This window comes from Pongo abelii, chromosome 18 (assembly GCF_028885655.2).
Source record: "Pongo abelii isolate AG06213 chromosome 18, NHGRI_mPonAbe1-v2.0_pri, whole genome shotgun sequence".
NCBI classification, from domain to species: Eukaryota; Metazoa; Chordata; class Mammalia; order Primates; family Hominidae; genus Pongo; species Pongo abelii.
This window is the reverse complement of record NC_072003.2, coordinates 3,281,378-3,403,769: the sequence shown is the minus strand read 5'-3', so window position 1 is coordinate 3,403,769 and position 122,392 is coordinate 3,281,378. Positions and strand designations below refer to the sequence as shown.

Sequence of the window (122,392 nt, the reverse complement as noted above, 5' to 3'; positions counted from 1 at the left end):
CAGAAGACAAAAACATGATAAATGCTCACTAAAATCCATCCCTTCAGTTGCATATGAATACACCACCCTCTTACCAATTTACCCTGAAGAAACGATCTGGCCTAACATATTGCAGCTATCCTTCCCACAATAGGGAAACAATGCAAAGTCCCATCAGTTACTCCATCAAGGTCCATAACAGGAGCCCCTCTACTCCAATGTGATCCCATCCTGACATTCTGAAACTTCTGAATCCAGCTTGAAAGCTAACCAATAACTACACATCCTGTGTATATAAAATATGGAGAAAATAGAAAGGACGATAAAAGGAAGGAGGAAAATATGAACAAATACTGTAATCTTTATTTCTGCAGGTAGCCACAAACCCTTAGTTCATATTAATAATTATCCTCGTCCACAAGCTAATTCCTTTTCCTTGTCTTTAGCCAATGTCTCAGCTGTTCCAGGTTGTTTTTTAATCTGATGTAGTCACCCAAAACTTTCACGTCTGAGAGATTTGGCCTCCTTATAGGCCTGCCTATAATGTTTAAGATTGTTCCAGTTTTTCATGTTATCAATGAACATGTCAATTCCAGAATTCTCTCAGAGATTTTTCTATCCATAATCCTCTCTGCTACCACTGTGAAGCTGCAGAGCTACGTTCTGTTGATAGTCAAAGCCATAACAATGTTAGAATCCCCTTTTTGGTGACTTTATTCAGTAACAAATGGAACCCAAATTGGCCAGCAAGAAGTCTCTACAAAGTCCGGTGTTTCCAGGATAAGAAACAAAATTTTGCAAGTAAATTATTAGGTATTAGAAGAAGACATGTCCACTTGTACCCCTTGTTTCCTTGCTCTATAAATTCCTGGTTGAGAAAAAGTTCCGCATATATTGTCCACTGGTATGAATCTTAACAATATCCTTAAAACAGCACCGAAAGCTTACAGGGTAGCTTCAAATGGTGCCAAAACTGAGTGTTTAAAAGACCATCTCACTATTCCATAAGGTCAGCTGCTTCTGGTGATGGTGTACAATACCCATGAATCACGGGGACACCAGCTGGACCCCTTGTGTTAATTACCTATTGTTGCATAACAAATTATTCTAAAATTTAGCAACTTAAAACAGTAAGCATTTCTCTTAGGCAGATCTTGTGAGTCCTGAATCTGGCAGTGGCTTAGCTGAATGGTTCTGGAACAGAGTTTCTCATGAAATTGCAGTTAAGTTTTCAGCACCAGCTCAGTCACCTGAAGGCTTGACTGAGGCTGAAGGATGGGATTCCAAGATGGCTCCTTCACGTTACTATCAGGAGGAAGCCTCGGTTTCTCACATGGACCTCTCCATAGAGCTAATCAGACATGTCCTCACACATGACAACTTGTTTCCCCCGGAGCAAGTGCTTCAAGAGAGCAAGATGGAAGTTACAGTACCTTTTACGACCCAGCTCCAGAAGTCATACATCATTGTTTCTTACAGCCACTATTGCTGCGTCCATCAGACCAATTCAAGGTGGGAAGTGATTACACAAGGCTAGCATCATTGAGAGTCATCTTGGAAACTGACTACCATGTCACTTTTACTATAAGTTGGGTTCCTTGGTTAGAGACAATGTCTGTGGGATGCCAAGTTGGTGAATAAACCCATGCATCCCTAATACACATTCCGCCTTGTCTTTCCACCTCAGGTTGATTGAGCACCTCTTTTCATACATGGGTTTCCCTTTCCTGGGCACTTCTGCACATTCCCAGGCACCCATGTTCACTGTAGGTTTTCTACCTACAGCATCTCACATCATAACTTTCGTTATATCATCCTGATTAGGTAGACAGTTATGTCTAAAAGGTCATAAAGATCCAGAGTGTGACTCACAAGTCTCAAGTCTTATTATCTCCATTAGGTTTGCAGTATAGGCCACCGGCTGCAGAGCCAAATGCAGACGTCAACATTGTCTCCCAGACTCGAAATCTTGGGAAGTGCACGGCAGCCATTTTGTAACATTAACACGCACAGAAATTAACACCTAGAGATGTTATCAAAGTGAAGATTCTGACTCAGGAGCCCTGAGATTACGTATTTCTAACAGTCATCTAAGCGATGCCTGTCCTCGGATCTTTTTATAAGCCCTAAGTAAGGGCTTAGGTTGAGAAGACGAGCCTGAGCCACCTACATCCATTTTTGCGCTACTGGCTCCTCAGCCAACCTCGCCTTTTTAAAAGATACCCAGACTGGAAGTCAGATTCTGACCTCCTTCAGTCCCACTCGTGGAAGTAGGAGACAAGAATCCCGAACATTTGGTGAAGCACCCTATCCAGAAAGGGCAGACAGGTGAGGCAGAGACCTAAAGATCGCCGGGCAGGTGGAGTGGAAGTGCTCATGAAATCCCCCAGCCGCCCAGGTTTGGCGGGCACCAACACCGGCGTGCCTCTTCATGCCTTCTGGGGTGTAAGAACTCGAGCCAACGCAGGACCCTGGTCCAAGCAGCTGACTCCTGGCGGCCGTACTTGCGGCGAAACATGGCGCTGCACTTCTTTACAGAGATGGCACCGAGCTTACGCCCCGCCCCCTTCTATGTAATTGGACAGGAGGGCGCCAGCGGAGAAAATAGTCCTCTATTACTGGATAAGTAAAGAAAAACCTGCAGGGGGCGGGGCAAGGAGAGTTGGACGGCGCAGCCTCGGATTGGTCCCGTTCTAGGGCTTGTGCGGCGCTTTCTCAGGGAGGGACCTCCGGGTTCGTCCCTACCGCCCTGCGCCTGCGCGTGGTGGACTGGCCAGGGGCGGTACCCTTACTGGAAGAGGTCGTTCGCGTCCGGGAGACTGCCGATCTCGCGCAGGCAAAACTGAAGCACGTGCAAAATTTAATGGGGCCAAAAAAGTTTAGTAATGGAGATAAATAATATATTAATGCGATATTTTTTAAAAGCAAACTTAATGCAAAGACCAGTAAGATAGAAGCTATATTTTACCTCTGCATTTGGTCAAAAGAAATTGTCAAATACTCTGGCACTTCTTTCAGTTGAAACCAAGATAAGCAAAGAATTAGATTTTGAAAATATTATTGATGTTTGTTACCACGGGCGCTGGGAATGTAATACAGTCGTGGGCCCCAAAATGACGTTTCGGTCAACAACAAACGGCATATACAGCTATGGTTCTATAAGATTATAATACCGCATTTTTACTCCGCCTTTTCTATGTTTACATATGTTTAGATACGCAAATGCTTGTGTCGCAATTGCCTACAGTGTCTGGTACAGTAACACTCTCTTCGGGTTTGCAGCCCAAGAGCAACACATTTCTCAGAGGGTATCCTCCTTATTAAGCTGCACATGACCGTATTTTAAAATATTTTAGTTTGGGGCTCGGTGTGATGGCTCACGCCTGTAATCTCAGCACTTTGGGAGGCTGAGGTAGGAGGATCACTTGAGCCCACGAATTCGAGACCAGCCTGGGCAACATAGCGAGACCCTGTCTCTAAAAAAAAAAAAAAAAAAAAAAAAAAATCTGTGTGTGCTGGTGCACCTTTATTCCCAGCTACTTGAGAGGCTGAGACAAGAGGATGGCTTGAGCTGGAGAGGTTGAGACTGCAGTGAGCCATGATTGCACTACTGCACTCCAGCCTGAGTGACAAACCAAGATCCTGTCTCAAAAAAAGAAAAAATTCTTGTTTGGATACAAATAAAACATTGAAGCTTAAAATAGTTTGAGTTTTAACATAGCTACTTTTTTAGTTTTTCAGTTTTTTATCTTTTTTACTTTTTTTTTTTTTTTTTTCGGAGTCTCGCTCTGTCGCACAGGCTGGAGTGCAGTGGATGCGATCTCGGCTCACTCCAAGTTCCGCCTCCCAGGTTCACGCCATTCTCCTGCCTCAGCCTCCCGAGTAGCTGGGACTACAGGCGCCCACCACCACGCCCGGCTAATTTTTTGTATTTTTAGTAGAGACGGGGTTTCATCGTGTTAGCCAGGATGGTCTGGATCTCCTGACCTCGTGATCCGCCCGCCTCAGCCTCCCAAAGTGCTGGGATTACAGGCTTAAGCCACCGCGCCCGGCTATCTTTTTTACTTTTATGTTGCCCAGACTGGTCTTGAACTTCTGGGTTCAAGCAATTCTCCCACTTTGGGCTCCCAAGTGCTGGGATTACAGGCGTAAGCCACCGCACCCGATACTTTTTCCTTTTTTTTTTTTTTTTTTACTCTTTTAAGTGTTCTGGAAAAATTAATGGTTTAAAAAATACAAGAAAACATGTGTATAAGGGTATGTATTTTTCCTTTTGCTTCAGGCTTTAATATGGCTTGGGCAACTCTGGTACAAGGTGGGAGAGAGCTGAGCCAAGCCCATCATCTCCTTTAGGAAGATTTTCATCTTCCTCTCCAGTGACTTCCACATCATATTCATTCATTCATGTAATCATTGTTTGCCTAATTTATGTAATTAGGCCAACAATAGTTGTTTAGCAACTAGTACATCCCAGGGTCAAGCTGATAAAACTGGGCCCCTGCGCTCATGGATACAGCCTAGTTGCGAGATGGGGAGAAGACAAGGAGAAAGACACACAAAAAAATCTTCGGGGTACTGATTCCTCCTATTTATCCATTATTCATTAAACATTATACACTTTACTTGAACCAAACCCAGTGCCTAGCACTTACATGCACAAATGTGAATAATGATCTATTCTTTCTTTCAAGGCTTCCAAAGGCTTTATAAGCTCGTGGAGGAAGACCTAAGAGCAATGCAAACAACAGCAGCAGAAGGCTGTACAGGGCATATGAGAAGGATAAGGCAAGCAATTCTATTGGGATGATGTATTCCTATGGCTATTGTAATGAAGTACCACAAACTAGGAGATTTAAAAAACAACAGAAATGTATTGTCTCATTGTTCTGGAGTCTTGAAATCCAAAATCAAGAGGTTGGCAGCATTTGTTTCTTCCGAAGGCTGTTCCGTGCCTCTCTTCTAGCTTCTTGTGGCAGTCAGCAACCCTTGGTTTTCCATGTGTTGCAGATGCATCATTTCAGTTTCTGCCATCATCTTCACATGGCATTGTCCCTGAGTGTCTTCTGTGTCTTTGCATGGTGTTCTATGTGTTCAAATTTCTCTCTCTTTCTCTTTTTTTTTTTTTTTTTTTCTGAGACAGAGTTTTGCTTTTGTTGATCAAGCTGGAGTGCAGTGGCATGATCTTGACTCACTGCAACCTCCACCTCCCAGGTTCAAGCAATTCTGTCTCAGCCTCCTGAGTAGCTGGGATTACAGGTGTGCACCACCACGCCCCGCTAATTTTTTGTCTTTTTAGTAGAGACAGGGTTTCACCGTGTTGGTCATGCTGGAGCAGTAAGGGAGCTGTAGCACTGCTTCTTCAATAAAGCTGTTTTCTTCTACCTCTAGCTTGCCCTTGAATTCTTTCCTGGGCAAAGCTAAGAACCCTTGTGGGCTATGCCCCACTTTGGAGCTCGCCTGCCCTTCATCATAGCTGTTCTTGTTCACTGTTGTCATGCTGTTGTTACTGTTATCAAAACGTCATCTCAGATTGGGTTCTCCAGAAGCACATGCTAAGGCGAACTTGGGGTAGAGATGTTTACTGACCTTCAACGCCTTTGGGTGAGAGGTAGGGGGCAGAAGGGATTGGGCAGTGAAGAAAGTAAAACCCAGAGGCAGCCATGAACATCTCTGGAGATGAGTGGGCTCATCGGAGTTGTACTGGGCTGGGCAGAACTGTCAGGGCTTTTATACCTCCCATGGATCAGTCACTGAATATTGTCCACCCAGGAATGGTATGATCTCCAGAGAGTCCCCTCTCTGCCTCTGAAGCCATCCCAGAAGGAGCTGACAGCAAGAAGTTTGGTTGCTGACAGCAAAGGCAACCAGAATCCTGAAGGGGAAATTGAGCAGCAAAAGTTAAATAATAAAAGTGAGTTACAAAACACATTCAAGCATATTGGAGTACTTCAATTTTTAAAGTTTTAAAATGCAGACATTTGTGAAGGAGGTAATATCATCTTGATTATGTGTCTATGTAGGATTGTCAGTTCTCTGTAGTTTTCTTTTCTCCTCTCAAATTTAAGCAAAGAAAGGATTAAAAGGGCAAAAGTACTATGTGCACAGTCCTCAAGTGAATACGTGGTATTCATGAACCCTGGGCACGGCCGACTCCATTGGATGAATGAGCTTTGGGAACCTTTGCCAACAACAGGGTGAGACTCTGATAATAAAGGCCAGTGGAATTGGGTGGAAATAACTAGATAAAGGAATATGACCCAATACTTGCCCCTGCAGTTGAAATGTTAACGGTTATCTGTGGAAATGTTAATGAATGCAAACAAAGTTGTGTGAGCATGATGTCCACTGCAATGTAATTTCCATGTGTAAAGGAATTGAATCTGCTCAAAGTTGGGAATTAAGCCAAATAAATTACAATACATCCATATCATGAAATGTCACACAACTGTAAACATCACAGTTGAAGGTATTTGACAACATGGGAAATGGTAAGTGGAAAAATCAGGATGCGAAATTGTATACATAACCTGAAATCAACTTTGGTTGAAATTATTTTCAACCAAAATATTTATACCAAAGTATTTTTAACAATGTTTCAATATGTTACTTTAATTTTCTTACTTATATTTTTTGAAATCTTTTCTAGAACGTAAATACTATATTGTTATTCCCAAAATATAATTTTTAAGCCTCTTGCCTGATTAAAGATGTCAAATTGAAAGTTAAGATGATGTTCATTCATTCACATTCAATAAAAGTGGGTTGCTGCCAGACGCAGTGGCTCACACCTGTACTCCTAGCACTTTCGGAGGCTGAGGTGGCAGATTACTTGAGGTCAGGGGTTCAAAACCAGCCTGGCCAACATGGTGAAACCCTATCTCTACTAAAAATATAAAAAATTAGTGGGGCATGGTGGTGGGCACCTATAATCCCAGCTATTCAGGAGGCTGAGGCAGGAGAATTGCTTGAACCTGGGAGGCGGAGGTTGCAGTTAGCTGAGATAGCGCCACTGCACTTCACCCTGCGTGACTGAAGAGCGAGATTCTGTCTCAAAAAAAAAAAAAAAAGTGGGTTGCATAAGTAATCTCTATCAGGAGCCAAGCTTTATATCTGAGGGGCACAGTGTATGTCTGAGTCCCGTGCATCTCACGTCGGTAGAGGGCTTTGAGGATGAAGCAGAAGTTAGAAGCAGCAGCAATAAACAAACTGGGTGGCCTTGCGTGTACAATAATTCAAATAAGAGTGTTCTGAGGGAACCCAGGAGAGGACATGGCTGTCTCAGCCTACAGGAATTAGTAAAGGCATCAGAGAGTGGGAGACGTTAACTTGGATCTGGAAGATTTATGTAGAGTGTGCTACTCAGGAAGAAGACAGGTGAGGCATCCTGGACAGAATGAATAGCAAATTTATTTCTTTGAAATCGAAGACACACCTTATATTAAATATACCCCCATAAAGTAAGGCAGTCAAATTGGAGGATGAGACACTAAAAATTATGAAGTGTTCTTCGGAATCCGTGTGAGGCCCAGGAGTGTGAATTATGGCCAAAGGACCAGCCTCGGCCTTCCCAGCACAACAGTTTTGCCCACAGAGAACTTCTAGTGACTCAATTTTTCACCTCTATTGGTTTTACCCAGATTAGACCTTGGATTTCCTTAGGCAGGGTTTCTAGGCTCACTCTTCATGATGAGCAATCTGAAAGGTGATCCAGAGCAGGGTGACTGTCAGCTCCGAAGGTCCATTAGACCCACAGCTGGTATCATGCTGAATGAGGAAAAACTGAAAGCCTTTCCTCTAAGATCTGGAACATGTGCCCACTTTCACCACAGTTATTCAACATAGTACTGGGAGTCCTAGTCAGAGCAATCAGACAAGAGAAAGAAATAGAGGACATCCAAATTGGAAAGGAAGAAGTCAAATTATCCTTGTTTGCAGATGATATGACCTTATATTTGGAAAAACCTAAAGACCTCATCAAAAAAAACTATTAGAACTGATAGACAAATTCAGTAAAGTTGTAGGATACAAAATCACACAAAAATCAGTATCATTTCTATATGCCAACAGCGAACAATCTGAAAAAGAAATCAAGAACTTAATTCCATTTACAATAGCTACAAATAAAATTAACTACCTAGGAATTAAATTAACTAAAGAAGTGAAACAGCTCTACAATGAAAAACTATCAAACGTTGATCGAAGAAATGGAAGAAGATACAAAAATTGAAAGATATTCTATCTTCATGGATTGGAAGAATCAATATTGTTAAACTGCCCATACTACTTAAAGCAATCTACAGATTCCATACAATCCCTATCAAAATACCAAAGACATTCTTTACAGAAACAGAAAAACAAACCTAAAATTTATATGAAACCACAAACGATGCAAGTTAAGCTATCAGGATGCAAAGGCATAATGGATTTGGGGGACTCAGGAGGAAGGGTGGGATGGGGGTGAGAGATGAAATACTACATATTTGGTACAGTGTACATGGCTAAGGTGACGGGCGCACCAAAGTCTCAGAAATCACCACTGAAGAACTTATCCATGTAACAAAACGACCTGCCTCCCAAAAACTATTGAAAGAAAAAGAAAAAGAAAAGAAAAAGTCATTGAACAAAATGTTGTTGGAGGATGTGCTGTATATATTTTCAAAGTGCCCCACATGATACTAAAATGCAGCTATGATTGAAAACCAGTGCTGTAGAGCCTAATAGCATTTACAACAGGAAAGTGCAAAAATATTTGTAACATATAGCCTTTTCTTGGAGATGGAGTCTTGCTCTGTCTGGAATGCAATGGCCGATCTCGGCTCACTGCAACCTCCACCTCCTGAGTTTAAGTGATTCTCCTGCCTCAGCCTCCCAAGCAGCTGGGATTACAGGCACCCACCACCATGCCTGGATAATTTTTGTATTTTTAGTACAAATGGGGTTTCACCATGTTGGCCAGTCTGATCTCAAACTCCTGACCTCAGGTGATCTGCCTGCCTCTGTCTCCAAAAGTGCTGGGATTACAAGCGTGAGCCACTGTGCCTGGCCAACATATAGCCTTTCAAAATGATCATTTGGAAAGGAATAGTTTGACTTTTATGTAAAAGAATTTTAAATACAGTAATTAGAAACAAATGTCATTACCTGCTTAAGAGAGTAGGGTTGTAGTTAAGTCAGAGTTCATCGATAAGTATCTACTGGATGTATTTATTCTAAGTTCCTTGAAGACACTTTGACAGATAGATTGCTACATTTCAATGAGTTGGCAAAGATTGCTATGCCTGGAAATGACACATAGTTCCATAGGACGTCCATCCGTAAGAGCATGTCTTCCTGCCAACCACTTTGCCAAGAGCCCATTTTATGTCCTTGTTCCTCAAACTGTACATAAAACGGTTCAGAATGGGAGTCACCTCTGTGAACATCACAGCAGCTGCTGTATCTCTCTGAGCTGAGTGGGAGGATGAAGGGCTGAAATACAGAGACATGATGGTGCCGTAGAAGAGGAAAGGCACAGCTAGGTGGGAGCCACAGGTGGAGAAGGCTTTCCATCTTCCCTTTGTGGATGGGACCCTCAGGACAGCGCAGGTGATGTGCATATAGGAAGCCAGGATGCGAAGAAATGGGGTGATCATGACTAGGGCAGCCTCAGTAAGAATCATCACTTCACTGAGGTGTGTGTCTGAACAGGAGAGTTTCAGGAGGGGAGTCACATCGCAGAAGACGTAGGGGATGGTGTTGTCTGCACAGAATGAGAGTCGAGCCACCAGCAGGGTGTGCAGCAGAGCATTCAAGTCGGTAACCACCCATGATCCAGTGACCAGCAGGGCACAGAGCTGATGGGTCATCTTTGCTGTGTAATGTAAGGGGTGGCACACAGCGACAAAGCGGTCATAGGCCATCACAGCCAGGAGGTAATTGTCCATGTCAGCAAACACACAGAGAAAACACATCTGCGTGAGACAGCCAGAGAAGAAGACGGTTTGAGTCCCGAGTATGTGATTGGCCAGCATCTTGGGGATGGTGGTGGAGGAGAAGCAGACGTCCACAAAGGACAGGTTGCTGAGGAAGAAGTACATGGGGGTGTGCAGGCGGGAGTCTGTGCTGACAGCCAGGATGATGAGCAGGTTCCCCAGGATGGCGGCCAGGTACATGCTCAGGAAGAGCACGAAGAGCAGATGCTGCTGCTGGGGCTGCCTGGAGAGTCCCAGGAGGAGGAACTTGGAGACACTCGGCTGGTTTGTCCCTCTCATATGTCTGAACCCAGCTGCGTAGAAGACAGTGAATTCAGAAACACACACATGGATGGTTAAGATGTGATGAGGCTCCAGGAAGAACCACGTTTGCAAATCAATTCGTAAACTTGCAAAAACAGGATGTGGTCTCCTCACCCACCGTTCCAATTTCCAACACTCAGTTATGATGCTTTTCCTAGCGGACTCACTGATTCTTATTTTGCATATTTAACATTGAAAACACAGACAGGCTGGGCATGGTGGCTCATGCCTTTAATCCTAGAACTTTGGAAGGCCGAAGAGGGAAAACGGCTTGAGGCCAGGAGTTCAAGACCAGCCTGGACAACATAGCAAGACCCCATCTCTATTAAAAAAGAAAAGAAAACAAAACACACAGACATATACACATAGCCTGACTCTGAGAATGTGAGTGTCTTTGGTACATTCAGTTCCCCACCCAACTAGTTAACAGCTCATAAAGAGACTGGAGGAATGACTGATGATTACTGGGTTAATCTCAAGTGACAACTGATGGATTGAGGACTCCTGTACTTCACTTCTCTGTACTGTACTATTTACTTCCTATATCTGGATGATGTAGCAAAGAAGATTCCTAAAAGAACTTCACATCTGAGCCACACATATTTAATTTTTTACCTCTGCGACCTTACCTGGAGAAGGTTGGTGCTGTCACTATCAGTTGTTCCTCATTTCTACATAACTGGTCAATGCTTCTACTTATTGTGGGAGTTAGAATGTCTTGGAAACACAGGCAGGTCCTGAGTGTGTGAAGAGTAGGGGCTCATGGTCTTAGTCCTCTGTGTAAGTAAGTGTTTGCAGTGATCACAGAGCAGGCATTTGCAGGAACCTCCTTTGACCACTGGGACCAGATTCCCTGAATCCTCATTAGGGACAAGAAGAACATAATTGTCCCACCTAATTTTGGCCCCTTTGGAACAAACAACGATGACATACAATATTATCTAAGGTTTAGATCAAACTCTTTGACCAAAACTTGAAGATATTAGAAATGAAGCCATCCTGATAGAGATAAATCGCAGACAAAATTCCTTGGAACTACAAACCTCCTCACCTTGTTATCTGGTCCTGTGCCCATAGGTGTGGAAATTCTGTCATGAAATCCTTTGCAGTATCACTTCCTTTGTTGAGATATGGGGCTCTGCCGTGTTTTCTGTGCAGCCCTTGCTTTCCTCTGCCTGGTCATCTTGAGAGATTAGTGATGCTTCATGTTTTCCATTTTAACGTTACGAGCACGTTACTGAGATGGGCTTAATTCATGAAAATGTTTGGGGTCAGGCACTGTGGCTCATACCTGTAACCCCAAACTTTGGGAAGCCAAGGTGGGCAGATCACCTAAGGTCAGGAGTTTGAGACCAGCCTGGCCGTCATGGTGAAACCCCCATCTCTACTAAAAATACAAAAATTAGCCAGGCATGGTGGCATGTGCCTGTAGTCCCAGCTACTTGGGAGGGTGAGGCACAATAATTACTTGAACCCAGGAGGTGGATGTTGCAGTGAACCGAGATTGTGCCACTGCACTCCAGCCTGGGCAATAGAGTAAGACTCTGTCTCAAAAAAAAAAGGAAAAAGAAAATGTTTGAGATGAAGGGTAGTCTGATTCTAAGGGACGTTTTCTCCAGGAGAACCCAGGATGCTGTGATTTATGAACTCTAGACCCCTAGGATGGACATCTTTGGGGATGTCCCTGCAACTCACATGGTTTACCCTTTTCTTGGGATAGAGCTTCCTAATCTGCATAGGCACAGTGTGATGGAGCCCCAGGAGTCACGTTTATACCACCTCCCCTTCACCATAGCTGGTTGAACCAGAGTATTTGGAACCAGGATTGAGCAAAGCTATCACTACATGCTTGGCTAGAATGTATAAATCCAATCACCTTCTCCCTGTCCCATTCTTTTTTGTTTTTTTTTTTTTTTTTTGAGACGGAGTTTCACTCTGTCACCAGGCTGGAGTTCAGTGGTTCGATCTCGACTCACTGCAACCTCCACCTCTTGGGTTCAAGAGATTCTCCTGCCTCAGCCTCCTGAGTAGCTGGGACTACAGGCACGCGCCACCATGCCCAGCTAATTTTTGTATTTTTAGTAGAGACAGGGTTTCACCTTGTTGGCCAGGATGGTATCGATCTCTTGACCCTGTGATCCGCCTGCCTCAGCCTCCCAAAGTGCTGGGATTACAGGCATGAACCACTCTGCCTGGCCTCTTTCTTTCTTTTTTTTTTTTTTTTTTTGAGACGGAGTCTCGCTCTGTTGCCAGACTGGAGTGCAGTGGCGCAATCTCGGCTCACTGCAACCTCCACCTCCCAGGTTCAAGCGACTTTCCTGCCTCAGCCTCCCAAGTAGCTGGGACAACAGGTGCGTGCCACCACACCCAGCTAATTTTTTGTATTTTTAGTAGAGAAAGGGTTTCACCATTTTGGCCAGGATGGTCTCTATCTCTTGACCTCGAGATCCACGGGGTCTCAGCCTCCCAAAGTGCTGGGATTACAGGCATAAGCCACCGCGCCTGGCCCTCTTCTCTTTCTTCTCTTTCTTTCTTTCTTTCTTTCTTTCTTTCTTTCTTTCTTTCTTTCTTTCTTTCTTTCTGTCTCTCTCTCTTTCTTTCTTTCCTTCCTTCCTTTCTTTTCTTCTTTCTTTCTTTCTAATTTTTATTTTTGGAGAGTATTTTTAAGGTGAGATTAACATTTAAATCTATAGAATTTGAGTACAGCAGATTAGCCTCCATAATGTGGGTGGGCCTTATCCAATCAGTTGAAGGCCACAATAGAAAAAGTCAGCCGACTGCCTCTGGACTCAAGCTTCAACAACATCAGCACTTCGCTAGGTCTACAGCCTTCTGGTCCACCCTGCATATTTTGAACTTGCCAAGCCTCCATAATCACATGTGCCAATTCCTTAGCATTTAAAATCTTACTTTCCCACCCACCCCACCCACCCTTTAACAATATATTTTGTTGGCTCTCTTTCTCAGGAGAACTAACAAACCAGTCTTATGGCTGAGTGTGGTGTCTCATGCCTGAAGTCCCAGCACTTTGGGAGGCCAAGACAGGAGGATTGCTTGAGGCCAGGAGTTCAACATCACCTTGGGCAACATAGCGAGACCCCACTTCTACAAAAACAAAAACAAAACAACAACAATAAAAAAAAAATTCATCTGTTAACAGTGTCCCAAATCATAACTCCAAGCCAGCTAGTGAGGACACCAGTGCTGCTGCCACCAAGCACTAGATGCTGCAGCTTGTATTTCTGATGTTCTTCTCACAGACATTCGCTGCTACCCCTAGCATTACTGTCGTCACACTCCAGGAATCCATGTCCCTACAATGGCTGCCACTGCCAGAGCAAGTTCCTCCTTGTCTCCCCTTCTCTGTTTCAAATGCAGGGCAGGTATATCTGATGGACAGAGAGCCTGTCACTTGCTCTCATTCTAGCTGAAAGAGACACTCAGAAACAAGTTTCTGGTGTACTTATTTCTATAGTGGGAGGTGGGCTGTCTTCCCAACAACATCCATAAATTAGGGGACTCTACAAACTTTGGAAGTGGGCCCAGATGCTTGGAAGCCACAAAGTCTGACAAATGTCCACTAGAGTCATCCTCTGGCTTGCGATATTAATAAGCACACCTCTTCCCCAAAACACACCCTTCTGAAAATGTTAGGATGGATCCTAACATAACGCAAGTATCCCTTACAAAACCGAAAGCCCCACTCACCCGTCTTCAAAAGAGGGACATTCAAAGGTGAAAATTAGTAGATAAAAATTTACGTGGAAAAGCAGAGACATAAGTGTGTGAGATAGACAAAAGACAAATTGAAAAACAGAATCATTTCTTTTTTTTTTTTTTTTTTTTGAGACAGAGTCTTACTGTCACCCAGGCTGTAGTGCAGTAACACGATGTTGACTCACTGCAACCTCCACTTCCCAGGCTCGAGGGATCCTCCCACTTCAGCCTCCTGAGTAGCTGGTATTACAAGAACCCGCCACCACACCCAGCTTATTTTTTTGTAGTTTTAGTAGAGATGTGGTTTCACCATGTTGGTCAGTCTGGTCTCGAACTCCTGACCTCAGGTGATCCGCCTACCTCGGCCTCCCCAAGGGCTGGGATTACAGATGTGAGCCACCATGCCTGGCCTGTAGACTGTTCTTTCTAGGTGTTAGATTGTACAATAATTTTTTTTTTTTTTGACAGAGTCTTGCTCTGTCACCCAGGCTGGAGTACAGTGGCGTGATCTCGGCTCACTGCAGCCTCTGCCTCCCAGGTTCAAGTGATTCTCCTGCCTCAGCCTCCCGAGTAGCTGGGTAGCTGGGACTGCAGGTACCCGCCATCACGCCCAGATAATTTTTTTGTATTTTTAGTAGAGACGGGGTTTCACCGTTTAGCCAGGATGGTCTCGATCTCCTGATGTCATGATCCACCAGCCTAGGCTTCCCAAAGTGCTGGGATTATAGGCATTAGCCACTTCGCCTGGCCTAATTTTTTCTCACATACTGAAAGCTTTGAAAAGGAAGATCTTGATACAGAGGGAAGGAGCCCTTCATTCCAAGTAAACTGTTTCAGAAAGTCTGAGAGAACGAGCAAACACAAGAAAGCAGAATGACTAATATTAATATTAACCAAAGTATCCTTTAAGCAGAAACAAGAATTGAAGAGGACAAAGATCATTCTGTTACTAGAAGGTATTTAATATAATTCATAATGAATGGATAACATTCACCAACTTCCAGGCCTTCTGTGTTAGTCCGTTTTCACTGCTATAAAGGAATACCTGACACTGGGTAATTTATACAGAAAAGTGTTTTTGGGTCACGGTTCTGCAGGCTGTACAAGAAGCATGGTGTGGGCATCTACTTCTGGTGAGGCCTCAGGAAGTTTCCAATTATGGCAGAAGGTGAAGTGGGAACAGGTGTGTCACATGACAAGAGAGGGAATAAGAGGGAGAAGGGGAAGCTCCCAGGCTCTAACAATCAGAGCTCATGGTAACTTATTACTGTGTGGGGGGAACCAAGCCATTCATGAGGGACCCACCGCCATGATCTAAACACCTCCTGCCAGGTGCCACCTCCAACACTGAGAATCACATTTCAACATGAGATTTGGTGGGGACAAACAGCCAAACCACATCACCTCCATAACCAAACATCAAATCAAAAAGTAAAGCTGGCCCGGCATGGTGGCTCGTGCCTGTAATCCCAGCAGTTTGGGAGGCCGAGGCAGGCAGATCACTTGAGGTCAGGAGTTCAAGACCAGCCTGGCTAACATGGTGAAACCCTGTCTCTACTAAAAATACAAAAATTAGCCAGGCATGGCGGTGGATGTCTGTAATCCCAGCCATTCAAGCGGGTGAGGCAGGAAAATCACTTGAACCCAGGAGGCAGAGGTTGCAGTGAGCTGAGATCGTGCCACTGCACTCCAGCCTAGGCAACAGAGTGAGACTCCTTCCCAAAAAAAAAAAAAAAGTAAAAGCTTAGTGCAATCATCCTGTAAAGAAAAAAAAAAGTAAAAGCCATTAATGTATAGAAAGAAAATAATTGAAATGTTAATTATTAGACTTCACAAATCAAATAAATAAATAATAAGACGCAGTCAGAATTCAAACATTATAATCTTCATATAGACCTATTTGGATTATATTTTACAGCTACAGCTGTATCATGAGAAAAAAATAGATTGAAGTCAATTCCACATAAAAAGATCCCAAGGACCCAGAGGAGATCTCAAAGGAATAAGCCTGGATCTGCCCTGGGTGTTCCTGGGGAAACCTGGTTTGACACAGTGGGACTGGAAGCCCCAGGGCCAGGGAGTGGGTGTCCATCCGGAAGCAGATTTTTTTTTTTTTTTTTTTTTTTTGGAGGCAGTATCTTGCTTTGTTCCCCAGGCTGGAGTGCAGTGTCATGATTACAGCTCACTGCAGCTTCAACCTCCTGGGCTCAAGTGATCCTCTCACCTCAGCCTCCCAATTAGCTGGGACCACAGGTATGCACCACCACGCCCAGTTAATTTTTTAAGTTTTTGTAGAGATGGAGTCTCACTGTATTGCCCAGGCTGATCTCAAACTCCTGGGCTCAAATGATCCTCCCTCCTTGGACTTTAAAAATGTTGAGATTACAGGTGTGAGCCACCACACCCAGCCCAGAGTCAGACTTCAATGGAGAATAACATGAGTTTGAACACAAATGGCAGTGATCTGAACCTTAGGTGGGTCCCAGTGTGGCCCCCAAAGGGATGGGCCACAGGCATCTATATTGCAGCACACGGGCTGCCAGCTGACCAGACATCAAAGGGCGGGGACTACACTGTGTGCCGGCAACTCAGGATCGTGCCAGTGGACGCTTCTAGCTCCCCATTCTCTCCCTCTCTCCACCTGGCTGACTCCATTGAGTGAATTTCTGGGGTGCTTTTTGACACCCACAGGGAGGTTCTGGACCCACTGATAGTAATGGCAGGGTATAGTTAGGCAGAAATAATGAATAACAAAGGAAAGGTGACATTGTTACTACAAGCTGGAGAAATAGATCACTCAGGCTACCTGTGGCAATAATAAACACAAATGATTCCCACACAAGGAAGTGTGCAGCAGTGTTTGTTATGGTACAGAAACACTTGAAATTGTTCAGAGTTGAGGAATGGGTGAATTATATCACGTCCCTGTGATGAAATGTTATGCAGCCATTAAAATCACATTTCTGGACCGGGCACGGTGGCTCACACCTGTAATCCCAGCACTTTGGGAGGCTGAGACGGGCAGATCACGAGGTGAAGGTCGTGCCACTGCACTCCAGCATGGCAACAGAGCGAGATTCCATCTCAAAAAAAAAAAAAAAATCACATTTCTAAGCGCTCCACTGACATGGGAAGTAGGAAGTGGAAAATCAGAACTCAAAATTATACACATCGATTGCAGCCAACTTTTGTAAAACAATATTCCAAGTGCCTAACTGCAATTACCTTTGAGCTGCAAGGATACAGGTTACTTTAATTTTCTTCTTTATGATTTTTGGTGTACCATAATGCATGGGTAGACACTAGCTTTTAAATAACAAAATGATTTTTTGTTATTTGACCCCGCCCCCTAAGTCAGGCAGCCAATCAGGGTGCTCCTGGACAGTTCCCACGGTTCAGCGTCGCTTCACCTCGGCACTGCCTGGGCTACAAGCGGGCCAAGGCCCAAGGCTCATCTGAAATGCTTGTTACTTGCTGTAGTACTCACATTTCACTCCGCTATTTCTTTCTTATTCTAAAGTAAGACTCTCCAAATTAAAATGTATGGCAATATGCATTCACCTATATTGTTTCCTTTCAATTAAAGTTGACGATCACCTTTGGTCTAGGAGCAGTGCTGGATACCGAGATACAAAGTGAGTCGTGTGTGTATTTAGGTCTGTAGGTCTCGTAGTCTGTGGAAAGCCCTTGTGGAGAGGGAATGATAAACCAAAGAAAAACAGAGCTCTGAGAGCCAGAAGAAGGAATCCGGAGGCTTCATGGAGGAGGAGGTGGCATTAACTTGGTTCTTGAAGGTGTGGGTGGGAGCTGACTTGAGAGGAGAGCCAGGGGCAGTTGGTCTGGATGGAGGGAAGACCAAATGTCGATTTGTTTCCCTGATGTCAAAGACCTGGCTCCGGTTGACCCCGCCCCCTAAGTCAGGCAGCCAATCAGGGTGCTCCTAGCTGGGTCCCACGGTTCAGCATCGCTTCACCTTGACACTGCCTGAGGTAAAAGCGGGCCAGGGCCCGAGGTTCATCTGAAATGCTTGTTACTCGCTGTAGTACTCACGTTTCACTCTGCTCTTTCTTTCTTCCCTCCCCTCCCCTCCCCTCCCCTCCCTTTTTTGACAGAACCTTGCTCTTTCACCCAGGCTGGAAGCAATGGCCTGATCTTGGCTCACTGCAACCTCCACCTCCCAAGTTTAAGCAATTCTTCTGCCTCATCGCCCTGAGTATCCGGGTTTACAGGCACCTGCCACCACGCCCAGCTAATTTTTGTATTTTTAGTAGAGACAGGGTTTCACCATGTTGGCCAGGCTGGTCTTGAATTCCTGACCTCAGGTGATCCACCTGCCTCGGCCTCCCAAACTGCTGGGATTACTGGCATGAGCCACCACACCCGGCCTCACTCCGCTGTTCTTTTGCCTGAGGGTTTTTGTGACCCAGCCTTTATGCTTGACCATTGTGGAGGACACATAAAAGGAGGATGAGGCCAGTGAGTCTTCACCCGGGCTGCACGGGTGGTGCACACCTGTAGTCCCAGTTACTCGGGAGGTTGAGGCAGGAGAATAGCTTGAACCTGGGAGGTGGAGGTTGCAGGAAGCTGAGATGGCTCTACTGCACTCTATTGGGGCAACCCACCCCCAATATTTCAACATAGGTTCTTTCTATTTTCCCTAAGTGTCAGCCAGCTGAGAAATAAAGAGAAAGAGTACAAAGAGAGGAATTTTACAGCTAGGCCTCCGGGGGTGACATCACATATCGGTAGGACCGTGATGCCCACCTGAGCCACAAAACCAGGAGGTTTTTATTAAGGACTTGAAAAGGGGTGGGGGTGTATGAACAGGGAGTAGGTCAAAGAGATCACAGGTGTCAAAGGGCAAAAAGGAGAACAAAGATCACATGCCTCTGAGGCCAATAAAGATTATAAGGCAAAGGGCAAAGCAAAGATCACAAGACAAAGGACAAAATAAAAACCTCCAGATAAGGGTCTATGTTCAGCTGTGCACGTATTGTCTTGATAAACATCTTAAACAACAGAAAACAGGATTCAAGAGAAGAGAACGTGTCTGACCTCAAGTTCACCAGGGTGGGGTTTTTTCCCCACACTAATAAGCCTGAGGGTAATGCAGGAGACCAGAGCATATGTCAGTCCTTATCTCAACCACATAAGACAGACGATCCCAGAGTAGCCATTTATAGACCTCCCCCCAGGAATGCATTCCTTTCCCAAGGTCTTAATTATTAATATTAGAATTCAGCGATATCTTCCCTACTTGCATGTCCATTTATAGGCTCTCTGCAAGAAGAAAAATATAGCTCTATTCTGCCTGACCCCACAGGCAGTCAGACCTTATGGTTGTCTTCCCTTGTTCCCTAAAATCACTGTTATTCTGTTCTTTTTCAAGGTGCACTGATTTCATATTGTTCAAACACACATGTTTTACAATCAATTTGTATAGTTACATACAATTATCACAGTGATCCTGAGGTGACATACATCCTCAACTTATGAAGATAACAGGATTAAGAGATTAAAGTAAACACAGGCGTGAGAAATTATAAAAGTACTAATTTCGGGAACTGATAAATGTCCATGAAATCTTCACAACTTATGTTCAGAGATTGAAGTAAAGACAGGCATAAGAAATTATAACAGTATTAATTTTGGGAACTGATATATGTCCATATTAAAACGAAATCTTCACAATTTATGTTCCTCTGCCACAGCTCCAGCCGGTCCCTCTGTTCGGGATCCCTGACTTCCCACAACAGCACTCCAGCCTGGCGACAGAGCGAGACTCCATCTCAAAAAAAAAAAATTAGCTGGGCATGTGGCACACACCTGTGGTGCCAGCTACTCAGGAGGCTGAGGCAGGAGGATGACTTGAGCCTGGGAGATGGAGGGTACAGTGAGCCAAGATCGCAGCACTGCACTCCAGCCTGGGTGACAGAGCATGACCCTGTCTCAAAAAAAATTATAATTAATAGTTTAACTTAGTATAAGTAATAAGATCTCCCCCTATGTGTCACTAGCAAGAACATCATTTAATGAAACAACTACTGCATTAAACTCAATTGGTGAAAAATAAATTTCCTTGGGAATGAGATTCAGTCTTGATTATTTCATCACACAGAAAACACCACACTGCCAACTACTTTTTTCAGTGCCCCTTTCAAGTACCTGTTCCTCAGGCTGTAGATGAAAGGGTTTAGCATGGGAGTCACCACTGTATACAACACAGTAGCTGTAGTGTCTTTCTCAGCTGAGTGGGAGGACAAAGGGTTAAAATACACAGCAATGATGGTGCCATAGAAGAGGAGAAGCACAGCCAGGTGACAGCCACAGGTGGAGAAGGCTTTCCACCTTCCCTTTGTGGATGGGACCCTCAGGACAGTGCAGTTGTTGTGCACATAGGAAGCCAGGATGCAAAGAAATGGGGTGATCATGACCAGGGCACCCTCACTAAGGATTATGACCTCATTGAGGTGTGTGTCTGAGCAGGAGAGTTTTAGGAGGGGAGTCACATCACAGAAGAAGTGAGGGATGGCATTGTCTGCACAGAATGAGAGTTGAGCCATCAGCAGGGTGTGCAAAAGGACATTCAGGTTGGCAACCATCCATGATCCAGCAACCAGCAGGGCACAGAGCTGATGGGTCATCTTTGCTGTGTAATGTAAGGGGTGGCACACAGCGACAAAGTGGTCATAGGCCATCACAGCCAGAAGGAAATTGTCCATGTCTACAAACATGAAAACGAAATACATCTGCGTGAGACAGCCACAGAAGGAGATGGTCTGAGTCTTGAGTATGTGATTGGCCAGCATCTTGGGGACGGTGGTGGAGGAAAAGCAGATGTCCACAAAGGACAGGTTGCTGAGGAAGAAGTACATGGGGGTGTGCAGGTGGGAGTCTGTGCTGACGGCCAGGATGATGAGCAGGTTCCCCAGAACTGTGGCCAGGTACATGCTCAGGAAGAGCACGAAGAGGAGATGCTGCTGCTGGGGCTGCCTGGAGAGTCCCAGGAGGAGGAACTCGGAGACCCTCGACTGGTTTGTCCCGCTCATGGGCCTGGGATCCTGGACACAGAGGCAGACAGGCCTGGGATCCTGGACACAGAGGCAGACAAAGAAGACGAAATGCAAAAGCTTGGAAAATGCTGGTTAAGATGGGGCACAGGAATGGCAGTAGAATTTTGCTTGCAGGATGTAAATGATAATATTGTCAACACTGCTGGGGTTGCTATTGCTAAGTTCAGGGCTCAGGTTTACAGAAGTCCGAGCTAGGCCTTCTTGCCTATATCCACTGAGCTCCCTTAATCCAACTTGTAAAATTAAAATGGAACAACCCAGAGGTCTGGGCAGAAACTCAGTCAGTTTGTGTTCCCCACAATTCAGGATGTCAGACAGACGAGACGAGAGTGGTCCTGACTGGGTGATTGCAAGGAACTGCTGCTGAGCTCAGGACTGTTTTTCTGGCTCCACATAATGGAAAGGAAGGAGTGTCCCTCTGAGGCTTTACATCCTGACAAGCAGTTATCAGTGAAGTTCCACTGATCTGACTTTCTTTTTCTTTTTTTAAACGGAGTCTTGCTCCTTCGCCAGGCTAGAGTGCAGTGGCAAGATCTTGGCTCACTGCAACTTACAACCCCCTAGTTCAAGTGATTCTCCTGCCTCAGCCTCCCAAGTAGCTGGGATTACAGGCACGTGCCACCATGCCCAGCTAATTTTTGTATTTTTAGTAGAGATGGGGTTTCACCGTGTTGGCCATGATGGTCTCTATCTCTTGACCTCGTGATCCGCCTACCTCAGCCTCCCAAAGTGCTGGGATTACAGGCGGGAGCCACCGCACCCGGCCACTGATCTGACTCTTACCCAGAAAGAGCAGCAGTCCTCACTGTCTCCCGAAGTCCTGGGTTGGCTTCCCTTTTTCAGACCTGGCCAGAGGTTATTGGTCTGAGGGAGGGTGACTCATCACTGGAGCTTTGAGGCTGAGTATCTCGTGAATCAGGAGCTGGGCTGCACAGACTCAGCCCTTGATGCAGGAATGATGTTCGGAAGAATCACAGGGCAAGCTGTTTACAGGAGCCTCCATGGCCACTAGGGTCATATTCCCTGAGAGCCTCATTAAGAAAAGCAGAGAGTAATTGTCCCTTCCCCTCCTTGGCTCTTTTGTGTCCAACATTGACGATAAAGCTTTGTCATACGTAATTCCTGCCTCAGCACTTGGCAACACTGAAAATGATGCAATCTAAGGGGTAATCATTGGCAACAACACTTCCGCTAGAGGGAACTCACGACCCTGTATTTTATCCCCCACCCAGCTGGGATGGTGATCTTGTTGGGAGATACCTGTGAAGCTGTACTGGGATTAACAAGATAACCTTTGGATTTTCACAGACCAGCACTCAATTTCCAGATCCACCATTACCAGTTGTATAGCCTTGGAAAAGCTAGTAACCTCCACTGAATCACCAGCTCCCATCATCTATAGAGTGGAGAAATAATATTCACCTTGTAGGGTTGTAATTTATGTTAAATATCTCGTGACTCTTAACCTCATCAATGCACTGGGCTAAGACCATGTCCACTAGGTGAAGGCTAAAGATATTAAATTGTTATTATTATTATTATTTATTTTTTTTTTTTGAGATGGAATTTCATTCTTGTTGCCCAGGCAAGGCACTACAGGCATGCACTACCATGCCCACCAGGCTGGGTAACAGAGTGAGACTTCGTCTTAAAAACAAACAAACAACAAGAACAACAAACAACCCGTATAGCTAATTACGAAAGATCTGGAGAGGAGGAGGGGAATGGCCACTGCATTAGCAAAGACATTGTTTGCAAGCGATAGAAAACCAATTCATATCAGCCCAGGGAGAAATGACAGGTTAATGTCATTACAAAATCCAAGGTGTCTTCTTGCAAAGACTTTGTGTTTCAGGCCAGACCAAATTCAGGGATCTGAATAATAACATCAGGACCCTGTATTTCTCTGTCTCACTACTGTGTTAACTTCTGCTCAGCTTCATTCTGCAGATTACCTCTCCTCATGTGGCAGCAAGATGTCCAACAGTGGCTCCAAATTCACATCCTTCCAGACTAGCAGCCACAGGGCACATGAAACTTCTCTCTACCAATGTTTATTTAATAACATTGTACTGATGCAGGACAAGCGAGCCCCAGAGTGAGGCCTAGTCTGCAAGGGTTCTTGGCTTTGCCCAGGAAAGAATACAAGGGCGAGCCAGTGGTAGAAGAAAACAGCTTTACTAAAGCAGCAGGCAGTGTTACAGCTCCCTGAATGCTCCTGCAGAGGAGGGCTCCCCCATAGGCAGTGTGCTGAGAGTAACTGCTCTGGGCAGTTTTGCAGCCATATTTATACCCATTTTTAAGTACATGTAGAATAAGGTGCAGTTTATGCAGAAATTTCTAGGGAAGGGGTAGTAACGTTTGGGTCATTGAGTCATTGCCATGGAAAGGGGCGGTGGCACCTGGGTGTCACTTGTGGGTTTGTCTTATGGAAAGCTGCTTTCACCCCATCTCTTTTAGCTAATCCTCAATTTGGTCCAGTATCTGAGCCCTGCCTCCTACCTCAACTCCAGGTAAGGTTGTGATCATCCCTTCGTGGGTCATGTGTCCAAACCTGAACCAACCATTCTGCATGGAAGAACGGGGTACTCTCATCATTCTGGATCATCAACTCAATCCATTCCATGCGGGAATCCAGTGATGGACATTATCACCAGGACTAAATGGAGGAGGATAGGAGTTCCCCTTTCCTCCACGTATTTAGCAATAATTAAACAAGCAAACAAAAATGACAAGTGTTGGCAAGGATGTAGAGAGACTAGAGCTCTACATTGCTGGTGAGAATGTAAAATGATGCAGCTGCTGGGGAAAACAGTTGGGTTCCCCCAGGAGCTAAACATAGAATTACCATACAATCCAGCAATTCCATTCCTAGCTTTGTACCCAGAAGAATTGAAAACAGGGACTCAAACAGCTATTTCTACAACAATTATTGTACATTAGTCACAATGGCCAAAATGTGAAAATAACCAAAGTATCCATCAACAGATGAATAGATAAACAAAATGTGGTAGATCCTTATGATGAAATATTATTAATCCATAAAAAAGGAATGAAGCACTGACACACACTACAATGTGGATGAACCCTGAGACAATATGCTAAGTGAGAGAAGCCAGATACAAAAGAACAAATAATGTATTATTCTACTTATATGAAATGTCTAGAGTAGGCAAATCCATAGAGACAGGGAGTAGATTAAAGGTTATTAACAGCTGCTGAAGGGGATGTGGGGAGTTATTGCTTAATGGTTACAGAATTTGTTTAAAATGAAAACGTTTTGGAAACGGATAATGGTGATTATTGCATACATTGTGAATGTAATTAATGCCACTGGTCAGGCATGGTGGGTCACACCTGTAATCCTAGTGAGGCAGGATAGGTAGTCAAGAAAGTAACCATGTTCTTGGGACACAGCAACTGAGGTGACTACACAGTCCACACAGTAAGCCTCAGCATTCACCTTGTAATTGAGGTCATTCAAGCAAAGCTATCTTCAGTAGGTACTTTCCCTTCTGCAGAGCATGTGCATTCTGATCTTTCCTGTCTTCAAATTGACCTTTTCCTGGTTGTTTGTTTGTTTGTTTGTTTTTTGTTTGTTTGTTTTGAGATGAAGTCTTGCTCTGTCGCCCAGGCTACAGTGCAGTGGTGCAGTCTCGGCTCACTGCAACTTCTGCCTCCCGGGTCCACACCATTCTCCTGCCTCAGCCTCCCGAGTAGCTGGGATTACAGGCATGCACTGCCATGCCCGGCTAATTTTTGTATTTTTAGTAGAGACAGAGTTTCACCATATTGGCCAGGCTGGTCTCGAATTCCTGAGCTCAAGTGATCCGCCCCTCTCGGCCTCCAAAAGTGGGATTACAGGCATGCGCCACCATGCCCAGCCTTTTTCCTCATTTTAATAGTAAAAAACACATCCCTGGGTGGAGATTTAAGATGCTAAAAAGACATGCAACCTATAAACAAGCATTCACAGCTACAGCATGCATGCACCGAGAAGACCACCCAGAACATGCTTACTAGTAACACCTCTCTCATCTCCTTATGAATAACCATTTAAGGCTCCCATAAAGGGAGTCTCCCTCATGCAACTTTGCTGTCTCATTCTTACAAGCAGCCTGCCCTGAATGCCCTCTCTCTCAGGGTGTACTATCTATTCTGCACCTAACTTTCTTCTTTTTTCTTTTTCTTTTTTTTTTTTTTGAGATGGAGTTTTGTTCTTGTTGCCCAGGCTGCAGTGCAGTGTCATGATCTCAGTTCACCGCAAACTCCACCTCCTGGGTTCAAGCGATTCTCCTGCCTCAGCCTCCCGAGTAGCTGGGATTACAGGCGTGTGCCACGATGCCCAGCTAATTTTGTATTTTTAGTAGAGACAAGGGTTTCTCCATGTTGGTCAGGCTGGTCTCAAACTCCTGACCTCAGGCGATCCACCCACCTTGGCCTCTCGAAGTGCTGAGAGATTACAAGTGTGAGCCACTGCACCCGGCGATAACTTTCAAAAAATCCTTTTTCTTTTGCAAGAAATTACTCGATGCTGCATTTGTTTTGCTGTGTGTCTCTCGTTTAAATTCTTTTAAACCAAGAATACAAGAACCAAGGTGCCATATCAATGGTCAATACTAGCACTTTGGGAGGCCAAGGTGGGAGGATAGCTTCAGCTCAGGAGTTTGAGACCAGCCTGGGCAACATAGCGAGACCATCACCACATCTGCCTAATTTTTAAATTTTTTGTAAAGATGATGTCTCATTATGTTGCCCGGGCTGGTCTCGACTGGTCTTGGACTCCTGGGCTCAAGCAATCCTCTTACCTCAGCCTCCTGAAATACTGGGATTACAGGCATGAGACACTGTGCCCAGCTATTTAATCTCTTTTATTATATATTTTTATTTTCATCATAATAATTATTATTATTATTTCAGGTAGGGTCTTCCTCGGTTGCCTAGGCTGGAATGCAGTGGTATGAACACAGCTCACTGAAGTCTCAACTTTCCAGGCTCAGGTGATTCTCCTGTCTCAGCCTCCTGAGTAGCTGGGACTACAGACACATGCCACTGTGTTCAGGTACTTTTTTTTTTTTTTTTTTTTGTAGAGACAGGATCTCACCATGTGGCCCAGGCTGGTCTGGAACACCTGAGCTCAAGTGATCCTCCCGCCCTGGCCTCTCAAAGTGCTGGGATTGTAGGCGTGAGCCACCATCCTCACCTTCTTTAATGGGTTTTGATTTTGTTTTTGTTTTCATTTTTTGTGACAAGATCTTGCTCTGTCACCCAAGCTGGAGTGCCTTGGAGCAATCACAGCTCACTGCAGCCTCAAGCTCCTGGGCTCAAGTGATCCTCCCATCTCAGCCTCCAAGCCCAGCTAATTTTTGTATTTTTTGTAGAGACGGGGTTTTGCCATATTGCTCAAGCTGATCTTGAACGCTTGGGCTCAAGTGATCCTCCTGCCTCACCTCTCAAAGTGCTGGGATTACAGGCGTGAGCCACCGCGTCCACCGCTGTGATTTCTTAAGGGTAAACAAAAAGGATCAGAAGACCTTATAGTTTCTACCAGGCAGGGCCTCGCCACTACCCTTTCACCTGAAGTACAAAGTCTCACTTTTGTTTCCTTTCATCTCCTGCCAGCTGCCACCATCAGGTCCAACATAGACCAGCCCCAGGAGAGCTGCCTGTTCCCTGTCCCCGCTTTCGTATCTGTACAGAACTGTGTTGATTCCCCTAAAACACCCATGTTCATCAAGCATTTTCCCTGCTTAAGGGGTTAAGCGTGTCCTCTCTCTGCATGTGTGATCCCCACCACCAACAGGGGAAACATGTCAGCCTGCTTGCCTCAGCCAGATGGCACACCGGCTATTTCTTGCCTTCAGAATCCAATGAAAACACCCGCTCTTCCTGAGTCTCCTGCCTGCCAGCCTCCGGATTAGAACCACACCATCAGCTCTGCTGGGTCTCCAGTTTGCCAACTCACCCTGAAGACTTGGGGACCTGTTAGCCTCCATCTGTGTGAGCCAATTCCTTATAATCTCTCTCTCTGTCTCTCTCTGTCTCCCTCTGTTTTCCTCCTTCTCCCTCTCCCTCTCCTTCTCCCTCTCTCCCCAGTTGCATTTAAGCTCGCAGTCAGATCTAGGCCTGTGCTGTCTGAGGAACTGGCCCCCAGCAGCAGGTGGCTCTGGAGCCCTTGACATGTGGCCTGTCCAAATTGAGATGTGCCTTAGAGGAAAGTATGCCAGATTTTGAAGGTTTAGAATGACAGAAAAAAAACCAACAACAACATAATCTATCTCATTAATAATGTATGTATTGATTACATGTGACATAAAACATTTGTTCAAATAAAATGTATTATTAAGATCAGTTTTGGGCTGGGCATAGTGGCTCACACCTGTAATCCCAGCACTTTGGGAGGCCAAGGCCAGGTGGACCACCTGAGGTCAAGAATTTCAAACCAGCCTGGCCAACATGGTAAAACCCCGTCTCTACTAAAAATACAAAAAAAAAGAAAACGCCAGGCATGGTGGCTCATGCCTGTAAACCCAGCACTTTTGGAGGCTGAGGAGAGCGGATCACCTGAGGTCAGGAGTTCGAGACTAGCCTGGCCAACATGGTGAAACTCTGTCTCTACTGAAAAAAATACAAAAATTAGGTGCAGTGGTGCACTCCTGTAATCGCAGCTACTTGGGGGGCTGAGGCAGGAGAATCACTTGAAGCCGGCAGGCGGAGGTTGCAGTGAGCTGAGATTGCACCACTGCACTCCAGCCTGGTCAACAGAGTGAGACTCTGTCTCAAAAAAACAAAACAGAACAACAACAACAACAAAATAGCTGGGCATGGTGGTGGGCGCCAGTAATCCTAGCTACTTGGGAGGCTGAGGTGAGACTGGAGACTTGCTTGAACCCAGGACTCGGAGGTTGCAGGATGCCACTGGACTCCAGCCTGGGCAACAAGAGCGAAACTCCATTTCAAAAAAAAAAATTAATTTCACCGCCAGTCATGGTGGCTTACATCTGTAATCCCAGCACTTTGGGAAGCCAACGCAGGAGGATCTCTTGAGCCCAAGACTTCAAGACCAGCCTGGGCAACAATAGTGAGATCCCATCTCTACAAAAATAATTTAAAAAATTAGCTGGGTGTCGTAGTGAGTGCCTGTGGTCCCAGCTACTTAGGAGGCTGAGATGGGAGGATATGCTTAGCCTGGGAGGTCAAGGATGTAGTGAGCTGTAATTGCACCACTGCACTCCAGCCTGGGCAACAGAGAGAGACCCCATCTCAAAATAATAATAATAATATTTTTACTTTAAAACTTTTAATGGCCCTGATTAGCATCTCCTAAGTCTTGCTAAATGTTACTAATGTTCATCCAAAAACTTTCACTGGACGAAGACTTGAGAGTACTCCATGTTTCAACCTCCTCTTCAGCCTAGGGCTGCAAAGGAAAAGTAAACATGTGCTCAACACAGGGCTCAAACCCACAATCCTGAGATGAGGAGTCTCATGCTCTACCGACTGAGCTAGCCGGGCATAACTGCAAGGTTTTCTGATAATGGAGTGTGTGCTCACCACTTGACATGAACATGAGGATGAATCAGGGAGTGCCACCAACTGCTCACTGGGTCCTGCCCTTCCCAGGAGAAGAGAAAGTCAGCCAGGACAGATGTGACCCACGCATCCTGCTGGCAGGTGGTACAGAGACTCTGGGGTCCTGGAAGCCCCAGGCAGGGGCTCAGTGACCAAACCAACGTGGTGGGGCTGCGCACCCAGGTGGGAGGGTACATCCCACCCTATGTTCTCGGTCCCAAGGGGTGCCCAGACGTACCGGGGGCCACATTGCCCAGTAAAGTAATTCATGCTGTCAAATATTTATTGAGCGCCTCTGTGTGTCAGGCACCGGGGATATAGCAGTTAACAAAACGGACTTTCAAAACTGAAATAGAAAGAGGGTGGATTCCGTATCAGAGGCAGTTGCTGGTCTTCACTTTTTTTTTTTTTTTTTTTTTGAGTCCCACTCTGTTGCCCGGGCTTGGAATACAGTGGTGTGATCTCTGCTCACTGTAACCTCCAACTCCCGGGCTCCAGCGATTCTCTTGCCTCAGCCTCCCGAGTAGCTGGGATTACAGGCCACCCCCCACCACGCCCAGTTAATTTTTTTGTATTTTTAGTAGAGACAGGGTTTCACCATGTTAGCCAGGCTGGTCTCGAACTCCTGACCTCAGGTGATCTGCCGGCCTGGCCTCTCTGAGCCACCGCCCCCGGCCCTGTTTCCTTTCTCACTGGGATGCACGCCCCCCCATTTGAAGCCCGCGGGTCGTTTAACCCGCACACGAGTCGCGGTAGCTGTTTTTTGTTTGTTTGTTTGTTGTTTTGTTTTTTGCCTTTTTTTCTGTTTTCTTTTCTTTCTTTCTTTCTTTTTTTTAATAGTAAATGCAATTAGCACAATGAGTTAGCAGTCTTTTTCGGGAGGATTCTCTCCTGTTTCCGTAGCGGCAGGAAGGAAAGGAGGGAGGGAGAGGGCCGGAGGTGCAGGATCTGAGATTGGGTCCAGGACCCGGGCTCCGAGCAAGAAGCACCCTCCTGAGCCAGGATGCGCTTCCCAGAGCACGGCTGGCATCGTCTTTGGGGTACACGGGGCCTTCCGCCACCAGAGTGCTCACTGAGTGACACGCCAATCTGGACAGCACTTGCTGGACCCCAAATCCTGGACCGATGCCAAGACTCCACCCAGGAGGTCTTTTGCGCCCAGGAGTCACTATCAGAAGTCACAGAAGGGCGGTGGCTCACGCCTGTAATCCCAGCATTTTGGGAGGCCGAGGCAGGAAGATAACTTGAGGCCAGGAGTTCCAGACCAGCCTGAACAACATAGCGAGACCTAAATCACTCACAATCATAAACCAGATTAAGTCCACGTGATCATCTGCCCACCTCACTTCCAATTCCGCAAGTGCCCCCCTGAAATTCCAAAATAGACCTCTGTTTTCTACTGTTCCTGTTTACTTTTGACCTGCATATTTTTCCATTTTACTAGAATCTTTTTTCTCCCCTCCTCTCCTCTGGCCCGAGTGCCAAGAGCCTTTGGCACTGATCATACACAAACATCTGGGGCCTCGGAGTCGCTGCTTGTTTTGTAAAGTGTGTCACACGTCTCTCCCGTGGGGGATATCAAAGTCAACAAGGATAGATTCAACGTTCTTTTCTGAGGTTGAACAACATTAATGAAACAAACTGTATTCAATACATCCCCTATTCATGGTCATCCCCCTTCCCGTTTTTGAACAAAATTACTGCAATAAAACATCCTTGTACATACATAGTACTTTTATTTCTGTGAAATGGAACTTGCGGGTCAAAGAGGTGTGTATACAAGGGTTGCTTTCTAAAACAGAAAGACAAACCAAACAAAACAAACAAACCAAAACAGAATACCAGCCTCCAACATTTTCCCACTTTGATATATACAAAAGCTGTACATTGCTTTTTCTTGTCCGTTTGGTGTGGAGAGAGGTAAGTAAAATCTTCACTTTCTCATCCTAGAGAGAGAGAGAAGATTGTGGGTCTTTGAGTTTAATGCCCTGTTTTTCTTCCAAATTCATGCTCTTTCTTCTTATTCTTGTAAAGTTTTTCTACCTATGTGTCTCCATGCTTTGTCCTTTTTAAAAGGTGTGCTGCCTTAACCCCTGGTCACCAGGGGTCAGTGTTGTCTTACCCCAGATGGGACTCGAACCCACAATCCCTGGCTTAGGAGGCCAGTGCCTTATCCATTAGGCCACTGGGGCAGTTACCAGATGCCCTCCTGAGAATATTAAAAGACAGAATAACTTATCGCGGGTGGCGAGAAAATGACCCTAGAATTGGCTTGGGCATTTATTCAAGAAAGTATGCCAGCTTAAGCAACATAGCGAGACCCTGTCTCTACAAAAAAATTTTAAAATTAGCCAGGTGTGCTTGCGCTCGCCTGTGGTCCCATCTACTTGGGAGGCTGAGGCTGGAGGATCGCTTGAGCCTAGGAAGTGGAGGCTGCAGGGAGCCGAGATGGCGCCACTGCACTCCAACCTGGGCGACGGGAGTGAGATCCTGTCTCAAAAAAAAAAAGTCTTAGCTGAGTTCTTGCCACGCAGCAGCCTCCATTCGGGTCGCCGGGGACGCCATAGTGAACGAGAGAAAACTCCCAGTCCCCGTAGAGCTCTGCAGGCTGCGTCCTCGCGCCCCCGGCGCTGTCCTCTCCCGCGTGGTTTCCGATCCTCCAGCCCGCATGCGCTTCGCGGAGCCCGACTCGTCTGATCCTCCAGAAGGGAGTCCCAGGCGCCCGAAGGAACTGGATTTTCCTTCGGAGTCAGAGAGCAACGGAGGGTCTCGGGCTGGGTGGGTCGGTGGAGCACTGAGCCTTGATGCGAGACCCTTGACAGCCCTACTGTGTGTTTAATAAAGTCATGTCCTCCTGGGGCCCAGGGCATGACAAAAGATCCTGCAGGGGCCGGACGCGGTGGCTCGCGCCAGTAATCTCAGCACTTTGGGAGGCCAAGGCGGGTGGATCACTTGAGGTCAGGAGTTCGAGGCCAGCCTGGCCAATATGGCGAAACCCCGTGTCTACTAAAAATACAAAAATTAGCCGGGTGTGGTGGCTCCTCCAACTACTCGGAAGGCTGAGGCAGGAAAATCTCTTGAACCTGGGAGGCGGAGGCTGCAGTGAGCCGAGATCGCTCCACTGCATTCCAGCCTGGGCGACAGAGGAAGACTCCATTTCAAAAAAGATAAAAAATTTAAAAAAACTTTTTTTTTTAATCCCGCAGGGCACAGTACCGGGGAGGAAGATTGCAGACGGCGCGAGTCAGACACCCCACCGGACCCCCAGAAGCTCAACTGCAAGCCCAAGTCAGCGCCCTCTTAGCAGCCCCCCGCGCCGCACCCCAGGGCCGAGCGCCACGACTCAGAGCTGGGCCAACGTCCGGGACACGGAGGCGGCCCGGGAGATTCCACCCTGCACCTCGCTTTTCCAGGCTCGGCGCGGGAGGAAGCAAAGAGCCAGACAAAACCCTCCCCTTGAGGCGGCTCAAAGCCGACGCCCCCGGGATCGTGGACACGACCCCTGGAATCCGCTGTGACTGTCATTTACCCAGCGGTAAAAATTCAGCAGAGTTGGAGCTGCTCAAGATACTCATCCCACCAAGGGAGCTTCCGGGACCTCAGAGATTCATGCAACAAGACGATCTAATACACAATCCATATTCTAAATTCCCCCAGTAACTTTATATTTTATAAATTGAAGGAGAAAAATCCAGGACCGAGGGGTTGAGTCTCATTGGAGTAAACCCTGGACGTGAGCCCTTGAAAGTGCATGGCTGTTGGCCGGGCGCAGTGGCTCACGCCTGTCATCCCAGCACTTTGGGAGGCCGAGGCGGGCGGATCACGAGGTCAGGAGATCAAGACCATCCTGGCTAACACGGTGAAACCCCGTCTCTACTAAAAATACAAAAAATTAGTCGGGCGTGGTGGCGGGCGCCTGTAGTCCCAGCTACTCAGGAGGCTGAGGCAGGAGAATGGCGTGAAGCCAGGAAGCGGAGCTTGCATTGAGTCGAGATAGCGCCACTGCACTCCAGCCTGGGCGACCTAGCAAGACTCTGTCTCAAAAACAAGGGGAGGGGCTCATTCAGGATTTGAACCCCGGAACTTTCGCACCTTAAGCGAGAATCATACCCCTAGGCCAACGAGCCAAGGTAGCAAAAGATTTACTTTTCTTTGGGGCAGTCGTGAAGTATTTGGAGCGATAAAGCTCAAGCCTGTGAAAGCAAAGTGAGAGGAGACTGGGATTGCAGGCTCAGCGGGTGGGCCAGCGCCCCGGCCCCTCTCCGCACCGCACAAAGTGGGGAGAGGCCCCTGCACCCCTCACACCCATCCTGTGGCCCTCCGTTCTCACCCGCCCCCGCCCCTCTGCCCCCGGCTGGCAACCAGCCCGTCCCGGTGCTGCCTTTGGTCATTTCACTGACGATCCTCGCTGCTGGGAGCGCGCGGAGACCAAAATTCAATCACTGAGGGGAGACCATCACAGAGCGCGATGTGGCACCTGGTAGTGTTCATTAAATGCTGGCTGTTTCCAGAACTCCAAGGTAGCAAGGAAGAAAACAAGTCGCCCAACGTGGGGCTCGAACCCACGACCCTGAGATTAAGAGTCTCATGCTCTACCGACTGAGCTAGCCGGGCTTCCCTGGGAACATTTTATGTCTAGTAATTGGCGGGGTGGCATGAGAATAGTAGAAACTAAGTGACGTAATGAATCAGCCCCAGAAACCAGGGTACACTGGGGGTCCCCCACAACAGGTTCAATTCCGCTCGGACATCCCCGCTGGTGCAAGACTTCGCTCACCACTCTGCGATCTCCCATAAATGGTGATGACCCCCCAGAGGCTCCTTCCGCACGGCGCCGGCATAGATCTGTATTCTCTGCCGTCCGCTGAAATGTCCTCCTTTCAGAAAGAGAAAAAACATACCCACACTGCACGCACCTGAAAGAGTCAATGACAACCTCTTTTTTGAGGCCACTCGAATTACAGGAACAGGAGAGTTCTGCTGTGTATCGGGCAAATTAACCCATCTTTGGAGCTGCAGACAGAATGCCTGAAGCTCACTGGGAGCTCGCAGAAGCCCTGGCAGGTGTCGCTCCGCACTGTAACCTACTGTGACGTGCATCTTGCTGTTCCGTTTCCATTACTGTGTGCTTTTATATCTAGAACTATTTGGTGCTTTTTTCAATCTGGAACGTTGAAAGGAGAGCATTTTACATAGGTCCTGTTGTCAAAGATATTTTCTTTATTGCCTTTCCTAAGGATAATTGTATTACAATCTTCCTAATACTCTGCATCCAAAATGTTTGCAATTTTGTTTCTATTGCCTACTGTTGATGACTTGTTGTTCATGATACCTTGTTTTGCTTGCTTTTTTTTTTTTTTTTTTTTTTAGATTGAGTCTTACCTTGTCACCCAGGCTGGAGTGCACTGGCGCCATTTCAGCTCACTGCAACCTCCATCTCCGGGGTTCAAGCTATTCTCCTGCCTCATCCTTCCTAGTACCTGGGATTACAGGCTCCCGCCACCATGCCCGACTAATTTTTGTATTTTTAGTAGAGACAGGGTTTTACCATGTTGGCCAGGATGGTCTCAAACTCCTGACATCAGGTGATTAACCCGCCTCAGCCTCCCAAAGTGCTGGGATTACAGGCGGGAGCCACTGCTCCCTGCCTCCTTGTGCTGGATCCATTTTCCTTGTAAATTTCTTTGATTCTTGGTTCATAGCACGTTCTCAAACCCAGCGTCCCAAACAAAAATGAAGTCCCTGCCAATAGAATCTGTCCTCAGAGTAGATCAGAGGAGGCCCCAGTCCTGGTGGGCGCTGGCACTCAGGACGGGGTACCCGGGCTCCAGGGTTCAGTCCGTACTCCTTCCAAAACTAGGACGGGGGAGCAGAGGAGCCCCAAGAGGCTACACGCAGGTGAGGAGTGACGGGATGTGGGGAGGGAGAGGCCTCTGGACCCCAGATACAAACAGCCATAGCCTATCTCCTCTGCTCAAGTGCCTGGCTCACTCTCTCGTTAAGACTGCGACTGCTAGAGCCAGGGATAGTGGGTGGGAGTCCCAGGCTGGACCTTTTAAGGCGTCTGACTGTGAAGATTCGGCTCTTATTGTATATAGGGACTTGTCTCTTCTTCGGTGCCTCAAGTTTGCACTGACAGAAGTAACAAAAAACAAAACAAAACAAAACAAAAACCACCAAAAACCAAACAAACGACAAAAAATAGCTTGTCAAAAGGGCTCTGGCAACACTGGTGACAAGACTCTAGATGAATTTTAAGAAGAGGTAGTGGGATAGTAGGCAGCGTCAACATAGCTTGAGACCTTTGTACAAATTACCTTTGCAGGGCGTCCACGTCCTGCGCTGAGGTCTGTAGGTCGAGCCGAATCTAAAAAAGAGCAGGAAACGATTTTTACCCTGCACCAAAAGCCGGGCTCGTCCGGGATTTGAACCCGGGACCTCTCGCACCCTAAGCGAGAATCATACCCCTAGACCAACGAGCCACACAAAGCACACATTAAGGTTGTCTTTGTGGGCGTCCTAGCATCCTGGGGGCGGCGGGGGCGGACCCAGCAGGACCCAGTGAGTAGACTCTTATTTCAGACCCGCCTGGAAGGGGCAATTTCAAGTGCGGATGGGTGTGGCGGGAGCCCAGAGCCCCGGCCCCTCCTCCGCGACGCACAAAATGGGGAGCAGCCCTGGCGCTCCCACAATCCAGAAGGGCCCTGGGTCCTCGCCCGCCACCGCCACTAGGCCTTGGGCTGGGGATTCGGCGTCTCCGAGGCGCGCAGTGAGGGGCTCCCACTGGACGCCCGCCTTGGAAACGCTGCAGTCCCTCAGCGTGGCACCAATGGGTGTTAAATAAAGGCCTGACCGAGTGCACGAGACACCAGCCACCAGGCACCCTACCTCGCCGCACCTCACACTTCTCCGGCTCCGGTCCTCCCTTCTCCCCAGGGAAGCCAAAACCCAGAAAGCGAGCTTCCCACGTGGACCTCGAACCCTAAAGGCTGACGCTGAGAGTCTCTTTGCTCCACCGACTGAACCAGCCCCGCAGCGCTTGCCTGGCCTCAAGTGCCCAGGATGGCTGAGCCCTCGGAGAAGACGGCTTAGGCCACCAACCACGCTGCGCACCAGGGGCGATTCTGTGATGCGCCCCCTTGCCCTTCACTGGGGGGAGCTGGCGGGACCTCCAGTCCCCAGGACGTGAGGAGGAGGAAGAATGAAGCCCGTGGGGCAGCAGGCGTCCGTCGGGCGTCGGTTCCGGGGCACCCTTTACTGTCACTCTGCCCTTCCCTGTATCCAGATTTCACCTGACTCCCGAGAATCTAGCAGATCTGGGCTGAAAGGGGCTCCCTGTCCCCTCCAGATCCAAGCCGCTAATTTCCTCGCTCTCAGTGGGAAGGCCCCGGGGTCTGGGCGTGGAGACAGGGGCCGAGACCCCCACCCCGCCAGGGACGACCGAAGTGCTGCCCGCGGATGCCGGGTCTTCCCCGCCTCCCTCCTCTCACTCACTCCCCTCCCTTCTCCCCCGCTTCCGGTATTCTCCCCTTCTCCGAATAAACTGGAATTTTAAGCGGAGTAGAGCTCACCTGGGACTGGAACCGCCATACTCTGGAATCCTAGAAAAAAATTTATGCCCCTGGAGCGACCAATGAGCCCGGCGCATTCTTCCTTATTCTAAATAACCTCCTCCTGCTGCACGGGGTCATCTCCTTTAACCGCAGTTGCCGCAGTTGGCAGCGCTGGATCCCATTTCAGCAAGGCAAGCGATTCAGGCCCGTCCATCTGCGTCCCGGGACCCCGGGAGGTCTCCACGAGGCCCTGACAACAGAAGCCTAGCTCCGCCTTCCTAGTCTCCTGTCCTTGTTGAAAATACGAAAAGGGAGAAAAGAAAAGGAAAAGGGGCTCGTCCGGGATTTGAACCCGGGACCTCTCGCACCCAAAGCGAGAATCATACCCCTAGACCAACGAGCCGCCGCTTCTTCGGTTTTTTTTCTTTTTCTGATGGGGGACACGTCCTTCCGCCCCTGACGCAGAGCGAGACTCTCTCCATCGCCCCAATAGCTCAGTCCTTAGCGCGCGCACCTGCGAATCTTGACTTGTGGGTTCGCGGCCACCCTCAGATTTGCGAGGCAGGCTTTACTCCTGCTAGGTAAACCAACAAGGTTACCCGCTGAGGTTATGAGCTGGTGGTTTAAATGTCGTGCTGATATGAAATACAGGTGCATTTGCCTGTTACTAAGGTAAAAGGATTTCCAGGCAGGATAGTGATGTCAGAAATCATAAAGGAAATACACAGATTTTATCCAAGGTTTTAAAACGGCAAATGACAATCCAAAGAAAATAAAATCTAAGTTACAAACTAAGGGCTTATTACTGGGCTACACAGATTTCAAATCCTTTAAAAAAATACATAGGCATATTTTTAAAAGACATTTAAGAAAAGAAATGAAGATCTATGACAGAAACGGCTTCGTCTTCCTTACCTGAGACTATAGAGCATAAACGCTGCTTGCCGCAGCCTCTCAGGCTGGCAAGTATAGCCTCGGGCTGGCCCTAAGGGCCAAAGGTGGAAAACAACTGAGCCTTGAAGTGGAGACCGGAGAAAAAGAGATTGTCCTAGAGCTTGCATGGGAAGAGTTTCGGGACCCAGAAACTGGAAACATTGGATTTCCGTGACAAAGTTTGCCAAGTAGCAGTACATGGTGCAATGGGTGTGTCTGGAGGCTGGCGTGAGGCGTAAAAGGCAGCTGGGCCCGCTGCTTCAGTGACTTCCTTGAGACTCAAAGGAAGCCAGGGAGAAACGTGTCTACTCACCGGCAGGCATCTCTCCCGGGGTCTTATGTATTGGCTGCTCTGGAAGTCACAGAAAAGTGAAGGAGGCTGGGTGCGGTATCTCCCGCCGGTATTCCCAGCACTTTGGGAGGCCAAGGCGGGTGATCGCTTGAAGCCAAGAATTCGAAACCAGCCTGGTCAACATGCCAGACCGCTGTCTCTACTAAAAATACAAAAATCAGCCGGGTATAGTGGCGCGTGCCTGTAGTCCCAGCTACTCAGGAGGCTGAGGCACGAGAATCGCTTGAACCCGGGAGGTGGAGATTAGAGTGAGCCCAGACTGCGCCACTGCCCTTCAGACTGACAGGGTGAGACCCCGTCTAAAAAAAAAAAAAAAGAAAGAAAGAAACGGAAACTGAGAACAGATTCCAACTGCTCATTCTCGTCAGTTACTGAATAGGGACTGGACTCTGCTGGTTTCCATGAACTAACTCATACCGTTTTCTTTCTTTCTTTCTTCCTTTCTTTCTTTCTTTCTTTCTTTCTCTCTTCTTTCTTTCTTTCTTTCTCTCGCGCTCTCTCTCTTTCTTTCTTTCTTTCTTTTCTTTCTTTCTTTCTTTCGTTCTTTCGTTCTTTCTTTCTATCTTTGAGACGGAGTTTTGCTCTTTTTGCCCAGGCTGGAGTGCAACGGCATGATCTTGGCTCACCGCAACCTCTGCCTCCTGGGTTCAAGGGATTCTCCTGCCTCAGCCTCCCGAGTAGCTGGGATTACAGGCGTGTGCCACCATGCCAGGCTAATTTTTGTATTTTTAGTCGAGACAGGGTTTCTCTGTTTTGGTCAGGCTGGTGTCAAACTCCTGACCTCAGGTGATCTGCCTGCCTCGGCCTCCCAAAGTGCTGGGATTACAGGTGTAAGCCATTGTGCCCGGCCTCATGCTGTTTTCAACAGATGCACAATGAGGACACCATTATCTTCATGTCTACAGATGACACAACTGGAGCCCTGGAAACGTTAAGAAATTAGTTCAAGTTCACACAGCCAGGAAGTGCCCTGGAAAGTCTGGCTAGAGACCCATGTGAACAGCTGTCTTTGCGCACCAACAGGTAATTCACAGAAAAAGGAAAGCAAACACACACACACACACACAGAGACACGCACAGATGGCCAATAAACATGAAAAACCACTCACCTCACTAGCAAAGTTTCTTTCCCCACTTTCTGAACTGCCCGCTGCATCAGTTCCGTTCTAGGCCTAGTTTATCTCATAGCCTTACCACAGAAGCCAGTGGGGAATAGCTATATGTCTGAATTCTCCAATTTTGGCATATGCTTTGACTCATTGTATTGATAATTGAGATATACTACACATACCATAAAATTCACTGAAGTGTATAATTGAGTGGTTTTTATATATTCATGAGATTGTGTAACAGTCACTACTATCTAGTTCTAGAATGTCTTCATCATCCCAAAACAGATGCAGTACCCATTAGCAGTCCTCCCTGTTCCTCCTTCCTCCCATCTTCTGGCAACCACTAGTATGCTTTCTGTCTCCACGCATTTGCCTGTTCTCTACATTTGATATAAATGGAATTATACAAAAGCGGCCTTTCATGTCTGGCTTCTCCCTCTTAACATAAGGTATTCAAGGTTCATCCTTGTTGCATATGTCAGTAATTCATTCCTAATTATGACCAAATAATATTTAGTATCATTGAATAATACTATATTAGTTTGCTAGGGTCGCCATAACAGTACCATAGACTGAGTGGATTAAATAACAGAAATTTATTTTCTCACTATTCTGGAGGCTGGAGTCTGAGACTAAGTATGGGCAGGGTTGGTTGGTGCTGAGGCCTCCTTACTTGGCTTGGGGACAGCCGTCTTCTCCCTGGGCCTTCACATCATCTTCCTTTTGTGTATGCCTCTATCCAAGATCCAAATTATTTTTATTATTATAATTTTGAGACAGGGTTTGTTACCCAGGCTAGAGGACAGTGGCATGAACATGGCTCACTGCAAGCCTCCACCTCCAGGGCTCAAGAGATCCTCCTACTTCAGCCTCCTGAGTAGCTGAGACTAACTACGGGTGATTGCCACCACACTCAACTAACTTTTTTTTTTTTGGGGGGGGGATGGGGGGGAATGGAGTTTTGCTCTGTCGCCTAGGCTGGAATGCAGTGGCATGATCTTGGCTCACTGCAACCTCCGCCTCTCAGGTTCAAGCAATTCTCCTGCCTCAGTCTCCTGAGTAGCTGGGATTACAGGTGTTTGCCACCATGCCTGGCTGATTTTCATATTTTTATAGAGATGAGGTTTCACCATATTGGCCAGGCTGCTCTCGAACTCCTGACCTCAGGTTATCTGCCTGCCTCGGCCTCCCAAAGTGCTGGGATTACAGTAGTGAGCCACCATGTCTTGTCAACTAATTTTTTTATTTTTATTTTTTGTAGGAACGAGGTCTCGCTATGTTGCCCAGGCTGGTCTCAAACTCACACCTGTAATCCCAGCACTTTGGGAGGCCGAGGTGGGTGGATCACTTGAGGTCAGGAGTTCAAGACCAGCCTGGCCAAGGTGGTGAGACCCCATCTCTACTAAAAATACAAAAATCAGCTGGGTGTGGTGGCTCAGGCCTGTAGTTCCAGCTACTCGGGAGGCTGAGGCAGGAGAATTGCTTAAACCCAGGAGGCGGAGGTTGCAGTGAGCCGAAATTGTGCCACTGCACTCCAGCCTGGGCAACAAGACAACAAGAGAGAAATTGTGTCTCAAAAAAACAAACAAACAAACAAACAAACAAAAAAACTATGAAGCCCAGTAATAAGCCCTTGATTTGTCATTCAGATTGTATTTTCTTTGGATTGTCATTTGCCGTTTTAAAAACTTGGGTAAAATCCGTACATTTCCTTTGTGATTTCTGACATCACTATCCTGCCTGGAAATCCTTTTACTTTAATCATAGGCAAATGCACCTATATTTCATATCAGCACGACATTTAAACCACCAGCTCATAACCTCAGCGGGTAACCTTGTTGGTTTATTCAGCAGCAGTAAAGCCTGCCTCGCAAATCTGAGAGTGGCGGCGAACCCACAAGCCCAGGTTCGCAGGTGCGCGCGCTAAGGACTGAGCTATTGGGGCAATGGAGAGAGTCTCGCTCTGCGTCAGGGACGGAAGGCCGTGTCAAAAAACAACAACAACAACAACAACAAAAGCCAGGAAGCTGCGGCTCGTTGGTCTAGGGGTGTGATTCTCGCTTTGGGTGCGAGAGGTCCCGGGTTCAAATCCCGGACGAGCCCCTTTTCCTTCTCTTTTTTCCGTTTTCTCATTTTCAGCAAGGACAGGAGACTAGGAAGGCGGAGGGAGGCTTCTGTTGGCAGGGCCTCAGTGGAGACCTCCCGGGGTCCCGGGACGCAGACGGACGGGCCTCAATCGTTCGCCTTGCTGTCGGTCCCATCACCCTGAAATGGAATCCAGCACTGCCAACTGCGGTAACCGTGATTAAAGGAGACGACCCCGTGCAGCAGGAGGAGGTTATTTAGAATAAGGAAGAATGCGCCTGGCTCGTTTATTTATGGGCATAAATTTTTCGTAGGGTTCGAGAGTATGGCGGCTCCAGTCCCAGGTGAGCCCTACCCTAGCTTAAAATTGCATGGTATTGAGGGGGAGTAATATATGTGGCGGGGTGCCAGAGGGAGGGGAATGAGGGAGAGACGAAGGAGGGTCGAAGGCCGGGGCATCAGCTGGCAGCACTTTAGTGGGCCCTGGCGGGGTGGGGGTCTCGGGCCCCGTCTCCACGCCCAGACCCCAAGGCCTTCCCACTGAGCCAGGAAATTCGAGGCTTGGATCCGGAGGGGAGGGGGAGACACTTTCAGTCCAGATCTGCCGAATTCTCGGGCTCCGGGTGAAATTTGGACACAGAGAAGGACAGAATGACAGTCAAAGGTGCCCCGGAACCGACGCCTGGACGCGGCCTCTGCTGCCCCAAGGGGCCTCTGTTTCCCCACGGCCTGGTGACCGGAGGTTCCGCCAGTTCCCCCAGTGAAGGGGAAGGAGGTACATCGCTGACTCCGGCAGGCGCCGCGGGTCTGGTGGAGCGAAGCGACGCTCAGTGTCAGCCTCTTGAATTGAGGTTCCAAGTGGGAAGCTCGCCTTCTGGGTTTTGGCTTCCCTGGGGGAGAAGGGAGGACTGGAGCGGGAGAAGCGTGGGGCGCGTCGAGGTAGGGGGCTTGGTGGCTGGTTCCCGGTGCACTCGCCAGGCCTTTACTGACCACCCATCTGCATCACGCCGCCCGGCTGCAGCGTTTCCAAGGCGGACGTCCAGTGGTCGCGGTGCGCGGACCCTCAGCGCAGCCGCTGCCAGCTCTTGAGAGGTTCCCATGTCCCGCCGGAGCTGGAGCTCCTCACTACGCGAGGTGTCGTGACGCGCGGATCCCCAGCCCAGGGCTGAGAGGCGGAGGCGGGCGAGGGCCCGGGGGGCCCCGGATTGTGGGGGCACAGGGGATGCGCCCCATTTTGTGCGGCGCAGGGAAAAGCGGGGGTTCAGGGTTCCCTCCGCGCCCACCCGCGCTTGAACTTGTCTCTTCCAGACTTGGCAGGAAATCGGAGTCTCCTCCTAGCTCTGCTCTGCTGGGTCCCCACCTCTGGCCACGAGGACTCCAGGAGGGCCACAAAGACCAGCCGGAAAGAACACAACGTGTGGCTCGTTGGTCTAGGGGTATGATTCTCGCTTAGGGTGCGAGAGGTCCCGGGTTCAAATCCCGGACGAGCCCAGCTTTTGGTCCAAAATATCGGTTTCTACCCTCTCCTACTTTAGATGAAGATCAGAAATCCAGACAATTCTGACAGGTCAGCGCAGCCCAAGTCCTTCGAAGTTAGTTTGCTTGTTTTGAGACGGAGTCTCTGTGCCCTGGCTGGAGTGCAGTGGTGCTATCTCACCTCACTGCAACCTCCGCCTCCTGGGTTCAAGCAATTCTCCTGCTTCATTCTCCCAGGTAGCTGAGACTACAGCCTCGTGCCACCATGCCTGGCTAATTTTTGTGGTTTTTTTTTTTAGTAGAGACAGGGTTTCGCCATGTTGGCTAGGCTGGTCTCCAAGTCCTTACCTCAGGTGATCAGCCGCCTCGGCCTCCCAAAGTGCTAGGATTACAGGTGTCAGCCACCGCGCTCAGACTTGGAAGTTAATTTGTACAAAGATCTAAAGCTGTCTGACACCACCCACTGCCACATTTAAAATTTATTTGGAGTTTTGTCACCAGTGTCGCCAGAGCCCTATCCCCTGATATTTTTGTTTGATATTTTGCTATTTTTGTTTTCTGCTTTTATTATTATTATTATTTATGAGCTACTTTTGTCAGTAGGAACTCACTTGAGGCACTGAAGAAGAGATAAGTCCTCCCTATATATAGTAAGAGCCGAGTCTTCACTGTCAGACATCTTAAAACGTCTACTCTGGGATTCCCACCCAGTGTCCCTGGCTCCGGCGGCTAGAGCCTTAAGGAGAGAAAGCCGGGCACTTGAGCAGAGGAGATGGGCTATGGGCGTTTCTATCTGGGGTCCAGAGTCCTCTCCCTCCCCACATCCCAACACTCCTCACCTGCGTGTAGCCTTCTGGGGCTCCTGTACTCCCCTATCCTAGTTCTGGAAAGGGTGCAGACCGAACCCAGGAGCCCGGGTATCTGCGTCCTGAGTCCCAGTGCCCACCAGGACTGGGGCCTCCTCGCATCTATTCTGAGGACAGAATCTATTGGCAGAGTCTTCCTTTTTGTTTGGGATGCTGGGTTTGAGAACTTGCCATGAACCAAGAGTCGTGACTAATCCAATTTTGAGGGCTTGAGAACGAAGTGGAAAGAAACTCAAGCAGATTTAAAGTGAGCAATGTCTGGTTATGCCCTTGAGCCCCTGCAGAAGCAAACAATAATTTTTTCTGTGTGTGGACAAATACATTTGTATTCCAGATCTCACAGAATTTCCTACACAAAGAAATTTGCAAGGAAAATGGACATTGCACTCTAAAAATTAACAAGGAAAGAAGGTACCAGGAGCAACAACTCATTAACAGGAACAGAAACAAAATTGCAAACATTTCAGATGCAAAGTGTATCGGACTTATAATACAACTATCCCTACTGTGTCTAAAGAAATGAAAGGCAATAAAGAAAATATCTTTGACATCAGGACCTCCAACCTTCTAGACTGAAAAAAGAACCAAATAGTTCTAGATATAGAAGCACACAGTAATGCAAAGGGAACAACTAGATGCACGTCACAGTAAGTTACAGTGCGGAGCAGTACCTGCCAGGGCTTCTGTGAGTCCCAATGAGCTTTGGGCATTCTGTCTGCAGCTGCAAGGATGGCCCATACACAGCAGAACTCTCCTGTCCCTGTAACTCAAGTGGCCTCCAAAAAAAAAAAAAAAAAAGGTTGCCAAGATTGTCATTGACTCTTTAAGTGCATGCAGTCGCAGTCTGGGGATGTTTTTCTCTTTCTGGAAGAAGGCCTTTTCAGCAGAGGGCACAGATTGGGAGAACACAGATTTATGCCGGCGCGGTGCCAAAGGAGACTCTGGCAGGTCACCCCCATTTATGGGAGATCACGGGGTGGTGAGGGAAGTCCTGCACTAGCGGGGACGTCGGTGGGGAACTGAGCCTGTTGTGGGGGACCCCAAGTGCGCCCTGGTTTCCCGGAGTGATTCATTACCTCACTTTGTTTCCACCACCCTTAGGCCACCCGGCCCATTTGTAGATATGGAAAGGAACCTATAAGAAAGCCCAGCTAGCTCAGTCGGTAGAGCATGAGACTCTTAATCTCAGGGTCGTGGGTTCGAGCCCCACGTTGGGCGTGCCTTTTGATGTACCGCGAATGTACATCTTCTTCTCCCAGCTTTCTGCCCCTGGCGATGCAAGACTTGGTGAAAGAAGAAACTCAAGCAGAAGATTTAAAGTGACCAAAGTCTGGTTATGCCCTCCCCTGCTTATTCCAGAAAGCCATCCTGGCTCCTGCCCCATGGATGCGGTTCCTACCTGGAAGACCAGGAGAACAGCAGTTCCTCGCTCCTTGTTAGCAGAGGCCCTGGGGAAGACCCCCACTAGAGTTTTCCTTTTCTGGGATCCCAGCAGGGCTGTCCTCATTAAAACAGAAGAAAGTCTGAGAACCTGGGCTTGTACAGGATTGGACTCTCTTGTACCCTAAGCAACAATCATAGCCTGGACAAGGAGCCACCTACAAAACCTTTCTCTGCTTATCTCCCGTCGTCCTTATGCCTGGCTCCACCCTTGTCCAGCAACATTGCCCAGATGCTGATCCCCAGGGGGTCATGTCAGGGAGAGTTTGACTCAGGTCCCATCAAGTAGAGGGGGATAGAGATCCCAATGTTCACTAGTTTGAGAGTCCCAGTGTCTGGCTTTCCTGCCTTCCTCTCTGATCATAGGCTTCCAGCCCAGGGAGGTGGGTGCCAGATCCTCCCAGAAGTGCCCAGTGCAGCCGGAGGCAGCAGCTGTGGTCTCCTGAGTTACCCAACCTCCCTCCACCCGGACCCTCTGGTGCATACAAGATTTTACTGGATCTCTGCTTGTAGGGCCAGCGTGGTGCTGCTGGTACCTGCTTGCAGAGTTGTGAGGCTGGTGATGGTGACCCAGGGGGCAGAGATTAGGATGTTCAACATTAGCAGTAGACGTAGCTAATGCTTATTAGGCTCACCATGCCTAACACTCTTGTAAGCTCTTTACTTATCTAAACTCATTTAATCTTCACTACTATACTCTTATTGTTGCATTTTCAGACAAAATTGAGGAGCTGGGATGGAAACATGGAAACCCAGTCAACCTGCCACAGAATGTGCCCTCCCAACCCCAGCAGGTCAGGGAAGCGGACGGCAGGGAAGAGACGGGCTGCTTGACTTGGTGTCGGCATTCCTGGGGCAGTGAGGTTTATTGACTGATCGATTTACTGATTGAGAGGAGTCTCGCTCTGTTACCCAGGCTGGAGTGTGGTGATGTGATATCCGCTCACTGCAACCTCTGCCTCCTGGGTTCAAGGAATTCACCTGCTCAGCCTCCCTTGAGTAGCTGCGATTGCAGGAACGCGCCACCATGCCCGGCTAATTTTTGTGTGTTTTTAGTAGAGATGGGGTTTCACCATGTTGGCCGGGCTGGTCTCGAACTCCTGGCCTCAGGTGATCTGCCTGCGTCTGCCTCCTAAAGTGCTGGGATTACAGGCGAGAGCCACCGCGCCTGGCCGGTTTATTCAGAATAGTTTTTTGGTTTTTTTTTTTTTTGAGATGGAGTTTCACTCTTGTTGCCCAGGCTGGAGTGCAATAGCACCTTCTTGGCTCACCACAACCTCCGCCTCCCGGGTTGAAGCGATTTTCCTGCCTTCACCTCCCAAGTAGCTGGGATTACAGGCATGCGCCACCACACCCAGCTAATTTTGTATTTTTAGTACAGATGCGGTTTATCCATGTTGGTCAGGTTGGTTGCAAACTCTCAACCACCAGGTGATCCGCCTGCCTTGGCCTCCCAAAGTGCTGGGATTACAGGTGTGAGCCACCTTGCTCGGCCTATTTAGAATAGTTTATAATGAAAGATACATTGGCACAACTCCTCAGGTGTGCTCCTTAATGCTGGTGCAAGGAACACCACTCAAAATCCAGACCTGGCCTTCTGAGATAGGTCAAGCTGTAAGGTCACTTGGAGCCCACTGAGGAAAGTGGCACTGGGCCAGGCACAGTGGCTCACGGCTGTAATCCCAGCACTTTGGTAGGCTGAGGCGGGTGGATCGTCTGAGGTCAGGACTTCGAGACCAGCCTGGCCAACATAGTGAAACCCCATCTCTACTAAAAATACAAAAATTAGGCAGGCATGGTGGCAGGTGCCTGTAATCCCAGCTACTTGGGAGGCTGAGGCAGGAGAATCGCTTGAACCCAGGAGGCAGAGGTTGCAGTGAACCAAGATCATGCCATTGCACTCCAGCCTGGGTGACAACAATGAGACTGCGTTTCAAGAAAGAAAGAAAGAAAGAAAGAAAGGAAGGAAGGAAGGAACGAAGAAAGAAAGAAAGAAAGAAAAAAGAAAGAAAGAAAGGAAGGAAGGAAGGAACGAAGAAAGAAAGAAAGAAAGGAAGGAAAAGAAAGAAAGAGGCACCCATCAGTAGGCCTGCTTTTCTTTTTTGCTTTTTCTGAAATTTTGAGATAGGGTCTCACTCTGTCACCCAGGCTGGAGTGCAGTGATGCAGTCACAGCTTACTGTAGCCTCGACCTTCTGGGCTCGATCAGTCCTTCCACTTCAGCCTCTCAGGTAGCTGAGACTACAGGCCGAGCCACAATGCTTGGCTATTTATTTTTTGTAGTAGCAGTAGCAATAGTAGAGATAGGGGTCCCTCTTTGTTGCCCAGGCTGGTCTTGAACTCCTGGGCTCAAGTAATCCTCCCATCTCAGACTACCCAAGTTCTGGGATTATAGGAATCTGCCATCAAGCCTGACTCAGGCATGCTTTTCACATAAGGCATAAGAGATCTCAGGTTCTAGTCCTGAATAAGCCCAAAGTTTTTTCCTTCTAAAATCACTAACATTCTAGGTTAGGGGCTTGGTCCCTTCCCTTCCTGTGGTCCTGAGGAGCAACTGTGGGGAGTAAAGGTGGGGAAGCCAGTCCCCTCCAGTTTCCCTGCAGGGCTCGCAAGGGATTGGGGATCGAGACCTGGAGACCCTATAGGTAAAGAGGAAGAATCTTGGAGGACAGCGAGAGTCAGTATGAAGGATCAAGAATTGCTGGTTGTAGGCCCGGCATGGTGACTCACACCTGTAATCCCAACACTTCAGGAGACGGAGGTGGGCAAATCACTTGAGGTCAGGAGTTTGTTATATACAAAGTTTCGGTGCCGCAAAAGAAATAGCACTAAAATATAAAATTTTCTTTTTAATTCTCAGCAAGGCGAGGTACTTCTATAGAAGGGTGCGCCCTTACAGATGGAGCAATGGTGAGAGCACACTTGGACAAGGGAGGGGAAGGGGTTCTTATCCCTTTCGCACGTGGTCCCTGCTGCTTTGTCTTTCCCCTATTAGATAGGGTTAGACCGCACAGGCTAAACTAATTCCGATTGGATAATTTAAAGAGAGAGACGGAGCGAATGGTTTGGCGGGAAAAGTGGTTATTACAGAGCAGGTAATTGAATGAATCACGGTGGAGTAGGTAATCGAAAAAGGTTGCTTTATGAGGAAGTTAAGTTTAAAAGTAGAAAGTAAAGAATTGAACATACTGACATATTGAATCTTTGAAAAGAAATTTGGAACTCATATCTAACAAGTTGGAGACCAGCCTGGCCAACATGGTGAAACCTCGTCTCTACTAAAAATACAAAAATTAGCTCGGTGTGATGGCACGTGCCTGTTCCCAGCTACACGGGAGGCTGAGGCAGGAGAATCACTCAACCCCGGGAGGCAGAGGTTGCAGTGAGCCGAGATCGCGCCACTGCACTCCAGCTTGGGCAACAGAGAGAGACTCCATTAAAAAAAAAAAAAAGTGTACAATTTGGTAAGTTTTGGCAGTCCATCACTCTCTGCTTTCTGTCACTGTATTATTTTGCATTTTCTAGAGTTTTACACACATGGGATCATCATTATATAACATGATTTTTTATGACATTATCCTCTATTTTGGGGATAATTTCATTTAATCCATGCCCTATTTTGGGGCAAGTAGATTGTTTCCATTTGTTTTTTGTTTTGTTTTGTTTTTTGAGACGGAGTCTCGCTCTGTTGCCCAGGCTGGCGTGCAGTGGCACGCGATCTCGGCTCACTGCAACCTCCACCTTCCGGGTTCAAGCGATTTTTCTGCCTCAGCCTCTCCAGTAGCTGGGACTACAGGCGCGCGCCACCACGCCCGGCTAATTTTTGTAGTTTTGGTATAGACGAAGTTTCACCATGCCAGGCTGGTCTCGAACTCCTGACCTTGTGATCCGCCCGCCTCGGCTTCCCAAAGTACTGGGATTACAGGCGTGAGCCACCGCGCCCAGCCTGTTTCCTGGTTTTTAAGTATAATCTCAGAATAAATATTTTTTTATGCAAAATATCTATGTAAATCTATTACTACTTTTCTAGGATACAAGCCCTCGGTCAGGCTAGTGGGAATATAAAATAATCCAGCCACTGTGAATAATAGCCTCAAAATGTTAAACACAGAACTACCAAATGACCCCAAAATTCCATTCCTAAATGGAATTCCACTCCTATGCTCAAGGAAATTTAAGACGTATGTTCATACTAAATCATGTACACAATGTTCACTTTAATGAGCTGAGTTGTGACTGTCCACCATCCATATTGAAGTTCTAACTCTCAGTCCCTCAGAATGTGGCTGTATTTGGAGACTGGATATTTAAAGAGGTAATTAAGTCAAAATGAGGTTATTAGTATGGGCCTTAATCCAATATGACTGGAGTCCTTGTAAGAAGAGGAAATTCAGGCCAGGCGCGGTGGCTCACGCCTTTAATCCCAGCACTTTGGGAGGCCAAGGCAGGTGGATCACCTGAGGTCAGGAGTGGTGAAACCCCATCCCTACTAAAACTACAAAAATTAGCAGGGCATGGTGGCATGCGCCTGTAGTCCCAGCTACTAGGGGGGCTGAGGCAGGAGGATCGCTTGAACCCAGGAGGCGGAGGTTGCAGTGAGCCAAGATCATGCTACTGCACTCCAGCCTGGGTGACAGAGTGAGACTCCGTCTCCAAAAAAAAAAAAAAAAAAAAGGAAACTTGGCCTGGGTGTAATCCCAGCACTTTGGGAAGGCAAGGCAGGAGGACCTGTGGAGCCCAGATTTAAAAAAAAAAAAAAAAAAAAGGAAGAAAGAAAATATTCTATTTTCAATTTTGTCTGAAAATGCACTTATAAGGGTATAGCAGTGAAGACTGAACAAGTTAAGGCACGGAAAGGGGCTGGCTGTGGTGGCTCAGCCTGTATTCTCAGAACTTTGGGAGGCTGAGGCAGGTGAATCGCTTGAAGCCAGGAATTCAATAAGTAAAGAGCTTGGAAGAGTGTTAGGCATGATGAGCTTAAAGAGCGTTAGCTACATCTACTGTTAATGTTGAACATCCCATTCTCTTTTTTTTTTTTTGAGACAGAATCTGGCTCTGTTGCCCAGGCTGGAGTGCAGTGGTGCAATCTTGGCTCACTGCGAGCTCTGCCTCCTGGGTTCACGCCATTCTCCTGCCTCAGCCTCCTGACTAGCTGGGACTACAGGCGCCTGCCACCATGCCCAGCTAATTTTTTGTATTTTTAGTAGAGATGGGGTTTCACCGTGTTAGCTCGGATGGTCTTGATCTCCTGACCTCATGATCCGCCCGCCTTGGCCTTGCGAAGTGCTGGGATTACAGGAGTGAGCCACCACACCCAGCCAAACATCCCATTCTCTGACCACTCCATCACCAGCCTCAGAACTCTGCATGCAGGCACCCCCTGCCCTAGATTTCACAGGAGAGATCCTGTGAAATCCTGTGGTTTCAGGGTGGAGGGAGGCCAGGCAACTGGGGAGATTAGAGCCTGACCTCCCAAAGACCCGCTCCCTCTGACTGCACTGGGCACCTCTGGGAGGATCCGGCACCCACCTCCCTGGGCTGGAGGCCTTTAATCTGAGGGGGAGACAGGAAAGCTAGACACTGGGACTCCCAAACTGGTGAACATTGGGATCCCCATCCCCCTGTACTCGATGGGACCGTAGTCAAAAACCCTGACATGATGACACGACTCCCTGGGGATCAGCATCTGAGCAGTGTTGCTGGACAAGGGTGGAGCCGGGCATAAGGATGACCAGAGATTAGTGGAGAAAGGTTTCATGGGTGGCTCCTTGGTCTAGGCTATGATTGTTCCTTAGGGTGCAAGAGAGTCCAATCCTGGACAAGCCCACGTTCTCAGACTTTCTTCTTTTAATGGGGCACAGTCTTGCTGTGGTCCCAGAAGAGGAAAACCTTAGTGGGCAGCTTCCTCACGGTGGCTGCTAAGAAGAGCAAGCAACTGCCGTTCTCCTGGTCTTCCAGGTAGGAACCGCGTCCATGGGCCCCCATAAGGGGTCCACAGCGATACTTGGAGTAAACGCCCCCCAGCTCAGGAACCCAGGATGGTTTCCTGGGATGAGCAGTCATCTGCTTTCACCAAGTCTTGCATCGTGGGCCAGGCGCGGTGGCTCACGCCTGTAATCCCAGCACTTTAGGAGGCCAAGGTGGGCGGATCACTTGAGGTCAGGAGTTCAAGACCATCCTGGCTAACAAGGTGAAACCCCATCTCTACTAAAAATACAAAAAATTAGCCAGGCGCGGTGGCGGGCGCCTGTAGTCCCAGCTACTCGGCAGGCTGAGGCAGGAGAATGGCGTGAACCCCGGGGGGCAGAGCCTGCAGTGAGCCGAGATCGTGCCACTGCACTCCAGCCTGGGCAACAGCGAGACTCCGTCTCAAAAAAAAAAAAAAAGTCTTGCATCGCCAGAGGCAGATGGCTGAGAGAAGAAAATCCACCCAGGTAGAACAGAAACAAAGGTCTCGCCCAACGTGGGGCTCGAACCCACGACCCTGAGATTAAGAGTCTCATGCTCTACCGACTGAGCTAGCCGGGCGACACACTGATGTCACCTTAGTGGATTTCTAGATTTAAAGCAGAGTCCAGGACCAGGAGCCTCAGTGTGGGGACTACACTGTAGAACACAGTTGCTCCGCAGTAAGCGTTGCCCTCAGGCCTGCCCCAAAGGCGAGGCGCAGCCGGAGGCCCCCAACGGTAGCTGGATCCGGGTCCTTCTCTGCGTCAGAGGCCCACCCGCGGACGCCCCCAGCCTGGCACCTCCTGAGTGCCAGGGTGCCTGGCCCTGGCACCCGCCCCGACTCAGGGCTGTGGAAGCGGATCTGACCTGTGGATTCCTCATTCACGCGAAATACCTTTGCTGAGCCCCGACTTCGAGCCCAGCCAGATCCCATGGAGGCAGTAGACCCTGGGCATCCAGCCCCGTTGAAGGGTGTGGCACAGAGCCGGAGCGGCCAAACTGGGGCAAGAAATTGTTGTGACTCCTGCCCAAAGTGTGGGGGTGGGGGTGGGGAAGAGGGAGGGACTGCAGGAGCTGCGAGGCGCCCCGGAAAGAAAACCGTGTCCCCGCCAGGGGGAGGTGGGCCGGGCTGGGCTGGGGTACAGGGGACCGGGAGAATGTGGGAGGCGGCCGGCAGTGACGGCGGGAAGCAGACAGGAAACCTCCGTGACCCAGCGGCCTCCTGCGCTGGGTTCCGTGCCTCGCATCCCACCTGGGCAGGTGACGGTTTCCCGTTCCTTTCTAGGACCCTTAGCCTTTGCCGCTGCTGTTCGGCTGCAGAAGAATCCCCTAGCCGGGTTCGGTGGCTCACGCCTGTGATCCCAGTACTTTGGAAGGCCGAGGGAGTAGGATCGCTTGAGCCCAGGGGTTGGGGACCAGCCTGGGCAATATAGTGAGACCCCCGTCTCTACAAAAAATAAAAATTTAAAAATTAGCCGAGCGTGGTGGCGCGCGCCTGGAGTCCCAGTTACTCGGGAAGCTGAGGCTGCAGTGAGCTATGATTGCACCATAGCACTCCAGCTTCGGCAAGAGGGCAAGACCCTATCTCAGAAAAAATAAAAATTAAAAAAAAAAAAAAAGAATCCCCCCTGAGCCCTCAGCACTTGCATCTCCCCAGGTTCGAGTCTCCTCCTTGGCAGGGCTGTGGGGGCGGCGGCTTCAGGCGCCCCGTGGACTCTGTTTTTCCTGGCTCTTCTGTTCTCACTCCACGCTGAGGTCCTATTTCTTCCAGGACCCCAGAGTTCAGCCAGGAGGGAGCGCTCCTCAAACCCTACGTCCAGGGTTTAAGGGAGATGCCTGAGAGGGTTCAAGCCACATGCCTGAGAGTGGGGGGTGGGGAGGGTGGAGTCTCATCTGGACCCACCTAGCTAGCCAGACTGGGGCAGGCTGTTATGCTGCCATGCTGGTCGGGCCTCGCCGCCCGGGGGAAGGCGATCCGGACAGGAAACCAGCAGTTTAAAAAAGAAAAGAAAAGAAAAAGTGGGAGGGGCTGAGGGCAGCTCTAACCTCAGCAGGTTTTTCCAGCAGCGAGATGGGAGTGTGTATGGGGTGACCCCTCACGTTCAGCCCCAGCACTGGGGCTTCGACCTGGGCTTTCCGTTTTTTTGCTTCTTCCTGCGCTGCTGAATCACAATATCAAACACCTAGAGGATCTGCTGTATCAGCCAGGCTCTGGAAAGAAACAAAACCGTTAGAAGAGATATTTGAGACGGATGACGCTTATGTGTACACGTGCATGGACGTGTTGCTATTTTTGTTAGATTTATTTAAATGAATTGGCACATGTGATTGGGCAAGTCTGAAATGTATAGAGTGGGCAGCCAAGAGTTAATGTGGAAGTCTTCAAGCACTGTTTTACATGCTTTACCAAAAAATGAAGTAATTTTAATACTCTAATTAATCTTTTAATTGCCATTATCCTCACATTACAGATGTGTAAGCTGGGGCCTTTGAGAGCCTCAATTTTGTGGGTCCATATTTGTGGGGTGCAGATGAGGGATGGGGATCCTGGTCCTGTCATCTTTCCCTCTACCCCTAAAAGAACTGTCCCAGGCCGGGAGCAACGGCTCATGCCTGTAATCCCAGCAATTTGGGAGGCCGAGGCTGGCAGATCACCTGAGGTCAGAAGTTCGAGACCAGCCTGGCCAACATGGTGAAACCCTGTCTCTACTAAAAATACAAAAAATTAGCCGGGAGTGGTGTTGAGTGCCTGTAGTCCCAGCTACTTGGGAGCCTGAGGCACGAGAATCACTTGAACTCAGGAGGCAGAGGTTTCAGTGAGCCAAGATCACACCATTGCACTCCAGCCTGGGTGACAGGGACTCTGTCTAAAATAACAATAATAATAATAAAATAGCTGGGTGTGGTAGCTCACGCCTGTAATCCCAGCACTTTGGGAGGCCGAGGCGGGCAGATCACGAGGTCAGGAGATTGAGACCATCCTGGCTAACACGGTGAAACCCTGTCTCTACTAAAAATACAAAAAATTAGCCGGGTGTGTGGCGGGCGCCTGTAGTCCCAGCTACTCGGGAGGCTGAGACAGGAGAATGGCGTGAATCCGGGAGGCGGAGCTTGCAGTGAGCCGAGATCATGCCACTGCACTCCAGCCTGGGCGACAGAGGGAGACTCCATCTCAAAATTATAATAATAATAATAATAATAATAAAATAAACATGTCTGTTTCTTATTTGCCGTACTGGCCTCACAATGGGCTGGTAAGAGGTCTCAGTTAAACTCACAGGTCCAGGGCCCTAAAATGGTACTAAACGTGGGGTGAAGGCCTGGAGTAAGAGCTTTAGCTCTGAGTCCCCGCCTCCCTTAGAGGCCCGAAGCGCATGGAGAGGAGCATCTCAAGCCAAAACAGAGCTGGCCCCAGAGGCAGGCAGACCAAGGTCTTCAGCCCCTTTCACCCATTCCCAGTCTGTAGGGGCCTTCAGAGGCCAGGTCAGGGCCTGGATTCCTGACGGGCTGTGGCAGACAGATGCTCTATGGCAGGACCTCAGCCAGCATGCTCCTCCTGGCTGCCCTAAGGTCGGGGCACTGCCTTGAGTCTCTTCATTTGCAAAGCTGAGGAGGCTTGGGGAGGTTTGAAATCCAAGCCAGTTCCTCTGCCAGGAACTGGGGTGTGGCTGTAGTCCCTCGGTCAGTGGGACAATGGGACATTAGGACCTGCCTCCTGCGGCCTGGGGCCTTTCTGCCCAGCCCCTTGCCTGCTTCCTTCCTCCTCCAGAGACAAAACATCGCCCTTGGGATTCCCATGGAGCAGTTCCGACATTCCCCCTGTGGTATCCCCCAGTTGGGCAACCCCATGTATGATAATCTTACCACCCACCAATGGAAAAGATGTGACTCTCATTCAGAGTGAGTGGTGGAGGGGACTCTACCCGGCCAAAGCCAAGTCACAAGTAAGGCAGGAAGGCCCCAGTTGGTGAAGGAGCAGCACCTAGACCACACCTATGGGAACTGCACCTCTGTGCCTGGCTCTGCTCTCCCTGCTTAAGCCACGTCCCCCAAATGGATCCCTAAATGTGGAAAACGTGAGACAGAACGCGTCCCCCCAAATGAAAGTCAGAGATCCAGAACAGAGGACCCTCCTCCTCATGCAATGAGGCAGCCGGGAAGTTTTCTCGAGATCTCTCTAAACAGTATTCTGTGTTGCTTACAAGCTCTACAAGGCCTGAGCTATGAAAGAACTCCCTTCAAAAGGTAGACTCCGCCCAACATGGGGCTGGAACCCACGGCCCTGAGATTAAGGGTCTCATGCTCTACCGACTGAGCTAGTCGGGCAGGTAGTGACAGGTGGTGTTCTTTTTCCCTAGATCTGAGGCCTTAGGTGACTTGGCTGCTCCTATCAGGCCTTCTCCGATTTCCAACATCTGCTATGTCAATAAGGACTCTGTATTCTGGGGCTGAGTCCCCTAGACCAGCCAAAGTTCTAGAGTTGCCACCTGAGGAAATGGAGGGCAGGAGTGGGGCTCGAATACCAGGACTGTGGGCGACTCACCTGAGCTGCGGTGGCCAAGGAAACACATCCCCTTCTCTGCCACCTCAAACAGGCCTCGGGGCTACCTGCTTGCTGGGGCAGTTTGTGGTCTGGGGTCGCTGAGTCATGGCTGCTTGTTTCTTTGTTAGCCAGGCCCTGGGTCCGAGCCCTGAGGACATTGTTGTGGAACAAAAGCAGGGGCTGGGATTATAGCGCTTGGAGTCCCTGACCTTGCCTGGGGCGCTTTGGAGGCAGGAGCAGAGCTGCGGAAGTCCCACCTGTCTTAGAGCCACCTGGGACCTGGTCTCCACAGATGTTCCTCTCTGTCTGGGCCCAAATGCTGGGAAGAGAAACATTGAGAAGAGGACACGTAGATCGTAGATCGGGTGCAGTGGCTCACACCCATAATCCTGGCCACTTTGGGAGGCCAAGGTGGGCAGATCACTTGAGGCCAGGAGTCCAAGATCAGCCTGGGCAATATAGCAAGACCCTGTTTTTATGAAAAAATTTTTAAAATTAGCCAGGTGTGGTAGCCCAGTGACTCACACCTTTAATCCTAGCAATTTGGGAGGTCAAGGCAGGCAGGTCACTTGAGGCCAGGAGTTCGAGACCAGCCTGGCCAACATGGTGAAACCTCGTCTCTACTAAAAATACAAAAATTAGGGCCAGGCGTGGTGGCTCACACCTGTAATCCCACACTTTGGGAGGCCGAGGTGGGCAGATCACGAGGTCAGAAGTTTGAGACCAGCCTGGTCAATGTGGTAAAACCCTGTCTCTACTAAAAGTACAAAACACTAGCCAGGTGTGGTGGCAGGCACCTGTAATCCCAGCTACTCAGGAGGCCGAGGCAGGAGAATCACTTGAAACCGGGAAGTGGAGGTTACAGTGAGCCAACCAAGATCGTACCGCTGCACTCCAGCCTGGGAGACAGAGTGAGAGTCCGTCTCAAAAAAAAAAAAAAAAGTTAGCCAAGCGTGGTGGCATCCACCTATACTCCCAGCTACTCAGAAGCTGAGGAAGGAGAATCTCTTGAACCCTGGAGACACAGGTTGCAGTGAGCCGAGATGGTGCCAGTGCACTCCAGCCTGGGCGACAGAGCGAGACCTTGTCTCAAAGAAAAGTATAATTATATAATACAATTATATTATTATGATATAATCATATTATTAATATAATTATATGATACATATATACTACATATAATATATAAACATATATATGTTTAGGTATAAAATATATATGTTTTTCATATGTGTGTATATTATTCAGTACTGTAGACACAAAATCTAATTACCATGTGTAATGAGAGAATGAGATATCTTATTTTTTTGGTACTAAGTCTTCAAAATCCCGATGTGTATTTTGTACTCACAGCAGCACATCTCAAGTGGCCCAGCCATATTTCAAGTGTTTAAGAGCCATAAGTGGCTCCTGGCTACCTTCCTGGCCAGCGCAGCAGGGGGCCATCGGGTCACGCAGCTTTGACCTGCTCTCAACAAGCTTCATCTGCGACTCCGCCTTGGCCTGCAGAGATGTGGGTTTCTAGGGCGAGGAGGGGAGGTCGAGGAACGAATAGCTCTCCAGGGCCCGCCCGGACCGTGCACCCCGATCACTCAGAACCCAACCACCGGCCTCCCCCATACCCAGAGCCCATGTGGAGCTGAGCAACCCGGGCTGCAGAGGGTGCAGCGTCTCTGGTCTGGGGCTGGGAAGGAGAAGGGCGCGGGGCTCCAGCGAGGCTGAGGCACCTGCCGACCAGGCCAGCCTCAGGAGCATCCTGGTCCCTTGCAGCTGAGGCACAGACCTGGACCGACCTGAAGCGAGGAACGCGACTGGTGGATGAGGCTTCAGGGTCGGTCCCCGATTTTCAAGCTCTATATTCTCTAAAATGACAAGGGAAAAGTAACCACTTCTAGGGCTCGTCCGGGATTTGAACCCGGGACCTCTCGCACCCGAAGCGAGAATCATACCCCTAGACCAACGAGCCTCCCATACATGTATTTCCGCTGACATTTCAGACACCTGCCTCCGATCCGGCGCAAGTCGGCTGATTCCGAAGTGGATAGAGCTCATCGCCGTACCCAAGTGATTGGCAGAATTCTGGGGTCGCTGCGGGGAGACTCTGGTGAACCAGCCCCCTGGAGACAGAGCCCATCCACACTGGGCTCTGTAGGGGATGCTCAGGGTCAGGCTTGCAGCCTGGGGCTCCCCGCTGTCTTTTCCCCTGCGCCGGGATTACCGGGTCTGCGCTCACACCTGGGGCTGCTGACTCATACCCAAGACCTTGCCCTAGGAGGATGGCTGAGCGGCCAGCCCATCTTTCATCCGACCGCGCCGGTGTTTGGCTCCATCCCAGAGGCTCCCCCATAGCCTCCCTTGGATGGAGCCCAGAGCCTCTGCCCTGACTCAGACGTTAGCTCTGCCCCCGTCTCTTCCTCTGTCAGCAAGAGCTGAAAAAGTTCCAGGAGGTCACTGGGGATGAGCAGCGACGGCAAAGGGCATGACAGCGACACACACTCTCTCCGTCTCTGTTTCTGATTAGGGTGAGAGTGGGCCTCAGGTTCAAATCCTGATAGGCCAATACCGCAACACCTTTTGGATCCTTTTTTAAGGACGTGAGCAGGTTGGAAAGCCGGTGGAAACGGCCTGGATGTGGAGAGGATCCAGCGAGTTCCGCGTGTGGTGGGCGAGAGGGTTCTGCCCATCGCCACAGGCCGCCCGCCCTATTTTGCCCTAGATCAACCCCACCCCAGACCTGAGCGCTGTCCCATTCCGGGGACTCCCTCCTCCCCTCTGGTTGGGCTTCTCGCTGCCGCGATCGTGGGCTCCCGGCCACGCTCCTAGCGCTGGCATCGACGTTTATGGAGAGCGGAGAATACAAAGTCTTGGGTTCCAGAAAGATAAAGGGCGGGGCGGGGGGGGGTGTGGGAGTAGGGGAGCAAAGATGGTGCTTCCCGCCACCGAGGCCTGTTGGTCTAGAGGTATGATTCTCGCTTTGGGTGCGAGAGGCCCGGGTGAGAGTCCCAGAGGAGCCCAGCCTGCTGCGATCAGCTGTTGTTTGTGTTAGCCTGGGAAATCCAGCGCGCAAGAACAAGAATGGAGTGAATGAAAGAATCTTTCACAGGAAAAGCCGGCGCTGCCTCCCTCTCCTACCTTCTTCGGTTTCTCAAACTGCAGGATGCGACCCCACCAGGCGGGGCCTTGGGCCCCGGGCCCGGGTTTAGGAACCCGGAAATCAGCTCCACTGCCAGCCACCTCCTGGATCCAGGACTGAGTACCCTGGACAGCGCGCGACCGGCCGTTTTTCTTCTTTTAGGGAAGGACTGCAGGTACAGGTGCTTGACTGAGGGTGGGAGTGAATGAAGACGGTGTCCGGGGGCCCAGTGGCCGCAGCCAACTCAGTCTCCGCGTCCCTCGCTTGTTGGTCTAGAGAAGTAAGCGAACGCGATGGACGCCTCCCCCGGCAGGAGCCTCTGTACTGGGCGGGGGCAGGCGGGCTGCCCAGCCCCAGCGGATGGAGCCCGGGCACCTGGTCACCCCGCCTCCCAGATTCCTGGGCGCAATGGGCTCAGAGGCCCAACTTCCATCTCTCTTCAACCCCCTTCCCTCCCGGGGACCTGAACTGAACCTAGGACAGTTCTGAAGTTAACACGCCTCTTCCAAAGTAAAAACCCAGGCCATATTTTAATTTTTTAAAAAAGAAAAAGTCGGCAGGGCGCGGTGGCTCACACCTGTAATCCCAGCACTTTGGGAGGCCAAGGCGGGCGGATCACGAGGTCAGGAGTTCAAGACCAGCCTTCCCAACATGGTGAAAACCCTATCTCTACTAAAAATACAAAAAATTAGCCAGGCGTGGTGGCGCATGCCTGTAGTCTCAGCTACTCGGGAGGCTGAAGCAGGGCAATCGCTTGAATCCGGAGGTGGAGGTTGCAGTGAGCTGAGATGGGGCCACTGCACTCCAGCCTGGTGACAGAGCAAGACTCCGTCTCAAAAACGAACAAATAAACAAAAAAGAACAAGTCAAGCTGGGCAGGGTGGCTCATGCCTGTAATCCCGGCACTTTGGGAGGCCTAGGCGGGCAGATCACTTGAGGTCAGGAATGAGACCAACCTAGCCAACATGGTGAAACTCCGTCTCCACTAAAAATACGAAAATTAGCTGGGCTTGGCAGCATGCACCTGCAATCCCAGATATTCGGCAAGCTGAGGCAGGAGAATCGTTTGAACCCGGGAGGCGGAGGTTGCAGGGAGCCGAGATCACGTCACTGCACTCCAAGCTGGGCGACAAGAGCAAGACTCCGTCTCAAATAAAATAAAATAAAATGAAAAAGTCAAGTCAGGTCTAGATTTATCTCCATGGAGTCAAACTTTTTATTCTCAGAGATCATAGCATCATGTGTTAAAGCATGCACCTAATTTTTTGCTGGGCACAATGGTGGACACAAAACAAAGAGCACACAGTTTGAAGTGAAGATTGACAATAACCAAGAAAAATACGTTTAAAAAAAACAGCCAGTGTTCATTTTCTGGCATTGATGCTGAGCCATAGTTATGGAAGTCTTAGGGGAAACTGGGTGAATGCTACACAAGAGTTTTCTGTCCTTTTTTTTTTCTTTTTGGCCACCTACTGTGAATCTACAAGTATTTTAAAATAAAAAGTAAATAGGCTGGCCCAGTGATGCACATCTGTAATTCCAGCATTTTGGGAGGCCGAGGAGGGAGGATCACTTGATCCCAGGAGCTCAAGACCATCCTGGGCAACATAGAAAGACCCGGTAGCTAAATTTAAATAAATTCATCAGGCTGGCTACGGTGGCTCACGCCTGTAACCCCAGCACTTTGGGAGGCTGAGGCAGGTGGATTACTAGAGGTCAGGACCTCAAGACCGGCCTGGCCAGCATGGTGAAACCCTGTCTCTACTAAAAATACAAAACATAGTCTGGCATGGTGGCACATGCCTGTAATCCCAACTACTCGGGAGGCTGAGGCAAGAGAAACACTTGAATCCGGGAGGTGGAGGTTGCAATGAGCTGAGTTCGCATCACTGCATTCCAGCCTAGGTGACAGAATAAGACTTCACTGAAATAAATAAATAAAATTAGCTGGGTGTGGTGGCACACGTCTGTTGTTTCAGCTACTTGGAAATCTGAGGTAGGAGAATTCCTGAGTCCAGGAGGCTGAGACTGCAGTTAGCTACGATCACACCACTGCACTCCAGCTTGGGCAACATAGCAAGACCCTGTCTTGGAAAATTAAGATAAAATGAATAGACTTTCAAAAATTACAGGCTGTCATAAGGGTGTTGTCATATATAGATGAGTTCCTGACATCCCATATAGATGGGAACAACGAGTCTAGGAGTGACATTTAAGCTGAGACAGGAGAGAAAATAAGGGGCCAGTCGAGAAAGAGGAGGAAGAACAGCATTCCAGTCCAGGAACTGGTAACTGATGGGAGTTGAAGCAAAGAAGGAAAATAATGGGCTGGGCGCAATGTCTCACAAGAGGATCCCTTGAGCTCAGGAGTTTGAGACCAGCCTAAGCAACATAGTGAGGCCCCATCTCTACAGAAAACACAACAAAAACTAGCTGGTGCATGAGGTGCGAGTATTGCTTGAGCTGAGGAGGTTGAGGCTGCAGTGAGCTGTGTTCTCACCACTGTGCTGCAGCCTGGGTAACAAAGTAAGATTCTGGCTGGTCACGGTGGCTCACGCCTGTAATCCCAGCATTTTGGGAGGCCGAGGCTCACCTGAGGTCAGGAGTTCGAGACCAGCCTGGTCAACATAGTGAAACCCCAACTCCACTAAAAATACAAAAATTAGCCGGGTGTGGTGGTGGGCACTTGTGACCCCAGCTACTCCAGCTACTCGAGAGGCTGAGGCAGAGAGAATTGCTTGAACCCGGGAGGTGGAGGTTGCAGTGAGCGGAGATTGCCCCACTGCATTCCAGCCTGGGTGACAGAGCAAGATTCTGCCTCTAAAACAAACAAACGATTAATACAGGAGTGAATTGCATCAAGCGCCTTCCAAACATTAAGATCACCACATAACTTTTTTTTTATTCTGTTAATATCATGAATTATTTTGATAATTTTCTTGACTTGAAGGCCAACCTTGTACTCTTGGAATATACCTAGTTCAGCCTTTATTTGATAGCTCCAGTCTTTCTTTTTTTTTATTTCTATTTATTTTTATTTTTTTCAGATGGAGTCTTGCTCTGTCACCCAGGCTGGAGTGCAGTGGCATGATCTCAGCTCACTGCAAGCTCCACCTCCCGGGTTCATGCCATTCTCCAGCCTCAGCCTCCACAGCAGCTGGGACTAGAGGCGCACGCCGCCATGCCTGGCTAATTTTTTGTATTTTTAGTAGAGACGGGGTTTCACCGTGTTAGCCAGGATGGTCTCAATCTCCTGACCTTGTGATCCACCCTCCTTGGCCTCCCAAAGTGCTGGGATTACAGGCGTGAGCCACCACGCCCGGCCTGATAGCTCCAATCTTTCTAAAAAGAGGCAATGACAATTACAGGATAGCCCTATCCCCTCCCTGAAAAATGCCCAGGATTGACAGTTTCGGACAGAAGAGTGGGCACCATTCCCCAACCCACCCCTGGCTCTGCAACCCTCACAGGCCAAGGACACAAGTGACCCCAGCCCCATTCCCCATGTATTGCTGTGACACACGGTCATGGTTATAAGGCCCCAAGAGCCAACATCCTCCAGATGGGAGTCGAACTCTGACCAGAGGCTGAGGTGATGGTGCTACATTATTGGGACCTGGGCTGGTGAGGTGCCTATAGCCTTTTGTCCCAGCCTCTGATCTGCCTTCCTCAGGGCCCCCAGACTGCCTCAGCACCCCCACTGGGAAATGTGTCCAAAGCCACTCTAAAGCCCAGAGATCAAAGTTTGACTCCCATTCCAAAGACACACCTTGGCTGGTTACAACCATAATGCAAACCTACACCCAAAGTCCAAGGAAGGTGCCAGGCCGAAGAAAAATACAGACAAATCATCTTTCTTAGGAAAGAAACATTTATTAGGGACTTATGAACAGAATCCACGTCTGGGTCTCTGGTGGCAGGGAGACAAGATAGTGGGTCTCCATGCCTTTACCGCCCAGACCCAGGTTCTACATACCACAGGGAAAGGGTGTATGTACTTCGGGAGGAATGTTTAAGGCACTTGCTTAAGGGCAAGATTTATGGTAAATGCAATAGCAGCAAGGTTGTTTTGACCTAAGGGCAGAATTTATGGTTAGTCTTACACAAGAAACAATAGATGAACTAGAACTCTTAGAGGCTGTCCCAGAAGTGGGATTAATCAGAAATCTTTATGTCGGATTAGCATCCTACACGGGGTTGCCTTCGCCTCCAAAAAATCTGTTAGGCATGTTTCGGAGGGACTCGGTGGCTGCACTCCTGGTCTCCTAATAACAAGGGCCACCATCCAAACAGTAAGAGAGATAAGTAATGGCTGGGTCATACTGGTTTCTGGGGCCCTGGTGTCTCTCACAAGAGCCTGAGTTAGCCGGGGGACTGTGGAGCAGGTGGGAGGTGGTCTCTCCATGTTGACCAGTGGGCGGAAAGACACCCAGGTGCCAAGGCAAGAGACCGAGGGCACTAGCTGTTCCAGTATAATAAAATATATAAAATAACAAGAGTTATACTAGATATAGATCATAGATATGATTATATATAAGTATCATTAATCATTAGTTTGTAGTAATTACTCTTTATTCCAATATTAAATAATCCTCGCTCTACAATCATAACCTAGGAAAAACCAGGCCATCCAGAGATAGGAGCTGGAGGGACATGGTGAGAAGTGACCAGAAGACAAGTGTGAGCCTTCTGTTATGCCCGGACAGGGCCACCAGAAGGCCCCTTGGTCTAGAGGTAACGTCAGCGTCTGGGAAGACGCAAGTTACCAAGCAGACCGTGGTCTAGTGGTAGCGTCAGTGCCAAGGAAAAGCACCCGCTACTTAGCAGACCGGGAAAAGGAGTCTCCCTTTCCCCGGGGGAGTTTAGAGAGAAGACTCTACTCCACCATCTCTTGTGGAGGGCCTGACATTAGTCGGGCCCGGAGGCCTAACCGTCTCCCTGTGATGCTGTGCTTCAGCGGTCACGCTCCTGGTCCACTTTCATGTTCCATCCTGTACACCTGGCTCTGCCTTCTAAATAGCAGTAGCAGAATTAGTGAAAGTATTAAAAGCCTCTAAAATGCAGAAATAATGGCGTAAGCTGTCTTTCCTCTCTCTCTCTCCTCCTCGGGTGCCATACAGGGAAGGGCCCCGTCCAGTGGACACGTGACCCATGTGACCTCACCTATCATTGGAGATGGCTCACACTCCTTACCCTGCCCCCTTGTCTTGTATCCAATAAATAACAGCGCAGCCTGGCATTCGAGGCCACTACCGGTCTCCGCGTCTTGGTGGTAGTGGTCCCCCCAGGCCCAACTGTCTTTTCTTTTATCTCTTTGTCTTGTGTCTTTATTTCTACAGTCTCTCATCTCCATACACGGGGAGAAAAGCCCACAGACCCTGTAGGACTGGCCCCTACATTGACCCACAGTCTCAGCTGAACTGGGTGGGAGGGCCCTTCTCCCTTGGCTGAACTTCGAAGCAGCACATCCACCTCCAGCCCTGGGACTGAGTCTCCTGGGGGAGGGGAAGAAACTTTGGGTCTTGTGCTAAAGGAAAGGGATCCAGGTTCTCTATCCCAGTCTAGGGGTGAGCAGACAGACCTCCCTGGGGTGCAAAATCTCCTATTCTTTTTCCTAAGAGACTCTGGTTCTGGTACACCGGCTGTGAGAGATAACACAGCCAGTCGTCAGATTGATGAATTTGGGAGGAGGCCTTGAAATCTCTGAAGTGGACATGGATTGAGTTGGGACTCAGTGAAACTTTACCTTCCAGTTAGGGGCCAATTATCGGAAACTGGGTCACCTGTGATGATGCTGAATTCTGTGTACCAAGAATGGTAAAAGCTCCGTCCAACGTGGGGCTCGAACCCACGACCCTGAGATTAAGAGTCTCATGCTCTGCCAACTGAGCTAGCCGGGCTGATGTAATAATACTTGCTTCCCACCCTAATGTTCAGAATCCTCAAAACAGGCGCTGCAAAAACAAAAACAAAAACAAAAAAACAAAGGCTGTGGTGACTCTAGTCCCGAGGAGGTGGCACAGGCATGGCTACCCGCGGAGCCGGCCTCTGGCATTCAGACAGCTGGGTGCACAGTCCCTGCCAGGGTCTCTGGACATCTGGGAGCCCCTATCCTCCCCTTCTCGGCGACTTGTGTAACCTCAAACCCGAGCCTCCAGTCAGGTGGAATTTGTAGTCAGGGACCATTAGCCATGGCTCCAGGCGGGGACCTCTCAGGGTGGTCGTGAGTGGGAGGCGGGAAGGAAAGGAACAACCTCTCTCTGGGGCCCAAGTGCGGATCCGAAGAGGTCTGGGTCCACGCTTCGCTGACAATATAAATCCCAATTCCTTCTTAATATTGAGCCCGGCCTCTGCATATCTCCAAACCGTTTCAAATCACCCAAAGAGCCTGCCTCTTCCCACTCCCCTGCAGATCTGCGTGCACGGTGGAGGCAAGCGGCTCATGACAGAGGATTCTCCATGTTGGTCAGGCTGGTCTCGAACTGCCGACCTCAGAACTGCCGACCTCGGGTGATCCGCCCGCCTCCGCCTCCCAAGGTGCTGGGATTACAGGCGATCCCGGCTGCTGGTCTGCGCTGCTTCTGCATTAATGATCAGTGCGGGGTCAGGGGGCCAGGGGAGGCCGGGAAGGAGGGACTGAAGGGAAAGAGTAGAGAAGCGGGGTAGGGTCTGTCCTGAGTGTGCGCCTCACGAAACGGACCCGCTTGTCTTGGGACCCAGTTCTTCCTCGCCTCCCCTTCCCTTCCTTAGATCGGAACAGGAACTGCAGGGCGGCCTCTGTCAAGCGCGTCCGTGAGAAGAGACCACCAAACAGGCTTTGTGTGAGCAATAAAACTTTTTTAATCACCTGGGTGCAGGCGTACTGAGTCCGAAAAAGGAGTCAGCGAAGGGAGACGAGGAAGGGATTGCTTTATAGGAGTTGGGTAGGTAATGGAAAATTACAGTAAAAGGTGGTTATCTATTGTTAGCAGAGGAGGGGGTCACAAGGTGTATGGTAACGAGGTCAAAAGATTTACTGTCCAAAAGAAGAATGTCACAAAGTCGATTGATCAGCCAAGGTAGGGCAGGGACAAGTCACAACGGTAGAATGTTGTAATGTTGGTTAATCAGTTTAGGCAGGAACTGGCTGTTTTACTTCTTTGTGGTGTTTTTGGCTTCTTCAGACTTCTTGGCTCCTGCAGGCCATCTGAACGTATACGTGCAGATCACAGGGGTTATAATGGCTGAGCTTTGGCTCAGAGGCCTGACACCTCGACCTGTGACCCAGGGCCCAGCAGCAGCCTCACGGCCTGGCGGTCATCGGACATCGGCCGTCAGCCCAACTTCCTCTTTGTCCACATGAGGAGCAGCCCCAGGCGTCCCTCCTGCTCCCACCCAGGGAGTGTCAGCGCAGACCTGGTCATTCTGAAAGCCTGCAAAATCCCAGCTTGAAAATGTCAATCAGGCCGGGCGCGCAGGCGCGGTGGCTAACGCCTGTCATCCCAGCACTTTGGGAGGCTGAGGCGGGTGAATCACCTGAGGTGAGGAGTTGGAGACCAGCCTGGCCAACATGATGAAACTCCGTCTCTACTAAAAATACAAAAAATTAGCCAGGCATGGTGGCACCCGCCTGTAATCCCACCTACTCGGGAGGCTGAGGCAGAAGAATCGCTTGAACCCCAGAGGCGGAGGTTGTAGTGAGCCGAGATGGCACCACTGCACTCCAGCCTGGGCAACTCCGTCTCAACAACAACAACAACAACAACAACAAACAATGTCAATCAACGCACAACGGACACCGACACCGGTGTTGGACCATCTGACAGGATGACGAAGGTGGTGAAGCGGTCACCATAAACATGCTTCAACTAAAACCCCTGCTTCATGCAAATGAAAAAATATGAAGTCTCAGCAAAGGAGTAGAAAATATAAAGAATAACTAAGCGGAAAGTTTAGACCCTAGAAATACAAAACCAAAGGAAGGAGCTTTAATGAATGGGCAACAGCAGAATGGAAGAAAACAGGAGACTCCTCAAATTTGAAGACAGAACAATAGAAATTACCCGGAGAGACAATAAACTTAAAAAAAAATAACAGAACCTCGGGTGTTTGTGGGACTTTAACAAAAGATCTAACATCACAGTTATTGGAGACCCAAGAGAAGAAAAATATGGGCTTTACAAACGAAAGCAGGCCAGATACGGTGGCTCACACTTGTAATCCCGCGCCCGGCTAAAATGTCTTAAAATGGCCGGGTGCGGTGGCTCACGCCTGTAATCCCAGCACTTTAGGAGGACGAGGCAGGTGGATCACGAGGTCAGGAGTTCAAGACCAGCCTGGCCAAGATGGTGAAACCTCGTCTCTACTAAAAATACAAAAAAAAAAAAGCTGGGTATGGTGGCGGGCGCTTGTAATCCCAGCTACTCCGGAAGCTGAGGTAGAGAATTGCTTGAACCCGGGAGGCAGAGGTTGCAGTGATCCGAGATCACACCACTACACTCCAGCCTGGGCGAAAGAGCGAGACACCGTCTCAGGAAAAAAAAAAAAAAAACCAAAAACAAAAACAAAAAACAGCTTAAGAGCAGTTTTAGGTTCTCAGAAAAATTGGGTGGGAAGTGCAGAGTTGCAAATTCTCCTCTGCCCCCACAGGCACACAACCTCCCCCATTCCCATGTACGTTTCTGTTTTTTGTTTGTTTGTTTGTTTTCGAGACAGGGTCTTGCCCTGTCGCCAGGGGCAACTCCCGGGTTCAAGCGATTCTCCTGCCTCAGCCTCCCGGGTAGCTGGGATTACAGGCGCCCGCCACCAAGCCCGGCGAATTTTTGTATTTTTAGTAGAAATGGGGTTTAACCATCTTGGCCAGGCTGGTCTCGAACTCCTGACCTCAAGTGATCCACTCGCCTCGGCCTCCCAAAGTGCTAGGATTACAGGAGTGAGCCACCGCGCCCCGCCCTTTGTTTATTTGAGACAGGTTCAAGCGATCCTCCTGCCTCAGACACAGGAGTAGCTGGGATCACAGGGGCGCACCACCACGCCCTGCTAACTTTTAAAATTGTTTTGTAGAGGTGGGGTTTCACTACGTTGTCCAAGCTGGGCTTGAACTCCTTGGGCTCAAGAGATTCTTCCACTTCGGCCTCCCAAAGTGCCGGGATTACATGCGCGAGCCACCGTACCCGGCCGCCGCGATTTCCAACCACATTTCCCCCGGGCGCATCACGGGAGCTGAGGGAGGTGGGCATGGGCTCCCGGCGGTCCTTACCACCATGGTGCCAGGAGGGGAACAGGGGTGGCCACCTCTGTGCCCGCTTTCCCGGGGACCTGAAGTGCCTGATCATTTTGATTATTTGACAACCACGCCCCTGCCACCTATGCAGTCCGGCCTTGCACGCCGCCAGCCAGCCAAAGCTCTCTCTACAGTGGATCCCGGCCCCGCTTCATTTCTCTCTGAGCAAGGCAACTTTAGAATCAGTCCTATGAGGGATTTGAACCCAGCTACCAGACAAATCCACCCACAGTTTTCCTTAGTTTGGTCAACGAAGTGAGCCACTGCTATCAGCCTTGCCTAGGCAGCAGAGCAAATCTGCAGTCGTAAGAAGCTCAACTTCTGCGGGACACGCTCCATTGCGGGAGTAGGTTTTGTCTGGGAGCTCCAGGTCACAAGCCTCACTCATCCCGGGATGCAACCACCACTCCAGTCACTCGGGGGTGTCCCTCAGGACAAGATCCACCCTGACTGCCGCAGAAAAAAATTCCCTGGTTAAACAGCCTGTGTCCCACCACCAATGTGCCCCAAGGACAACGCCACAGACACAAACACTGATTTTTTTTTTCTTTTTTTTTTGAGACTGAGTCTCGCTCTGTCGCCCAGGCTGGAGTACAGTGGCGCGATTTCGGGTCACTGCAAGCTCCGCCTCCTGGGTTCACGCCATTCTCCTGCCTCAGCCCTCGAGTACCTGGAACTACAGGCGCCCGCCACCACGCCCGGCTAATTTGTTGTATTTTTAGTCGAGACGGGGTTTCACTGTGTTAGCCAGGATGGTCTCAATCTCCTGACCTCGTGATCCACCCGCCTTGGCCTCCCAAAGTGCTGGGTTCCTTTTTTTTTTTTTGAGACAGAGTGTCGCTCTGTCGCCCAGGCTGGAGTGCAGTGGCACAATCTCGGCTCACTGCAACCTTCGCCTCCCAGGTTCAAGCGATTCCCCTGCCTCAGCGTCCTGAGTAGCTGGGACTGCAGGCGTGCACCACCATGCCCAGCTAATTTTTGTATTTTTAGTAGAGACAGGGTATCACCGTGTTGCTCAGGCTGGTCTTGAACTCCTGACCTCAAGTGATCCACTGCTTCGGCCTCCCAAAGTGCTGGGATTACAAGCGTGAGCCACCGCGCCCAGCCCCTGCTGGGTTCTTAAAGTGTGGGCTCGTCCGGGATTTGAACCCGGGACCTCTTGGGTCTCCCGGGCTTGTCCCTCTGCTCCCTAAGCGAGAACCACACCCCTAGACCAACGAGCCAAGCGGAAGAGGGGTCGGGGCCTTGGTCGCCCTTCATGAGCCCAACGCGTCTCTGCCTTCGCTGTTCTGGATCAGTCCTAGTTTCCTCGGTCACAAACTGTCCCCCTTTCCCGATGCTTGTCCTGGACCGGATTCTAATTCCCATGGGTAGGAGGGGCACGGCGAGCTTCAACATTGCCACACCCTGCGACTCCAAACAGGAAACCCAGCTCGGGTTTTGGGGCTTCCTGCTCTCCCCGCCGCCCCTGGAGAACTGAGACCATCAGCTAGGGGAAGCACCCCAAGTCCTCCTCCGTCCTCGGGCAAAGGGCTAGGAGCCAGGCGTGGACTCCCCAGAGGCGTTGCAGGCTCCCGGAACCGCACCTCTTCCCCGCCATGTACCGGAGGGAGCGCCGCTGCGACCTCAGGACCTGGAAGGAAAAGGAGCCAGCTGAGCATGGTGGTTCTGGCCTGTAATTGCAGCACTTTGTGAGGGGAGGCCGAGGTAGGAAGATTGCTTGAGTGCAAGTTGAACACCAGCCTCCAGAACACAGCAAGACCTCGGTTTTACACACATACACACATACAATTAGCCTGGCGTGGTGGTGAGCACCTGTAGTGCCAGCTACTCGGGAGGTGGGAGGATCCCTTGAGTTTGGGAGGTCGAGGTTGCAGTGAGCCGAGATCGCACCACTGCACTCCAGCACTCCAGCCTGGGCAACAGAAAAAGGAAAATAAAAGAGAAGACAGACAGACAGACAGAAAAGAAAGAAAGAAAAGAAAGAAAGAAAGAAAGAAAGAAAGAAAGAAAGAAAGAAAGAAAGAAAGAAAGAAAGAAAGAAAGAAAGAAAGAAAGAAAGAAAGAAAGAAAGAAAGAAAGAAAGAAAGAAAGAAAGAGAAAGAAAGAAAGAAAGAGAAAGAGAGAGAGAAAGAAAGAAGAAAGAAAGAGAGGGAGGGAGGAAGAAAGAGAGAGAGAAAGAGAGAGAAAGAGAAAAGGAGGGAAGTTCGAAACCCTGGGCTCGTCCGAAATTTAAACTTAGAACCGTCCCACTCAAAGGAAAACTACACGCCCAGACCAAGTTCCATGGCCACCCGGGATCTAGGGCCACGTCTGCAGAGGCAGACGCGGCGGGGGAGGCGTTTGCCCTTCTTTCGGGTCCCGGATCTAGGGTCCACTGCCCCAGCGCCAGGCCTTAGGAGCACTCAGAACTCCCAGGTGGAAGGCTCCGGTCAGGAGGCGCAGGCGAATAATGCCTGTAGCCGGACAAGGCGAGGGGCTGCAAGCTGGACGGAAGCGGGAAGTCGGATCGGCCCCGGCGCCTGCGTCTGCCACGGAGAGACCAAGTTCCCTGCGACCGGGACTCCGTGAAGCTCCTCAATCTTCACCGTGAGAAAATGATGGTGTTCGGAAAAAAGAAAAAAAAAAGAAGCGGGCTCGTCCGGGATTTGAACCCGGGACCTCTCGCACCCAAAGCGAGAATCATACCCCTAGACCAACGAGCCAACACGACAGCTCCCTGACGTCTATCCTTGGAGGTCCACACCCGCGGTTCCACTCTCCTCCGCGCGCACCCCCCAGCCCTCGCCTTCACTCCACCCCCCACGCCTCCCCGCCCGGGTCCTGGCCACACCCCAACCTCAAGCCCATCTGAGAGGGTTGCGCAGGTGGAGGTTTCGGTTTCGATCACAGGAAGCTGGTAGGAGGTGCAGCGCCTCGGGGACCAGCCCCGGGAAGAGCTCCTGTACGACCCCCGCCCTCAGGCGCACAGATGCGGACCCGGCACCCGGGGCACCGCGGCGCCGACTCCCCCGAGGGCCACCCGGCTCCCAGCGGCTCCAGGCGGCCCCAGCACCGAGAGGAGGGCCGGTGACCAGGGGCTGCGACCCGTGGGGAGGTGGACTGTGTGGCCTGCGTGAGGCAGGGGTCTCGCGTGCTGAGCCCCAGCCCTGAAATTTCACTCAATGTGAAACCCGAGTGCAGGACCCTGAGGAGGAGACCCCGCCGCCTCCCAGCAGGCCAGCCCGGGCGTCCTAAGAAGGGATCCCGTCTCCCGCACACACCTCGAGCTCCTGTCCTCAGCCGAGCCCCTTTCGGCCTGAGCTCTGCCCAGGCGACCCTCGCAGCCCTGGGACCTCCGATACAGGAGCCGGAGCTGGGGTCAGAGTTCATTTCTTCCCAAACGGGCGGCTCTACAAACGCTCCAAACTTTTCTTCCGTTTTCCACTGGCAAGGGACCCAGCATTTTACTGGGAGCCTAAGGAGGAGAAAGGTCTACCGGGCTTGTCCCTGTGGTGAGGCCTCGCTGCCCGCCCTAAACAGGGATGACGGTTTGAAAATGAGGGGACCTCCGTGGTTTGACCCCGGAACCTCTCACAACCCTAAGAGAGAGTCACGCCGAGTTTCCCCCTGGCCATCTCCAGTGTCCTTCGTCCCTTCAGCTCTTGTCCCCGACGTTCCCGCTCCCGGGAGCTGCAGGGGCCGCACACACCCACGAGGGAGGGCAGACAGGGGACACACACCACGAGGGACAGCAGACAGGAAACACACCCGCGAGGGACAGCAGAGAGGACACACACCCACGAGGGACGACAGACGGGACACATGCCCACGAGGGTCGGCAGACAGGACTCACGCCCGCGAGAGTCGGCAGACAGTAAACACACCCGCGAGGGACGGCAGACAGGACACACCTCCACGAGGGTCGGCAGACAGGACACACCTCCACGAGGGTCGGCAGACAGGACACACCCCCACGAGGGACAGCAGACAGGACACACACCCGCGAGAGACGGCAGACGGGACACACGCCCACGAGGGTCGGCAGACAGGATACAGCCCCACGAGGGTCGGCAGACGTGGCACACACCCGCGAAGGACGGCAGACCACACGGGCCTGGTGGCGTCCTCCGTTCGCGCCGAGCTTAGGGCTGTAGTGCTCAGCATGTAGCATGTCTCAAGTCTCGGATCCAGGACTCATCCCCACCAATTTTATATAGAATAGGGAAGTTCTGGAGAGCTCCAATGGACGTGTGGGAAACCGTCTTTGTCATGATCGCCCGGCTAGCTCAGTCGGTAGAGCATGAGACTCTTAATCTCAGGGTCGTGGGTTCGAGCCCCACGTTGGGCGTGAAGGTTTTGTCGGACAGATTAGTCTTGCAACTTGGAAGAAAGTCGAGTAAATTAAGTAAGAAAACGTGGAAGTGACTCCGTATACCTTGCAAATCGGGAATTGTTGGTCAGGCAAACACAAAAGTCTCCACCACCCAACTGGCTTCAGGATATATCAGGATCCCCTTGATCTTGTCTCATAAAAAAAGGGGCCGAGCTTCGTAGTTCATGCCTGTAATCCCCTCACTTTGACCCCAGGAGTTTGAGACCAGCCTAGGCAACATGGTGAGACCCCAGCCCTTAAAAGAAAATACAAATTTTCGCCGGGCTTGGTGGCGCACGCCTGTAGTCCCAGCTACTTCAGAGACTGAGGCAGGAGAATCGCTTGAACCCGGGAGGTAGAGGTTACAGTAAGCCGAGATTGCGCCAGTGCACTCCAGCCTGGACAACACAGTAAGACTCCATCTCAAAATAATAATAATAAAAAGAAATTGGCCGGGCGCGGTGGCTCACGCCTGTAATCCCAGCACTTTGGGAGGCCGAGGCGGGTGGATCACCAGGTCAGGAGATCGAGACCAACCTGGCTAACACGGTAAAACCCCATCTCTACTAAAAAAGAGAAAAAATTAACTAGGCATGGTGGTGGGCACCTGTAGTCCCAGCCACTAGGGAGGCTGAGGCAGGAGAATGGCGTGAACCTGGAAGGCGGAGCTTGCAGTGAGCCGAGATCGTGCCACTGCACTCCAAAAAAAAAAAGAAAAAAAAAAAAAGAAATAAAAATTACGTATGTATAAAATTTGCGTACATGTTCCATATTCAGTACACAGAGCATTTGGGACCCTCTCTGCATAATATTTGCCTTAAGAGGAATTCTCCTTCTATTCACCCCAGTTTAACACTGGCAAAAATTCTCATAATTGCACGCTACAGCACACCAAGGACTCTCACCTACCATCCGGGACGTGGTCCTCATTGCCAGCCAGCCAGCCAGCCAGCCAGCCAGCCAGCAGGGGAGTCAAATTTAGAATCTCACCCTTATAATCTGGTTCTAAGCTAGGTACCATGGCTCAGGCCTGTAATCCCAGCATTTAGGGAGGCCAAGGCAGGAACATCACTTGAGCCCAGGAATTTGCGGGTGCAGTGACCCATGATCGTGCCACTGCAGCCTGGGCAACACAGTGAGACCCTATCTCCAAACACCAAAACAAGTATGTATACCTATCTAATAACTGTCATATTAAATATTCTGTGAAAATAGCTAATGGGAGGTGTGGGGGCTCATGTCTATAAGAACAGCACTTTGGGAGGCCAAGATGGGAGTATTGCTTGAGCCCAGGAGTTTGAGACCAGCCTGGGCAACATAGCAAGACCCCGTCTCTACAAAAAATAAGTAGCATGTGCCTGCGGTCCAAGCTACTCAGGAGGCTGACTGGGGAGGATCACTTGAACCTGGGAGGTCGAGGCTGCAGTGAGCCGTGATCACACCACTGCACTCCAGCCTGGGTGACTGAGTGAGACCCTGTCTTAAAAAATATATATATATATATAGCTGATGGTTTCCTGACTGCTACCTGGACATTGGTTTGGTAACAAATTTTGGCTTCAAAGCAGTGCTGAGGTCCTTACCAATGGAACGTGAGATGCTATAATTCACAGTATACAACAGCATCGTGATCAGGCAATGCGTGACCTGGTTGATTATGAGGAGTTGCAGACTGAAGCAAGTGCCCTGGGTGACCAGTGGCTGCTGTGCCTGACTGTTGCAGCACAGGCGACCACATGGACTTCCATTAGTTCATGGCATGGAAAGAAGTCTTCTGAAGGCCCTGGTTTGCTTACAGAAAGAAAATGACAAGATCAGGTCTCTAAACTTTTAGACTAAGTCATGTTCAGAGACCCAGGGACAATTTATGGCAACCATACAATAACCTTAAAGCCACGAGGCTGATATTGCTAAAAATCAAACGTGTCATTTAACTAGGCATGTTGCAGAATGGCATGTAAATTGAATTCACAGCCTTAGGAAATCTTTGGTGTGAAAGATACAGCATTGATTAGGAAGAAGTGGTGACATCAGATTGGACTCAAAATTGAGAATCTTGAACTACAAAGGTTGACCTTGGAGAAAACAGCATACATGACAAAACAAAACAGAAACAAAACAAGTTTGGCTACTTTAAGCCATCATAAGGGGGATGGGATATGATTTTGTATCTGGTGAATTTATCCATCTAGGTGCACATCCCAAAGAGCCTATAGTTAATATGTTATCTCATGCAGCTGACCATGGCCCTACCAGGTTTCTTGGTTGGTTGGCTGAAAATTGAACTCAGTGGTGGCCTATGTTTAATGAGACTGGGCTGCCAGAACGTCTCGGGCAAACTGTAGAGAAAGAAACCTAAAGACACCAAGCAATGTCGGAGTGCATCTATCATGCATAATGTGCATACCACTGAGAAGACCAGAGGACACTCCCTTTCTTTCTTTCTTTCTTTTTTCTTTTTTTCTTTTCTGTTTTTTTGAGACGGAGTCTTACTCTGTCGCCCAGGCTGGAGTGCAGTGGCACGATCTCGGCTCACTGCAACCTCTGCCTCCTGGGTTCAAGTGATTCTTCTGCCTCAGCCTCCCAAGTAGCTGGGACTACAGGCGAGCGCCACCACACCCGGCTAATTTTTGTATTTTTAGTAGAGATGGGGTTTCACCATATTGACCTGGCTGCTCTCGAACTCCTGACCTCATGATCCCCCCGCCTCCGCCTCCCAAAGTGCTGGGATTACAGGCATGAGCTACTGCACCAGTCCAGGACACTCCCTTTCACAAGGCCTCCCAAAAAAATCCATCATGGAAGCATCAGCTTCCTTAAGTGGCTCTGTGGTGGCCATTCTCTACAGGTGGCCTATGATGGTGTAAGGTAACGCCATTGAGGTGTGGAAGGTAACGCCATTGAGGTGAGGAAGGTAATGCCATTGAGGTGAGGTCCCTGATTTCAGTGGGGATGATGGGGTCCAGGATGTTTGGGGAAGTGAGAGAAGCCAGGCCAGAGCTGGAAAAACAGAAGAGTCCCAATTATGGGTTTGTTTTATTTATTTATTTATTTATTTATTTATTTATTTATTTATTTATTTATTTTTGACCCAGAGTCTCACTCTGTCACCCAGGCTGCAGTGCAGTGGCGCGATCTCCGCTCACTGCAACCTCCACCTCCCGGGTTCAAGTGATTCTCCTGCCTCAGTCTCCTGAGGAGCTGGGATGACAGGCGCATGCCACCACGCCCAGCTAATTTTTCTATTTTTAGTAGAGACCGGGTTTCACCATGTTGGTCTGGCTGGTTCCTGATCGTGATCCGCCCGCCTCGGCCTCCCAAAGTGCTGGGATTACAGGCGGGAGCCACTGCGCCCAGGCCAATTATGGGTTTTAAAGGCAAAAGCCAACCATGTTTTTATACATATTTATGACAAAACTCTAGCAGTGGTCCCCATCAGAGCGGCTTCTGATTTTACTTTACACCATGTCCTGTAGTTCGGGAAATTTTTACCTTGAAGATGGCGTCATATATTGCATGGATTTAAAAAAAAGAATACTATGGACTATTTCAAATATGTATTAAAAGAGAGAAAATAGTGCAATGTCCCCTCATGTCCCCCATTATCTACTCATGGATAAGTAGTTTCATCTATACCTCCATCCAGTTTATGATTTCTTTTTTTTTTGAAACGGAGATTACAGGCTGGGATTACAAGCGTTAGCCACTGCGCCTGGCCTCAGTTTTATGATTTTTAAAACAAACCAGTTGTCCTGTAATTTAATCTGTAAATAATTGTGTGTTTATAAAAAAAAAAAAGATTTAAAAAATATATGTAACCATAATAGAATTAACAAACCTGGAAAAATAAACAATCATTCCTTTCTATCAAGTTAAATGGATGGTACTTAAAATCCTGTAAAAGATTCAACTCCTTTTCTCTGTGACCTGAAATTGCGATCATCTTATTTGAAAACAGGTACAGGTTTCTGTACCTGAGCCTGTCTGGGAAACCCTCCCGAAACTCCGCACTTCCAATGGCCGTATATCAAATTTCAACTTTTCTCCCCGGTAAGGAACACTAAAACTCAGCCTTTCCTTACCCCGGGTGGGACTCGAACCCACAATCCCTGGCTTAGGAGGCCAATGCCTTATCCATTAGGCCACCGGGGCGGACGACAGAACGTTGGCGCTTGTCTTAGACCAGTCTCTGCATCACTCCGCGGTGGTTTCTGCACAGCCTGCCCGTCCTATCCTGGCCTTTCTCCCACCCCTCCACGGGAATCCAAGCTTCGGTTTAGATCTCGTCCGCTCCTGAGCATCGTCGGGACCCCAGAGAGACCGCGCACGTGCAGAGGGACCTGAAAGACACCGAACGTCTGATTTTTGGCTCGGCTCTTTGGTCTAGGGGTATGATCTTCGCTTAGGGTGCGAGAGGTGCGTGGATCAACTCCCTCACAAGCCCTAGTCTCCATTCAGGAGAGAACCCAAGTCTAGGGGTAATTAGCGAAAGATGCACTTGCGATGGATAGAGTGTATGGGAAGGGGCACGCGATTCCTGCTCAGCAGCTGGCTCCTCATCCCAAGCCCGCCGCTTGCGGAAGTGTAGGTCTCCGTCCTCCTCCCCCTCATTGTCCGTTAGACCAAGGGTGCCGCCCAGTGGTCGGAAGCCTCTTAATAACGACCCTCCAAAATCCGCCCTCTACATCCCCAGCTGGCTCGGTGTTAGTCTCAGGATCGCCACGTTGGGTGTTTACTTTCCTGCCCCAACATGTGTGTTATTTTCCTTTTTTAAAAAATCTGTGTTTTAATGAAGTTCTTTTCCTTTAATACCTAGTAAACGCTTCAATCCAGGAGTTCGAGACCATCATGGGCAAAATAGCGAGCGCCCCGTCTCTACCAAAAACAAATACCTTCGTAAACCACTGAACCATCAAAAAAAGCTAATGGAGAAAGTGACACCCTGCACGACGCCAGGTCACCAGCGGCCGCCGACCGGGGGACATGCCTGCAGCTGCGACTCTCCGCAGCCTTCACCTGGTGGAAGGATACCCCACGAGGCGCTGCTCGGAACCCGGACTAAACTCGGGTTCCGCTGGTAGATATTTTTTTTCCTGGGTGAAATATTAACTCAATCCTGGAGATACTCTTTGAAATGGAAATTTTTATTTTATTTCATTTATTTTCTATTTTGAGACGGAGTCTCGCTCTGTCGCCCAGGCTGGAGTGCAGTGGCGTGATTTCGGCTCACTGCAACCTCCGGCCTCCCGGGTTCAAGCGATTCTCCTGCCTCAGCCTCCTGAGTAGCTGGGACTACAGGCGCGCGCCACCACGTCCCGCTAATTTTTGTATTTTTAGTAGAAACGGGGTTTTACCATGTGAGTCAGGCTGGTCTCGAACTCCTGACCTCATGATTCGCCCGCCTAGGCCTCCCAAAGCGCTGGGATTAGAGGCGTGAGCCACCGCGCCCGGCTCATCACCACTATTTATAATCGTTTTCTTTTTTACTTTGTTACCCCATGATCGGTTAATACAAAGTTTTTCATCACAATTATTAATTAAACTACACATGTCGCCGGGAGCGGTGGCTCACGCCTGTAATCCCAGCACTTTGGGAGACCGAGGCTGGACGATCGCCTGAGGTCGGTAGTTCGAGACCAGCCTGGCCAAAATGGAGAACCCACCACCCCCCACCCAACTCCTACTAAAAATACAAAAATTAGCCGGGCGTGATGGCGCATGCCTGTAATCCCAGCTACTCGGAAGGCTGAGGCAGCAGAATCGTTTGAACCCGGGAGGCGGAGGTTGCAGTGAGCGGAGATCAAGCCACTGCACTCCAGCCTAGGCAACAAGAGCGAAACTCCGTCTCCAAAAAACAAAACTACACATGTCCTTTGACCCCTTGGGGCAACTCCCTACCAGCTCCCAGGACCCGCGTTTTTTGGCTTCAAGCTCCGCAGTCCGCCAGGACCCTGCCGGCGTTCCCTGGGTCGCCCTCGCTGCAATTCTGGCCCTGGGTCCTTAGTTGCGCGACTGCAGAAGCAGGGCGAGGTCCAAGTGTTCCTAGGGGGTAAACGGCAAGAGACCAGTGCACTCAGTTCGAGTGTCCTAGTCGCCCAGGGTGCAGTCCCAGGTGAAGCAATTTTTTTAAGTGGAGCTGGAAGAAAACGGTAAAGTAGCGACGACCACGAAGGGACTCGAACCCTCAATCTTCTGATCCGGAATCAGACGCCTTATCCATTAGGCCACGCGGCCCTGCTTCTACGGAGCTACCAACTTTTCTCATAAAGCTTTCTATAGCCTATGCTGTGGCCTTAATGCGTATGCTTAGAGTGAGGGGAGGCCCGTCCTTCCGAGGCTCCCGGTGGGCGGGACTTCGAGCTGGGCCACCGCGCCCGGCCGCGGAGGCTGCTGGGTGGAAACTGCCGCCGCGGGCCCGGGACTGTGAGTTCGAACCCTGGCGAGCCCGCCCTACCCCACCCTCCCCGCAAGACGGCGTTTGGGAGCGCTTTCCCCCTTGTGCCTCCCGCCGCTTTGGGTCAGGGGCTGCAAGCTGCTTCCCCAGCCCCTGTGCTTGCTCCATCACCGGTGAACCTGCAAAGGTGTGTTTCAGAGGCTTTTGGCCCCAGACTTTATTCTGGCCGCCTGGAAAGCGGAGGCCGTGTCTCCTGAGTTTCTATGGCCCAGCGCGGGGTGGAGGTGGGGCGCGCGTGCACAGGGACATGGCTGGGAGAGGGATATGCGTCCTCTTCCTGGGACCCCTCTCCCCCCGGACGCTCCCATAACCGAACTGCCAACCCAGCCCAGCCTAGTCCAGCCCATGCTGGCTTCCTAAGTCCCGGAACCTGGGCACAGGCCCCAGCTCGGTTCCCATGGACACTACTGCGGCCATATGCAGTTCCAGGCGCTTTACACACATTATCTCACTTATTTCACACGTCCTTGAGAACAGGCACTGTTCGCGGCAGATATTTATTGCACGGCCACCCCCACGATGCCACGCCTCGCTCTCGGATGAGGAAACCGGGGGGTGGGGGGTGGATGGAGGCAAGAATGGCTCTGGGATCTGGCCACCATCTCTGCAGCGCCCCCGTGGCCGCCGCACCCTCAGGCCTGGAGGCAGAGCCGGCGCTGGAGCGAGCTGCGGATCTCCAGGCAGGCCTTGCGGAGTTCATCGCAGTCGGGGCCCAGCACGTCCTGCTCACACACCCGCCTGTTGACCTGAGGACCACACCCAGCCTGTGCCCGGGGCTACAGCCCTCCGGGACTCAGCCTGCCCCAGGGGAGAGCCCCTGGCTTCGTACATTGCAAGGCCTAAAATTTCAAGGGCTGCCTGGACATCTTTGAGGCTCGCAGAGCTCCAGAGGCCTAACGGTGAATTCCTCTGCTCTGGCCAGACATGTCCCCACCCAGCAGGACAGGCTCCCACCCCCTAGGTCCCCTCTCAGCAGACCAGCTGCACCCCACCTGGTCCTCACCATAATGGACTTCAGCCCCCTGGCAGGCCTTGGAAATATTCAAACCAACCAACCACATCTGCCTGTGGGAACCAGGGGGCATCTCACTCTCTTGTCACTACAAAACCAGCTTCCCACTGGCCCTGCATGTTCACCCTGCTCTGAGCACAAGCCCAGGTGGCCCCGCATGGCATGCAGTGTCCTCCTCCCTACCCGACTGCAGTACGTGTGACTAAGAACTGCGGTGGATGGCATCTGTACAGTGTCGGCCATCCTGCATTTGGTTGTCTTGTAGTATTGAGGGCAGAGGATCCCTCCTTCGCAAATGGAGTTCATAGGAGGTGATCAGAATACCAGGGCTGGGGAGAAGGGCAAACCCAGCTCCTTGCCCCTTGTCACCCGGGAACCCCCCAACACACCTCAGTCAGCAGCTCCAGAAGGTCTTTCTCGGGGTTGGCTCTGAGGACCTCCACCAGTGTCTGGATAAAGTCTGAGCCCTTGTCATCGCGATAGGCCACATAGCCTAGGTCAGGGGACCAGGGCCAGAGCATCAGACCAAGGCCCCAACCCTCTGCCTTCTAATCCCAGGGGTCCTATTGTTGGTGGAAGGTGGGGTACAAGCAGCCAGGACCCAGGAATCAGGCAAGGGAACAGGGCAGGGAGCAGGGACTTCTTGCATCTGGAACAAGTTGTTGCTAGATATTTGCAGAGGTGAGCCAATGGAGAGATTCACTACTGAACAAACATTTACTGTGTACCTACTATGTGCCAGACACTGAGCAGGGCCTTGGGGCAGGCAGATCTGCCCTGGCCTCGTGGAACTCACAGCCTAGAGGAAACCTGCACACACAGTGGTTGGCACAGCTGCGCCTCACAGCACTCACCATCACTGCTGTTACTACACATCATAACCCATGTAGGGAACATGGCTGGACCACAGCTGGGCTGGCATCTCTGTGCCCCAACCCTAAGCCCTAGCTGCCCCTAAGGCTACTCCAGATCTTAGGCCAGGAAGCTGGGCCCTGTGTAACCACAGGCTCCCGATGACCCATCTCCTTACCCTCTGCAGCTGAGTAGACCGTCAGGATGTCTGCTTGGTCAGAGCTCCCTGGAGGGGCGCCCCTGCAGGAGCTGCCTGCAAGAGGAATCAATTCCAGTAATCAACATCGTGGCACTCCATCAGCCCCGGGAGCTCCCCATCTGTGGCTTAAGGGCAGCCCAGGGAGGTGGAAAGGGTGCAGGGCAGGAATGACAGACGGAAGTTCAAAGCTCGGCCCAGCCACTTACCAGCTGTGACCTCAGAAAAGCTATTTGACCTTGCCGACTCCAGGGTTCTTGCCAGGCTCCAACAGGGGAAGAAGCTCCCACTTCCCAAAGGCCCTTGCAGTTTAGGAAGATTTTTTTCTTCCCATTGTCTTGGCAAACAGAGGATGCAGGTGGCAGCCATACCCCAGCTTAGAGCCCTGGAGATGCTCTCTGGACAGTCCCCACCACCAGCCCTGCCCAAGCCCAGGCCCTGGAAGGAAGGCAGAACCCACCTTGGGCCTCAGCGTAGATCTGCAGGACATCTGCATGGGAGGGGACAGATGGAGGTGCCCGCAGCCAGCTCCAGTACCAGGGGAGAGCTGTGGGCCCCACACCAGCATCCCTGTTTCCTGAAGAGGGTGGGGAGAGGCAGATAGTCTCACTCTGGGGAGACCTGGGGGTGCTCAGGGGTCTAGTGTGAACGTGGGGTCAAGGTGAGAACCCAGCTCCACAGCTCCAGGGCAGGCTTGCCAGACTGGAGACATTCAGAGCGCTGAATGACAGGTGTTGAGAGTTAAGGGTTCAATGTCGTGGACTTGACCTCTAGGAGAGGACAGGAGAGGGGCAGGGAAGGGCAGGTACCCAGGCTTCCTGGAGAAGGTAGACAGTGAGTCCCGGGAGCTGAAGCTGGCCGAGGAAAGTGAGGGCAGGAGGAGGCCGGGCCGCTCACCCCCACGGCAGGCCTGCAGCAGGAAGATCTTGGGGCAGCCCCGCAGCACCTGGCAGCGGCTCAGCTCCTGCATCAGTGCCTCGGGCTGCACCTCTTGCCCATCAGCCCCCAGCAGCTGACCCCGTGGTCCCCCATGGGCCATCAGGGCCACAAGGGCACAGCTCACAGGGCCCCTGCAGTTGTCCAGTTGCTCCCGGAACTGGGCCAGCTCCTCCTGGAAAGCCTGGGGTGGGAACAATGTTGAGGCCTGGGCCAAAGCCACCACCTCCCCAGCCCCTGGCTGCCCTCTGTGAGGCTGAGAAAGTTTCCCAGACCCTGCCCCACCTGGCCTCCCACCGCCTGCCACTTACAGGTCCAGGGAAGAAGCCCTCTTTTTTTTTTTTTTTTTTTTTTTTTTTGAGGAGTCTTGCGCTGTCACCCAGGCTGGAGTGCAGTGGCGCGATCTCAGCTCACTGCTATCTCCGCCTCCTGGGTTCAAGCGATTCTCCTGCCTCAGCCTCCTGAGTAGCTGGGACTACAGGCATATGCCACCACACCTGGCTAATTTTTTGTATTTTTAGTAGAGATGAGGTTTCGCTGTGTTATCCAGAATGGTCTCGATCTCCTGACGTCGTGATCCGCTTGCCTCGGCCTCCCAAAGTGCTGGGATTACAGGCGTGAGCCGCTGTGCCCGGCCTGTTTTTGTTGTTTGAGACGGAGTCTCGCTCTGTCACCCAGGCTGGAGTGCAGTGGCACAATCTCAGCTCACTGCAACCTCTGCTTCCTGGGTTCAAGCCATTCTCCTGCCTCAGCCTCCCAAGTAGCTGGGATTACAGGCATGCACCACCACGCCCTACTAATTTTGTCTTTATAGTAGAGACGAGGTTTCACCATGGTAGTCAGGCTGGTCTCAAACTCCTAATCTCAAGTGATGCACCCGCCTTGGCCTCCCAAAGTGTTGGGTTATAGGCATGAGCCACGGCGCCCGGCCAGAAGCCCTTTTCTAACTCCCTCCTGCAAGGCCTTGGCATGGCCTCTTTAGAGGTGACATACAGACCCAGCTTCCTGGAGCCAGTTCTCCTCCTGCCCTCGTTGGGAAGCTGCACCAAGAAGTTGAGAGGTGTGAGGAGAGCGGAGTAGGCTGCTGGGAGCCAAGAGGGAAACCAAGACTTGGAGCTAAAGCTTTGAGCTGGGGAGGGGGCGGGGGGGGGGGGGGGGCCAGAGAACCAGCCAGTGAGGGAGGCCTCAGGGACTCTGGAGACCAGGCTTCCAGAGGCAGGGAAGTGATGGGCCAGATGCAGGCAACAGGGAGCACAGAGGCTAGACTTGTGGTGCACTTCCTGCCAGTGATGGAGAGAGGCCCCAGGTTCCTAGGGAGGGGTGGTCTTCCTTCAGAGCACCAGCGGAAGTTCTCGGCTTCCCCTCACCTGGGCTGTAGGGTCCGTTCTCACGGTGGTCTCAAAGCCCAGGGCCCGGCACAGGCCCCCCAGCACCTCCACGTCATGCTGGGCCCCAGGCCGGCCTTGGATCACAGCCAGGAGGAGGGCAGCCCTGGCCTTGGACAGGTCATACTGTGTGCTGGGACCGGGGGCCGGCTGCAGAGAGGGTTAAGACGCATCTAAAGTGGCCTGAGAGGACTCCAGCTCCTGACCTCCCCCGCCTGGGTCCCCCTAAGCTTCCGTCCCACTGGAAACTGTGGCCATGTGATTGGACCCCTGCCCTGTCCCCCTCACCTCAGGCCTCCAGGGCTCCACGCCTCCCAGGCACAGTGCCCCCCGCAAGGAGCTCCGAAGGACAGGGCAGCAGGTGCCCCCTGTGGACTCTTCAGCCACCCTGCGGAAGAGCTGGGGATGGGGCCGAGAAAAGACTCAGCCAGGCTTGTGGCTTCCATAGTCCCTTCAGGGTCACCTGCCAGAATGCAGAGAGGAGGAGGCCAGCAAAGGACAGACAGGCAGGATGGCCTCAAGCAAGGCCCAGGCTCCAGTTCAGGCTCAAGGTTATGGACTTCCCTGGGCATGGATGGCCTCGAGTGGACAGTGGCCACACCATTAACCCCTGCCCCGGGATCAGTGCGCACAGAGGTGGGGATGTTCCCTAGAGCGGGGTAGGGCCTGTCGGGAAGGCTCACGGGGTGGGCACTACCCTGCTGGGAGATCTGTGGAGGAGAGCTGGGGCCCCCTCATCTTCAGGGCTGCCCAGGAGCCACCCAACTACACAGTGAGACCTTCAGCCCTGGAGACCAGACTTGAATCATTCCCAGTCCCAGCCTCCAGGGTCCTGTGATCTAACAGGGCGGATAGCCACTGCTTAGTGTAGAAAGGGGCAGCCTGAAGTGCAAGCCTGAAGTGCAAGGAAGGGCATCGCTGGCAGCCTGCAGAGGACTGTGCAGGGCTCCCAGGACAACAGGAAAGCATAGCAGGCAGAGGGAACTGCTTGGGCCAAGGCATGGAGTTGGGAGGGGTCTGGAGTGTCGGGGATCCTGAGTGGGCTGTCAGGGGTCCCGAGTTGGGGGTGAGGGCCTGATACCACTTCTGTAGACAGTAAAGGTTTGTAGAATGAATCAGAGGGAGGATACAAGTGAATGAATCTAACTGTAACTGGCTCAGGGGGACACAGCAGAACCAGTGGAGACAGCAGGACCAGCCCCGCTTCCCTGGGCCTCCCCCTCCAGTGTCCCCACCTCCGTCAGCAGCTGCACCAGGGACCAGTGAGGAGAGCGGCCACACAGCTCTCTCAGGCCAGCAAGGAAGGCTCCAGGCTCCGGGGAGGCTGGGTGGAGAAGCAGCATGTTGGCCTGGAGTGAGGCCCGAGGCTCTGCCCCTGGGTCCCTGCCCAGCCCCTGGATCCTGACCCAGCTCACTCACACCCAGGGCCACTCGAGAGCAGCAGGAAGACTTTGGGGCAGCCCCGCAGGGCCCGGCAGCCGCTCAGCTCCCGGACCAGCTGCTGTGGCTGCCTCAGCTGCCCTCTGGGGGCCACCAAGGCCACTAAGGCACACCCCACAGGGCGCCCGTGGGCATCCAGCTGCTCCTGGAACCAAGCCAGTTCCTCGAGGAAGCCCTAGGGGCAAGAGTGAGACCGACCTGAGTCTGGGGAGGTTTTGGGTGGGGAGGAGATTCTGGGTCAGGGGAGAGCGGGGAAGGGGTCGGTGCTGGGCCTGAGGGTGGATGTAAGAGGCGGAGGCTCACCTGGACCGGGACCTCCCTCCTCTCGCAGCTCTCAAAGCCCAGGGCCTGGAACACGTCCTCCAGGGCAGTGACTACAGCGGCCACCACCCCAGGGCTGCTGAGCATCAGGGCTGCCCTTGGACCCCGGACGTCATACTTCCCCTGGGGAGGCAAAGCCAGAGCTGGGCTGGGCTGGGCTGGGGCTCAGCTGGGAGGCAGGAGCAGCTGGGCCAGGCGGTGCCTCCTGCTACCTTTCTCCCCAGGCTGTCTTGAGTGTCTGCCATCTGCATGGCCAGCCGCAGGGTCCCAGCCACAAGGAAAGCCATAGGGCCAGACGGGACTTCCTCCAAGCACCAAGCACGGAGCTCACCTCCTGGCCCTGGGTTCTCAGTGCCCTGGGTCCTAACCCTTGCCCTCTCCCCTAACGACTGCTATCAGCTCTGCTTATGAGCTGAGCTGGACTCTGCCCCCTCCCTGGAACCCTGGGTCCTGGCCCAGCTCTCCCAGCCCGGGCTTCATTCTCTGGCTCCTGCTGGTGACTTCTTTGCTGGCACTGACATGCCCCTACCTGAGCCAGGAACCTGTGCTCAATCCTATTCTTAGCTCCTGGCCTACGTGCTTATCTGATCTCGTTACACCCGAGTGTCTCCATTTGGAGCCAGCCACCACCACCAAGAAGTCCTTGTACCGTCCTGGCCACCCGCCACACACATGCACACAGCACGAGGCCCCCAGAGGTAAAAATCGCCAACTGGAATCAGCCTTGTCCACAGCGAGACCTCGCTTGCTTCTTATGGGAAACAGAGACCATGGCAGCGACCGCAGGATGATGTGTGCATGGGAGGTTGGCTAAGAAAGGCCTAGGGGCAGAGAGGGCTGGCACATGCACACCTGTTACCAAGGGACCAGAGCGTCTTGTCCGCTGGCCCCCGCCTCCCCTCAGCCAGGGGCCCTGAGGCCACCAGCAGATGAAAGAGAAGGAACCAGCATGGGTAGAAGGAGGGGTCGTGCCTGGGTGATCACTAGTTCTGACCATGCACCCACCAGCTCTTGGCGGGTCCTGGCCTGGGGCTCCTGGTAGGGAGAAGTTGGATGTCAGGGGCTGGTGGGAAGAGCAGGCCCGCTGTCAGCCCCTCCTCCAAGGGACTCAGCCTGGGGCAGCCTTGAGTTCCGGATCCCCAACACGCAGCAAGAGGGTCCCACCACTGACCAAGCAGTGTCTATGGGCCCTTCTTCCTTTCACAGTTGTGGGAGAGGACTGGCCTGGTGAAGACCCTGAGTCCTGCTCAGCTCCCCGTTCTGCTGGAGCACAGACGGTGCTCCCAGAGCAGGGCAGGCACTAGCTGACACAGGGGAACAAGAGTCCCAGGGTACACGGCTGCCCATTGGGGCCCAGCCGACCTGGACGCCAAGAACGCGGCTCCCCCTGGTGACGGCACAGCAGCATGTGCCACCAGGACACAAGGCCAGGGCAAGGGGTTTATATTACAGGTATCCCCACCCTCCAGCCACCGAAAGAACAGAACAGCCTGGAGGTAAGTTTTCACGTTTATTAATACTCTTCTGTTGCCCTTTGGAGGTCCGTGGGGGGAGTCCTTGCAGGGCCTCTGGTCTGTCCCTGTTTACGGAAGGCAGTGCTCAGGAGGCAGCAGCAAAGTGCCAATGAAGCTGGGCGTTAGTGCCGATGGAGCGGTGTATGTTAGTGCTGATGGAGTGGGGCGCCGAGTGGGGCGTTAATGCCAATGGAGCGGGGCGTCAGTGCCGATGGCGCGAGGCGTCAGTGCCGATGGCGCGAGGCGCCAGTGCCGATGGAGCGGGGAGCCAGTGCCGGTGGAGCCGGGCGTTAGTGCCGATGGAGCGGGGCGCGGGTGCCGATGGAGCGGGGCATCGGTGCCAGTGGAGCGGGGCGTTAGTGCCGATGGAGAGGGGCATTAGTGCTGATGGAGCTGGACGTAGTGATGATGGAGCGGGGTGGTAATGCCGATGGAGCTGGACGTTAGTGACAATGGAGTGGGGCACCAGTGTCGATGGAGCGGGGCGTTAGTGCTGATGGAGTGGGGCGCCAATGCCAAAGGAGCGGGTCATTAGTGCCGCTGGAGTGGGGGCGTTACTGCCGATGGAGTGGAGCATTAGGGCTGATGGAGTAGGGCGCCGAGTGGAGCGTTAGTGCCGATGGAGCAGGGCGCCAGTACCGATGGAGCGGGCCCGTTGGAGTGGGGGCGTTAGTGCCGACGGAGTGGGGCGCTGAGTGGGGCGTTAGTGCCGATGGAGCAGGGCGCCAAGTGGGGCATTAGTGCCGATGGAGCAGGGTGCCAGGGCTGATGGAGTGGGGCGTTAGTGCCGATGATGTGGGGTGCTAGTGCTGAGTCTGGTGCAGCCGCACCTCTGGAGGAGCACATGGCAGCCAGGCGCCCTGTTCTTGGTCTCCAGGGTTGGCCTCCTGTGGCTTGAGCCACCATTATCCTCACCAGACTGGTGGGCAGGTGGCTCTCAGAGCCTCATGCTAGGGCAAGTAGGCCGAGGGCAAAGGCAGGCCAAGTCCATGTAGCCAGGACAGGGCAGAGTGGTCATGGCCTGGAAACGGGAGTGGCTGGGGGCCAGAAAGCCCCTGCCGCCGTGACTAACACCCACGGTCCCACAGGTGTGGGCTGTCTCTCCCAAAGCCCAGCAGCCCCCTGTGGGGCCAAGGCCAGTCCTCCACGCCCACTGAAAGGCACAGGTTGGCAGGGCAGAGGCCTGACCCACGGACCCACCCCACAGGGCGGGGGCCAAAGAGCCACACAGTCAAATGAGGCTCGGGGGCTTCTGGGAAGGGACCTAGACCTGAGTCCTCGCCACCCTGCTGCCCCTGCCGGGAATGTGTTGGGGCTCCAGGAAACTAGAGGGGAAGAGAAACGCTAGGCGCAGAAGGGGGAAAGAGGACAAGATTGGGGGCGGGAGGGGGAAGCTTCCGTTCCCTTTGAGTGCTGAGCAGGTCCTCAGAGCCGAGGAGGGCAGGCGAGCTCCGAGTGTGAGGTACCCTGGGGTCCCTCGGACAGCCCGGGAGGTGGCCACAGATGGAAGGAGAGTCCCAGTGGTGAACGAAGCAGGATGTGCCGTGGCTGGGCCTCCCCCGGGTTTCCGGCCAAGCCAGCTGCTCACCCCACGGGCTGGGCCATCTTGGCGTGCAGGCTCTGATGCGCGATGAGGTGCGCGCGCTGCTTGAAGCTCTTGTCGCACTCTCCGCAGCCGAAGGGCCGCTCACCGGTGTGCACACGCCGATGGTCCAGCAGGTAGGAGCGCAGCGAGAAGCTCTTGCCGCAGTCGCTGCAGCCGAAAGGCTTCTCGCCCGTGTGGATGCGCTGGTGGTCGGCCAGGTAGGCGCTGCGGCTGAAGCTCTTGCCGCACTCGGAACAGGAGAAGGGCTTCTCGCCCGTGTGCACGCCTTGGTGGCGCACCAGGTCCGAGGAGCTGCGGAAGCTCTTGTCGCACTCAGGGCACTTGTGTGGCTTCTCGCCCGTGTGCGTGCGCTGGTGCCGCGCCAGGTCCGAGCCCCAGCGGAAGCGCTTTCCACACTGCCCGCAGCTGTGCGGCTTCTCGGCTGCCAGGTCCCGGAACTGGCGCCGGCGAGTGGGTGGCCGCCCCCGTCGCGCGCCCACCACTGGGCCCAGGGCCGCCCTCGGCCGGTTCTCGCTCTCCCAGGCCTCAGCCTCCTCGGGGCTCCAGGACACAGTCACGTCGCTGCCTGTCTGGCCTGGCACCACCGGCACCACCTCCTGCAGCCGGGACTTCTCACTTTGGCCTTTGAGCCCCAAACCTGCAAAGGGAAGGAGGCGACCTCTTCAGTCCCACTCGGTTCTGCGGCCAGAGCTGAGGTGAGGAAGAAACAAGGCTGGGAAAAGCTCCCTGCCCTCCAGGTTCAGAAAACCCTGGGTTCACACAGCTGAATCCTCAGGTTCCTCATCTATAAAACAGGGATGATTGGCCGGGCGCAGTGGCTCAAGCCTGTAATCCCAACATTTTGGGAGGCTGAGGCGGGCGGATCACCTGAAGTTAGGAGTTCGAGACCAGCCTAGCCAACATGGCGAAACCCCGTCTCTACTAAAAAATGCAAAAATCAGCAGGGCCTGGTGGCGCACATGTGTAATCCCAGCTACTCAGGAGGCTAAGGCAGAAGAATCACTTGAACCCAGGAAGCGGAGGTTGCAGTGAGCCGGGATCATGCCATTGCGCTCCAAGAGCGAGACTTTGTCTCAAAAACAAACAAAAACACAAATAAATCAAGGATGATGAAAAAATTCGGCAGAGCAGCAGTCTGAATAAGCCTCTGATCCCGCCTGCATGGGCCAGCCCCCTAAGCCATCTGTGCCCTGCAGGCCACACTGAGATCCAATCTCCCACTCTGAACCCGATATCAAGCTCCACAGCAGAACAATTTATAGTAATTTTGAAAATTTTCAAGGGCCGGGCGCGGTGGCTCACACCTGTAATCCCAGCACTTTGGGAGGTCGAGGCAGGCGGATCACGAAGTCAGGAGTTCGAGACCAGCCTGACCAACATGGTGGAAACTCGTCTCTATTAAAAATACAAAAAAATTAGCCGGGCATGGTGGCTCATGCCTGTAATCCCAGCTACTCAGGCTGAGGCAGGAGAACTGCTTGAACCCGGGAGGTGGAAGTTTCAGTGAGCTGAGGTCACACCACTGCATTCCGGCCTGGCGACAGAGCAAGACTCCATCTCAAAAAAAAAAAGAAAGAAAATTTTTCCCAACTGTCACAGTCGGAAACTGAGGAGCCAAACTGGTCTAGCTAGGGTGGCTCCCTTCACCACACAGGCTCTAGTTCTCCAAACTCAACACAGATCTGGACAGATCTCGACAGAGGTCGCAGCCCATCCCGCTGCGAGTGTGGACTGAACAAGATGATCCCTGATGGTGCTGAGAAGGGGCCTGGCATGGAGAGGGACCTGGTAAGTGCAGTTCTGACGAGCAGGGGCCCAGGCTGATGAGCAGCTGGGGTTCCCCGTCAGCACCCCTGCTCCTAGCAGCCCAAGGTGGCCTCACAACTATGCCTGATCCAAGTCCCAGCTGTGTCCCTTCAGCATCCACTGACCTGAGTCTGAGGTCCCTTATGTGTAAAATGGGGACAATACTTCCATGCACTAGGTTGTGAAACTCAAAGAAGTTGCCCTCACAAGCGCTCATGCAGGGCTGGGCAGTGCCAGCGCCGTCCCACGCTGCGTGTGGAAACACACAAAAACTGATCGTCAGCCAAGAAAGGAGTTACTCAGGCTCCTGGCAAGACCTAGGGAGAGCCTCCTTTGGAACCAGCTAAGGATGGGGTGGGAAACAAGACTGAAGTTCCAGCAGAATGTGGGGCGGCCAGCCTGGACCCAAAGGCCCTGGGTGCTTACCCAGGGTGGTGTTCCGGGAGTTCTCCCGCTTTATGTCCCAGAAGAGATCCCGCTGAGCAGGGTCCAGGGTGCCCCATTCTTCCCGGGAGAAATAGAATGGAATGTCTCCCAATGCCACAGGTCCCTGGAATGGGGTAAGAAGACCCGGCTCAGGGCTCCCTTGCTCAGGCCTCCCAGCAGCACTGGCGGGGACAGGATGGGTCAGATGAAAGAGGCCTGATGGGACAGCAAGTCCCATTTTACAAACTCAACAGAGCCAAGTGCCTTATAGAAGACAAAGGGACTGGTGACTCACATGGACCCCAGAGACAAAGCAGGTGTCCGTCGTCTCTCTGGTACGCCCCTCTTTAAGAAGAGCAGGAGGCTGGGCTGAAGGAGAAGAATGGAGCCTTAGAAAGGCCAGCCCAGGCTTGACACCAACGCCTATGGCCTCCCCAGCCTGTGCGCATGCACGCACGCCCTGGACTTCACAGAGGGAGCTGTCCTGCCTGTGACCCTTAGGGCAACGCCGGTGACAAAGCTAGGTCCCTGACCAGCCACTCTACTGCCGACAAGGATGGAGGCTTACTCACCGCTATGGCTGTGCTGCTCCTGGGGAACAGATGGCCGCCTCCGTGCCCCCACCACTGGGGGAGGCCCCTTGGCCTGAGATCCCTGGCCTGCAGCCTCGGGTTCCGCCTCCTCCGAGGGCACATCCTGTGCAGGAACCACAATATGCTCATCAGCCCGAGACCAGACCGGGGGAGACAGTTTATTCCCTGGGAAGGAGACACAGGACATGACCCTCAGGATACTGGGGTGTGAGAAGGAGACCAATATGGTGCCCCAGGAAAGTCCAGAGGAGAATGTGGTACCAGGTAATGCTGTGTGCCCAAGGATGCTCCCCGATCATTCACGAGGCAAGAACCAGCCCTGAAAGGCCAGAATCACAGCCACTTAGCAAGGGGGTAGCTAGGGACCCTCCTGCCAGAGGCAGAACCCCATCCCCCAGCCACTCATTAGAACCTCCCCAGATGCATCCAATGTGAAGGACCCAACATCCCACAAGGTAGCAGGGGCCCCGGACAGCTCCACCTTCTCGCCCCACTCTGGAGCTGGCTCTATGTACATCCTTGTGTCCCCAGAGCCAGGCCTAGAGCAAAATGCAAATAAACATCAGCAGACCCTACATGGAACTAAAACCTCCTATGTGGAACATTCGCACTTCAGCCCTATTGCTGCCTTCCAAAGCCACAAAAAATAAATCACATTTACTTTGGATTGCATCTTTCAGAAAAGCACCCATGGCACGCTGTGCTTGTGTGAGCCTCTGGGAGAGTTATCTTTGCAGGGTACCCACTTCTCTTGAGCTCAGGTACCATCCAGGTGCCCCTGGATGTGGAAGGGCCCCTCACCTGTGGCCAGGCTTTCACTGGCTGCTTCTGTAGGTCCTCCACCAAGGCGACAGCCTCCTCGCCACTTCCCGGGTGCTGCTCACGCACCCAGCCCTGGATCTCCCCTGGCAGCACTGCCAGGAACTGCTCCAGCACCAGCAGCTCCAGGATCTGCTCCTTGGTACGCAGCTCAGGCCGCAACCAGCGGCAGCAGAGCTCCCAGAGCTGGCTGAAGGCCTCATGAGGCCCATGCACATCCCCATAGCAGAATTGCCGGAAGCGCTGGCGGCAGGCTTCGGAATCCCTGCCGTCCTCATGCTGGGCAGATTCCTGTTCCCAGGAGGAATCTTCCACTTTCACAATCAGAAGCCCTTCTCCCTCCCCAGGGGCCTGGTCCTGGGGCTCCAAGGGGGCTGCCATTCCCCTGGCCTGAGGCTCAGGGTTGGTCGGCCTCAACCTGGGCCCCAGAACCTGTACTTTCAGTCTCCCAGAGGGATCCCCTGTGGTAGCTGGGCCGGCATCTGGATGTGTACTCCTGGGGAAAGAGCAAAATGGCAGGACTGAGGAAGAAGGATGTGGAATACAAGAGCAAACCCCAGGCTGAAGAGCCATCCAGTCCCCATCCTTTCATGGCCCTGAAGCCTTTTCTAGGCTTTACTGTAATGCCTTGCTCACGTGACTGTCTCTCCTATTAACACAGGCCCACAAGCTCTCATCCCAAAGCCAAAAATCCAAAACCCGGGTATTTCACAACTCTTTGACAGCAAAACCCAAAGTCATTCATTTGGCAGCACCACCTGACCTGATATAAGCATATTTATAATCTCAATTTATTCCACTACTCAAAATTATGGTGGAAATATTAATAACATATATCTTCAGTTTATAAAAATTCATTGAGCTATACCCACTGATGTGTTTTTCTGTATGTACATTATACATCAATTAAATATCTTTTTTTTTTTTTTGAGACAGAGTCTCACTCTGTCGCTCAGGCTGGAGTGCAGTGGCACAATCTCAGTTCACTGCAACCTCCGCCTGCCGGGTTCAAGTGATTCTCCTGCTTCAGCCTCCCAAGTAGCTGGGACTACAGGCACCAGCTACCACGTCCAGCTAATTTTTTGTATTTTTAGTAGAGACGAGGTTTCACCATGTTGGCCAGGATGGTCTCAAACTCCTGACCTTGTGATCCACCCACCTCGGCCTCCTAAAGTGCTGGGATTACAGGCGTGAGCCACTGCGCCCGGCCTAATTAAAAAATTTTAACTGATATGTTTCATTATTTAGTGTTGCCCCAGATTCCTCTGGAGATGTGCTTGATATATCGTATGTGCACTATATTATGTTTATCAAATTTGAAAACCTCTGAATTCCAAAACACATCTGGCCCTGAGGTGTCACAGAAGGGCTCACAGACACCATCCAAAGCCATTTATCCACAGGTATATATAAATGTATGACACATTTATACCTTACATTGTTACTCTTTACTGAAAAGTGTATTATGCAATTTTCAGTAATCGATTTTTTATTTCAACAATAAAAATACAAACTGGCCGGGCTTGGTGGCTTATGCCTGTAATCCCAGCATTTTGGGAGACAGACACAGGACGATTGCTTGAGGCGAGGGGTTCAAGACCCCTTTGGGAAGACAATGTGAGACGCCATCTGTACCAAAAAACAAAAAAAGCCAGGTGGGGCTCCTGTAGTCCCAGCTACTGGGGAGGCTGAGGAGGGAAGATTGCTTGAGTCCAGGAGTTTGAGGTTGCAATGAGCTATGACCGCACCACTGTACTCCAGCCTGGGCAACAGAGTGAGACCATCTCAAAAAAAAAGAAAAGTAAAAAGAAAAAAAAAAGCAAACCATCGTAATAAAAAAAGGGAAGATTCAAACAATATAGAAATCCGTAAAACTCTCCCTTCCTCAATGCCATTGTACCCCCCGACTTAACAGTCTGACAAATGACGTCCCAGACCTTTTCCTGTGCTTTCACTAAAAAAGCCATCCATAGGGGGGAGAAAAGGAAAGGTGCTTGATGTGTTTTCACATAAATGAGAACTTACTGCACAGACATTAGCGGCACTATGAGCTTCCGCGGTATGGATATGCTCTAGTTTCTTAATCAATACTCGAGTGATGCATTCGGGTTGTTTCCAATTCTTTAGTCCACCCTAAGCACTTTATTTATTCTGCTCCTCACAACACCCCTGAAAGGTGCGTGCACCATTCTCATCCTCTGGTGACTTCGAAGAAGACTTTCCTCGAAGAGGGCCAGGACTCACCAGGGTCGCTCAGCAGGACACGGCAGGCGGGAAGGAGAGCCAGCCGGAGCCCCGCGCTGTCCCCCGCAGCCTCGCCCGCGGGGCGAGCGACGATCGTGCAGGGGCGTCTGCCGGGGGACCAAGGAGGCAGAGCGGCGCGGGGGACCAGCACTTCCTAGCAGTGCGCGCGCCCTCCGGCCTCTGCCTCGGGCGCTGATCCCGGCCACCCGGAGCCCGGTGCTTGTTGTCGGAGCCAGACGGCCAGAGCACCCGTCCCCGCCCCCGCCCCCGAAACACACAACGCCCACGACTGCCCAGAAGATCCCACTTCCGCCGCGAGCTCCCGGCGCCGGAAGTCCTCGCGGGGCTCGCTGGGAAACTACGCAGGGCAAGCATTCCCCAGCTCCCAGAAAGCCGTTCGTCCACTGAGCTCACCTTCTCCTTAACTGATGGCCAATGAACAGGAAGAATTCTCAGGCTGCCTATTAGAAGACGGAAAGGCCATACGCGTCATACATCTGCATCCGGAAGGAAAGGCGAGGCTCTGCATCTAGATTTACTTCGTTCTCTTTCGTCTCCGCTTTTTTCCCCACATTTCCTTGCGCCCCTGGCCCTTGGGCGACAAAAAGGGGAAGCCAGGGCTGGCCTGAGGAACGGAGAGGGCACATGGCCTAACCACGAGTGGAGCTTCTGCTCCGCCCGAAGGGATGCGCTGGAGCGGCCTCTTCCTTCCGTCACGGTCTTTCTTTGCCAACTAGTAGGTGAGGGCCGTAAGGCCGCGGGCCGTGGAGCTCGGGCCGGGGAGACTCGTTTCCAGCCTCTTGGGTCCCGCTCCTCCCAGTTCCCCGGAGAGGCGTGGAGCTTGCTGGGAAGTGCCCTCAGGTAAGGGGCGCGGAGCCTCCTGCGGCGATCCTCTGTCTTCGGGTCGCCTTAGCAGGACGCGCGGCAAGCGGGACACTGACCTGGCCGGAGTCCCGCGCTCTCCCACCAGCTGCTACGTCCACGAGTTGCTGCTGGGCGGCAGGGGTCCCACGGCCCGGAGGGATCTAGAGCAAGGGGGCTCGGGGTCCTTTCCATACCCTCGGATCCTCTCCCATTCTCTCCACGCCTCGACCCGGCAATGATCTTAGGCTCCAGATATCTTTCATAAATGGAAAGAGCTTTCTTGGTTTGTTTTGTCTTAACTATGCAGGTGTTGCATGCTTGGAAGAGAAAATTAAGAAAGTTAATTGGAAAACCATAAAGATAGCTTTCTCGTGATAGCCACAAGGCTTGCTCCCTCACTCTGCTCATATGTCACCCCCTCAAGGAGGCCTTCCTCAGCTCTGTAAACAACCTCTGCGCGGCCTTACTTTTCTCCCTAATGTTTACCACTACCTGACATATACTTGTTTCCCACGACTCAACGATAAGTGTTCATGAGGGCAGACACTTTTTAATGCCCTACCACAAGCATGTAGAATTGTGCCTGGCACATGGTAGATGCTTAGTAAATATTTGTTTAATGAATGAAGGTAAAAAACATTTATAATACGACCATCCAGGAATAAGCACTATTCATATTTTAGTCTGTTCTTACAGTTTTACTGTTCAGACAGATATATGTCTGTGAATATATATGTATTATATATATATGTGTGTGTGTATATATATATATATATATATATCTTTTTTTTTTTTTTGAGACGGAGTCTCGCTCTGTCACCCAGGCTGGACTGCAGTGGCGCGATCTTGGCTCACTGTAACCTCCGCCTCCTGGATTCAAGCGATTCTCCTGCCTCAGCCTCCCGAGTAGCTAGGATTACAGGCATGTGTCACCACGCCCGGCTAATTTTGTATTTTTAGTAGAGACGGGGTTTCTCCATGTTAGTCAGGCTGGTCTCGAACTCCTGACCTCAGGTGATCTGCCCGCCTCGGCCTCCCAAAGTGCTGAGATTACAGACATGAGCCACCGTGCCCAGTGGAATTTTCATATTTTAAGTCCCCCAGCCTTGGACATTTAGATTGTTTCTATCTTTATGTATTTGCAGATATGCTTCTACATACACCTTTATGCATTTGCTTGAACATTTCCCTGAGAAAAACTAGAAATGGAATTGCCAGATTACTTTGTGTACATGTTTCCAAACTGTCCTCCAGAAAGAATGTAATGCTTTGAACTTCCACTTGAGACTCAAATGTTTACCTTCCTCTGTTCCTCCAGATTTGGACATGTACAGTGTTCAGCCGTTGTTGTGGCATTCCAGTTCAATTGGGAAACAGCTTGATGTAGCGTCCCCATAAGGTCCACAGTAATTAAGTTTTTTTTTTTTTTTTGGTGCAGTGGTGCAATTTTGTGGCTCACTGCAACCTCCACCTCCCAGGTTCAAGTGATCCTCACACCTCAGCCTCCCTAGTAGCTGGGATTACAGGTGCACGCCACCACACCAGGCTAATTTTTGTATTTTTAGTAGAGATGGGGTTTTACCAGGTTAGCCAGGCTGGTCTTGAACTCCTGACCTCAAGGGATCCGCCTGCCTCAGCTTTCCAAAGTGCTGGGATTACAGGTGAGAACCACTGCACCCATCCTATTAAACTTTTAAATCATGATAGTTACCATGTATAGAGTGTTTATATGCCAGGCATTGAGCTAAGTCCTTTACATCTTGCGCTCATTCTGTGCAGCAGCCTAATGGGAGAAATTCCATGAATATAGTTACCATTTTCTTGATTTCTAGAGAAGCTGGATATGTTTTCTTTTTTTCAAGTATTATTTCTATTTATCCTTTTGTGAATTGTCTGTTGTTATTTTCATTGGAATATTCTTTTTTTTTGACAGAGTCTCACTCTGTTGCCCAGGCTGGAGTGCAATGGCGCGATCTCGGCTCATTGCAAACCTCTGCCTCCCGGGTTCAGGCAATTCTCCTGCCTCACCCTCCCGAGTAGCTGGGATTACAGGCATCCACCACCACGCCCAGCTAATTTTTCGTATTTTTAGTAGAGATGGGGTTTTGCCATGTTGGCCAGGCTGGTCTCGAACTCCTGACCTCAGGTGATCCACCCATTTCGGCCTCCCAAAGTGCTGGGATTACAGGCATGAGCCCCCGTGCCCGGCCACACCATTATTTTGAAGAGAAAATTTGATAAAAATAATTGGTCAGTTGTAAAGATGGTTAACTACCCAACTGGGTAAGAGAGATTTCTAAGAGTTACAGAATAGCAACTGCAGGAAGGAACTTGTGCCCTTAGGACTGAGGAAGTAAAAAGGAAGGAAACTTGGAAACACGAAAGAGTCCTTCCCCTTTCAATTCAAGGTGGAGACTGGACCTCAGAGAGGGAGTGGGTGCCCTGAGAACTCACAGCTGGCGGACAGCGGAAAGGGCAGAACCCGGACCAAGGTGAGGACAGCGGAACTGAAGTTCTGCTGGTTACCTCTCCTGCCCTCCGCTGGCCGCACTGGAGAAGACAGCCCCTCCCTCCTGCTCTGACCTGACAGTGTTCATCCATCGCCCTCTATTAGGGAAGAACAACATCAAGCTGGCTAGCAAGGAACTGTATACAGGGTCCAGCTGGGTATCACACTGGATCTCACCCAAAGCTGAGATGTGATCCAGCTCAGTATCACAAAGCAGAACGAAAAGGATGTGTTCGGGCTGAGAGGCAATACATTGGTAAGTGGCACATGAACTGTATTTTCTATTGAGCATTGCTGGTATATGGCAAATTTGCATAAAATTATATTGAAATTGACTACCTGATTGCACTTTCTTATTCCTTCTGATAATTTTTCACGTGTTCTTTTTCTTTCTTTCTTTAGATGGAGTCTCGCTCTGTCGCCCAGGCTGGAGTCCAGTGGCGCGATCTCGGTTCACTGCAAGCTCTGCCTCCCGGGTTCATGCCATTCTCCTGCCTCAGCCTCCCGAGTAGCTGGGACTACAGGCGCCCGCCACCACGCCTGGCTATTTTTTTTTTTGAGATGGAGTCTCACTCTGTTACCCAGGCTGGAGTGCAGTGGCGTGATCTCAGCTCACTGCAAACTCCGCCTCCCGGGTTCATGCCATTCTCTTGCCTCAGCCTCCCGAGTAGCTGGGACTACAGGCACCCACCACCACACCTGGCTAATTTTTTGTATTTTTAGTAGAGACGGAGTTTCACCATGTTAGCCAGGATGGTCTCGATCTCCTGACCTCGTGATCCACCTGCCTCGGCCTCTTTTTTGTATTTTTAGTAGAGATTTCACCGTGTTAGCCAGGATGGTCTCGATCTCCTGACCCCATGATCTGCCCGCCTCAGCCTCCCAAAGTGCTAGGATTACAGGCGTGAGCCACCGCGCCTGGTCATTTATGTATTTAGTTAGTTAGTTAGTTTTGAGACGGAGTCTTGCTCTGTAGCCCAGGCTGAAGTGCAGTGGCGCCATCGCGGCTCACTGCAACCTCCACCTCCCACGTTCAAGCAATTCTCCTGCCTCAGCCTCCCAAGTAACTGGGATTATAGGAGCATACCACCATATCTGGCTAATTTTTTGTATTTTTAGTAGAGATGAGGTTTCACCATGTTGGCTAGGCTGGTCTCGAACTCCTGATCTCATGATCCACCCGCCTTGGCCTCCCAAAGTGCTGGGATTACAGGCAATTCTGCTGCCTCAGCCTCTCAAGTAGCTGGGATTACAGGTGTGTGCCACCATGCCCGGCTAATTTTTGTATTTTTAGTAGAGATGAGGTTTCGCCATGTTGCCCAAACTGGTCTCAAACTCCTGACCTCAAGTGATCTACCTGCCTTGGTCTCCTAAAGTGTTGAGATTACAGGCATGAGCCATCGCGACCGGCCCACTGTTTTTTCTAGCTAGAAAATATAGTCTGAAGTGGCCAGGTGCAGTGGCTTACGCCTGTAATCCCAGCACTTTGGGAGGCAGAGGCGGGTGGATCATGAGGTCAGGAGATCGAGACCATCCTGGCTAACACGGTGAAACCCCAGCTCTACTAAAAATACAAAAAATTAGCCAGACGTGGTGGCAGGCGCCTGTGGTCCCAGCTAGTCAGGAGGCTGAGGCAGGATAATGGCGCGAACCCGGGAGGCGGAGCTTGCAGTGAGCCAAGATCGCACCACTGCACTCCAGCCTGGGCGACAGAGCGAGACTCTGTCTCAAAAAAACAAAAAAAAAAAAAGAGAAGATAGTCTAAGGCCAGGTGTGGTGGCTCATGCCTGTAATCCCAACACTTGGGGAGGCTGAGGCGGGTGGATCATGAGGTCAGGAAATCGAGACCATCCTGGGTAACCTGGTAAAACCCTGTCTCTACTAAAAATACAAAAAATTAGCCAGACGTGGTGACGGGCACCTTGTCCCAGCTACTTGGCAGGCTGAGGCAGGAGAATGGCGTGAGCCCAGGATGCGGAGGTTGCAGTGAGCTGAGATCGCGCCACTGCACTCCAGCCTGGGTGACAGAGCGATACTCCGTCTCAAAAAAAAAGAAAACATAGTCTATAAATAATGAAGAAAGTAAAGTGAACCTGGGAGGTGGAGGTTATAGTGAGCTGAGATCACGCCTCTGCACTTCAGCCTGGGCAGCAGCAAGACTCCGTCTCAAAAAAAAAAGAAAAGAAATATGCGAGCTGCTAAGCTAGGCAGTTCTGGCTCAAGATCTCTCATGATACTGCAGACACCACACCAACGAGGACCCCAGTCCTCTGGCACTGGAGGACCCACTTAGAAGGCGGATCACTCACATGGCTCTTGGCAGGAGACCTCAGTTCCTCCCCACGTAGGCCTCCCTATAGGACTGCTTGAGTGTCCCATTTGCCAAATGATCTAAATATGTTCCGGTTTTGATTGGCTACTCTGCAATGTGGGCCGTTATCTAGCAGATTCAGTGGGGCTTGAAGTGTCAGTTCCTGCTGCAGGGATGTTATATGGAACCTTTGGCAGGCCGCTACAGACGAATCATAATATAAACCTGTGCTAATTATTGATTACGTCGCAGCTCCTGCATTGCCTGCTCTGTGAAATGTTTCTGGCCCTTTAGTTTTTCCTTTACCAGCTGGCATGGTCTTAAGCTTTGTCAGTAGAGGGCGCTGGAGAGACATTGCAGGAGACAAGAGTTTCCCTTCCTGCTTCTGGTGTGTTCTCTCTAGGCTCCGGCAGGACGGGTGACTTCTTCCGAGTCTGGCTTCTGCAGCACACAGGGCTTCGCCAGCACCCAGCTCCTGCAGCATGGACAGCCCGTGTGACAGCAGGCGCCCACAGCCTGCAAAGCTTCTCCAGTGCCGCCTCCTCAGTGAACCGCAAGCAGCGGCACCTAGCAGCTTTCTCCACCACGCTCTTCAGGTAGTTCTGTAGCAGTGCGTTTCTCATGAGACACTTCCCTGTGAGCAGTTTTTTCTACCCTTGAGGATGGATTTCCAGCAAGTTCTGCCCATGTGGTACCACAGCCACTTCTCTGCCATTCAGTGAAACTGCAGATGTGCCCTCTTCACGGTCTGGATCTAAGCCCAGGGACCAGGAAACCTCTTGCTTGAGTGCTGGAACTCAGGTCAGAAGGTATGGCTGCTACTATCTGCTGTGACCAAAGAGAATCAGAGTTCTCTTTACTTCTTACCAGCCAACCTCTTGAAAATGCCTTTTTTTTTTTTTTTTTTTTTTTTTTTGAGACGGAGTCTCGCTCTGTTGCCCAGGCTGGAGTGCAGTGGCTCACTGCAACCTCCGCCTCCTGGGTTCAAGTGATTCTCCTGCCTCAGCCTCCCGAGTAGGTGGGATTACAGGCATGTGCCACCACGCCCAGCTAATTTTGTATTTTTAGTAGTGACGGGGTTTCTCCATGTGGTCAGGTTGGTCTCAAACTCTCGACCTCAGGTGATCCACCTGCCTCAGCCTCCCAAAGTGCTGGGATTACAGACGTTAGCCACAGCGCCGGGTCTAAGCCCTTTATAGCTTAATTCTATATATTAAATTTTCCCAGTTCAAATTACTGTGTGCTTCCCTTCTCCTGATTGGACCTTGCTTGATACAAAATTAGTACAAGGAGTGGTCTCAAGAGATAGATGCACAAAGAAGGGATATGGGGACGGATTTGGGTATTTGGGCTTGAGTGCAGACTGAGCTCCTTGACAATGAGAAATAGGATATGTATTAGTAAGGGTTCTCCAGAAACAGAATAACAGAATCTGCGTGTGTGTGTGTGTGTGTGTGTGTGTGTGTGTGTGTGTGTGTGTGTGTGTGTGTGTGTGTGTAGAGAGAGAGAGAGAGCTTTTATGTGTGTGTATATACGTATATATACACACACACACACTAAGATATTGCCTCACATGATTATGGCAGTCGAGAAGCCCCACAATCTGCTATCTGCAAGCTGGAAACCCAAGAAGGTCAGTGGTGTAGCATTCTTTTTTTCAGATGGGGTCTCCCTCTGTTGCCCAGGCTGGACTGCAGTGGCACAATCACAGCTCACTACAGCCTTGACTTCCCCAGCTCAAGCAATCTTCCCATCTCAGCCTCCTGAACAGCTGGGACTACAGGTAGACGCCACCATACCCAGCTAATTTGTTCTATATATTTTTTTTTATATAGAGATGGCCTCTCCTTATATTGCCTAGGCTGGTCTCGAACTCCCCTGGGCTCAAGCTATCCGCCTGCCTCCGCCTCCTAACAGTTTTGTAATTTTAAGGCCTGAGAGCCAAAGGCCAATGGTGTAGATTCCAATTCAAGACTCAAGGCCTGAGAATCAGGAGCACAAGACCAGGAGATCAATGTCCCAGTACCCAGGTCTCAAGTACTCAGGCACAGAGATAATTCAACCTTCCTCTGCCTTGATGTTCTGTTTAATTCCATACCGGATGGATGATGCCCACCCGTGTTGAGGGCCGTCTGCTTTACTCACTCAGCCAATTCAAACGTTAATCTCTTCTTGAGAAACCCTCATAGACACACCCAGAAATAATGTTTAACCAGCTGTCTGGGCATGCCTTGGCCCAGTAAAGTTTAACATGAAATTAACCATCACAGGATGCTGGTTATCCACGGCATGCAGTGATATCACAATTAATCAAGCAGCCACCTGCAGGTGATTATGAAGTGCCAATGAAAGCACATACCTGGTGGGAACAAGTAGCTGCTGCACTCGGCCATTATGGTGTCCACAGATGTATAATGATGATTATACAGCCATGGTATGGGATACATTATTTTTAGTGCACTTGAGCATTTACAGTGAGAAAATGACAAACCCAAGTCCCTTAGCTCAGTTCAAGTTATGGTCTGAGAACCTGAGAACTTCTGTGATAGCTTAGAAGCAGCTCTTATTTGTTATAGCCACAATACTGTCACTGAAAATCAAACACAAAACTTAACTGTAGAGTCGCTGAATAATAATGACAGCTAAATTCCCAGGCCCAACAAATCTCTCATATGAAAGTTACTACGCTGATTGGTAAAGAAGGTGATCCTGGCCAGGCGCAATGGTGCAGTCCTGTAATCCCAGTTACTCGGGAGGCTGAGGCAGGAGAATTGCTTGAACCTGGGAGGTGAGGTTGCAGGGGGCCGAGATGGCGCCACTGCACTTCCAGACTGGGCGACAGAGCGAGACTCTATCTCAAAAAAACAAAACAAAATGAAAAAACAGAAGGTGATCCTGAAACTCAAAGTGGGGATATATGTTTGGACCCAGATGAAATTGACAGTCTTGATTCCTTAAGTCACTCTGAGCCTCCTTTACCAGTAGAAGTAGTTTGCCCTCAGTATCTGAACAGAATAGCCTTTCTCTGCTTGAAAACCTTAGGATAACCTCCCCAGGGGCAGAAGACCTAAAAGGGAATGTCCATTTTCCTGAAAACCCACCACAATTGCACTGCATTGCCAGTAAACTCATAACAACTAGGGTCAAATCTCAACAGAATCTATATATGTGTGTGTGTGTATAGAGAGAGAGGCTGCACAAGCATGTGCAAGAGACAGAGAGAGAGGGGAAAGATACACATTATGACCCAGGAGGAAATAGCTTATACACTAAAATAATTCACTTTGCTAATATAAACTAGCAGAAACCTGGGGGACAGATGCAAGAGTAGATTCTAAGGATAGCATACCAAAGTGGACAGAATATAAAAAGAGATGAGATTAGACCGGGTGCAGTAGCTCATGCCTGTAGTCCCAGCACTTTAGGAGGCAGAGGCTGGAGAATCATCACTTGAGCCCAGGAGTTTGTTATCAGTTTGGGCAACATAGTTGAAACATAAAATACAAAAATTAGCGGGGGCGTCGTGGTGAGCACCTGTAGTCCCAGCTACTCAGAAAGCTGAGGTGGAAGGGTCGCTTGAGCTTGAGAGGTCAAGGCTGCAGTGAACTGTGATCATGCCACTGCACTTCAGCCTGCATGACAGAACAAGACTCTGTCACAAATTTAATGTTAGCATGTGTGGCTGTTGGTGGCTTTTTAGCAGTTTACTCCATTGGTTGGCTGAAATTTGGACTCAGTGGTGGCCTTCAGTTAACAAGGTTGAGATGGCTGAAGTGGCATGACAGGAAAGAAGGAAACCAAAGGCTCCTTTTCCTTAGGGAGATGGAAATGTTCAGTGGCCTTATCATGCATGACCTGTGTACCCACCCCATCCCCAGCTATCTTTTACCAGTAGACACTGGCTTCACTAAGTCTCTGAGAAAGGCATTAATGACAGAATCACCTGAATCCTTGAAAAGCTCTGTGGTTGCTCTGTGAGATCTGTGTTCATCTTCATGACTAGCCTAGGGCTTTGTTAGTTGAGAACATAAAAATTGCTGTCTTAAGTTACTGAGGTGCAGGCCATTCATTGGGTGCTGCCTTTACACCAGGCAGGAAGCCCACCTGACCCCACGTCTCAGGCTGCCAGAGAAGCGTGTGATGAGGAAGGCTGGACTATCTTCACAGGACACCGGGGAGAAGCCTCAAGCCACAGCCCCCTGACAAGTCTCAGCTCTCCAGCCTGTCTCCTGGCTCCCCTCCCCTCGACACGGGGGTGTTGGTGGGGGGGTCATTTCAGCTCCTGGGCACCAGTCTCCTCCTCATGTTTATCCTGTTCCCTTTGCTTGAAAGGTTCTTACTCCAGATCCTTGTAAAACGGCTTCTCACCCTTTGAGTCTCAGCTTAAATGTCCCCTCCTTGGAGGGGTCTTCCCTGACAATGAAGCTCCGACCGTCCTCTCCTGTTTTACCTAGTTCATTTTTTTCTGGCATTTATAACTACTTGAAGTTAAAGTGTGTGCCATGTATGTGTCTGTCAGTTTCCCCCACCACACTGGAACCCCACGAGGGCAAGGGTCTTTTCTGGAATCTTCATCACTTACAACTCAACATTTAGCAAAGGACCTTTGCTAAATTAACAGGCATTCATTTTGTATTTGAAAAATGAACAAGTGAGGCCGGGCGTGGTGGCTCACACCTGTAATCCCGGCACTTTGGGAGACCGAGGCGGGCTTGAGATCAGGACTTCGAGACCGGCCTGGCCAACATGGTGAAACCCCATTAAAAATACAAAAATTGGCTGGGCGCGGTGGCTCACGCCCGTAATCCCAACACTTTGGGAGGCTGAGGCGGGCGGATCACGAGGTTAGGAGTTCGAGACCAGCCTGGCCAACATAGTGAAACCCCGTCTCTACTAAAAATACAAAAATTAGCCGGGCATGGTGGCAGACGCCTGTAATCCCAGCTACTCGGGAGGCTGAGGCGGAAGAATCGCTTGCACCGGGAGGTGGAGATTGCAGTGAGCCGAGATCACGCCACTACACTCCAGCCTGGGCGACAGAGCACGAATCCATCTCCGAAAAAGAAACAAAACGAACGTGTGAGGAACGCAGCAAAGCCCCTACAGTTAACGTTTGCCGCCCTCTGCCCCTCAGGCACTCCAAAGCTGCAAGCCGCCTCGCGCAGCCCGCGCGTTTCTTCTTCTCCCCCGGAAGAGGGCACGGTCTCCTTCCTGGCCGCTGTCTGCCGGCCGTACCGCACGACAGCTGGCAGCACCGTCAGCCACTGCTCCGGAGCTCGGAAGATGCTCTAGCTCCGCGGCAAGTGCAGCGAACCCACCCAACCCTGGTGCAGGAGCCATTGCCGCAAATTGACAGGGAGTCCTCTGGGCCGGAAGTGGCCCTGGCCCTGCGCCATATGCTCTCTAGGACTGCAGGAGGCTCGGCATCTCGGTGATAGACCCAGGAAGTCAGTGGCTGGGCGGGGCGGGCTGTGAGGACTGAGGTCTGCAGCGAAGCCGAGTCCAGCCCCGTGGTCTTCGCTTCGTTCGGCAACGAACGCCCAGCGAAGGGTAAGACGAAATGCTTCAAAGACAGGATCCTGGAGCAGTTGCCGGGGCGGCCGTGCGGCTTGGGGCGTGGCGGGGGAGGGGGCGAGGGCCGGGCATAAACGTCAGCCGTGATTGGCTGGTTCTGCTGGAGCCGCCTTTATCCCCGCCCCGATGCCTGATTGGCTAAGGGCAGAGCGTGGGGCGAGCCCTCCTGGATTCAGTCCTGCGGGCGACGGGGCCGCAGAGCGAGAGGCTGGTTCCACGGGACCCTGCAGGCTCTGGGTCTCACTACACGGCCGGGCCCGGGAGCTGGGAGACGGTGTCCTAGGCTAGGACGGCGCTGAGGCCGACGCCCCCGGCCCAGAGGGGCAGCGCCGACAGCCGATCCCTGAGCGCTTGCAACAGGGACCTGGGGCCGCAGGGAAGCCAGGTGGGAAGCCAGGATGCAAACATCCTGCCTCTCCGCCTCCGCCCTCACTGTGCTCCTGACACCGCGTCAGTGATGATCTGGTGGGGTTCTCCAGTGGCCGAGAAGCCCCGAGGAAGCCAGGGAAACCTCTGAATCTCCTCACCCTCTACCCAGGGAGACACCAAGACCCTTACCTGGCTTCTTCCCTCCAGCCTCCCACCTCTCAGTGACGCCCATCACCCACCGAACTATGAGCACCCTTCAGCCTGGCGTTCCAGGCCCTTCCCTGGCACAGCCCCTACTCCTCCCTGTCTTCTTTACGCTTGTCGAATATTTCCCAAACTGCCAAGTTCCACTCTTAAGATACTCTTGCCAGATCTATCCCACAATGGGGCCTCTGGAGGGATCCCTAGAAGGAGAAGTGGGCCAGCCCTAGGGAATGGCCATCTGCAGGCACCGTCCACGGGGCCCTTGGAACCCGTGCCCCTGCACTCTGCCATGAAAGGGGAGACGTTTCACCAGGATACTGTGTGCTCCCTGGAGGCCAGAGTGAAGTTTTTAAATGACTCCCTAGATCACTCAGCGGTCTTTTTTTTGAGACAGAGTCTTGCTCTGTTTGTTGCCCAGGCTGGAGGGCAGTGGTGTGATCACAGTTCACTGCAGCCTCAACCTCCCAGGCTCAGGCGATCCTCCCACCCCAGCCTCCCAAGTAGCTGATACTACAGGCACGCACCACCATGCTTGGCTAATTTTTTAAATGATTTAGAGACGAGGGTCTTGCTATGTTGCCCAAGCTGGTCTCAAACTCCTGACTTCAAGCCATCCTCCTGCCTCAGCCTCCCTAAGTGCTCAGATCACAGGTGTAAGCCACCACACCGAGCCTCGACAGACCTCTGAATCACTCAGGTCCTGACATCTGGTCCCTGGCACGCTGGCCAAGGAGCCTAAGGAACTGAAATTAAAGCAAGCAACACTCACTGTGCAAGTGAGTACTCTGCTCAGCTCTCTTGCCAAGTGATGACGGCTTCCAGGGTCATTTTAGCAACTCTCCCACCTCTATCTCTCTCCTTACTTAGAAAATGAGCTCTTTGAGAGCAACCCTGCTTTACAAATGAGTCTCCCTCACCCCCTTACACTGAGCCAAGCAGAGCAATCCTATTTCTGGCTGAGTGATTGGAACCATGAAGACAAACTGAAGGGAGGAAACAGCTTTTTTTCTGGCCTTAGAAATAATCATTTAATTCAACCAATCCTGCCAGCATCCCTAGCCTAGATTCTAGAGACCTCCTGGATAACATCAAGTCCTGCCTGGGCTTCCACTAGTGAGCAGCCCCCTGGTGTCCAGTTGATTACATCCCACCTCACCCACATCTCTAGCTGAGTCTAACATTCCTGAGGGTCAAGTCTATTGTCCTACTCTCTCTCTGTTTTGTTGTTGTTGTTGTTTTTTTTTTAGACAGAGTCTCACTCTGTCATTCAGGCTGGAGTGCAGTGGCAAGATCTCAGCTCACTGTGACCTCCACCTCCTGGCTTCAAGCAATTCTCCTGCCTCAGCGTCCCAAGTCGCTGGAACTACAGGTGCCTGCCACCATGCCCAGCTAATTTTTGTATTTTTAGTAGAGACAGGGTTTCACCATGTTGGTCAGGCTGGTCTTAAACTCCTGGCCTCAAGTGATCCACCCACCTAGGCCTCCCAAAGTGCTGAGATTACAGGTGTGAGTCACTGCGCCTGGCCTTGTCCTCCTCTTTTTAGATAGCCCTGCATGGGTCCTAGTAGTGTACACCAGTAGTCCAAGCTACTTGGGAAGCTGAGGTGAGTGGATCACTTGAGCCCAGGAGTTCCAGACCAGCCTGGGCAACATAGCAAGACCCCGTCTCTATTTTTAAAAAGACAAAAAAAAAAAAAAAAAAAAAACTGGGCTAACAATGCACACTTACATTGTTGTGGAGAGCTGTATCTACAATGCTTGGCCCCGTGCCTGGAACAGCAGCTGCTTGACAACTGGCAGCTATGATTACTCTTCTCAGTCTACCGTCCTCGGCAAGTCACTCTGTTCCTTAGGATCTGGGAGCCAACCAGGGTTGTGGCCACCCTGGTGGCCCTATAATCCACAAAGACAGGTGGGGTCTCAAGGGCCTTCTTGGTGCAGACATCCTCGTGATCAGTTGGTGTTAGAGCTGAAAGTTATCTTGGGAGCTGGGCCACAAATACAGGATGATAGGCAGGCTGAGCCCATCCCCACCCAGGGAAAAAAGCAGAGAATGGGAGTTGGGAGCTACCGAGGTTAAAACCAGGGAAAGAGGCCAGGCACGGTAGCTCACGCCTGTAATCCCAGCACTTTGGGAAGCTGAGGTGGGCAGATCACCTGAGGTCAGGAGTTCAATACCAGCCTGGCCAACACGGTGAAACCCTGTCTCCACCAAAAATACAAAAAATTAGCGAGGCATGTGGCGCACACCTGTAGTCCCAGCTACCCGGGACACTGAGGCAGGAAAACCGCTGGGACCCAGGAGCCAGAGGTTGCAGTGAGCCAAGATCGTGCCAGTGCACTCCAGCCTGGACAATATAGCAAGCCTCTGCCTCAAAAAACAAACAAACAAAAACAGGGGGCCGGGTGCGGTGGCTCAGGCCTGTAATCCCAGCACTTTGAGAGGCCGAGGTGGGTGGATCACAAGATCAGGAGATCAAGACCATCCTGGCTAACATGGTGAAACCCTGTCTCTACTAAAAATACAAAAATTAGCCAGGCATGGTGGCGTGCGCCTGTAGTGTGTGTTCCCAGCTACTCAGGAGGCTGAGGCAGCAGAATCACTTGAACCCAGGAGGTGGAGGTTGCAGTGAGTGGAGATCGGGCCACTGCACTCCGGCCTGGGCGACAGAGCAAGACTGTGTCGCAAAAACAAAAACAAAAACGCCAGTGGGAAGACCGGGAGTAAATCAAAGCTCAGAGCCAGGCAGGGGCAAGCAGGGTGAATTATATAGGACATATACGAAGAGGCCAAGGAGGTGAGACATAGCAGAGGCAGGTGACAGCAGCTGCAGCAGGGGCCAAGAAGGAAAGTGGCCCCTGGTGAGTGAGGAGCCCTCGCAGGAGCACAGGCAGGCCATGGTGGGGGCAAACGGCAAAGGCCAGTCACAAAACTCAGCTGCCGATGCCTGGGTGGGAGATGGGGCATGCAGGAGTTTCCGGACCAGTTCTGCTTGCTCCTGGCTTCCAAAGAGAAGAGCGGAGGGAGAGTGCGGGCTCAGTAAGTAGTGCCCTTGGGTCAAGTGGCATCAGCAGCAGACGGCCGGGAAGGGGTCCCCAGGTCCAGGAGCAGCTGACTGGCTTCAGCCCTGGAAACCTCTCTGTACTTGAAGCCTTTGCTTGCCAATGTGTGCAACGCTTTGGAATGGGCCTTTGGCAAAAGGGACCCCAACCCTGGTGGAGACCCAAGCCAAGAGTGGTGACACAGGGATGCCTCAATGAGGACAGGGGATTAGCCCAGGAGCTCCCCCACGCTTGGGGGATCAGCGCCAGGGCACCAGGAGACAAAGCTGTGTAGGCGGGCGCTTCAAGTCCAAGGCCTTTAATTCGCAGAGTGCCTGCCCTTTCTCGCCCTCGCCCTCCCCGGTCGCCATGCCTCACCCCATGCTCTCACCGCCCCAGCTCCCTTCCCGCGCCCCTCTCTCCTCCCTCGGAGGCTTGACTCCAGTGGGGCTGTCCCAGTGGCCCTGGGCGCCCCGCTCCCCCTCTCCTGGCTCCTAGGTGGGAGCGGGTGGGGGTGTGGCCAGAGCCCCCGCCGCCGCCGCCCCCAGCATCAGCATGGCCAGGGCCTTGGGCCCGGTGGTGTGGATCTTCTCGTGCCGGTGCAAGTTGGAGCGCCGGCTGAAGCTCTTGCCGCACAGTGGGCAGGCGTAGGGCCGCACGCCACGGTGGGTGCGCTGGTGCGCGGTGAGGTGCGAGCTGTGGCTGAAGCTCTTGCCGCAGTCGAGGCAGTGGTAGGGCTTCTCGCCCGTGTGCGTGCGGTTGTGCGCGATGAGGTTGGAACGCTGGCTGAAGCACTTGCCGCACTCGGGGCACGGGTAGGGCTTGACCCCGGTGTGGGTGCGCTGGTGGGTGACCAGCGCCGAGCTCTGCGTGAAGCACTTGCCGCAGATGGGGCACTTGTGCGGCTTGGCGCCCGTGTGGGTGCCCTGGTGGGTGACCAAGTCCGAGCGGCGGGTGAAGCGCTTGGCGCAGCGGTCGCACACGTAGGGCTTCTCTCCGGTGTGGATGCGCTGGTGCTGGATCAGCGTGGAATGGTGGCTGAAGCTCTTCCGGCAGGCGGGGCAGGTGTAGGGCTTCTCGCCCGTGTGGATGATCTGGTGCTGGATGAGGTGCGAGCTGCGGCCGAAGCGCTTCCCGCAGTCAGTGCAGGCGTAGGGCTTCTCGCCCGTGTGCGTGCGCCGGTGAGTCACCAGGTGCGAGTGCCAGCTGAAGCCCTTGCCGCACTGCTCGCACCGGTAGCTCTTCCTGCCCGCCTCGCTGTCAGGGGCCAGGCCCTCCTCGCCACTCTCCGGGGCGCCCTTCTCCTCCTCGCTGGGCTTCTCCGGGACGCGGCACTCCTGGGGCTCCGTGGGACTGGGGTCTGGCGGAGCTGCATCCAGGGTGCGATCTGGATCAGCCGGCTGCCCGGAGTCTTTGGCCGGCCCTGAGCTCCGGCCGCAGGCTGCTTCCTGCGCGCACTGCAGGACGCCCCCCTGGACGCTCCCCGCCCTGGGTCTGAAGGGCTTCACATCCCCAAGGGCTGCCACGGATGAGGTCGGCACCCTCTGCCCCACCTCGACGGCTCCTGGAAAAAGAAAGTCGTTTCCAGCTAGGGACGAGCTTCCCTAAGGACCCCAGGAGGGTGGAGAAGGCAGAGCTAAGGGTGGGGGCTGGATTCTCAGAGACCAGAAAGCGCAAGGGCCGCCCTGGGCGCAAACCGCCCAGAAGGGGGTCTGGTGGCCCTGCCCCACTCCCACAGACAACAGCCAGAAGGCCGGCGTCTGCGCCCCACTCTCGCAGACAAAGATGCGCGCCCGTCCCTCACCTGTGCACGCGCCTCTCCACTCCTTCTCATCTCCTGTCTGCCGGCTGGAGCCCGAGGCCTCACCCTTGCCGTGCGCTTGAGGGGCCCAGAAAGGCCTGCTGAAGGGAAAGCCTACCCAGAAAGAGATGCTGTGCTGTCACAGGCCTTCTGGCGCTGCCCAGCTGCAGACAGCATCCCCCCAAAACTGATGGGCCCAAGTAGGGGGTGAGGCTCTGGAAACAGGGGGTAAAATAAAGCAGTTTCAAGAAGTCCCCTTGGGTCGGGGGTCCGCCCCCTGCCTGGGGGCTGCCAGAGCTGAGTAGGCCTGTCTCCTCTTTCCCTGAAAGAGCAACAGAGTTTAAAGGAGAGGAGTGGGCAACACCCTACATCAACGCCCACGGGACGGGTATCCCGCCCCTACACCCACACCTGGAGGGGAGGGGGTAGTGGCCCTCTAAGTGGGAGGACCTGGGACAGGAGGGCCAGGATCTCCAATGACTAAGGTCATCCCATTTGTCAAGTCTTGGGGGTGTGTGGCCCCAGGAATTTTGGTCAAGTCAGTAAGAGAGCAGAGGGGGCCCTGGCTTCTACCACCCGTGGGAGGAAAGGAATGTGTTGGACCAACCAGGTGGCTTGGGGCGTCTACGAGGCCTGCCGTGGTGCTGAAAATGGGTGCTGAGTTCCTTCTGATCCCTCAGGACTTGCCTGGGCTTGCTGGCCCAGGCACTGGGGAACCATAAGAGTGGTGAGCAGCCTGAGCTAATTAAGGGGTGAGCATCCCTGGTGCCAGCCAGCGGGGCCTCGGGACCACCATGATGCCACCAGCTGGAATGCTGAGTCCTGGAGTCTGCCTGGACTAGCAAGTGTGCTAGCCGGGTGTCTGCCAGGTGCAGTGGCTCATGCCTCCAGCACTTTGGGAGGCTGAGGTGGGCAGATCACGAGGTCAGGAGATCGAGACCATCCTGGCCAACATGGTGAAACCCCATGTCTACTAAAAATACAAAAAAAAAAAAAAAAAAAAAAAGCTGGGCATGGTGGTGGGCAGGCGCCTGTAGCCCCAGCTATTTGGGAGGCTGAAGCAGCAGAATCACTTGAACCCGGGAGGCAGAGGTTGCAGTGAGCTGAGATCACGCCACTACACTCCAGCCTGGGTGACAGAGCAAGACTCCGTCTCAAAAAAAAAAAGCTAAGTGTCAACTGAATGAATGAATAAATTAATGAATGAATACTGATTTTTCCATATGAAAACTAAAGTCTGGAATTGAGGAGTCAAAAGCTCCGGGATGGCTGGGCACAGTGGCTCATGCCTATAATCCCAACACTTTGGGAGGCCAAAGCAGGAGGATGGCTTGAGCCCAGGAACTCAAGACCAACCTGGGCAATATAGCGAGATCCCATTTCTACCAAAAAAAAAAAAAAGAAAAAGAAAAAGAAAAAAATAGCTGGGCATGGTGGTACCTGTAGCCCCAGCTACTCAGGAGGCTGAGGCAGGAGGATCACTTGAACCCAGGAAGTCGAGGCTGCATGAGTCGTGATGGTGCCACTGCACTCCAGCCTGGGTGACAGAGCAAGGCTGTGTTTTAAAAAAAAAAAAAAAAAAAAAAAAAGCTCTGGGACTTAAATACTTACCATCCAAGAAACAAAGGGAACCAAGGCCCCTTGGAGACAAGCACCTGCTCCTCAAAGCAGATGGGATACCCCAGGGTCTGCAGGGCCTGGGGAGTTCAGCTCATGCCATCTGTCTCCAGGGCAAGCAGCCCTCGGGCCCCAAAGCCAAGCTAGCTGCTCAGACACCTCTGAAGTTGGGGCATGGAAAGGAAGATGGAGCTACAGGAGTGAGCCCTGCAGATGAACCCAGGAAAAGCGGACTTCCTGGGGCAGCATCCAGTACAGGAGCTGCTAGCCGTATGCGGCTATTTAAACTCTCATCTGAGCTGATTAAAACCAAGTAAAACTGGCCAGGCATGGTGGCTCATGCCTGTAATCCCAGCACTTTTGGAGGCCAAGGCAGGTGGATCACGAGGTCAGGAGATTGGAACCATCCTGGCTAACACGGTGAAACGCCATCTCTACTAAAAATACAAAAAATTAGCCGGGCGTGGTGGTGGGCGCCTGTAGTCCCAGCTACTTGGGAGGCTGAGGCAGGAGAATGGTGTGAACCCGGGAGGTGGAGCTTGCAGTGAGCCAAGATCGTACCACTGCATTCCAGCCTGGGCGACAGAGCGAGACTCCGTCTCAAAACAAAACCAAGTAAAATTAAAAACTCAAGGGCTCTACCCACATTTCAAGTGCTCAGCAGCCACACATGGCTTGTGGCTCCCATCCTAGCACACACAGAACATTTCCATCATTACAGAAGTTTCTATAGAACAGTGCTGTCTCAAGGGACAAGGAGAAGGGTGGGAGGAAGAGGGAGGGAAGGGAGGAAAGAGGAGACGGCAGAGCAGGACCCCTCCCTAACACCCTAGTCCCCCCTCCAGGCGAGTGCTTACCCAGTGACAGCCCGTTTTTCTTCTGCAGGACATCCCTGTAGAAGTTCTGCTGCGTGTGGTCCAGCCGTCCCCACTCCTCCCGGGAGAGGTACAAGGCCACATCCTCGAAAGTCACTGGCATCTGAAACAATGTGAAACATCCACTCTCCAGGACATGACGTGGACACGGTGGAGGGACACCATGGCATGAGATGTGTGGTGAGATCCCGGACTCCCAACCCACTGTCTCGAGTGAGGCCTGCCACTTCCATCTGATGGGGAAGTGGGTGAGCCACCCAAGGCCTTCTGGGGAGTTGAGAAAGAACAAAGACCAAGAGGTATCTTCAGGGACCACAGTTAAGACTTAGGATGTCCATGCGGCCCCCATCCTCAGCTGAGACCTCGGAGGACGGTTCCCAGCGGCTCCCAATGAGAGGCCCTGTGTCTCTAATTCCTGCTGCTTCTCCTCCAGCTTTGGCCCAGGCCTGACCATGGGCCTTGAGCCTGGACAATTCCAGCAACACTAGCAAGAGCCCCAGGCTTCAGGCTTGGCTGCAAGTGGGGCCAGCGGGGTCCTGGCTTTCACACAGAACCAGCAGATGCAGGAAGGGCTGAGTACCATGCAGGGGCCGGGGAAGGGCCACTCACCTGGGACCAGGCAGTGAGGAGCGCTGCGGCCATCTGCCGGTCTCTGGTCCTCCCCTCTCGGGAAAGCACCGGGATCCGGGGGGAGGGGAGGGCTGTGGGAGGAGAGAGGTCCTCAGGTTGACCAGCTCATCCTGCTGGACCTGCTGCTACTCCAGCTGCCTCAAACTCCACCCCTGGCCCGACCCAAGGACAGGGTCGGATGGCTTTGAGGCTGCCAGGGGGCTGTGGGCCACGGGGGGACAGCGTCCCCTGCTGGCATAGAGACCCTCAGCCCCACCTGGACCTGGGCCAAGCCTCCACCTCCCCACAGCTGCCTCCCTGGGAAAGCACCTCTTCCCCGTCCCTCTCCTACCTCCACCAGGCAGGAAGAGAGCTTTCTCCTTAGAGCCGTGACTTAGGGGTGCCCAGCCCCATGCACCTTGAGCCCCATCCTCCTGCGATGCCCCCTCGGGGTGTGGCTCTTCTGGCTCCATCTTAATGTGCAATGACTCCTGAATGTCCCCTGAAGGTACCGCCTCCCCCAGCTTAGAAGGCATTTCCTGATGAGGATGTCCACGATCTGGAACCTAGAAAGGACAGCCCCATCAGCACCTGGATGAGTGGGAGAGACAGCCAGAGCTGCATGCCGGGGCGCTCCGGCAGGGTCGGACACCAACATGCAAGACACAGCTTGAAGGACTGTCCTTGCTGCCTTCATCCAGCTCACCCCAGCAAGGACGGGTGGCAAGAGGAGGAATATTCACCAAGCCACTTCCACGGTGCCGGTGGGCATGGTCCCCAAGGGCAGCTACCCCTTCTCAGCTCCAGCCTCACACTGACCTCAGCAGTGTAGACTGCTGTCTATTAGTGTATGAGGAAACCAAGTATACTGGCTTGAATAGTGTCCTCTAAGAATCCATGTCCTCCCTGAACCTCAGAATGGGACCTTATTGGGGAAAAGGGTCTTTATACAGGTAAGTTAAAGATCTTGAGATTAAATCATCGTGGATTTAGAGTGAGCCTAAAATCTAATAACGACTTATGTCCTTACAAGAATAGGAGAGGACACAGAGACACAGAGAAGGAAGCAGAGACTGGAGGGATGCCCACACCAAGGACACCAGGAGCCCCCAGGAGCTGGAAGAGGCAAGGGAGGGTCCTCTTAGTCTAGAGCTTTCAAAAGGAGTGTGACCTTGCTGACACCTAGATTTTGGACTGCAGGCCTCCAGGACTGTGAGAGAGTCAATTCTGGTTGTTTTCAGCCCCCCAGAGAGTGGAAACTTGTTACAGCAGCCACGGGAGACTAACACACCATGGCTGGGGATGAGACCACACCCCGGGACCACATAGCTCAAAAGCTTTGGGAAGGTCAGGGAGGGCCCTGGTGGGGCCTCATCCACAGCACAGGGACTGGCCAGCCTTCTGCTGGGGCCTCACACTCCTTCCTCCATGCCCTGAATGTGTTTGGGTCTTGAAGGGAAACAACCTCAGGCCAGGAGTCAGGGTGCCTGGGTGCCAGACCCAGCGACACCCCTCCCCAACCAGGCAGCCTTCAGGACGCAGCTGCTCTGCCCCTGCACAGAATGGTCATGAGGTTCACACAGATAATGATGGAGAAGGAGCTGCCGGCTCAGGAAAGTCCTGGAGAAACACAGGGTGGCACTGGCCATTATTCCCCTCCCTGTGCGCACCAGACGGAAGCCAGCGCCAGCAGAGAATGCCAACGTGTGGGGCTCTGCTGACACGCCCGAGGTGTTCAAGGCACACGGGAAGTGGATGGGAAACTGAACCATGCTAACAATTCTTTGTGCTTCTATGGTGTGAAAACCATAGATGATGGCGCCTCATGCCTGTTATCCTTAGAGCCTCCCAATGACCCTGCGAGACGGGTGGGAATGGCAGGCATGTGGTCTGCATTTTACAGATGACACATCTGGTTCCCAGAGGCCAGGGACTGGCCCCCGGCCTGTCACTGACTCATACTCCTCCAGCTCCAAGCCCAGAGACCCAGGTCCCCCACAAATAGTAATTACACACACACACTCAACCACGCACACACACACACACACAGGTAGCAGGTACAGGAAGGAGAAAGGACCGGGAGCTCAGACCCAGAGAAATGAGAAGTTGTGGTTCCAGGTGGAGAAGCACAGGGAAGGAGAACAGGTTTCCCTGTGTGCTCTGAGCGCTGCTCAGAAAGAAAACCTCACTGATAGGACCCCCACCCAGACCTCTGCCATCTCCTGTGGCCACTGACTAGAGAATTCACCAGCAAAGCAAAACTGTTATGCTGTAAATTCCAGACAGAGGGTACTACCCAGCATGCCACCTTCTCTTTGATCTCCCCACCCCAGTGAGTCTAACTCTTCCAGGGGTCCAGACTCCGTGCCTTGAAAATCTCCTCTACACCGGCCTCTTCCATCTCACGCCTCCCTCACCCAGCCCCATCTGTACCTCCAGGGGTGTCTCCTTGTCCTGGGTGTCCTGGATGCCTCCGCCGTCTGCAGACATTTTCTATTTCAGAGCTAGAAAGAACAGCTGAGTTGTTTCTCCCTCTTTTTGGCCAAGCCCCCTCCGGCTTCTGGCCAGGAGCCTGAAAGAGCAGACAGAAACCAGCCCTCGCTTCCTGGACATCCCCAAAGAGCCCTGAAAATCCCCACGAGGACCAGCGCTCCCTGGTCCCAATCGGAAAGAAAGTCTCTCAGACCCTATCCGATGGTCCCACTCTCTGTGATGTTTTCTGGGTCCTATTTTTGAAAGAATGCTATTTTGTATTGTCCCCTTTATCGCTGAAGCAAGAGCCTCGCATCTCAGTGTAACAGGCTCAGGGAAAGCCGAGGCTAAATTGGAATTGCTATTTCCTGTCATCAGGAGCAGAAAGTTCTGCAGAGATCCTGCAAAACAGGTGCTGGTGGGGCCCCGCCCGTCAAGGCCAGGGGAATCCAGGCCCTGCTGTCCCCCGACCCCAGGACATAACACCCTGTGTCCCTACCTGACTCCCAGCCCCACCAGGAATTCAGAAATCAACCTGCCCGCTCTCAGCAGCCCCCCTGCAGCTGCAACCACCTGCCCCAGGCCTGGGATGCCCATCCTGCTCTTGGTCCTGGCAGACAATGTCCTTCTCCTTCCCAAACCCGGTCCTGGCCCCCTTCTCTCCTGCCAGCTTGAAGCCTTCCACCTTTGACCCCATCCCCTCCTGCAAGCTGATCATCTGCGCCGGTCTCGGGATCCAGATGCCCTCCCCAGCACCCACTTCTCACCGGGGTGGAGGCAGAGGGGGCACCTGCGGCAGCGGGGGCCCCCTCCCCCGGGAAGGGAGTCTCCACAGCCTGCACGGGGCGGGCGGGGGAGTCGGGTGGAGACTGGGATTAGGGACAACAGGAAGTCCCTCCCAGATCCCATTCCCCATGCAGCCGCAGCCCTACAGCGTTCCCGGTTTTGAGGGTTCCGGGTGTGGAGTCCCGAGCCCGGGTTGCACCTGCTCTTGGCTGGGAGGTGACTCCCAGAGCTGCAATGCCAGCTCATGAGGATGGCTTTACCCAGCACGCGTTCATGATGCCAGCAAGGCAGAGCCACCAAAACAGAAAAATGGAAGATGCATTTTGTGGAAAGATTGTGTTATTTGAAATTTCAAAGAGAGCACTGCAGTCGTCCTCACAGGTAGAAAGAAGGGCATTTTGCAGGGTGGAGAGGGCAGGACCATTTATTTTAGCACTCAGGGTTTCTGAAGGTTATTGTCTCCTGAGGGACCCTGAATTCATTTAGGGACTCCTAGTCAAGGGCCCTCTGGGTCCCCCCAAGACTGGCACAGAACTCTCTCCCTAAGAGTGAACTTGAGAAACAGGCTGGGAACTCCCCCTAACCCGGAGGCCCCACACCTTGGGAAGAAGTTGGTAAATCTGATTCTTCCAGGCCCATTTCAGCTTGGCGATAGAGGGTGTGATCTAGCTATAAATGGGGTCCTAGGTTCTCAAACACTCCTGGCAGCTGCAGATTCTGCCTCTCAGGCACCATTTCGCTTTAGACCCTGAGAAGTAAGGCCTCAAATGGAGAGGACAGAGACGGTGCTTTACTTTCTGGGGGAAGGAACCATTTCTCCTGGGCAGGCATGGGGGCTGGCTGTCAGGAAAAGGGCCAGGGGCCCAGTCCTGGAATCAGATTCCAGGAAGGTTCCCTGGGAAACATTCCCATGCCCGATGTCTTTGGCTCACCAGAATCCCCTGAGATGCACAGCTTCACACAGTAAAACAGGCACAGTTGCCCCTATACCAGCTCGTGATATGTTGTGTGGGCTTTCAAGGGTTTGTTTGTTTATTTATTTATTTGAGACAGGGTCTTGCTCTGTTACCCAGGCTGAAGTGCAGTGGCACGATCATAGCTCACTGTACCCCCAACCTCCTGGGCTCAAGCAATTCACCTCAACCTCCCAAGTAGCTGGGGCCACAGGTGCATGCCACCATGCCTGGCTAATTTTTTTAATTTTTTTTGTAGAGATGGGGGTCTTGCTTCCTTACCCAGGCTGGTCTTGAACTCCTGATCTCAAGCAATCCTCCCACCTCCCAAAGTGCTGGGATTACAGGTGTGAGCCATCATGCCCAGAGGGTTTAATTTTTTTTTTTTTTTTGAAATGAAGTCTTGCTCTGTGGCCCAGACTGGAGTGCAATGGCGTGATCTCGGCTCACTGCAACCTCCACCTCCCTGGTTCAAGTGATTCTCCTGCCTCAGCTTCCCAAGTATTTGAGATTACCGGTGCCCATCACCATGCCGGGCTAATTTTTGTATTTTCAGTAGAGACAGGGTTTCACCTTGTTGGCTAGGCTGGTCTCGAACTCCTGACCTTGAGTGATCCACCTGCCTCGGCCTCCCAAAGTGCTGGGATTACAGGCATGAGCCACCGAGCCCAGCTAATTTTTTTTTTTAAACTTAGTTTCTAACATTTAAAAAGTTAGACTCATAAAACTGATTCTTTTGTTTTCCTAGACGGAGTTTCGCTCTTCTTGCCCAGGCTGGAGTGCAATGGCGCAATCTCAGCTCACCCCAACCTCCGCCTCCTGGGTTCAAGCGATTCTCCTGCCTCAGCCTCCTAATTACCTGGGATTACAGGCATGCACCACCGCACCTGGCTAATTTTGTGTTTTTAGTAGAGATGGGGTTTCTCCATGTTGGTCAGGCTGGTCTCGAACTCCTGACCTCAGGTGATCCACCCACCTCAGCCTCCTAAAATGCTGGGATTACAGGCGTGAGCCACCATGCCCGGCCTATAAAATTGATTCTTTAAAAAAAATTAGAACATTTACCGATGCTGGACCCACCTTCCCCACCTTCAGGGTCCACTTTCTAGGTGGCCACAGTGCCTGCTTGGCCCCTGTAGCATTTGAGTTTGCAACTCTGCTTTTGGAGTTAAACATGTTTTAGGAGTCCTGGGATTCTGATTGATGCTATTGTCAATTTGATGAAAGAAAAATTACTCCTGGGATTTGTGTCTGGTGTTTTCCAGGTGTTCTGTTTTTGGGATTTTGTTGTTCTGTTTTGTTTTTGTTTTTGTTTTTCTGAGACAGAGTCTCGCTCTGTCATCCAGGTTGAAGTAAAATGGCACCATCTCGGCTCATTGCAACCCCCACCTCCTGGGTTCAAACGATTCTTCTGCCTCAGCCTCCCGAGTAGCTGGGATTACAGGAGTGTGCCACCACGGCCATCTAATTTTTGTATTTTTAGTACAGACAGGGTTTCATCATGTTGGCCAGGCTGGTCTCGAACTCCTGAGCTCAAGCAATCCACCCACCTCGGCCTCCCAAAGTGCTGGGATTATGGGCTGAGCCACTGTGCCTGGCCAGGTGTTCTGTTTTTGTTTTTGATTTTTTAGAGATGTGGTCTCACTGTATCATGCAGGCTGGTCTCGGACTCCTGGCTTCAAGCAATTCTCCCGCCTCAGCCTGCTGAGTAGGTGGGACCACAGGTATGAGCCACCACACCCGGCTTCTAGGTGTTTTAAGCCTCAAGGCGAAGAGAGACATGCAACTTAACAAGTCAGTACTGTTTTCAAGCCAGAGTGAGCGATGAACTGAAAGATGAAGTGGGGAGGGGTCCTGGAAATGAGGACACTCTTCACTCTGCCAACCAGGAGGAGAGCTGAGTGTCCAGGGACAGGGAATTCACTCCTGAAAGGAACCCTTTCACCCCACACAGTCCCAGGAGCGCACCAAGCCCCCCAAAAGTGGATGTGTCGATGTGTCCCGACTCTTGGGCAAAAGTTTCTCTACCAGCAAAAGGGGCCACTTCAGGGATACTGGGGGAGTCCAAAGGTTTGGATCCCTCCATAGGATCACCTAAATTAGGTCAAATGAAGTCTGAGCATCTATTTAATTGTTCAAAGATGTATTGGACATCTACTATAAGGCAGACATTAACTTCTTCTTGAGAATGAGAGGTATTCCTTCCAGGGCTGGCTTTCGGATCTAGGCAGGTCTAGGAGAGAGGGTTACCACAGTTGCCATATGGCAATAGCAACCCCTAAAAGAGCTCCGAAAGGTGTCAGGGTAGGGTGAGTCAGTAAGTAGAGCAGACATTAAAAACTTAAACGGGGCTGGGTGCAGTGCCTTGTGCCTGTAATCCCAGCACTTTGGGAGGCCAAGGTGAGCTGATGGCTTGAGCCCAGGAGTTCCAGACCAGCCTCGGCAACATAATGAGACCCCAACTCTATTTATTTATTTATTTGTTTTGAGACGGAGTCTTGCTCTGTTGCCCAGGCTGGAGTGCAGTGGCACAATCTCAGCTCACTGCAAGCTCCGCCTCCCGGGTTCACGCCATTCTCCTGGCTCAGCCTCCTGAGTAGCTGGGACTACAGGCGTCTGCCACAACGCCCAGCTAATTTTTGTATTTTTAGTAGAGATGGAGTTTCACTATGTTGGCCAGGCTGGTCTCAAACTCCTGGTCTCGATCTCTTGACCTCATGATCCACCTGCCTCGGCCTCCCAAAGTGCTGGGATTACAGGTTTGAGCCACCGCGCTCGGCCCCCAACTCTATTTAAAAACAAAAAACTTAAATGCCTCCAGCCACCAGCTTACATACGGGACCAACGGCTTGGGTGTAAAATGGGAGGGAGAAGGGACTTCAGAGGCCTTTGAGAAATCATTGAAGAGAAGCCAAAAAACAATTCGATTCCTCTGTGACCTCCTGACTTTTAAATTGATGACAAAGTTTTAAAATTTAAGAATTCCGGCCGGGCGCGGTGGCTCACGCCTGTAATCCCAGCACTTTGGGAGGCGGAGACGGGCGGATCACGAGGTCAGGAGATAGAGACCATCCTGGCTAACACGGGGAAACCCCGTCTCTACTAAAAATACAAAAAAAATTAGCCGGGCGTGGTGGCAGGCGCCTGTAGTCCCAGCTACTCGGGAGGATGAGGCAGGAGAATGGCGTGAACCCGGGAAGGGGAGCTTGCAGTGAGCCGAGATACCGCCACTGAACTCCAGCCTGGGGGACAGAGCGAGACTCCACCTCAAAAAAAAAAAAAAAAGAATTCCATACAAGTCTAGCAGAACACACCTGCTGTCTGCATTCAACTCACGGGTCATCTGTGTAGGGACGTACTTACCTCTCAAGAACTGACTATAGGCCAGGCGCGGTGGCTCATGCCTGTAATCCCCGCACTTTGGGAGGTCAAGGCTGGCGGATCACCTGAGGTAGGGAGTTCGAGACCAGCCTGACCAACATGGAGAAACCCCATCTCTACTAAAAATACAAAATTAGCCGGGCGTGGTGGCACATGCCTGTAATCCCAGCTACTAGGGAGGCTGAGGCAGGAGAATCGCTTGAACCTGGGAGGCTGAGGTTGCAGTGAGCTGAGATCACGCCATTGCATTCCAGCCTGGGCAACGAGTGAAACTCCGTCTCAAAAAAAAAAAAAAAAAAAAGAATTGACTATAATTGGGGCCAGGCACAGTGGCTCACGCCTGTAATCCCAGCACTTTGGGAGGCCGAGGCGGGCGGATCACCTGAGGTCAGGAGTTTGAGACCAGCCAGACCAAAATGGAGAAACCGCGTCTCTACTAAAAATACAAAAATTAGCCGGGCATGGTGGTGCATGCCTGTAATCCCAGCTACTTGCGAGGCTGAGGCAGGAGAATTGCTTGAACCCAGGAGGCGGAGGTTGTGGTGAGCCGAGATGGTGCCATTGCACTCCAGCCTGAACAACAAAAGCTAAACTCCGTCTCGAAAAAAAAAAAAAAAAGGAAAGAAAGAATTGACTATAATGCACAAAGCCACTTAGCAGAGCTTCGAGCATGGTAAATACTCAATAAATGCCAGCTCCTGTAGCTGGCGGCTTCACTGACCCTGAGTAAGGAGAGGACTCCTCCTTTAGTAAATAAATCATGATCTGCTTTCGGAGATCGACCTGACAGTTTAGTCAAGACTTAAAGAATAATAAAAACTAGGGAAAAAAAAAACCCCATCTGAAGTAAGAACAAAATAATTGGTGCTAATTAAGGTGGCTAAGCCAGGTTGGAGACAGGGAGATGTAGCCAGCCTCAGGAAGGAAGGAAGGAGATGACGATAGGGGAAAACGAGGGAACTGAGCAAGGTAAACAAAAATAAGAATAATAAAGAACAGAGCAGGCCGGCGCGGTGGCTCACACCTGTAATCTCAGCACTTTGGGAGGCCGAGGCGGGCGGATCACGAGGTCAGGAGTTTGAGACCAGCCTGGCCAACATAGTGAAACTCCATCTTTACTAAAAATACAAAAATTAGCTGGGCGTTCTGACGGGCGCCTGTAATCCCAGCTACTTGGGAGGCTGAGGCAGGAGAATCGCTTGAACCCAGGAGGCGGAGGTTGCAGTGAGCCAAGATCGCACCACCGCACTCCAGCCAGGGCGACAGTGTAAGACTCTGTCTCAAACAAACAAACAAACAAACAACAAAAAAGAGCAGAGCAAATATTGAACTCTAAAAGAGAAGAAAAAGAAACCAGCAGAAGTGTTAGGTAGGACCCAAGGAATACACATTGTTAAAAGAAAAGAATTCCCAAGGCCACCGGACACCAGCGCGTGAGAGCCTCCGGAGGGGGAGGCGACCCGGTCCCCGAAACCTACGCGGCTGCAGGAGGCCCAGGAGCCCCACACGAACCTGTCGGCACAGCCCAGCTGCTCAGTTCACTGAAAGCAGACGCTGGAGCCTGTTGCCCAAGCAACGGCCCCGCCCCGCCCACGGGAGGCGCCGGTGATTGGCCGCAGCCCCCGTGGCCCCGCCCCCGCCACTCAGCCCCGCCCCGCCGCCCTCACCTGCGCGTTCCCGTTCGCGTCCCCGATCGGCAGCTCCATCGAGCTGGGAGGGTCACCCTAGCGTGGCCGACCTCGGCCGGTG

General features: G+C 51.5%; 4 protein-coding genes, 2 long non-coding RNA genes and 15 other non-coding genes across 45 annotated transcripts; 6 read left to right on the top strand and 15 right to left on the bottom strand.

Annotated features, from left to right (window-relative positions):
• Positions 1 to 5,075: 5,075 nt before the first annotated feature.
• Positions 5,076 to 11,500, bottom strand: LOC100442342 (putative olfactory receptor 1F2). Its single transcript, XM_054534671.2, has 3 exons — positions 11,305 to 11,500; positions 9,121 to 10,243; positions 5,076 to 5,851 (listed from the first exon to the last, which is right to left on the bottom strand). The coding sequence occupies exon 2, from the start codon at positions 10,227 to 10,229 to the stop codon at positions 9,252 to 9,254; it is 978 nt and encodes a 325-aa protein (XP_054390646.1). The 5' UTR covers positions 10,230 to 10,243; positions 11,305 to 11,500; the 3' UTR covers positions 5,076 to 5,851; positions 9,121 to 9,251.
• Positions 11,501 to 17,513: 6,013 nt separating this feature from the next.
• Positions 17,514 to 22,539, bottom strand: LOC100431525 (olfactory receptor 1F1). Its single transcript, XM_054534670.1, has 2 exons — positions 20,136 to 22,539; positions 17,514 to 17,809 (listed from the first exon to the last, which is right to left on the bottom strand). The coding sequence occupies exons 1-2, from the start codon at positions 21,017 to 21,019 to the stop codon at positions 17,623 to 17,625; spliced, it is 1,071 nt and encodes a 356-aa protein (XP_054390645.1). The 5' UTR covers positions 21,020 to 22,539; the 3' UTR covers positions 17,514 to 17,622.
• A 3,216-nt stretch (positions 22,540 to 25,755) lies between these two features.
• Positions 25,756 to 27,392, top strand: LOC129050906 (uncharacterized). Of its 2 annotated transcripts, none has more exons than XR_008514805.1 (2): positions 25,756 to 26,043; positions 26,908 to 27,392. It is a non-coding gene; the product is annotated as an uncharacterized LOC129050906 (long non-coding RNA). The 2 variants fall into 2 exon arrangements; XR_008514806.2 differs by lacking the exon at positions 25,756 to 26,043 and adding an exon at positions 26,425 to 26,554.
• Positions 27,393 to 30,734: 3,342 nt separating this feature from the next.
• Positions 30,735 to 30,807, bottom strand: TRNAR-CCU (transfer RNA arginine (anticodon CCU)). The gene has a single exon. It is a non-coding gene; the product is annotated as a tRNA-Arg (tRNA).
• Positions 30,808 to 33,156: 2,349 nt separating this feature from the next.
• TRNAK-CUU (transfer RNA lysine (anticodon CUU)) lies at positions 33,157 to 33,229 on the bottom strand. The gene has a single exon. It is a non-coding gene; the product is annotated as a tRNA-Lys (tRNA).
• A 1,796-nt stretch (positions 33,230 to 35,025) lies between these two features.
• On the bottom strand, positions 35,026 to 35,097 carry TRNAP-AGG (transfer RNA proline (anticodon AGG)). Its single transcript has one exon. It is a non-coding gene; the product is annotated as a tRNA-Pro (tRNA).
• Positions 35,098 to 36,499: 1,402 nt separating this feature from the next.
• TRNAP-UGG (transfer RNA proline (anticodon UGG)) lies at positions 36,500 to 36,571 on the bottom strand. Its single transcript has one exon. It is a non-coding gene; the product is annotated as a tRNA-Pro (tRNA).
• Positions 36,572 to 40,596: 4,025 nt separating this feature from the next.
• TRNAP-UGG (transfer RNA proline (anticodon UGG)) lies at positions 40,597 to 40,668 on the top strand. Its single transcript has one exon. It is a non-coding gene; the product is annotated as a tRNA-Pro (tRNA).
• Positions 40,669 to 42,069: 1,401 nt separating this feature from the next.
• Positions 42,070 to 42,141, top strand: TRNAP-AGG (transfer RNA proline (anticodon AGG)). Its single transcript has one exon. It is a non-coding gene; the product is annotated as a tRNA-Pro (tRNA).
• A 1,996-nt stretch (positions 42,142 to 44,137) lies between these two features.
• TRNAK-CUU (transfer RNA lysine (anticodon CUU)) lies at positions 44,138 to 44,210 on the top strand. Its single transcript has one exon. It is a non-coding gene; the product is annotated as a tRNA-Lys (tRNA).
• A 6,676-nt stretch (positions 44,211 to 50,886) lies between these two features.
• On the bottom strand, positions 50,887 to 50,959 carry TRNAK-CUU (transfer RNA lysine (anticodon CUU)). The gene has a single exon. It is a non-coding gene; the product is annotated as a tRNA-Lys (tRNA).
• Positions 50,960 to 54,633: 3,674 nt separating this feature from the next.
• On the bottom strand, positions 54,634 to 54,706 carry TRNAK-CUU (transfer RNA lysine (anticodon CUU)). The gene has a single exon. It is a non-coding gene; the product is annotated as a tRNA-Lys (tRNA).
• A 2,111-nt stretch (positions 54,707 to 56,817) lies between these two features.
• On the bottom strand, positions 56,818 to 56,889 carry TRNAP-CGG (transfer RNA proline (anticodon CGG)). The gene has a single exon. It is a non-coding gene; the product is annotated as a tRNA-Pro (tRNA).
• Positions 56,890 to 63,883: 6,994 nt separating this feature from the next.
• Positions 63,884 to 63,956, bottom strand: TRNAK-CUU (transfer RNA lysine (anticodon CUU)). Its single transcript has one exon. It is a non-coding gene; the product is annotated as a tRNA-Lys (tRNA).
• A 5,995-nt stretch (positions 63,957 to 69,951) lies between these two features.
• TRNAP-UGG (transfer RNA proline (anticodon UGG)) lies at positions 69,952 to 70,023 on the bottom strand. Its single transcript has one exon. It is a non-coding gene; the product is annotated as a tRNA-Pro (tRNA).
• A 1,552-nt stretch (positions 70,024 to 71,575) lies between these two features.
• Positions 71,576 to 71,648, top strand: TRNAK-CUU (transfer RNA lysine (anticodon CUU)). Its single transcript has one exon. It is a non-coding gene; the product is annotated as a tRNA-Lys (tRNA).
• A 4,103-nt stretch (positions 71,649 to 75,751) lies between these two features.
• TRNAR-CCU (transfer RNA arginine (anticodon CCU)) lies at positions 75,752 to 75,824 on the bottom strand. The gene has a single exon. It is a non-coding gene; the product is annotated as a tRNA-Arg (tRNA).
• A 2,009-nt stretch (positions 75,825 to 77,833) lies between these two features.
• On the bottom strand, positions 77,834 to 77,906 carry TRNAR-CCG (transfer RNA arginine (anticodon CCG)). The gene has a single exon. It is a non-coding gene; the product is annotated as a tRNA-Arg (tRNA).
• A 7,859-nt stretch (positions 77,907 to 85,765) lies between these two features.
• Positions 85,766 to 93,621, bottom strand: ZNF213 (zinc finger protein 213). 6 transcript variants are annotated; one of them, XM_009250395.4, is made up of 6 exons: positions 93,277 to 93,617; positions 91,015 to 91,528; positions 90,193 to 90,316; positions 89,916 to 89,989; positions 89,621 to 89,744; positions 85,766 to 88,025 (listed from the first exon to the last, which is right to left on the bottom strand). In XM_009250395.4, the coding sequence occupies exons 2-6, from the start codon at positions 91,411 to 91,413 to the stop codon at positions 87,367 to 87,369; spliced, it is 1,380 nt and encodes a 459-aa protein (XP_009248670.3). In that variant the 5' UTR covers positions 91,414 to 91,528; positions 93,277 to 93,617; the 3' UTR covers positions 85,766 to 87,366. The 6 variants fall into 6 exon arrangements, with proteins under 6 accessions (XP_009248670.3, XP_024089713.2, XP_054390644.1 ...); XM_024233945.3 differs by having other exon boundaries at positions 93,058 to 93,606; XM_054534669.2 differs by lacking the exon at positions 89,916 to 89,989 and having other exon boundaries at positions 90,193 to 90,378; positions 93,277 to 93,621.
• Positions 93,622 to 93,632: 11 nt separating this feature from the next.
• LOC112129445 (uncharacterized) lies at positions 93,633 to 114,045 on the top strand. Of its 11 annotated transcripts, none has more exons than XR_008514798.2 (6): positions 93,637 to 94,137; positions 95,726 to 95,801; positions 96,549 to 96,632; positions 96,755 to 96,905; positions 99,364 to 100,743; positions 103,052 to 103,406. It is a non-coding gene; the product is annotated as an uncharacterized LOC112129445 (long non-coding RNA). The 11 variants fall into 11 exon arrangements; XR_010137709.1 differs by having other exon boundaries at positions 95,706 to 95,801; XR_010137707.1 differs by lacking the exons at positions 95,726 to 95,801; positions 96,549 to 96,632 and adding an exon at positions 112,453 to 114,045 and having other exon boundaries at positions 93,633 to 94,137; positions 99,364 to 99,769; positions 103,052 to 104,510.
• On the bottom strand, positions 108,453 to 122,172 carry ZNF205 (zinc finger protein 205). Of its 9 annotated transcripts, none has more exons than XM_063717172.1 (7): positions 122,156 to 122,172; positions 115,485 to 115,623; positions 113,404 to 113,617; positions 113,052 to 113,143; positions 112,425 to 112,545; positions 109,954 to 110,064; positions 108,453 to 109,713 (listed from the first exon to the last, which is right to left on the bottom strand). In XM_063717172.1, the coding sequence occupies exons 2-7, from the start codon at positions 115,539 to 115,541 to the stop codon at positions 108,644 to 108,646; spliced, it is 1,665 nt and encodes a 554-aa protein (XP_063573242.1). In that variant the 5' UTR covers positions 115,542 to 115,623; positions 122,156 to 122,172; the 3' UTR covers positions 108,453 to 108,643. The 9 variants fall into 9 exon arrangements, with proteins under 9 accessions (XP_063573242.1, XP_063573243.1, XP_009248665.3 ...); XM_063717173.1 differs by lacking the exon at positions 122,156 to 122,172 and adding an exon at positions 120,626 to 120,640; XM_009250390.4 differs by lacking the exon at positions 122,156 to 122,172 and adding an exon at positions 116,291 to 116,407 and having other exon boundaries at positions 115,485 to 115,555.
• Between the last annotated feature and the right edge of the window lie 220 nt (positions 122,173 to 122,392).

Coding starts and splice junctions, on each gene's coding strand:
- LOC100442342 (XM_054534671.2), bottom strand. CDS start 10,229: ATGAGAGGGACAAACCAGCCGAGTGTCTCCAAGTTCCTCCTCCTGGGA.
- ZNF213 (XM_024233945.3), bottom strand. Junction 90,317..91,014: donor CAGTGAAAGCCTGGCCACAG/GTGAGGGGCCCT, acceptor GTTCCTGCACAG/GATGTGCCCTCGGAGGAGGC. Junction 89,745..89,915: donor GCTTTGTCTCTGGGGTCCAT/GTGAGTCACCAG, acceptor ACCCCATTCCAG/GGACCTGTGGCATTGGGAGA.
- LOC100431525 (XM_054534670.1), bottom strand. CDS start 21,019: ATGAGCGGGACAAACCAGTCGAGGGTCTCCGAGTTCCTCCTCCTGGGA. Junction 17,810..20,135: donor ATCTACAGCCTGAGGAACAG/GTACTTGAAAGG, acceptor CCCTCCATCCAG/ACCAACTGCCCCTGGCTCTC.
- ZNF205 (XM_063717172.1), bottom strand. CDS start 115,541: ATGTCTGCAGACGGCGGAGGCATCCAGGACACCCAGGACAAGGAGACA. Junction 113,618..115,484: donor ACAAGGAGACACCCCTGGAG/GTACAGATGGGG, acceptor TGTCCTTTCTAG/GTTCCAGATCGTGGACATCC. Junction 109,714..109,953: donor GTGGAGAGGCGCGTGCACAG/GTGAGGGACGGG, acceptor TTCTTTTTCCAG/GAGCCGTCGAGGTGGGGCAG.